This window comes from Chiloscyllium plagiosum, unplaced genomic scaffold (assembly GCF_037043375.1).
Source record: "Chiloscyllium plagiosum isolate Xiang-an unplaced genomic scaffold, Cpla_swu_hap1 HiC_scaffold_30, whole genome shotgun sequence".
NCBI classification, from domain to species: Eukaryota; Metazoa; Chordata; class Chondrichthyes; order Orectolobiformes; family Hemiscylliidae; genus Chiloscyllium; species Chiloscyllium plagiosum.
Window position 1 is genome coordinate 24030483 of NW_028270168.1, and position 144179 is coordinate 24174661.

At 41.6% G+C, this 144179-nt stretch overlaps 1 long non-coding RNA gene across 1 annotated transcript; it reads left to right on the forward strand.

Annotated features, from left to right (window-relative positions):
• The first annotated feature begins 359 nt into the window (after positions 1–359).
• Positions 360–45579, forward strand: LOC122563427 (uncharacterized). The gene is made up of 3 exons (XR_015752212.1): positions 360–498; positions 4118–4334; positions 45393–45579. It is a non-coding gene; the product is annotated as an uncharacterized LOC122563427 (long non-coding RNA).
• Positions 45580–144179: the final 98600 nt, after the last annotated feature.

Sequence of the window (144179 nt, forward strand, 5' to 3'; positions counted from 1 at the left end):
CTAAAATGATAATCTATACAGCTTTGAACACCTATTTCAGTGAGTGACTCTTTTCATACAGTAAGGTCTGCAGAAGATCAAACAATAAGCAAGAAATAAAATATAAGTTTGATGTGAACATTGGAAGAAGTTTGAAGATAATGTTTTCTTGAATGTTTCTGACTCTCCCTTTTAAGATATATGGAATACCATCACATAATTTGATGTCCACAGAATGAGCACTAGGGGTAGAGCTGCATGTTAATATTGTCTCTGATTCTGCAGCCTGCTGCAGCCCTGTAAATACAGCCTCCTACTGTGAGCGTGGGATTAGGGGATGGCCAGTCTAGACAATTTGTGCTGTTTGATTCCTACGCTTTTCTACAAGTCGGGGCTGAGTAAATATTGTGTGAGTATTCTCAGCCAAGAACTCTGTGTATTTTCTGAATTGCAGAAATTCCAAAGCAAAGGCATTGCCGTTCATCAACTGTACACCGGTATAGCAACTGCCCACATGAGGTATGTCTGTGTTTAACATCGAGGGCGGGGGGGGGCAAAAACCTGACTATTCTAAATGCCTGTTAAAAACCTGACTCAAGTCAATGGAAAGAAAATCTGAGCAGTTTGTGTAGTCAGAAGCCAATTTGCTGCCATCGGTTTTCCACCTACTAATTGTTTAACCTTATCCTTATTGTGTTACTATTTTTCTTCAAATTCCTAAAATGGAAAAGATGGAAGTAGGGTAGGTGGGAGTAGCAAGTTTATGTGGTGGAGAGGATTCATGACTTGAATTCAGATACAGTTCATAACTGGAACTATTACTTCAAGTTTAGGGGAATTAATTTTGACTTTGTCTGCATAGATAAATCCAAGCAATGGCAAATTAGCAGGCTCTTTAATGTCTCTCCTGACCTGTTTTTCCTTTCCAATCAATTTAAAACCAGTGATGTGAAATAGGTCGCAAATCCCACTATCGCTCTCTTTTTAAAAAGTCAAAGTTATTATATGGAACATCTGATTGGATGGAGGCTAACTTCCCATCACAAATCCTACGGATTTCCACATTCACTGGCTGCATATTTAGTGTTATTTGTTGTTGATATTTGCTGTCCCCAAGCAAGCACCCTTATAAAAAGTTTCAGTTTGATTTCAAGTTCATACTGGGAACATAACTTGCCTACTCTAATCATGACGCAGACACTACTTAGGATGAGGGATCAGCTATTTAAAAATAGCAACACTTTAAAGTCTAACTTCCAAAACTATGAAGTGAATGTGGACACCATTGTACCAGCCATTTAGATTACATTTAGAAAGGTTCTGGACTCATGACTGTTACAGTGGCTTAGTGGTTAGCACTGCTGCCTCACAGCGTCAGGGACCCGAGTTTGATTCCAGCCTCGGGTGACTGTCTGTGCAGAGTTTGCACATTCTCCCCATGTCTGCATGGGTTTCCTCCGGGTGCTCCGGTTTCCTCCCACAGTCCAAAGATTTGCGGATCAGGTGAATTGGCCATGCTAAATTGCCCATAGTGTTAGGTACATTAGTCAGAGGGAAATGGGTCTGGTTGGGTTACTCTTCAGAGGGTTAGTGTGCACCTGTTGGGCTGAAGGGCCTGTTTCCACACTGTAGGGAATCTAATCTAATCAAAACACCTGAGTAGAGATGGACTAGATATCCAGAAAACTACAGCCAGTGGTGGGTAGCTATATAATATAAATATAAATTGCTCCCGCTCACTTGAGAACAATGAGCAGGACTAGACCATCTGGCGCATCGAGCCTGCTCCACCATTCAATAAGATTATGGTTGATCTTTTTGTGGCCTCAGCTCCACTTATCCACCCGCTCGCCATAACCCTTAGTTCCATTACTGCTCAAAAAAATCTATCTTCATTTTAAAAACATTTACTGAGGAACCCTCAACCACTTCACTGGGCAGGAAATTCCACAGATTCACAAGCATCTGGGTGAAGAAGTTCCTTCTCAATTCAGTTCTAATCTGCTCCCCCTAATTTTGAGGCTGTGCCCTCTTGTCCTAGTTTCACCCGCCAACGAAACATCTTCTCTACATCTATCTTATCTATTCCCTTCATAATTGTATATGTTTCTATAAGATACCCCCTCATCCTTCAAAATTCCAATGAATATAATTCCACTCTACTCAGTTTATCCTCATAAGCCAACCCTTTCAACTCCAGAATCAACCTAGTGAACCTCCTCTACACCCATCCAGTGCCAGTACATCTTTTCTCAAGTAAGGAGACCAAACCTGCACACAACTACAGCTGCAACATAACCTCTCTGCTTTTAAACTCAACCTCTTCAGCAAACAAAATTCCTATTGCCTTCTTAATTACCTATTGGATCTGCAGACCAACCTTCTATGGTTTATGCACAAAGACACCCAGGTCCCTCAGCAAATCAGCATGCTGCAACTTTTTACTGTTCAAATAATTGTCCTTTTTACTCTTATTCCTACCAAAATGGATGACTTCACATTTATTAACAATGTACTCCACCTGCTAGACCATTCCCCACTCACTTAGTCTATCTATGTTCCTCTGCAAAGTTTCACAGTCCTCTGCACACTTTGTTCTATCACTCATCTTAGTGTCATTTGCAAACTTTGACACATGCCATGTGGTTCCCAACTCCAAATCATCTATATAAATTGTAAATAATTGTGGTCTCAGCACTGATCCCTGGGGCACACCACTAGTCACTGACCGCCAACCAGAAATGCACTCATTTATCCCCACTCTTTGCTTCCTGTTAATTAAATAATCCCCATTTGAATGCTAATACATTGCCCGTAATGCCTTCCATCTTTATCTTATGCAGCAGCCTTTCATGCGGCATCTTGTTGAATGTCTTTTGGGAATCTAGATACATCACATCTACTGGGTCCCCATTGTCCACCATGCTTATAATGTCTTCCTAGAATTACAGTAGATTAGTTAAGCATGACCTGCCTTTGATGAACCCATGCCCAACAGGACAATTCCTAACTATATGTCTTGCTATTTCTTCTTTGATAATACGATGCAAGCATTTTCCCTGTTACAAAAGTTAAGCTAACTGGCTATAATTCCCCATCTTTTGTCTACCTCCTTTTTGAAACAGTGGTGTCATATTTGCTGCTTTCCAATCTGCTGGAACTGCCCAAAGTCCAACAAATTTTGAAAAATTACTACAAGTTCAAAGTTTGTGAGAAGATTTGTAGCTCGGGTGCTCGTTGCTGTGGTTCTGTTCGCCGAGCTGGAAGTTTTTGTTGCAAACGTTTCGTCCCCTGTCTAGGTGACATCCTCAGTGCTTGGGAGCCTCCTGTGAAGCACTTCTGTGGTGTTTCCTCTGGCATTTATAGTGGCACTATAAATGCCAGAGGAAACACCACAGAAGCACTTCACAGGAGGCTCCCAAGCACTGAGGATGTCACCTAGACAGGGGACGAAACGTTTGCAACAAAAACTTCCAGCTCGGCGAACAGAACCACAGCAATTACTACAAGTGCATTTGCTATTTCTCCTGCCATCCCTTTTAATACCCTGGGATGCATTCCATCAGGGCCAGGAGACTAGTCTATCTTTAGCTCCATTAGTTTGTCCAACACTACCTCTTTCATGATCATGATAGTGTACAGGTCCTCACCTACCTTAGTCTCCTTGTCGATTACTGGCATGTTATTCATCTTCTCCACTGTGAAGACAGACACAAAATACCTGTTCAAAGCCTCTGCCATTTCCTCATGCTCATTACTGTATTCCCCCTTCTCATCCTCTAAAGCAGTGTGGTCTCCAGGTGTGACCGGTGGGAATTCCCAAAGCTTCTCCATTCTGGCTGGGTCTCATAGGGCAAGGTTTTGTCCACATTAATACCTCAATATCAGAGTGAACCAGGGGCTCACAATTTCACAGTGTCTGAAAGCAGTCTCCTGTAGATAGTGACAGTCAATAGTGGTTCGAGATCATGCTTACCATTCCAGATGACCGGTGGACTTTCGAAACTTGAGACTCAATAGGAAACCCTTGTGTATAGAAATAGCTGAAAGCTACTGTTCAGGTAAGAGAGAAAGATGCAATGGTTTTTTCGGAGTTCATCCCAAGCAGCTCCATGATGCAGCATTCTGTGCTGTACAGTCTGTTTCCCAGGATGAACATCAAGACAAACACCCTCTGCACCTGGAGAACCATCAACTCAGCGACAGACCCTCTTGGTCAGCCTGAAGAGTCTTGGTCTTCCAGAACAAGGAGTTGAGCCTGACCAAGCGTTGCAAACTGGCACATTCCAAGGTCCAGGACTATGTGCTGAGGGACGGACTAAAGCTTGGGGCAGCTGCTGCCAAGGCACAGTGAGGTAAGACCTCTGTCTGAGGCCCTTCTGCTTATGTTAAGTGGGGGTATGTTCAGTTATCAGACCCTTCTGGTGCTTCAAATGCATGTAAATGTAGTCTTGTTCAAGTAACACATGCCTTTGGTTTGTTTGTTAGAGAGAGTCAAACTTTAATGTTTCTTTGTTTCCTTGCTATGCTACTGTACAGAGCCGAACTGCATTTGTAACTGTGAATTCATAAAGATTTTTTATGGATTAAGTATATTTTTGAAATATATAAAAAAAAGGGGAGAACAAAGCCTCTGATCATAGGCCTTTAACTATCCTAGATTAGCTACCATCACTTGTGGATGGATCCGTCTGCCAAAACCAGACCCTTGGGGAAAATAGCCTGGAGGAAGGGATGGAACCTGAAAATAGTGTGAATTTTTGCAACTGCCCATTTCTGTGGGAACCCTTTATGGAGTTGAAAATCTCATTCTTAGTGACACTATAGATTCAGCTTTGAAATTAATTTTCAAACTGCAGAAAAATGACATTTTTGATTTCAATTTGAAATGCAAGGTCAATTAATAAACAAATACATATTTGGACAATTAATTGCAATTAGGATGGCATTTGAGTAATGTAACTAAAGACTGTCCTTGATAGATATGAGGTGTCCCTGTATCAAATGTGACAGCATCAATCTGTAAGATGGTGCATTGCCAAGAGAGGATTAGTGACTTCAATACAGAGTGAAAAAGAAAAGCACTGGATGTCAATTTAGCCTGACAGGAGATTAATAATCTGGCTTTCCAAATAACAAAAGACACCTCTTCCCTACACATCACCCCAACCATCCCCCCCCAAACAGCTTTTAATGCTTTCAACCCTAAGGCATGAGATAGTACATCAGGAGAACCTCTGTTACATCTGTCTCACAGATAGGATACAAGGAAAAGAAACCCCTTATACACATTCACTCTTTCTGTCTACATTCTATTTTCTATCATCGGTTTTCATCTGTTTGCAAACTTTCTTCTGTCTCTCTGTCTCTCCACATATCATATCAATTACCATTTAGTAGATGTGAGGCTCTTTGAGATGACCAGATAATATGAGAAGGTGCTATTTAAATCCAAGATTTTTCTTTCCTTAAATCAGAGTATCTGTGAGCTTGCCTTGCTTCATCCTGTAAAGCTACCCCCCCCCCCCCCCCCGTGCCAAAGCATACATTATTCCTCACCCCCACATACTCAATGCATTTAAATCAAGACTAAACTGAACAATGGAAGCCATCCCTCTGTTTCCTGATCCTTCCACAGTCTATAAGGTTTAAAGAGATGTGGCATTCCTCAATCCCTACCTCCTGATGGGCATGTGTGTTTTTGTCCACTTCTGAATATGTGTGCAAAATGCAGAGTACAACTTTTCATTTTAATTAAGTCAAAGTAAAAAAGTCAGGTGATGGTAAAATAATGGTAACAGTGGACTAGTAATCCAGAGACCTGGACTAATCAAGATATGATTTCAAATCCCACTTCATCCCACATCTGGAATAAAACGCTAGTATCATTAATCATAAAACTGCTGGATTGTTATAAAAACCATCTGGTTCACTTCACTACTATCCTTCAATAGATGAAATCTACTGTCCTTACCTGATCTGGCTGACATGACGCTCCTAATCTACAGCAATGTGGTTATTAACTTCCCCTCTGAAATAGTGTTGGAGGGTAAGGTGCATCAAAATGGGCTTGCTTAACACGGAATGGAATCAGCAGAATTTACAAGTGTAGAAGATTTAGCAGGATAGAGAAACAACATGTTTAGATTGATGTGGAACTGACTTGCTCATCTCAAATCCAACTATGTTAGAAAGTAGCCACCCTCTGTTGATGTAAATGGTGTCTGGGAGTTAGTTAGCTCAGGTTGACATGACATCTGGTTTGAAATGTACACTAATCCTAACACCATGGTTTTAAATCCCGCACAAGCTGAGGTTACACAAAGGACTCTTCTCCTCAACCTCACCCTTCGCCAGAGACATGCTGACCCTCAGGTTAAACCACCACCAGTCCCCTTCTCTCTCTCTATCTCTCTCTCATGTGAGAGAATAGCCTATGATGCAGTAGGACTATAGTGACATTACCTTTTTGCTCAAGGATCTTTAATGCTTTTCAGGACTTCAAAATAATTTGGGTAATTTAATAGGCCAGACTGTATATCAACATTAGCATAAATATTTTGCCAAATGTGTACAGACATGGGACAGGGATGCATGTTTTGACAATGTAAATACGATGTTAACATAAATTAATTCACATTGAGTTAATGAGGAATAATATTGTTTTTTACATCGATAACTTTCCTCCCTGTTTTGGTGGTTCTTGTCTTCATGACATTCGGGACATCACTGAGGGGAGGAACTACATGTGCCATACCTTTTAATGAGAAGTATTTTAAACCAGCATGGGAGTTAAACACAGCTACTGACAAGCAAGGTGGTGTAACTCACCAAAGTTCACTTTCCCATTGCTTACCACAAGATGTGAAAGCTCCTACATCAGTTGTTAATGGATCAGGCTTTGGAGAATCCAGTAAATTCTCGTTACTTTACTGCAGGATGTGTATGATTTAGTCAGGTTTCACCATCCATCATACTGCGGTTGGGTAAGGGTTTGCATGCACGCTTATTTTTGTCAGCTTGGTTCTTGGTTAACTCTCTTGGCTCTATGATCAAGAAGGTTATGGGTTCAAGCTCCAATGCAGGACCAAGCATTTAGACTAAGCTGACAATCCATTACTGTTTTGAGAGAGTGTCACATTTCCTCTTTCAGAGGAGACATTCGACCAAGACTCCTCAGTCAGCTTAGTTGGGTAATAAAGAGTTGATGGTACCCCTCAGTTATGTGGCTAACATTTCTTCTTCAAACAACATAAGAAAACCACACATTATTGATTGTATGACTTTACTGAGAGTCTGCCTATCGACCAGGTGATTGAACATCTTTGAATATGAAGCACTTTGAGACCTTTCTCAGAGATTGTTAAGATGCTTGGTGAAGACAGTCAGCAACAGGAAGCCTGCATGACATTTTTTAATCCTTTCCTAGCCCCAGGGTATTGAAGGCAAATGTATTGCTCAAAATTCATCTCAACTTTGCTTGCACTTCAAACCCTCCAACATCCTGTAGTTCAGTTTCATGGATAACAACTTACATTTAAAATGACCTTTTTCAGATAGTTGAAGTGTTCAGCAAGCAGGAGTATTACAGATGGAAACATTTGGAGGGAGCAGGAATAATATGTATCATGTAGACTTTAAAGCACAAAAACAGACCTTTTGCCCAAACGGCATTTATACTCTATGTTACCTCTTCATATTCTTCTTCATCAATTTGCTATAATATTTTAATATTTTCTTCTCTTTCTTTCTCCTTTACATATTTATCTACCTGCCCTTTAAATGCTTCTCAAATATTGGCCTAAAAACTCTCTGTAAATCCTCAGTCTTTGAGTACAGAAGGTAAAAAACTTGAAAAGATGAAAATCAATTGCATTCATAAAGCACTTTTCACAATCTCAAAAACCCAAAGCACATTTCAAATAATAAGGCCCTTGTGAAATGTAGACACAGTCGCAGGCAAGAAATTCAGCAAGACGTTTTGAATACAGCAAGCTGGAACTGAACAGAACCTGGTATCCTGTCACCCTTTATTTCTACGTGGAGAGTCCTTGACACTGGACTCCAGCTCCCTCAGAGCGAGCTCTCAGAGTGAACAGAACATCCGACATTCTTGTTTATTTTTTTCAGGTTTCTGTCTGGTTTATTGTATTCAAGGTCTACAGTTCAATGTCATGACACTGGGGACAGACTGGGCTGGGTTCTTCATTCTGTTCAATGCAGCCATCAGCATCAACAGGAATACCAGAAATCCAATGGCAACTCCAACCCAACAGGAGATCTGGCAGCACCATTCTCATTAAGCAGCTGCTTAGACTAGCTGTCCTCAGCTTCCAGGAGAACAACAGGACCAGGAGCACTTACCAAGGTCCCCTCATGGAGGAGAGCACTCCTGCATGTCCTTGGACCACATCTGGTTGTACAGTCATCCTGAGCAGATGGAGAGCAAAACTAGACATTCTTGTTTATACCTGTCAGCCAGATTAACAGCCCCAATCAAGGGACTCATATTCTGTGAGGTCCAGCTGGCTGACCTCATTACAATCACTACAGTCATAGAAGCAATTTTCTCTACTCCAGGGAGAGCAAACCCACTTTTTTTTGCAGACCTTCCACATAACTTTAGTTTCTCATTATTGGTCCATTCTGGTAAATCGTCTTGGCACCATTTTTAAGGTCTTGATATAATTTCTGAAGTCTAATGACCAGAACTGAGCATAACATTCCAGCTGAGGTCTAACCAGCTGCTTGAAATACTTTAGCACAGGTTTCTTGCTTTTTCATTAAATCCTCTGTAGTTTCAAAGAAAATTATGCTCCTGACTCATTGAATAGCTGAACTGTAATTTATTTATACATTTATATACTATATAACAATTTAAGACAATATAGACCTACACACATTTATATGCACACTTACATGTGTATACATACAGATACATATTTATATATAGGACGTGTCAAATGACTGTACTTAGTGAATAACTCATGCGGACTGATGCTGATGAAAGATTCACCAACACATTCTTGAAGACATGATTTAAGTCGATAAGTAAATTTTCTTCCAAGAGGAAAAGGAACAGGGAACTTCTCCCTCAAAGTAATCAAATTTCCTGAAAGAAGAGCTTATCTTGTCTTGAAAAGTATTGACTTCCCTATAACCGCACCATAAAATTCAGAAAATGGTTGGTTAGTCAGTTTGTTCTTCCACCTCTAAATTAGACTTCACTAAGAGTAAACACCAACATTTAGGATTGAGAGCATTGAACAGAATTTACTTCATAAATTCCCAATGGATTCTAATCCATAGCACATTGCTGCCTTCAAAATATATCACAACTTGGCAGAGACTCAATCATTTTCCAACAGTAAAAGGTTTAACCTATGACTTACTTCATGATGTCAAGGCCTTAAAAATGATGCAGAATAGATTTACTCGAATGGTATCAATAGTGAAAGACTAAAGTTATGTGGAGAGTCTGACAAAACTGGAATTGCTCTCCCTAGAGTCAAAAGCATTGTTTCTTGTGAGATCTTGCTGTATTCAGATTGGTTGCCGTGCTTTTTTTGACTGCATCAGTGACTACATTTTACATGATCCTTAGTGGTTGAAACATGCATTGGGACATTCTAAGATTGTGGACGGTGCAATTAGAAAGATGTTGTGAAACTTGAAAGGGATCAGAGAAGATTTACAAGTATGTTGCCAGGGTTGGAGGATTTGAGCTGGAGGGAGAGGCTGAACAGGCTGGGGCTGTTTTCCCTGGAGCATCGGAGGCTGAGGGGTGACCTTATAGAGGTTTACAAAATTATGAGGGGCATGGATATGACAAATAGACAGAGTCGTTTCCCTGGGGTGAGGGAGTCCAGAACTAGAGGACATAGGTTTACGGTGAGAGGGGAAAGATATAAAAGCGACCTAAGCGGCAACATTTTCAGCAGAGGGTGGTACATGTAGGGAATGAGCTGCCAGAGGAAGTGGTGGAGGCTGGTACAACTGCAACATTTAAAAGGCATTTGAATGGGTATATGAATAGGAAGCGTTTGGAGGGATATGGGCGCGTGCTGGCAGGTGGGACTAGATTGGGTTGGGATATCTGATCGGCATGGACGGGTTGGACCAAAGCGTCTGTTTCCGTGCTGGACATCTCTATGACTCTATGACTCTATTTTCATGCTTTTACATTCTGTACCCTAAGACTAGGGTATTTAAGGGAGTATTTAAGCATTAAAAACTAAGGTTCTTTCCTTCACACAACACTCACCTTAACTGACCTACTGGGGAACTGTCCCAAGCTGTGCCAATAACTTCCACTCTTCACTTAGTTGACCACGAAGCTTTAAGGCCAATTGCATGCATACTCAGCTTCTAAGTACATGGACTTCACAACAGCAGTCAGCTTAGTGGCAAATACTGAAACTGTGAGTAATTCATCACACACTCCTGTCCCCTCACGACTCACCTCACACTCTACCTTCCGATCCCAAGATACGATTGAGAAAAATCATAGCAGTTGCTGTCCCCTGCTCCTGGCTGAAATTATCTAGCATTTTACTGTCCAACCTAACATTGAATCTGTGACTTTAGCACAGTATAGAGAAGACAGCTTCTTCTGCAGTGGCTCTTTGAGGAAGCCGATCTTGTGCAGAATCAGTCTTTCAATATCTCATAATTGTCAGCTGATTGTCATCACAATGTATTGTTTCGCAGTAATATGGGAGACTGGTTAGCAAGGTTAGATCTCATGGAATGCAGGGAGAACTAGCCATTTGGATACAGAACTGGCTCAAAGGTAGAAGACAGAGGGTGGTGGTGGAGGGTTGTTTTTCAGACTGGAGGCCTGTGACCAGTGGAGTGCCACAAGGATCGGTGCTGGGTCTTCTACTTTTTATCATTTACATAAATGACTTGGATGCGAGCATAAGAGGTACAGTTTGTAAGTTTGCAGATGACACCAAAATTGGAGGTGTAGTGGACAGCAAAGAAGGTTACCTCAGATTACAACGGGATCAAATGGACCAATGGGCTGAGGAGTAGCAGGCGGAGTTTAATTTAGATAAATATGAGGTGCTGCATTTTGGGAAAGCAAATCTTATGAGGACTTACACACATAATGGTAAGGTCCTGCGGGGTATTGTTGAACAAACACACCTGGAGTGCAGGTTCATAGTTCCTTGAAAGTGGAGTCGCAGGTAGATAGGATAGTGAAGAGTATTGAGTACAGGAGTTGGGAGGTCATGTTATGGCTGTACAAGACATTGGTTAGGCCACTGTTGGAATATTGCATGCAATTCTGGTCTCCTTCCTATGGGAAAGAAGTTGTGAAACTTGAGAAGATTTACAGGGATGTTGCCAGGATTGGAGGGTTTGAGCTGTAGGGAGATGCTGAATAGGATGGGGTTATGTTTCCTGGAGCATCGGAGGCTGAAGGGTGACCTGATATAGGTTTATAAAATCATGAGGGGCATGGATAGGACAAATAGACAAAGTATTTTCCCTGGGATGGGGTGGGTGAGTCTAGAACTAGACGGCACAGGTTTAGAGTGAGAGGAGAAAGATATAAAAGAGAGCTAAGGGCAACTTTTTCATGCAGAGGGTGGTGGTACGTATATGGAATGAGCTGCCCGAGGAAGTGATGGAGGCTGGTACAATTGCAACATATAAATGGCATCTGAATGGGTATATGAATAGGAAGGGTTTGGAGGGATATGGGCCGGCTGCTGGCAGGTGGGACTAGATCGGGTTGGGATATCTAATCGGCATGGATGAGTTAGACTAAAGGGTCTGCTTCCGTGCTGCACATCTCTATGACTCTGTGACTCTATGTCATTTTGCTATTGGAATTGGTTAGTGACAAAATAAATTGCAGTATTCTCACAGTCCACCAGAGCTTTACTGGAACAGTAGATCAGCTGTTTTCAGATGGACAGATCTACACCCCCATGGTAGATTAGATCCTGTTGTGATAAGGTTGTTTCCCCATTGAATTGTGGGCAGTCTCTGGGCCAAAATTAAACTTATTCCAAGCTATGATAGATAAGTTCCTTGCTACAATTAATTGTTTTCCAAGTTATACAGCTTATACTGCAATTAACCAACAATAGTTGAGTGTCCTAACTTTTTTCTTGTTAATGTATTCTTGTGTTGTGTTTTTAATACAGAATGGTCACTCTCACTGTGGAATGCTAAGAAGCATAAGTTCAATTATTTATAAATCCCAAACTGATTTAATTAACAGATAAACTGATAACTTACTGTTACAGAGGAACATATGTATATATCCTTAATCTAGCATGCTGCTGCTTAAACTCCAGCACCTGTTGATGTGATGCCATCCTGGTCCTTGTATTATTAACAACACTGATAGCCTTTAAAGCTTTGGTTTGGCAACTGAAGGAAAGATAGAAAATGCTGAAATCTGTAGGATGATGAAATTATTGTATAAGGACAACGATTTGTAGGGATGTGTTGATTAAAGGGTTTATACTTGATTATGGAAAAGTATCATCATGTCCGCCACAAGATGATTTGGAGACTCTGAAGAGAAATGCAATTGTGTTATCTCATGCTTAGACTAAGAGTGTACTTCGTTCATAGAATGTTGAATAAATAGTTAGCTTCAAAAGACCTTAGAGGTCTGAAATCTCTCTTAAGTAATGTCGAGCACTCATAATATTAGCACTTAGATCATCAATATATTTACACCAGAATAGCAGAGAATGAGTTGTGGACAGTACGAAATCTGAAAGAACTGAAATAGATTTGTATTTTAAGCTGGATTCATCCTCTGAATCATTCACTGGCAACATCTAATGATCATCTAATTGATTTTGTTCCTCTTGAAAGGACACCTTTCCCTACATTAGGTTGAGTTTTTGTGCTAAAATCGTATTTCATACTTTATAAAAAAAACATGGATTGTTTCCTGATGTGCTGGAATACTGGACTTTAAAAGATGTTTGCAGTGAAAGTTTATTTTGCAGTTCAGTATTCAATGTAGACCTGAACATGCATTATATGTTTACTTTCCTGTGAAATTACTATAGTCCACAATATTTTCAAATTCTCAAACAGTTCTTGTTTCTGATTTTTCTTGTCAAATTCACCTATTCCAAATACACGATTAAAACGATTCATCTCATCAAATGTAAAACATCCATCCTCACAACATCTGCTCACCATAACAATGGTTATATTTTGATGATTTCAGTCTTTCAACCTCTCTCAGATCGGGGTTCAAATCCATAGATAGGTTCTTGATTAATAAGGAGACCAAGGGTTATCAGTGAAAGGCAGGAGAATTGGTTGAGAAACATATAAGCCATGACTGTGTCCCAACTCTTCTGCCGTTATATTGATGACTGCATCAGCGCAGCATCCTGCACCCAGGCTGAACTGGAGCAGATTATTGACTTTGCCCACAACTTCCTCCCCACCCTCAAATTTACTTTGTCCCTCCCCTTTCTTGACCTTTCCATTTCCATCTCCAGTGACAGTCTCCAGAGGGGCATTTACTACAAACCCACAGACTCCCATAACTACCTGGACTACACCTCCTGCCACCCAGTATCCTGCAAGAACTCCATCCCGTTCTCACAATTCCTCCACCTCCACCGCATCAGCTCAGAAGAGAGGACATTCCACTCCCAAGCATACGGATGTCCACCTATTTTGAACAATGTACTTTTCCCCCCTCTGTCATCCAGACAGCCCTCCACTGCACTGACTCATTCCCATTCCACTGTTCAAAATCCCCACCCCCAAACGCAAGAAAGGCAAAGTCCCCCTTGTCCTCAACTACCACCCCACCAGTCTCCACATCCAACGCATTATCCTTAAATACTTCCGCCAACTCTAACTAGACCCCGCTACCAAGAACATCTTTCCCTGCCCACTCCTCTCTGCCTGTCACAAAGACCGTTCCCTTCGACAGTCCCTGGTATGCACAACTCTCCCCACCAACTCCCCTGAACCCCCAGGTACCTTCCCTTGCAACTGGAAAAGATGCAAAACCTGCCGGCACACCACCCTCCTCACCTCCATCCAGGGCTTCATACAGTCCTTCCGGGTGAGACAGAGATTCACCTGCCTCTCTTCCAACCGAGTTTACTGCATCAGGTGCTCCCAATGTGGTCTTCTCTACATCGGGGAAACCAAACGTAAACTTAGGAAACGGTTCACTGAACATCTCAGCTGGGCCCACAGAGGCTGACTGGACCTCTCAGTTACCAGCCATTTAAATTCCCCTTCCCACTCCCTTTCTGACATGACCATCCTTGGCCTCCTCCATTGCCACAATGAACCAAACCACAAATTGCAGAAACAAGACCTCATCTTCCGCCTGGGCAGCCTACAGCCTGGAGGACTCAGTATTGAGTACTACAATTTCAAATAACCTCCCTTCCCTTTCCCCAACTCCCTTCCCAACCCCTCCCCCTCCCTTCCACTCCTCTCAGCCACCAACTGGATTCATTCCTCCCATTGACCAACCAGATCAAACCCTCTACGTGTCTTCAAATGTCCCCACTTCACCACCCTGCTCCCACCACCCCCTTTATCTGCAGTTCCCACTAGACCAATCCCCAGTGCTGAGGAAGGGTTATATCTGAAACGTCGACTTCTCCACCTCCTGATACTGCCTGGCTTTCTATGTTCTTCCAGCCTCTTGGCTGTCTACTATGATCAAATAGTGGAGCAGATTTGAAGGGCCGAAAGGCCAAATTCTGCTCCTATGTGTTATGGTTGTATGGACTATACCAGACTGAATGGTTAAAACCTGTTTCTACTGAATACAAGGACACATTTTTGTGTTAAAAGAATCCACTTCCTAGTAAGATGATCCTACAACATGAATTTGGAATCAAAATAGTGTCCCAAAGTTCCAGAAATTAAAGACTAATTTCCTGGTAAACAAATCAAAGTGAAAGGACGCAGCAGCACTAAGAAAGTTTGTGTCTTTTAAAAGCAAATTCTGTCGAGCACGTGTTTTTGAATTGCAAATATATTGGAGAGGGTAATAATAGAATTATTGGGTAGGGTGTTGAGGCCAGCGGTCAATGAAGACACAGGAATAGTGAAATGTGAATCGCAGCCCTACTGTATATAAGCATGCAATGCTTCAGTTACGGCTATTGGAGAAAATTTAAAAATGTAATACTTGTGCAGTGATAGTTTATTTTGCAGCTACTGTTCAATATCGACCTGAAGTACATTATATTGACACTGGGTACAAAAAGTGCACAGTTTCACATAACTGACAAAATTAAAAATGTTTTGATCTGTAGCATATATATCTATTGTAGTTGGCAAAGGATGGTGTTTGGAACTAGGTATTTCCTTAGCTCTTGTCCAGAGAACAGAGTCATTTCAAAAATAAACACCTAAACGGAAGGCATGCACTAAAGCAGCAACATTCACAAGTTCAGGACATCCCAAAGCACTTTTCAGTCAATGTAGTATTTTGAAATATCTGTACAGTTTTAAGACCACGGGTCAAAACCTTGAAATACAGTGGACATTTTTAACATGTAATTCCAAAATGTGCTGTTTAACAGGGGCTGATACAGCCCAAACAGGCTGTAAATGTAAATTAAATGTCTTGAGGGAAAGAGACCCATTAACAGTCCCATCTATGCATGGGAAGGGAACTTCAAATAATAGCTCTTTTAATGGGAAAGAGGCAAGTCTAAATGTAATCGATTATATTCCCTGCTGACTGCAAAAATATTGAGGGGCTGATGGGCTCCTGCTCAACAGCAAGCCACTCCCTGAAGATTATGTCCCAAACTGCAGACACATTTGTGTCTTTTCCTTTGAGGAAGATGTAAAGACAGTGGTTATAATGTCACTTTTATCTCGATGGAGTGTCCCAGTGGGACTGAACATTCTCATGTGTACAACATAAGTATGCTATGAAGGTCATAGTTGAAGAACTATAACCTAGTGACCCCTGTGTTGCAGGTAAAGATTGTCTTTTACCCTGAGTGCTGGAAGTCTGCTAGTTAGCAGCCAGGCAAAAAGGGAAACAGGACAACAAACAGACTCTCTCTCACCCTGAATGTTGGGATTCAATCACAGACAAAAAGAACTAAACTACAAAACTTCAACCACCTACAAGATTAAGGATTGTGAAACTGACTGCTCAACTACCAATTCGTATATAATCTAAACTTCCATCTTTTTGGACTCACCTCTTATTTTTAATCTGTATGTTGCATTAGAATTCCTGATTGTAAACAGCAGTTAATAAACTTCCACTCGTTGTTAATTCAAAAAACCCTGGTTAAATTGGTTCCTTTTAAAACATAGGCTGTTATGGTCTGGGAGAATGATATCCACAAGAGAAAGGATTGGATTTTAAATTAATCTTGTTACAACCAACAGAGAGTGTGGGTCATTAAGGAAAGAGAGTCATTTCCCTACTCCTCTCCCCAGCAGTTAACTACACCGTCTCCATAACTACCATTACCAGCTTTCAACTGTAGTCTGGGTCCCTCACTGATTCTGGGCCTTTGGTGAGAGTGTGTTACCAGCAGATCCCACCATCCCCAGTGGCATTACCTGCAATTGGCCAGTAGCTCTCAAAGGTTTCCAGGGTGGAAGTAGGATTTTCACCTCCACAGTTTATGTCCTGGGGAAGGCTCATGTAAGTGCTTGACTTGGACATTTCCTTTGCCAAGCCATCCTCATAGGAGAGGACAAAGGGCCCTCCCAAGCTCACTAGCTGATGGTGAGGCCCCAATTGCCCAGATTAAATTCTGCCCTCTGTGAACATGAAAGGCAAATAGTCAAGATTAGAGTGGTGCTGGAAAAGCACAGCAGGTCAGGCAGCATCTGAGGAGCAGGAAAATCGATGTTTGAAAGGCAAATAGCACAGCTGCATTAAGGACAAGGTGGCAAAACATATGAGGAAGAAGGAATAGATGCTTACAATGATACATTGACGTGAGATGGGAGACCGCTTATGTGGAGCATAAACACCAGCCTGTACAGGTTTGGTTGAATGGCCTGTTCTGTGCAGTGTGCCCTCTGTAATTCTCTGTCAGCCTATATTTTGAGCACAGATTCCTGAAATGACTGGAAGCTAATGTAAGTCAGCAAAAGCAGGGATAACAAGTGCCTGGGACTTAGACCAAAGGCCGCAAAAATTTGGGCCCATTTAAAGTGACAGAACCGTTTATATTTTCCTTCAGAGCCAAGGGTTTCTGGCGTAAATGTTTACCCTCCACTTTCTGTCCTGACTATTGTTCATTAATCTTATTGAATTTCCGAGTGTTTAAACCACTGTCCGAGACTGAATATCTCAGCTACTAAACTGTTGAGCAATCTCTTAATGAAATAACTCCACAGAATTCAGTATCCCGTCACCAAGTCATCCTTCATTTACACATGCAGAGTCCTTGACACTGATCCAGCTCCCTCAGAGCCAGCTCTCAGAGTGAACAGGATGTCTGACACTGCTGTTCTTTGTTTTCTTTGTGAACAGAACCCCTGACATGCCTGTTCATTTTTTTCCCCAGCACCAATGTTGTGTGTGTGTAGGTGTGAGACACAGTGAAAGACACAAGGTATACAAATCTTTATTCAATTTTAACACTCCTGCTTATATCTGTCAGCCAGGGCTCCCTGATTAGACCAGATTAACAGTCCCAATCATGGAACACATATTCTGTGATGTCCATTTGGCTGACTTGTTACAATCACTTATACGTACTACTGTATTTTTAACATACAGCTTCAATTGAAGAAGAAGGAAAGAGAAGTAGCCATAGAAGGGAGTTAGGTGATGTCACTGACACCAATGTTTCTAGTGTGAAATATTTTGAATTTAATGTCTGACCCACAGAGCAGCTCCCTACAGCCTCTGTGAGAAAATGATGAAAATACTGACAGCAAATTGCTACAAGCATGACAATTTCTATCATTCAGACGAGCAAGTGCCTCACCATTACTGCAATTTAGCTGCCATTCACCTATTAGATAGCTTTTTGTGCACAGTCAGCAGCAGGGACTTTTTCAATTATTCTGGATAGTCTTTCATCCAAGTCAGAATTCATCCCACCTAAATTTATTCACCACTCACCACACTCATCCTACTCGATTATGATCTAAAAGAAGGTTATGATTTATATTTATACAACACCTTTCACAGCCTCAACATGTCTCAAAGCACTTTGCAGCCAGCTAAATGCATTTAAAGTGTAGTCAATGTCATGAGACAAAAAAATACAGCCGCAATGCTGTGCATAGCAAGCTCTTCCAAATAACAATGTGATAATGACCAGCTAAACAGTTTTAGTGATCGAATGATAAATATTGGCCAGAACACTGGAGATAACTCCCGATCTTTCTTCAAAAATAGTGCACTGGGATGTTTCATTAAGATCATAAGGCAGGAGGAGAATTAGGCCATTCAGCCCATCGAGGTTCTTCCACCATTCAATGAGATTTTGGCTGATCTGATAATCCTTAACTCCATTTATCTGCCTTTTACACACAGTCCTCAATTCACTCACTGATTGTTTTCACATCCTGAGAGGGCAGATATGCCTCAGATCATCAGAGTGGTAATGACTTAGTGGTATTATCACAAGGCTATTAATTCAGAAACTCAGCTAATGTTCTGAAGACCGCAGTTCAGCTTCCACCAAAACAGATGTTGGAATTTGAATTCAAAACCATCGCCGATTTTCAGGAAAACCCTCTTTGGCTCACTAAGGTCCTTCAGGGGAGAAAATCTACCTAACTTACCTCGTCTGTCCTACATGTGACTCCAGATCCACAGCAATGTAGTTGACTCTTATCAGGCCTTTGAAATGGGTTAGAAAGCCACTCAGTTCAAGGACAGGTAGAGGTGGGCGATAAATGCTCACCAGCCAGCGACGCCCATGTCCTACAAGTGAAAAAAAAATTTAACATTTTGTCCAAAACATAATACGTCTGACTGTGGAACAATCCATGCGTACCACATTAGTGAGTCAGTCCGGAGTTTTAGATAGAGGTATCTTTTGTGATACCACTTTAACAAGGGAGTGTGCTAATGAACCAATAGGAACTGTACAGCATGAGACTTGCAATCACTGTCAGTCCAGGTTGCAATGTGTAAGTGTAAGAGAGTGTACTTGTGCTTTTATGTCATGCCAAATACTGACCTTCTGAAAACAAACTATCTGATAAGTAAACACGTAGTAGATCTTAATAATAAGCAGAACCTACATTGGCTACCAGTCCTGTTGGGACTGTTGTATTGGGAAAACATAAAAATAGTCCAGAGTTGAACTTGAACTCACAATCTTTTCAATCCAAAGGTAAGAATGCTACCAACTGGGCCACAGCTGATACCCTCCTGTGATAAATACATAGCAATTAAACCCTGTAAAATTCTTAACAGTGAATTTCCTTGTTGCAAACATGGAATTTAAGTCATAAAAGTAACAGAAGTAATTAAATAGTATAACACAATACTTTCAATATGAGCACAACAATAGCACACTCTTTGGAGGAGTGAGGCATCTTTGCCAGCAGCATCCAGATTTCTGCATTAAATTGTGTAAGGCAGGCGTGACAAGTGGCCATCTGATTTCCCCTGTTATAATAAAAGCTGTCAGCCTCATCTTTACCCTTTACCACAAAATCTGACCCATTGTCTTTAAGTTCAAGTGTTTCCTGGCTGTCTGAGGGTTGAATAAAGCATCCATTTGGGCCAATAACCTCCCTAAAATTCACTCCATCGACTTGCTAAGCCTCTCATTAAATGCATGCCGTTAGACTGCAGTAAAAAAGAAATCAGAACAGATTCTTATGCTTCTTGTGGGATTTTGGAAGATTACCGTACATCTGGAGTTTATTGACAAAATAACCCTACTCAATAAACATTTTATAAAACATCCTGTTTCTATTATTTTAACTGCATTGCAAACTTGGGAGGCTGTTAGCTCTGGACACGCTGAATCAGAAAATCCTTGTACTACTGCCAATCAAATTGACACGAAAAACAAGAAGCTACTCAATTTTCTAAGACAAGTTAATGGTACTTATTGCCATTTATAAACCAGGAAAGAGTCTGTGTGCTGAAATAAAAGACTCTATAATTGTTTTATTACCATGTTCTGGTTTGACCAGTCTGGCTCCCGGTCTGGCAATGCCTCAAGTTTAGAATTTTAAACCTTGTTTCCAAATATCTCTGTGGCTTCAATTCTCCCAACCTCTATGACCTTCTCTGGCCTTGCAACCCTCTGAGATCTCAGCACTCCTCCAATTCTTGCATATCCCTGATTTTCTTTACTCTACCATTGGCAGTCACGCCCTCAGCTACCTCAGTCCTAAGATCTGGAGTTTCTTCTCTAAATCTCTCCAATTCCCTCTTCTTCATTTTAATACTTCTTAAAACCAAGCTTTTGTTCACTTGTCTTGATACCTCCTTATGTGGCTCGGTGTCAAAGTTTGCTTGACAGCACTCAAGTCCTTGGGATATTTTACTGTGGTAAATGTAATACATAAGTCCAACCTGTTGTTGTCAACCTGAATGGAAATAAAACCTGCTTATATAGTTAAACTGCACACATAAAGTGCTAAATAAAGACTCTCAGATGGTTTAATGCTCTGGCACTAAGTCCAACAAAACCCCAGCGATCATAAAGATGGAGGCCATTTGGTCCACCAAGACTTCACCAAACCTCCGAAGAGCATCCAACCCAGACCTACACATCCCTGTAACCCTGCATTTACCACGGCTAACCCACTTAGCCAGCACATCCCTGGACACTACGGGGCAATTGAGCATGGCCAATCCAGCTAGCCTGTGGGAGGAAACTGGAGCACCCGGAGGAAACCCATGTAGACGCAGGGAGAATGTGCAAACTCCACATAGATACAGTCACCAGAGGGTGGAATCGAACCTGGATCCCTGGTGCTGTGAGGCAACAGTGCTAATTACTGTGCCACCCACTTGGGATGACCCACAGTGTATCAAGTATGGAGCAATGAAGCTGCGAAAAGAAAGGAAATCATCTCAGTATGATAGAGGGAAAGGGAACAAAGTGCAGCTCAGATTGTCCTTCCTGTGAGCATAAAAGAGAGTGCATGGCTGGTGAGGAAGGGCACATATTCCACCAACAAAACTCATACATAAAGAATTGTGTGATGTAGCAAAATGAGATGATTTTTGCATGGAACTGAATGCAACCTTGGCATAGTCTGTGCAAATTTAAGCATTTGTTATCAGACACTGAATTATCAGAAGGACATTGGATTATCAGGAGGACCTTCCCAACAGGGACTTCCTCAGTATCATTTTTTTTTAAACTGCATTCTTTTAAATCACTCATTTCAACTCCTTCCCTATCAGTGTAGTGAGTTTGCTTACAGCACATGGACTGCAATGATTCAAGAAGGCAGCTGACCACAACTTTCTCAAGGACAACTAAAGGATGGGCAATAAATACTGGCCCAGTCAGTGTTGCCTATGTCCCACGAGTGAATAAAAAAAGTCTTCTCTCTTCCCTCTTTTTAGCTTTTCATTTCTCACTTCAGTTTTCCAAATGTTCACTTTCTCTTCCTCGCAAAGTACTCTCTCTCTCTCTTTTCTTTCAAGCTTAAGTCTTCTATGTCTATTTCTCTTTATACTTTCTGATTCTGAAGTTATTTAATTCTCTATGTTGAGCTTCTTGAGTTTTTTTTCTCAGGTTCAAGCTGCTTTAATCATAACTGAATCCTTTCTGACTCATTATTTGATGTACCTAGTCCCTTCAGTCTTTTCACCAGTCCCAAACATTTTGCCAATAGTTAAACTACCACTGCCGTCTTAGCTCTGGCAGGGAATTCCTCCTTGAAATTATTTGTAAATTCCAGACTTTTGTTACTGCTTATAAATCCACCAGGGATTCCAATTGCAGAATGGTTTTAACTACTTCTAATACCATCTTATTTTAATAGTGGTATCTCTCCTTTGCCATTTATACTATTTCCACAATTAGATATTTATGATCCTTCTCCAAAAGCACACAGTCAAGGCCAGACCTAAAAGTGTGTGGCAGCCTAAGGGGAAGAGTACACCAATGTCTATTCCCCATTGTTCTACAAGCTGCCCCAAAATGTATAAAATCCCAGTTCGACCACCAAACGGCCAACTTACTTGACCGACTGTCACTGCGGACAAAAGCAATTCACACCAGGATTTTTAAATTTTATTGTAACAGATTTAATTTTAACAAAAGGCAGAGAAAGGAAAATATTTCTAATCAACAATTGCTTAAACTCTACCTCTTCAAAACCCCAAATATGCACAAATTCATGATTGAGACAGACAAAAGATAAATGGTTTGGTACTGGTACTTTAGTTAGAAATATACAAACAGGTGAACCAAAATTTCAAAAATCAAAAGACCAAATTTCAGGAGAAGTTAAGTTGACTCACATAGTTTTTTTAAAAAAACTTTTAGCACAGTTGGCTTGCCATTGTCTATAAAGCAGCAGTCATTGTCCAGTGGACTAAGTCTTATCTGGTTTTAATTCATTCCTTCATCTTTCTTGATTGTGTCTTTTTTTCACATGAGAAAGACAGTGAGAGATTGATGCTATCAGTTTATAGGCTTTGAATGTTTATTCTCTGGTTGAATTTGAGGTTATAATCAGATTAGTCGTGATCTTATTGAGTGGCGGAGGATGCTAAAAGGCCTCCCCCAGGAACAATAGCCTAATCCTGCTCCTAATACATATTTTTGTATGGCACAATTTTGAGTTGACCTTGGATCAGGAGATCAGGATGTAGAATCTGGATTTGTAGAAGGGGAAAGAAGTCACTCATAGTGTGAGTGGCACAGTGGCACAGCAGTTAGCACTGCTGCCTCACAGCGTCAGACACCCGGGCTCAATTCCCGCCTCAGGCGACTGACTGTGTGGAGTTTGCACATTGTCTGCGTGGGTTTCCTCCGGGTGCTCCAGTTTCCTCCCACAGTCCAAAAATGTGCATGTTAGGTGAATTGGCCGTGCTAAATTGCCTGTAGTGTTAGGTGAAGGGGTAAATGTAGGGGAATGGGTCTGGGTGGGTTGCGCTTCGGCGGGTCAGTGTGGACTTGTTGGGCCAAAGGGCCTGTTTCCACACTGTAAGTAATCTAAGTAATAACAATGGTCTATAGGTCCCCTGATAGAAACCGCAAAGTACGCCAATGTATACAAAATGAAATATTGTGTGCTTGTGATAAATGGACAACAAAAATCATAGGTCATTTTATTCTATGCATAAATGGGAAAAAAAAAGTAGATTGGCAATGTTGAGTTGAGCAGTTAATAGAATGCTTTTTAGATGGTTTTGTGGAGCAGCATGTTCTTGACTTGTCCAGCAGCAGGTTATAGTGGACTTATCTTATGCAATGTAACAGGATTAATTATGGTCCTCAGAGAAAAGGCACATCTTGGTAACAGCAATCACAATAAAATTGAATTTCAATTTCAGTTTGAAAGGGAAAAGATTGGATCTAAGACTAATAATTGAAATATAGGTTAGGACACCCCTCCTGGGTGCCAGGGTCCGAGACGTCTCGGACCGTGTCTTCAGAATCCTTAAGGGGGAGAGTGTGCAGCCAGAAGTCGTGGTGCACGTTGGCACCAACAACATAGATAGGAAAGAGGGGTGGGGAGGTCATTCAGGAGCTCAGGGAGTTAGGCTGGAAGCTAAAAGCTAGGACGGACAGAGTCGTCATCTCTGGGTTGCTGCCGGTGCCACGTGACAGTGAGGCAAGGAATAGGGAGAGAGTGCAGTTGAACACGTGGCTGCAAGGATGGTGTAGGAGGGAGGGCTTCAGGTATTTGGACAATTGGACTGCATTCTGGGGAAGGTGGGACCTGTACAAGCAGGACGGGTTGCACCTGAACCAGAAGAGCACCAATATCCTGGGAGGTAGGTTTGCTAGCACTCTTCGGGGGGATTTAAACTAATTTGGCAGGGGGATGGGATCCGGACTTGTAGTCCAGCAAGTAGGCTAGCTGTTTGTCAGGATGTCCAAGAATGTAGGGAGGCTGTGGAGAAGGTAGCACTGACAGGGAATACTTGCGGACACAGAGATGGGTTCAAGTGTGTATACTTTAACGCAAGGAGTATCAGAAATAAGGTGGGTGAACTTAAGGCGTGGATCGGTACCTGGTACTACAATGTTGTGGCCATCACAGAAACGTGGATAGAAGAGGGACAGGAATGGTTGTTGGAGGTTCCTGGTTACAGATAATCTTATCTGTTTCAGTAAGATTAGGGAGGGTGGTAAAAATGGAGGAGGGGGGGAGGCGTTGCTAATTAGAAATGGTATAACGGCTGCAGAAAGGCAGTTCGAGGGGGATCTGCCTTTGGAGGTAGTATGGGCTGAAGTCAGAAATAGGAAAGGAGCAGTCACCTTGTTGGTTGTTTACTATAGGCCCCCCAATAGCAGCAGAGATGTGGAGAAACAGATTGGGAAACAGATTTTGGAAAGGTGCAGAAGCCACAGGGTAGTAGTCATGGGCGATTTCAACTTCCCAAATATTGATTGGAAGCTCTTTGGATCAAGTAGATTAGATGGAACGGTGTTTGTGCAGTGTGTCCAGGAAGCTTTTTTAACTCAGTATGTAGATTGTCCGACCAAAGGGGAGGCCATATTGGATTTGGTTCTTGGTAACGAACCGGGACAAGTGATGGGCTTGTTAGTGGGTGAACATTTTGGTGATGGTGACCACAATTCTGTGACTTTCACCTTGGTTATGGAGAGAGATAGGTGCGTACAACAGGGTAGGTTTTACAATTGGGGGAAGGGTAAATACGATGCTGTAAGACAGGATCTGAGGAGCATAAGTTGGGAGCATAGGCTGTCAGGGAAGGATGTCGTGGAAATGTGGAACTTTTTCAAGGAACAGATACGACGTGTCCTTGATATGTATGTACCTGTCAGGCAGGAAAGAGATGGTCGTGTGAGGGAACCTTGGTTGACGAGGGAGGTTGAATGTCTTGTAAAGAGGAAGAAGAAGGCTTACATAAGGTTGTGGAAACAAGGTTCAGACAGAGCATTGGAGGGATACAGGATAGCCAGAAGGGAGCTGAAGAAAGGGATTAGGAGAGCTAAGAGAGGGCATGAAAAATCTTTGGCGGATAGGATCAAGGATAACCCCAAGGCATTTTATGCGTATGTGAGAAACATGAAAATGACGAGAATGAGGGTAGGTCCGATCAAGGACAGTAGTGGGAGACTGTGTATTGAGTCGGAAGAGATAGGAGAGGTCTTGAATGAGTACTTTTCTTCAGTATTTACAAACGAGAGGGACCGTATTGTTGAAGAGGAGAGTGTGAAACAGACTGGTAAGCTAGAAGAGATACTTGTTAGGAAGGAAGATGTGTTGGATATTTTGAACAACTTGAGGATAGACAAGTCCCCCGGGCCTGACGGGATATATCCTAGGATTATGTGGGAAGCAAGAGAGGAAATTGCAGAACCGTTGGCAATGATCTTTTCGTCTTCACTGTCAACGGGAGTGGTACCAGAGGACTGGAGAGTGGCGAATGTTGTGCCCCTGTTCAAAAAAGGGCATAGGGAAAACCCCGGGAATTACAGGCCAGTTGGTCTTACTTCGGTGGTAGGTAAAGTAATGGAAAGGGTACTGAGGGATAGGATTTATGAGTATCTGGAAAGACACTGCTTGATTAGGGACAGCCAGCATGGATTTGTGAAGGGTAGGTCTTGCCTTACAAGTCTTATTGAATTCTTTGAGGAGGTGACCAAGCATGTGGATGAGGATAGAGCAGTGGATGTAGTGTACATGGATTTTAGTAAGGCATTTGATAAGGTTCCCCATGGTAGGCTTATGAGGAAAGTCAGGAGGCATTGCATAGAGGGAAATTTGGCCAGTTGGATAGAAAACTGGCTAACCGGTCAAAGTCAGAGAGTGGTGGTAGATGGTAAATATTCAGCCTGGAGCCCAGTTACAAGTGGAGTTCCGCAGGGATCAGTTCTGGGTCTTCTGCTGTTTGTAATTTTTATTAATGACTTGGAAGAGGGAGTCGAAGGGTGGGTCAGTAAATTTGCAGATGATACGAAGATTGGTGGAGTTGTGGATAGTGAGGAGGGCTGTTGTCGGCTGCAAAGGGACTTAGATATGATGCAGAGCTGGGCTGAGGAGTGGCAGATGGAGTTCAACCCTGTCAAGTGTGAGGTTGTCCATTTTGGAAGGACAAATAAGAATGCGGAATACAAGGTAAACGGTAGGGTTCTTAGTAGGTTGGAGGAGCAGAGGGATCTTGGGGTCTATGTTCATAGATCTTTGAAAGTTGCCACTCAGGTGGATAGAGCTTGTAAGAAGGCCTATGGTGTATTAGCATTCATTAGCAGAGGGATTGAATTCAAGAGTCGTGAAGTGATGTTGCAGCTGTACAGGACCTTGGTTAGGCCACATTTGGAGTACTGTGTGCAGTTCTGGTCGCCTCACTTTAGGAAAGATGTGGAAGCTTTGGAGAGGGTGCAGAGAAGATTTACCAGGATGTTGCCTGAAATGGAGAATAGGTCGTACGAGGATAGGTTGAGAGTGCTAGGCCTTTTCTCATTGGAACAGCGAAGGATGAGGGGTGACTTGATAGAGGTTTATAAGATGATCAGAGGAATAGATAGACAGTCAGAAACTTTTTCCCCAGGTGCAACAGAGTGTTACAAGGGGACATAAATTTAAGGTGAAGGGTGGAAGGTAGAGGGGGGATGTCAGGGGTAGGGTCTTTACCAGAGAGTGGTGGGGGCATGGAATGCGCTGCCTGTGGGAGTGGCAGAGTCAGAATCATTGGCGACCTTTAAGCGGCAATTGGATAGGTACATGGATGGGTGCTTAAGCTAGAACAAATGTTCAGCACAACATCGTGGCCAAAGGGCCTGTTCTGTGCTGTATTGTTCTATGTTCTATGTTCTATGACATGTGGTCATGAAAGCGGGGCCAGCCGAAGGGTGCTGGGATCCTAGGCTCAGGGAAGATTAAGATAAACATTGAGGCAGACGTTTAAAGGGATATTTCAGAATACGCATACTTCTGCAACAAAGAAAAGTTTTAAGGGTAGGACTCACCATTTATGGTTAATTTAACAGTCCAGAAAAGCGTCAAACTTAAGGAAAAAGGATATAACTATGTGAGGCATGGCAGTTCAGATAATTGGACAGAATAAAAATAAATCAGCAGGGAATTATTAAATAAAGGTAGAAAAGATAAATTGGGAGATAGAAATTAGTAAGAGAAGAAGCTAGTAGGAAATGCATAAACAGATGGCGAGAGTTTCAACAGGTATTTATAATGATAAGGAAGCAAAGTCAGTGTTGGTCCCTCCACGTAGCGAGAATGGGGAGCAGATAGGAATGGAATGGCAGATGAAATGCAGAAATATTTTGCTTCTGTCGCCGCTATAAAGAATACAAAATAGAAATTCCAATACTGTCTATAAATCAGACAGAGAGTGGAACTTGGTGAAATTACAATCACTAGGGAAGCGATACTGAGCAAACTGACGGAGCTGGGGCCTAACAGATCATTGGGCCCTAAAGGACTTCATTCTAGAGTCTTAAAAGAAGTGGTTAATAAGATAGTGTTGGTTTTAATTTTCCAAGCTTTGCTAGATCCTGACAGGTTCTGTCAGACTGGAAAATAACAAACATATCTTCCCTATAGAAGGGAGGGAGGCAACTTGGCCAACTAGCTTGATGTCTGTTGTGGGGGATATGTTTGAATCAATAATTAGGGAGTTTAGGGCTGGACATTTTCAAAACCTCGATGTAGTTAAGAAGAATCAGCTTGATTTTGTGAAATGGAGATCATGTTTAATCAATTTATTTGAGTTTTTTGAAGGGGAGCAAGTGCATGTACTATACTTCAACTTCCACAAGGCATTTGACAAGGTGTCACATTAAAAGTTATTACACAAAGTAGACACTCATGGTTTAGGGTGTAACATATTAATAGGTGATATGTGGAATCCAAAATACAAACAGATCAGCCATGATTTATATTGAATGGTGGAGCAGGCTCGAGAAACCAAGTAGCCTACTTCTGTTGCTAATTTTTTAGTTAGTTTGTACATAATTTTATTTGCACAGTCCTGGAATCATGCTTAATCCTAGAAATTCAAAGCATGATAATAGCTCAAAGCCCATCAATAACACTGTATGTATAGCCAGGGCTACCACTCACAAAGAGCCAAACAGAAGTGATTCTGGTCATTAATAACAGATCTTCTCATCATCATCACAGAATCCCGACAATGTGGAATACAACCCATTGAGTCCACACCAACTGTCTGAAGATTATCCCACCTACACACATGGCCTACCCTATCCTTGGAACACTGCATTCCCCATCACCAATTCACCAAGCTTTTGGAGAAGGAAACCAGAGCACCCAGAGGAAACCCACATGACATGGGGAGGATGTGCAAACTCCACACAGACAATCGCCCAAGGGTGGAATTGAACCTTGGTCCTGGAGCTGCAAGGCAGCAGCGTTACCCACTCCTAAATCTTCTATTGGACATCACTGGGTTAGTAGAGAAAATAATGCAGAAATCAAAAACAGTGATCTGATACTCAGTGATGTGGCGGTATGCAATGCAATGCAATGTACAGTTGAAACTATACCTAGATTTGTCTTATTGATAATGAAATTGAATAAGCATCAAATGTCAAATTGCCTTTGGGTACACATTGTTTCATCTCTGAGGCAAGGTTTAAATCCAGCTCAGAATTATTTTTGGAAGATAGAGATTTAATAGTTTTAAGGCACTCACTTGAAAGGACGTTGGCGAGTTTCAATTTGGAACATTGCAAGTGGCTTCAATATCTTACACCTACTTCTAATTCAGGTTGTTCAAGTTCAAATAATTTTCTCTCAGAATTTGCCAGCTTGGTATTAAAGCAACAATACAAGTAGTCTTATCGTGAAGAGGGAAAGAACAAAACTGTGGCACCTCTGTAGAGATGTTCTTCTGTTCCTGCAATCATTTATTTTTACACATTTGATGGAATTTTTACTGCAAATTCTTTCATTAGAGAGCAAAGGTTGGCTAAATAAAACACTCCTTTCAGTTGAGTTCCATTTTACACTTGTTTAGTTAAATGGCAGGAGCTTAGCATTTGTGTGCTAACTTCTCATTGCCTAATGTTCCTTACCCTGGAGGTATCCTAGCTTTGTCAAATTCTGAGTATTTGATTCTGCTGCTTCAACAAGAAGTGCTGGGGAGCCAAAGTCTCAGCGTCACTCAACTTTGATCAAACTGAACAAGCTACAGATGCAAGGCTGACTTTGGTCAACCATACTTTTAGTCTACCGTTCATTGTGGGAGCACAGGGCTTGCAACATCTGCTCTTTTACCTTTTATTTGTGGAGACTATATTGTTGAAAACATCTAAAGAGAAAGTAGATAGATTTTTGAAACATCATAGACTCGATGGGTGTGCCAAAATTGCATGAAGGATGAGTTGAGGCCCAATGGAGATCAGTCATGAACTCCTTGAATGGCAGGTTTGATGGGCTGCATGGCCTGCTTATGCAAAAACCACCTTGACTCATTGAAATTATTATTCTCCTGGAACTCAACTGAAAGGAGTGTTTTATTTAGCCAACCTTTGCTCTCTAATGAAAGAATTTGCAGTAAAAATTCCATCAAGTGTGTAAAAACAAATGATTGCAGGAACAGAAGACTACTTCTATAGAGGTGCCACAGTTCTGTTCTTTTCTGTTCATCCCATTGCCCAGGATCCTAAACTCTCTCAGATGAAACACTGATTTATTTGCTCTTCTTACAATGTAGCATGATATATTTGTTGCTCACAATGCAGTCCCTGGAGTCTGGGGGGACCGAACGCAGATTATAGAATCCCTACAGTGTGGAAGCAGGCCATTTAGAAGAGCATCCAACCCAGAGCCACTTCCCTGCCCAATCCCTGTAACCTGATTTTCCCATGGTCAATCCACCTAACCTGCACATCTTTGGACTGTGGGAAGAAATCAGAGCACCCAGAGGAAAAACACAGACACGGGGAGAATGTGCAAACTCCAAACAGCCAGTAACCTGATGTTGGAATCGAATCTGGGTCCCCAGTGCTCGGGGGAGCAGCACTAACCACTGAGCCACCTTATCGCCGATTGGGTAACATGTTGCAGTACCCTTTGTTTCCTTGACAAAGCCTGATCCATGTCTTGTGGTCACCTGTCCTTTTATTCCTCTACCTCACTCCCACTCTGACTTCTCTATTATCTGCATCCTCCTGCACTGTACTGATAAAGCTCAACGTAAGCTCAAGTGAAAGCTCTTTTCTTTGTTAGATGCACTATACCTAGGCTTCCAAACTTAACACTGAGTTCCACAACTTCAGATAGCAACCTCTAGCCCCATCTTTTGAGACAGCATCTGTTTATTGAGATTAGCATTGGGACCATACCTTTTGTTTCTTTATTTTGTCCCATTATCATTTCATTTTGTCATGTACCATCATTCATTTTGTGATTTAGTCTCTCCTGTCTGACATCTTTGCTCTTTCTGCTTTCACCTCTTTCCCTGCCTCTAACTTTTGCCAGTTCTAATGAAATGTTATTGACTTGAGATGTTAACTTTTGTTTCTTTCTCCATAGATGCTGCCCGACTTGCTCAGTATTTCCTATCTTTCATTTCCAGCACCTGCAGTATTTTATTTTTTAAAAAGTTAGCGGCCTGATTTGAAATGTGTTCAGACAGTGTCAAACTAGTTGCTTTTGGGCTTAGACTCACAGCACTAAATGTTCTGTTATTAGATACTAATTGGAATTAAATTAGCATCATCAGTCAGAGAGGACAGTTTATGTCATATATGAGATCACACTGGTGCATTCGAAGGAGCTCAACTGACTTCAATGCTGAACTACATAATTGGGATACAGTGAAGGAAACTTTGGTTAAAAATGAGTGGATAAGTTGGCAAAATGTACTATTTGCTATCTGTAAAAGACCATAAAGCATAAAATTAAAATTTTACAAAGAGTAAGCATTGCTGAAGAAGTACAAATTACTGAAGGTACAGTCACTGTTATTCAGACTTCTATGGTCATAAAATCTAGCAAAATATTTTCCATAGATTCAGACTGTAACTGTAACCACTAATAAAAAACAGCTGCAGGACAATACCACATCCACTCATTTTCCGTCTTCCTGAATATGTTTCCCACTAGACAATCTGTGAATGGGGACTGTTGATATGTTAATATGAGGAATAATTAGATACAGCATTACTTGGCTCAGAAAATGTAGACAGCAGTTACTGCTGTGGGGAACTGAAGCACATTGATCTGCTAAGGTGCTCTCAGAGGAAAAGAAGGACTTTCAATTATGTAGCACCAGTTATGGACTCAGCATGGCCCAGAGCCTTTTACATAAATTAGGACTCTCCGAGTAATAATGTAATAATGAGCAAATAATCCAAGTTGTGATGTTGCATAACTAGTAGCCAGAAACAGAAAAAACTTGCATTTAGATAGTGCATTTACATGACCACCAGATGTTTCAATGTGTTTTTTCAGTTAATGAAGGATATTTTGAAATACCATCATTGTTGTGGTGCCGGAAACACAACAGGCAATTTATGCACAGCAAACCTCCGCAAATAGCAATGTGGTAATGATAATAATTTGCAAGGAGCTACTCCTTCAATCAGAGGCTGCTTCTCTCTTGTGTTTGCTGCTAATAGAGTCATCAGTAAGGGGGAGAGAAGCAGTCTGTGATTGGTGAAGCAGTGAGCTAGGCAATATGAACTATTTAACTCAGCCCAAATGGAATCTTCAGGACAGATTTGCAGAGAGACACCAACTTGAGAAGGATGTGGAAGACAAATGTGCTGCCAGGGGCAGGGAGGAAGGGGAGATATCGTAGGAACTGGAGGAGCAGAATGGAAGCTGGTAAGGATGTCAAAGTGGGGGACAGGCACATTTTGAGTGAGCAAGTAGGCGATGAGTAAGTGATTGAATGGCCTGGTGAATGAGTGAGTGAGTGAGGTTGAGCAAGTGACTGGTGAGTGTGGATTAATGAGTGAGTCAGGAATGTGAATGAGTGGGTGAGTGACTTCGGAGGGTTGGTTGTGTAAGTGACTGATGCAGGGGTGGGTGAACAAGTTACTGACGGGGAGGTGTGCAAGTGACTGACAGGGGGTGGTTCATGTGTGGAATGAACTTTCAGAGGAAGTGATGGATGCAGAGTACAGTCCGAACATTTAAGAGACATTCAGATAAGTACATGAATAAGAAATGATTGGAGGGATATGAGGCAAGCGCAGGCAGGTGGAACTAGTTTAGTTGGAATTATGGTCAACATGCGCTATTTAGATTGAAGGATCTGTTTCCATGCTGACTCTATGACTGAAAGGCAGCACGTATGGCAGTGTGGCACCAGCTCAGTACTACACTGCCTGGATTTTCTGCATTTGGATCTCGGAGGCCATTCTACAAACTGTTGCTGGAGCAGAAAGACTGCTCTCTGCAAAGCCACTGGCTATCCCTAAAGTTATAGTGGTGACAGACATTCCAGTTTTGATCTCTGGTTTACTAATGTCTTTGGCAGTTCCACAGCAAAGGAGGAAAATTAACAAAAGCTGAAAAATGAGACAGAGTGAGAGAGAGAGAGAGAGAGAGAAAATAAGCTAATAGGCAAAACCTGAAAACAACAAGAAGATTCTTTGAGGGGGAAAATTTCAGATTTATTTTGTACCACGTACACAGCTGGAAATATTTCCACTTGTAACTTAATCTTTTTGTTCTGACTACATTTGTTTTAAGTGTCTAAGATGTCTCAATAAGACTGGGGATATGTAGCAAAGAAAGTTATGCTGGAGGAATCACTTTCCAAGATTGTTTTTAATTCCGTCAATGAAATGGCTGCCATTTCCCTGCTGCTCAGCTGATGTCATCTTTGGGAAAATTCTCCCCAAGGCCTTATCCTGATATTTATTTCTGTCTGATATTCTCACAGAATTTTGCACAAATTTAAATTAAGGGCAGGAACCCCTCCCATGAAGACGACCAAAAGAGTTCTTCCTGGTTTTCTGACCACAACAAACTCTTCATTTGTTCCCCTTGTCCTTCCTGACCATCCCACCAGCGTCCACATTCAGAAGGTCATCAGGCGCCATTTCTGCCACCTCCAGCAAGATGTCACCACCAGACATATATTCCCTTCCCCTCCCTTGTCCACCTTTTGCAGGACCGTTCCCTCCTGGACACCCTGGTCCACTCTTTCTTCACTCCCAACACCCCACCACAGCTGCACAGCACCTACCCCTGCAATCACCTGCCTATTTATCTCCTCCCTCCTCACTATCCAAACATACCTTCCAGGTAAAGCAGCACTTTACCTACACTTCTCACAATCTTGTCTGCTGCATTTGCTGCTCACAATGTGGTCTCCTCTACATTGGAGAAACAAAGCATAGAATGGGTGGCTGCTTCACAGAACATCTATGTTCTGCTTGCAAAAAAGACCCTGAGCTTCCAGTTGACTGCCACTTTAACAAACCACCCAGTTCCCTGGCCAACACCTCCATCTCAGGCTTGCTGCAGTGCTCCAGCAAAGTTCAGCACAACATCTCATTTTGGTCTTGGGAACACTGCAGCCCTCCAGACTCAATATCTAGTTCAATAATTTTAGGGCTGAACTCCCCCATGTCCTAGCCCCCTAGCACACACATCAGACCTTGTTATCACATAGTCTGCCATTAGACACTACCTATTGTTAATCACTAACAGTCTCTGTTAATAGCTATTCTCCTTTCCAGCCAGATCGTTATTGACTCCTTTGTCTGTCCAACTGTTCTTCTCTATCTTCTGGCTTTATCACTGCCTATCACTTACTCCTTAGCCCCTCCACCTACCCTATCTTCTGCATATAGGACATTTTCCAAGCTACCATCAGTTCTGAGGAAGGGTCATCAGATCTGAAACATTAACTCTGATTTCTCTTCACAGACGTTGCCAGACCTGCTAAGCTTTTCCAGTTTTTGTTTCAAAAGAATCCTTTTTAATTTTATGATTTATGTAAACATCATGAAACAAAATTACCTCAAAAGAAAATTCAAGGAAATATATTAAATCTTCTATAGGTTTAATAGTGCAAGCCTTCTGTTTCTGGGTATTATTTTAATTGGGCTTAATAACAAAGAAGGCAACACAGTATGATTTGGACAAGTTTAATTTTGCTAATACATGCACATCACAGCTTTGTTATCAAACTCTAGCATGTTTTGCTTTCTTTTTTATGGCCCATGATAAATATCACTTAGTTTGAAGATCTAGCTCAAAGCAGATCATCGTGTTACTGTCCCCAAACCCAACAGTGCAGAAATTAAGCACAAGTTTATGAATTCATCAAAATAACATTTCTGAGAATTCACTCTGATCCTGGTGGTGGTTTTGATTAGTTTCTTGTGAGCTGGCAGTCAGATTCAAGGAAGAATAAACCACATTGAATAAAGATATTCCATTTGGTTGATGACTACTTAAATTCTGCTAATGACAATAGACAATAGACAATAGGTGCAGGAGTAGGCCATTCTGCCCTTCGAGCCTGCACCACCATTCAATATGATCATAGCTGATCATCCTTAATCAGTATCCTGTTCCTGCCTTATCTCCATAACTCTTGATTCCACTATCCTTGAGAGCTCTCTCCAACTCTTTCTTAAATTAATCCAGAGACTGGGCCTCCACTGCCCTCTGGGGCAGAGCATTCCACACAGCCACCACTCTCTGGGTGAAGAAGTTTCTCCTCATCTCTGTCCTAAATGGTCAACCCCGTATTTTTAAGCTGTGTCCTCTGGTTCAGACAAAATGTGGCTAAGAGAAACACTGTTAGCAAACTAAAAGCTTCAAGCTAGTTTAAGAAATTATTGAAAAATGTGTTACAAGATATAGATTCAAATTGAATGCCTTACGTTTGGCCAAAAATTGCCAGCAAAACAGTCGGAGGGCCCAAAGGATAAAGAGGCCCAGGAGAAGGTACAAAACAGATGGACCAAAATTAACTCAAACCAATTGGGGAAAACTGGCAGGCATCGGTCAGAGAAAAAAAAGAGGAGCAGAAAGTAACAGAATCAGAGATCTTTAAGATTATCAAAGCTTGTGAATGGGAAATCAGAGAAAATTATTTGTATAAAAGGTGAGAATATAAAAGTAGTCATCTTACAATAATCAATAATGATTAAGAGTCTCGATTTGGAGACAACGAGAGTAAGGTTGTCTTAAGTTTTGTGTTCATCTGTGAAGTGTAAATAATTGGCAGAATGATAAGTATAAAGGTAATCTCACCGGTCACCTGGACTCAGCAGTGTCTCTAATTCCCTACCCAAAGCAACCTGTTATAGGACAAACTGCCATGACAACAGATGGTGACAGCAAGTGACTGACTCAGAAGCAGGAGAAAACAAGCAGGAAATCAAGGACAAAATGCAGCAACAGGCCGGAACAGTGGGATGAAGGAAAAATCTAGTCACTGAAAAGCAGCCATGAGCTGAGCAACTGTGAAAAACGAACAGAATGGCAAGCAACCCCAGTGGTGGGAAACTATGGAATATGGAAGCCAAGCTACCAGCATGGAAGCTTCCAGAAAACCCAAAAGGTGGCAAAAGACTGGTACAGATGGTCCAGCAAGTACAAGAATGTTTCAAACAACAACCATGTTAGTGACCTTCTTTAGGTAATTGTCAGCGTTGTTGGATGGCAAGTTATAAATGAAGAACCTGTCACCTATGGAGAGGGTTTGGGATTTTTAAAAAATCTATTGCAGCTTTGACAATATTATAATGGACAGGATGAAATTTATCAAATGCATGTGAAAACCAGGAAAGAGGAGAGTTTCTTGCATTTATGAGCTGCACTGATTATCAGATAACTGTGAAGAGGAAACCATGAAAGATAACATAGTGATATATTTTGAGTATTGGGCTCAATATGTGATTGAAAATCAAGAGAACTCATTACCAATAAAGAAGGCTTGACAAACCCGTGACTCACTTAAGAGGTGGGCAAATTGGATAGTCAGAGAAAGTAACATGGATTCAGCTCAGAATTTTCAAAAATGTTTGGTGGCCTGGGAAAGTGAAAAACAATCAGATTAACCTGAGATCAGAAACCAAATATGTGCATGCTTGGGTGGCACGGTGGCACAGTGGTTAGCACTGCTGCCTCACTGCACCAGAGACCCGGGTTCAATTCCCGCCTCAGGCGACTGTCTGTGTGGAGTTTGCACATTCTCCCTGTGTCTGCGTGGGTTTCCTCCGGGTGCTCTGGTTTCCTCCCACAATCCAAAAATGTGCAGGTTAGGTGAATTGGCCATGCTAAATTGCCCGTAGTGTTAGGTGAAGGGATAAATGTAGGGGAATGGGTCTGGGTGGGTGGTGGGTTGGTGTGGACTTGTTGGGCTGAAGGGCCTGTTTCCACACTGTAAGTAAGTAATCTAAGAAGCATTGATTCCCAGAACAGCTCCTATCCAGTTTTGAAGAAAGTGAATCGAAGAAATGCTGTACCAAGGAGTGTTGCTTTCACAAGTGGCAGTGGGAACAGGGAATCTGGCATGGTTGCTGTGTCAAAACCAAACGGCTCAATTTGGGTTTTTGTTGTCATGACTCAGTGGTGGCATGCTGTAACTCAAGCCCCACTATTCCCAGGGTCATCATAAAAGTTAAAGATTTTAAAAGAAACGCACAAAATCCCCAAACTACCTGATTTTCAGACCCAGGTCGATAAAAAAACCAGGACCAAGTTTCTGTTAGAAATCATTAGTTATTAGATTCAAGCCACAGATAAACAATTAAACTAAATTAAATAAACACTCCAGATTAGAAATTTAAACCCCTTATAAACCCTTCCTTAAATACACACAGGCAAACATAAACAGGGAAAATAAAATGGGTGGAGGAAAATCTGGGAACGCAGTTTGTTAATGTTGTTGGGTCGGTTCTTACTGATCCAAAGGTCTCTTCTCAACCTTTTGCCCATTGCTTTCACTGGTTTGCAAGAGGCACAGAGTGGGTTGTTTCACTTATAAAAGGTCTTTGACTTATCCAATTCAAAGTCACAACTTCTGGAGGAAAGATTCTTCAATGTAAAATGGCTTACTCCACTGAACTGAGGGAGAGAGGTTTTGACTGCTGAAGATCTGCTGGTTTTTCTTTTGATCTGACCTAGCTTCTCTCCCTGTCTCTTTTGCAGCTCAAGCTGTTTAACCAACTGACAACCAATCAGCTTGTTGTGGCCAGGCAGAAAACTTTTGTGATTGATAATTGATCCCTAGTCCACAAACCAATCAGCTTCACAGCCCCCCGGCTCCAGTTCTTCTGCACATTGCTGGTACCCACAGCTACACAAAACAACGTTAACAGTAGGAATCAAATTCCTTACTATTGAAAAATGTAGCTGTCCTTTTAAATCCTTGGGTTTCAAATAGTTCCTTTCTTCTTTCAGTCACAAAAGTGAAAGTAACGGCCTTTTCAGTGTTGAATTTATACTACTAAAAAAAAACTTTGGAGCGAGAAATCCAGCCTCTGATTGTTGTGGAAGAACCTGGTGAAGCAAGCAAAAACACTAAACTTTATGGGTGCACAGTGCCTCAGTGGTTAGCACTGTTGGCTCACATGGCAAGGGATTCGAGATCAATTCCACCCTCAGGCGATTGTCTATGTGTACTTTGCAGCTTCTGCTAGTGTCAGCCTGTGTTGCCATTGGGCACTCTGGTTGCCTCCCACAGTCCAAGGATGTGCAGGTTAGGTGGACTGGCCATATTGAAATTGAGAGTCAAGATTAGAGTGGTGCTGGAAAAACACAGCAGGTCAGGCAGCATCCGAGGAGCAGGAAAATCCTGATGAAGGTCTCCTGCCTGAAAAGTCGAATTTCCTGCTCCTCGGATGCTCCTGACCTGCTGTGCTTTTCCAGCACCACTCTAATCTTGACTCTGATTTCCAACATCTGCAGTCCTCACTTTCGCCATATTGAAGTTGACCATAGTGTTCAGGGATGTGTAGGCTAAGGGGATTAGCCATGGGAAATGTGAGGTTACAGGATATGCTAGACGTCTGAGTGGAATGCTTTTTGGAAGGTAAGTATGGACTCGATTGGCTGAATAACCTCCTTCTGCACTGTAGGGATTCAAGTAGGTCACAGACACAGAAGGCTTTGGAGGCCAGGTCTTTGAGTATATTTACGACGGAGATAGATAGGTTCTTGATTGTAAAGGGAATCAAGGGTTACGGGAAGAAAGCGGGAGAATGGGGTTGAGGAACGTATCAGCCGTGATTGAATGGCAGAGTAGACTCAATGGGCTGAATGGCCTAATTTCTAGGAGGAGAAAGTGAGGTCTGCAGATGCTGGAGATCAGAGCTGGAAATGTGTTCCTGGAAAAGCGCAGCAGGTCAGGCAGCATCCAGGGAACAGGAGAATCGACGTTTCGGGCATAAGCCCTTCTTCAGGCCTAATTTCTACTCTGTCTTGTGGTCTTAAAGATAATGCTCATAGTAGCTTTTGGCAATAATTACTCAATGAAGAATCAAAGTTGCTGAGGACATTCATTACACAGTTCACAAGAAATTGCTTTAGTCATTTACCTTTTGGCATTAGATCAGCACCTGATTTTGTGAAGAACAATGAAGATTGTCTTTGAAGGATTAGAAGAAGTTATCTGTCATATGGATACCTTACATATTCTTGTTCACTTTTCAAGTACATCCGAATATGATTGAGGAGTCAGAACAGTGTTGAAAACATGGTGATAAGCAGGACTTACTCTGAATAAACCATCTGAATGTGTAAAACCTACCATTAAATTCTTGGAATATAGATTTCATGCAACAAACATCAGGACTGATATTCAAAATATTAAAGCTATTGAAAAGTTCCCACTGTGCTATTATGTCATGGAACTGCAGGGGTTAATGGAAATGTTAAACCAAGTTGAAAAAGTTTTACCAAATCAGGCACAAGTGAACAAACCACTAAGAGAAATGCTTTGATATGGAAAACATGGTATTGACAGGAATGCCAATGGTTGTCTTTTGAGAGAACAAGGCAATGCTCATCTCATCAGACATACTAGTTCACTCTGCCCCAGAGTCACCAACAATCGTAGGAGGCTGCCTGTGGTAAATTTGCAAACAGAGTACAGATGCTGACAAATGTTGTTTTAGGACCCACATTTCATGCTATATCAGGGTCCCCATTCCATTGATATAAATCAGTCTTGGGAAGCAGGTTGTTGGTGATTAGGGAGTGGAGCCATACTTCTAAGATTAAAGCTCAGGAGCATTTATTTAATGCAACAGAATCTTTATTCTGCACTTTAACCCTTTCTCTACAGAGTAATGATGTTGATACTAGGAGCCAAAGATGGAAGAGAAAAAGGGTATACCAGCATTTATATGATGCCTTTTATGATCACTTGACACCCCAAAGTGCTTTGCAGCCAATTAAGCACTTAGTAAGTCACTGTTACAATGCAGAAAAATCCTGTCAATTTGTGCACAGTAAGATCTCACAAAAGACATTATGACATTTTCCAGATCATCTTTTATTTCGTCAAATTAGGACATTAAGGATAATTCCCTGCTGGTTTTCAAAAATAGTGCCATGAATCTTTAATACTGGGCACAGCAGATTGATGGGGGCTTCAGTTTAAGGTCTTAACTGGAAGGCAGCAGCTCCCATAGAACAGGACTCCTTCAGTACTGGTTTTGGGAGTCAAACATGGATTGGAGCTTCAAAATCCCAGCCTTCTGATGCAGAGGAGTGAACATTACTAAATGAGCCACAGCTGTCATTTGACATAAAAGTGAACCCCAAAGAATCCTGTACAAGATTTACAGTGGGTAATGAAAACTGTCTAACAAAGAAAGATACTTGAGAGAATAGAAATGAGACAGACAAGTTGGTACCAAACAAGGCACAGCAGAGAGTGGATTAGAAACATTGAGAAAAGTGAAGATGAAAGGGGCAATAAAAAGATTCTGAAGCTAAGAATTGATACCATCAGAAGAAATAAAAATTAGAAGGCAACGATAAAAGTTTGGAGAGTAATAGGTGGAGAGAAGTGAGCGGATTCATCAGAAACTGTGACAGTGGGTTAAAAAATGATAAGTGACATTTTTAAAAAATATAGACACTATCAAGTGTTAGTGTGGCATTAATTTCAAACTAATTTCAAACTATTTTCATCTTGACAATACTTGGACATTTCTTCCACTTACTACAGCTTTTGCTTAATAAGCTGGCTGGTGAAAACATTTCTTCAAATAGAGATTGGCTAATGCACTGTGTGTGAAAATGTTAAGTATCCAGCATGGTATGCAATAGGACAGGGAAACAAATGGAAAATCTGAGTATGAACTGAGACAATGAGCTGGGATGCCAAGACTGCTCTGTCCAAAGCAGGATGACCTGATATTTTTGGAACTAAACTCTGCTGTTAAAATAATGGTGCAGCTTCCACACTTCTGGTTACCAAAATCATGTACATCAGCACAATCCTTCATTGGGATGCCAACATTTGCTGGAGAACCTCAGCAGGTCTGGCTGCATCCATGGAGAGAAAGCAGGAGTTAACATTTTGGAGCTGAAGAAGGGTCACTGAATCCGAAATGTTAATTCCACTTTCTCTCCACAGATGCTGCCAGATCTGCTGAGTTTCTCCTGCAATTTTTGTTTTCAAACATGTGCAGTTTGACAGGATCTACTAGTCTTTGAGATGTGGAAACTATAATCCTGGCATGACACTGGCACTGAAATCAGTACACCACATTATTCATTGGTGTGATGCCTAGAAGATCCATTTTGCTTAATAGCAGCATCCCGTTAGTAGCAAACGCCACTTGTGTCGCAAATACATAGCAGAAGTGAGAATCATCTAGTTTCAATTATTGCTCAAACATACCTTATCCCTCTGGGGTAATCTGAAATAGACTGCGCACTTTACAAGACTAACAGCTTTAAAGAATTTTATGTGTTTGTACGTTATACAGAGAAGCATGATCTATTCGGAGTAGTCATTATCCAACAAGGTGGTTGTGATGTGTCGTATTTCAGCATCATGTTTGCACGTTGAACAAATGGCTCAAGCTGTATTTACAAAGTTGTCGATGAGGTCAATCTTATAGTGACTGGAACCGTAGGAATCCAAAGGTGTATACCAGGAGTCACTAAACCTTCTCTTAATGAGAGCCACTTCCAACTAATGAAAAAATATCATGAGATACTAAAACTAAATAAATGGCAACATATGAATTTATAGAAATATGAATATTTGGTACATATTAATTTTTACAGTTGAATTATAAAAAAATGTTTAAAATTAAGGAAAGTCAAATTTTAAATTTATTTCAGTGTTAAATGCTTTCAGTTCCCAGCTGTTGCTGGGCTTCATCTCCGTTGGAGAGCTCACTTTCTGGGTCTTATGAATTTTCCCTCCTAGCCTCCAGACCCTATTTCCCTTGATGGCCTTTCTCTGGTGCCCTCTGCTCAGGCTCTGCTTGTGGTGGGAAGTTAATCACATGACCTGAATGCAACATACAGTTAACGAGCTATTCATTGGCAAAAGACGAGCTACCAATCATTCTCAATTGACCTCTTAGCAACCACTAGTGTATATTGACCAGTGAAGGTAAGTTTGGGGTTGACAGTAGTGGAGAAGCCTCTGGCCAATTTCTGAACTAAGACAATGAGAGGAAGAAGCTCATTCAACTGTTACTTTTCAAATGTGAATTTGAGAGCAGACTGGAGCCTGTTAGGACAACTAAGGAAATGCAGGCATTGCAAACCTACCATCCACATATTGGAACAATGCATATGCAATTAAATATTTATTGGCCAACAGTTTAATCCTCTCCAACAGTAAGTATTTTTAAGGGATCTGTGCCTTGCCCCTGAGACTAGCTCCTGAATTGACTCTCATTCAAGCTTCTTGTTCTGAAATTACAATTCACTGTCAGAATGAGTTGGAGTGATTGTTCTGAGTGTTACAACAGGAAGATCTGCAGAACCGCATTATATAGTTACTTAAAAAAGGAACCATTGATTTTGAGCACTCGGCCATTGGTTTCACTCAATGTGGTGGAGATCTTTGACTCGCTCTAAAGAATTTTCAATTCTTATAAAAAAGTCTTCAACTACCTGCATACACAATCAACATTAAAAGATGGAACTTGGCCATTTTGTCATTTATTCATTCACAGAATGAGGGTATCACTGGTTAGGCCAGCATTTTTATTGCCCTTTCCTATTTGCCCGGCGGACAATTAAGAGTCAATCACATTGCTAAAAAGTGAAGCAAATGAGTTGTTCAGAAAAACAGCAATGGTTACATGGTCAACATTAGATTCTTGATTCTGGGCTTTTATTGAATTCTAATTCCATCATCTTCTGAGGCAGGATTTGAAACTATGTCCCAGAACACTACCTGGGTCTGTGGATTAATAGTCCAGCAATAATACCACTAGGCCATTGCCTCCCCTGTAGCATGGGAAATAGAGACAAAATGTATAAAATGACAACCATTTCGTGTGCACTTTAGAGCAGTCTAAAACTTTTAATCCCTTTTTATGATACTGAACCATCTCTTTGTTAGTTATCATAAGAAGGGATTTAAAATTTTAGATCTCTGTTTAGGCTGTTTGCTTACTGCAAATAAACAACTTGCCTACTTTTCATCTTACATCAGAAATGTGAAATGAACTGTTAGCTTGATTTTACAATGGTAGCCACATAATATAACAATCATGGAGTTGTTAACTGATTGTACATATGGACAAGATAAAAGAGTAGGCCCTCAGCCCTTTGAGCTTGTCATGCCATTCAATAATATCATCTGATTTTAACCTCAAAACTACATTCCTGTAAATCTCTAATAACCTTTCATCTCTGTGTTCATCAGGAATCCATCTACCTCTATCCTAAAATTATTTAAAGATTCTGTAACCGCTGCCTTTTGAGGAAGGGAACACCACAATCCGCTGAGAGGTGTCAAGACAAGTCGACGACGGTCGAGCAGTGGACGTGGTGTATATGGACTTCAGCAAGGCATTTGATAGGTTCCCCATGGTAGGCTCATTCATAAAGTCAGGAAGTGTGGGATACAGGGAGATTTGGCTATCTGGATTCAGATTTGGCTGGCTGACAGAAGGCAGATAGTGGTTGTAGATGGAAAGTATTCTGCCTGGAGGACAGTGTTGAGTGGGGTCCCGCAGAGCTCTGTTCTTGGGCCTCTGCTCTTAGTAGCTTTTATAAATGACTTGGATTAGGAGGTTGAGGGGTGGGTTAGTAAATTTGCAGATGACACAAAAAGGTTAGAGGTGTCATTGATAGTATCGAGGGCTACTGCAGTCTGCAGTGCGACATAGACAGGATACAGAACTGTGCTGAGAAATGGCAAATGGAGTTCAACCTGGATAAATGCGAAGTGATGCACTTTTGAAGGTCGAACTCGAATGTTGAATATAGGATTAAAGACAGGATTCTTGGCATTGTGGAGGAACAGAGGGATCTGGGTGTGCAAGTATATAGATCCCTCAAAGTTGCCACCCAAGTGGATAGGGTTGTTAAGAAAGCATATGGTGTCTTGGCTTTCATTAACAGGGGATCGAGTTTAAGAGCTACAAGGTTTTGCTGCAGCTCTACAAGACCCTGGTGAGACTACACTTGGAATATTGTGTCCAGTTCTGGTCGCCCTACTATAGGAAAGATACAGAGGCTTTGGAGAGGGTGCAAAGAAGGTTTACCAGGATGCTGCCTGGACTGGAGGGCTTGCCTTATGAAGAAAGGTTGAATAAGCTTGGACTTTTCTCTCTGGAGAGAAGGAGGAAGAGAGGAGACCTGATTGGGGTGTACAAAATAATGAGACGAATAGATAGAGTCAATAGCCAGAGAGTTTTCCCCAGGGCAGGATTGACTGGTACGAGAAGTCATAGTTTGAAGATATTAGGAGGAAGGTATAAAGGACACTTCAGAGGTAGGTTCTTTATGCAAAGAGTTGTGAATACATGGAATGCTGTGGTGGTGGAAGCAGAGTCATTGGGGACATTTAAGTGACTGCTGGACATGCACATGGAAAGCAGTGAGTTGAGGGGTGCGTAGGTTAAGTTACTATATTTTACATTAGGATTAAACCTCAGCACAACATCGTGGGCTAAAGGGCCTGTTCTGTGCTGTACTTTTCTATGTTCTATGTTCTATGCTCTAAAAAGAAGTTCCTCATCTATGTCTTAAATAGGTCACCCTTTACTTTTAAACATTGACCCTAGTTCTAGATTCTCCCACAAGAGGAAACATCCTTTCAACATCCATCCGGTCAAGTCCCCTTAAGATCTTTATAAGTTTCAATTCATAACCGCTGACTCTTCTAAACTCCAGTGGACACAGACCTATCCTGTCTAGCCTTTCCTCATAAGGCAATCCATTCATTTGAAGTATTAGTCGAGTAAATCTTCTAGCCATGAAATCTGATAGATAATCTTTGAAAGAACAGAGGCAGTTCAAGATAGTTTTACCTGTCCACACAAAATAAGCATAGATATCCCATGACATAAAGTTAAACAAATGTTAACCAGATTATTTCCACCATGAAAATAGCAACAGGTACATGATCCATAATATAAAAAAGATATATTCATTTTAAATGATTCATCCTGAGCATTATTCTCCTGCATAGATACTGATTCATGGCTCCATGAGTGTTAGTGACTCTCGTTATGACCATTCATGAACCTCGAGTTCTATTGCAAACAAACTGGATGATGTCCTCACCCAAACTCCACATGCAGGCACGTTCTAACAGCAGTGATTGGATTGTGATCAGGAGAAAGATTTTTAACCCCGACGAACCCAGCCCTAAGACTAACCAATGGAGTCAAAAATCTTTGACGAAGGTCAACCAACTCAACACAAAGCAGGTATTGACATAGGGATCCATCCACCATTATTTACTAAGAATAACAATACAATATTTTAAAACCTGAAGTCAGGTGGATTGAGGGGTGGGGTGGTGGAATCGTAGCAAAATTTATGGAGTGTCAAATCTTGCATCTGTTGAACCACAAATTTCCATTAAGAGCCAACATGGCTGACTTTCAGAGGAGTCAAGCTATCCTTGACTGTTCCAGGAATGCATCAAGCCTAAGACATGTGCTGATATTACGTCTTTGAAGTGAAATAACTTACAACTAAATATCGGGAAAGCGTTGCCCTTTTGCTCTTCACACCTGTTATTCCCTCTGCTGAAACAGCATCATTTTTGAAAATCCCATGAAATTTATAACCTTTGGAGACACATCTAAACTCATGAATTATACCTGGAAGTGACAAAATAAATGTGTATGCCTGGATGAAGCAACAAAAATTTGTGCTTTTGGATGTTTAAAACTGTTTGTTTTGGCTTAACACAGGTCTTCAACTTGATTGAACATGTATCTGGAACATTCAAAGATTGCGATTAATACTAATCTGCCACAACAGAGATGACTAAATGGTGAGACAATTCCACACATCTGGATGTACAGGCATTATAATCACAATCCTTAGGCCTGAAGTAACTGCCTGAACAGCTGCTTTGTGTAGGCAATAAATTGCAGATTAAAAACAAACAGATGTGAGTGCGAATTCCTTGTGTAAACCTATTGTTGCCTATTGACTCTCCCTCACATGGGATTGCTTGGTTTATTAACAAACAGTTGTGAGACTGAAAGGGACAAACGTTTATTTGATGCAATCTTTAAATAGAGGGATACAAGTTTATGATTTGGAGATATTGTCTGAAAGCATGGTGGATGTGGATTCAGTAGTAACTTACAAAAGGGGATTGGGTACGTACTTGAAAGGGGAAGAGTAGTGAGTGTGACTGATTGTATAGTCCTTTAACGTACTAGCATAAGCACTGTGGCCTGAGTAGCCTCCTATCAGAATTTTATATCCTTGGCCAAGGCAAGTTTGGAAGAGAAACTGCTGGAGCTCTGCTACTTCTCACCTCTGCCCCTATGAAGGCCATGGTGAAAAACCCTATGAATGGCCTTCCCATGTCATCGCCTGTTGAGATCCTTAAGTGGGCAGTTAATGCCCAACTCCTGGAAAACCTAACCTGCATGGCCCCTGCTGTCTAATCACTTGTTTGGATATCTCCTCACCTGCACCAATAGTAACAGCAGTATCACCCACTTCTCATACCCTTAATTCCTGTTTTTCTCTCATTCCAGGAGGAGAACAGCACACAGTAGGACAGAAAGAGTTAGGATGGGTGATGGGCAACCTGGCATTCAAGTCATCACTCCTGAAGAGAAGACCTGACTCTGGCTGAACTGACTGGCTAACTAACTGTGCCCAAGCTCCTGAACTGGGATCAGAGCTTCCAAATCAATACTGTGCTCAAATCCCTGACCAAAGACTATCCTCCGTTGACTTGACTGAGAACTGCTGAGAACGATGACGGACTCCGGGCTCCCTGTCTCAGTTAACTAGCTAGACAGTGCAACAGCACTGTAAGTCTGGTCTCACTGGCTGTGGGGTAAGTTGCAAAAAGACAAGTCTAGGCAGGAGTGCTGCGAGCATCCAGTTGGGCTCAACTGAGAGAGAAAGTGAACAGTGTACAATAAGAAGCTGCATACTATTGGGGTAAGATGTGCAATTAGTAAGGCCATTAATAAACAATAATTCGCCTTAATAGGCAACTCATTCTGCCTCACAATAATCTCACCTCGGTACCTGGAACTTAGTTACAAGATGCAGCAAGTTATACCTGACATTGAGATTGACCTTGCCATGTGAATCATGTGAATCTTCATATGATTCTGCACATTTCCTGCCCTACACCAAGTTGTTCAGGTGATTCAGTCTCTCTGTGAGTACATCTCTAACAGAGGGTTTTATCTGGTGCTACAATGGTTTTGATATCTCCTGTAACATCAGAAAGGGCATGATATCATAGCATTGAAGAATTCAACATCCATTTACTGCAACTAACCCTTATGTAAAAGAAATTGCATTCCTAAGGGACACAAGTGTGTGGGTTAATGCTAAACTATTACTTTATACAGAACCAAGTTTCTCGTAGAATGTCATGTTCCAATTGATCTGAGATAAAATGAAATATGAGATCCTAATGTCATGTGCTGTGATGCAGTGCAGATATTATGAGCATGTCTTTTAAAGGTATACAGGGTATTAAGATACTAACCACGAGACGTAGCAGAATGACAATCGCATTATCGTCTGTGGGATCTTGTTAGTGTAAATAGGCTCTCATTTTTCCTGCATTTTTATGGGGATTGTATTACACAAAAGCAGTATGGAACATTGCAAGGCTATGAAAATTGGAATATTATGCAAGCCTTTCTTGCTTCAGAAACTGCTCTTGTAGGCTACAGGTAATTCTGTTCCAAAAGGAATTGTTTCAAAACACTATTTTTATGAAGATAAAGGGTGTCAGCACTTAATGTCAGAGATCCTGATTTTAGGTGAACTGCTTTTAGGTGAAGTGTGATTCTTATAGGAATCAGTGTTAAAACCACCTGCTGAGGATAATCTTTGCTTGGAAAGGCAATGTCAAAATTGAAATACTATGGCAAACATGTCCAGCACTGTGTGTTTCTAGCTGAAACAACTTGCAAAATAAAAGAAGGAATGCTTCAGTGAAGAAAGCTGGCTTCTTGCTTGTGGAGATATGTTTAAAGTAAGTTACAATGCAATTACATAGAGTAAGGGGAGGTGTCGTTGAACATTTGACTCAGTTTAATGCCCTAAGAGTTATTCATCCTAATGATTTATTCCCATTGAGTATCTTTTGTGGGCAAGGACCGTCTTCATGAGAGGAGTGGATGGAGGAATAATTGACATTAACGGAAAGACCATCAGAAGCTTACCTTAACAAATTTAGCTATAGAGTTTCCAGTTTCTGGTGTGAAACCAGATTCTATTAAAGATAGTAGAAAGAACAACACAATTAGAGATTGGATCAAAAACTAAAGCTCCTGCTCGTAAATGGTATTTGGTAGTTTTTTGGTGCATGTGTGCCTTGACACTTCATACGATCAGCTCCAATAGCTTCTTATACATCATGATGCCACAACACACAAGAGACCAAACTTTAAAAGCACCAACAAATCAAGGCCAAACCCTAACATGGAGCCAGAATATGTCAGGACTGAATTATGGTGGGGGAACGAGAGGCAGTGACCCATAATAATGACATGAGTCCTTCATAGGAGATGATAGAGCTTTATTTCTGTTCCTCAGTGCCATATGAGGAAATTAGGATAAGAAATATATTTGGACATCTTCTATCTCTAATATTTCTCACCACTAGTTGGCCTGTCTAAAGGTTCACTGCTGATTTCTGCATGGGCCACCTAATGAAAATTGCAGCATAATGGCATCATCAGAACTTGGTCTACTTATGCTAAATACAACCGAGCTTGCTTTGGACAGATATCCTTTTTGAAATCCTCCAAACAGCTACTGAAAAATCACACCTATCACGGTATGTAATGTGAGTACTTTAACTGCCCGCTTGCCCAGTTTCTGCTGCGCAATTAGCATTAAAATTGTCCTCAAATTGCACTTTGTATGTTGCTTGACCCTATTAAAATTGCCAGAAGGACTTCTTGTCATTTTTATAATTTAGGCACAAACAGTGCATTCTTTTCTGTTTGTATAATCTAATATCATTGGCGCATTTGCTGAAATTGTCCTTTGAGAGTTTGTCTCCAAACTTAATTAATTTTACTTTTTCTTATCGGTGTGATATTTTCCATTTCCTATACCAAAACTTCTTTGACCTCAATGAGTAAAAATCCTCAACTGGTGCCAATAATGCTTCATTTCAGACAGCAAGCCCAAACCTATTATGAGGTGGATTTGATACTTCCCAAGTTCATTTAGCTTTGGACTGGGAAAGAAAAGCAGAAACACTTGAACCACAATAGTCTGGGCTACAATCAAACCCAGGTCCTAAAGGCAAAAGCAGAGTCTTGTAGGACAAAAATTGAAGAGCCCAAACACTGGAAGTCCTGACCCCAAAACAGTACCATTTTTGCAAGGTTAAACATGAGGGTGGATTGTGTCTCACACAAAAGAGATTCATATAGGCAGTTGTTCATCAAAACCATCATTTGCCTCCAATGTGTGTTTCCGGTTATCTAAGTGTGCAGGTGTCTCTTGTGGCACAATGGTAGTATTCCTACTTCTGGGCTAGAAGGCTTGAGTTCAAGTCCCACCTGCTCCAGAGGTACATCACAACATGTTTGAACAGGATAATGAAAATGACCTACTGAAGACTGCAGATTAGTCTTGATAGGAGCAGGTTTGAACTTAATGGTTTTGTTTGGAGAGCCAGGATACTCTTTTAGAGAAGCATAGCACCCCATTGGATATGGTCCCAGAATAGCTTTGTGGCAGGTCAGATGAGCTTTGAGAATAACAAGGTGCCCTTAGGGATTGTCAAAAGCTAACCATGAATGTGTGTTAAAAAGTGTGTGAACTCCATGAAAATATAAAGTGCAGCAAGTTTTGAGAATATAAAGCTTGTTGGAACTTTCAAAAGCACATGTCAGAACTGTCAGGACACACTGTTAAAAGCACCTGTCAAAGCTGCTGAGAGTAATTATCAAAAGCATCTGATGAAATGAGCTGGAGAACTGCCAAGGTATTTTGAAGTTCCTTGCTATTTCGCTCCATCAGTTGCCATAAGTATGAGGGAGTTGCCATTATTGGATTAGCAATGCTTGATTGGTTTCACAACCTTTCATTATCACAGTTAGATGCTTGCCATTTTCACAGTTTGATAGTTTCTAGTCTTTATGGACACTAAGTGGGAATTTGAATTCCAACACCTGAATGCATCTGAGTGAAATGGATTATCTAGTTGAAGGGAGTACAGTAAGTTCTGCTCTAACGCATGTTCCTTCAACGTGAATTGGCTTTAACACGAATGAAGAATTTGGAACATTATTTGTAGAATGCAAACTTTTCTTACCTGTTTTGGCTATATCACGATTCCGGCTCCATTAGTTTAAATGACGTGGCTATTGTGTGCTTTTCTCATAACACGAGATTGCATGAAAACAAAACGATCACATTATATCAGAATCAACTGAATAATGAAGTAAATGTTTTTTTTGGATGAATTAGGTATCTGAAATGGATACATTATTTCCATCTGAGCAAGGGCCATCTTGGCTGCCCATTGTGAATACTGGGTGATAGTTATGGTAGTTATAAGGACACAGGATGTCATAAAGTGACACATAAGCATTAAGTTGGCAATTGAATGAGAAAGGACCCTAAGGGTTGGGCATAGGTTATCATGAAGCAAATGAGGATTTATGAAATGGCTGGAGGGCACAGATTGAATGGGGGGAGGATAAGGTGAAGGGAATGAGATGCATTCATTGCAGAGTCGCAGAGCCCAACACCCAGAGAACTCCTTCACTCTGGAAAGAAAATCCCAACTTCTGGAACACTTCCTATCCAGTCAGGTCTGGGGAGCAGGTAAATTTCCGAACACTGAGATTTCACAAAACAAGAAGAATTTCATATACCATTGTGAAAATTGTGACTGTACAGCGTTAGTAGAAATGTGTGTTATCAGCACGGTAGAGATTTTAGACTGCAAGGATAAGCAGGGTTTGTGAGCAAACATTTGCAAACAAATAGCCAATAAGCAATTGAGCTCATTGAAAAAGCACCAAAGTACAACATAACTTGGCAAACACATTGTTATGACAGATTTCAGTTTGTTGGCAGAAGCTGACATGATCTGGAAGACACAAGTCTAAACAAAGAATTGTACCTTCTGGTCTGCCCAGGAAGAATCTTCGATGCAAGAAACAAAGATCATGATAACCAAACATAATCCTCAAGTCATGGAACCAAATAAGTGAACACGTCAGCAACATCATTAGTATAACCATTGGGTCCCTGCCAGTGAACAAGTCAAAATAAAGAGTTCAGCCACTTCTATACAGATTTACCAGAAAAATAAAAATAAAAATCCACTGACAAGATTGAACATTTTGAAAATGTGGTGGATAAACCCCAGGGAAGCTACCACTGAGAAAAGGCAACCAACATTCAGAGTCTGAGGGTACAATCAAGAAAAAAGACAACTGGTTAATAATTTCATATAGATGAGGCGAGAGTGACTGCTCTTGACATCAAGGCAGTATTTGTCCAAGTGTGGCTTCAAGCTTACTTAGCAAAAATTGATATCCATATGAATTGGGGAAACCTCTCCACTAGTTGGAGTTAAACCTAGCAAATATAGAGAACACTGTTAAAGGAGTTCCTCAGGGTAGTGTCCTCAGCCCAGTCATATTCAGCTGCTTCTTTAACTACCTTCCTTCATTCAGAAGGTCAGAGGTGAGGGTATTCGTTACTGATTGCATAATGTTCAGAAGCAATTGCAACTCCTCAGATACTGGAGCTGTCCATTCAAACATGCAGCAGGACCTGGAAAACATTCAGGTTTGGGCTAATAAATGAAAGGTGATATTCACACCACACAGCTACTAAGCAAAGACAATCTCCAAGAAGAAAGAATGTAATCATTGTACCTTGATATTATTCTAGGGCATAACCATTGCTGAATTCCTCACCATCAAAATCTAGGGATTGTCATTACTGGAACTTAACTGAACCAGCAAAACACTATAACCGTAATAGCAGTTCAGAAACTGGAAAATCTGCAAAAGTTAAATGATTTGTGAAACCTGTCCATCATTTACAAAAGAATAATTTGGAAGTATGATTGAATACTCTCCATTTGCTTCAATGAATGCAACTCCAACACTAAAGAGGTTTGACATGATCCAGGACAAAGTAGCCAACTTGATCAACACATTCAGCATTCACTCCTACCACCAGTGCTCAGTAACAGCAGTGTACTGTGTAAGATGGGACACAGTAACTCTCTAACTTTCCCTTGTCAGCATCTTCCAAGCCTACACCTTAAAGGAGAAGCTAGAAAATGGGAACATTACTAACTGCATATTCTCCTCCAAATCACATCATCTTGTCTCAGGATTATATTGCCTTTCCTTCATTGTCATTGGATTGAATTGCCAGAACTCCCTTCCTAACAGTGCTGTGGATATACCTACATATATCTAAGTAGTACAATTGGTCAAGAAAATCAATTTCCACCATCTTCACAAGGGCAATTAGAATGTGCAAATGATCCATGTATTCTAGACCCTGACAGTATCTGGGCAACTGTCAACAACATTTACATCTCATGAGCAAATAATAACATGGAAACCAAGGGTTTCTTTTGAGGTAATGTTGTATTTGTTCCTTCCTTTGTACGTTAGTCTCTCATGAAGCCAAGACACTATTTATCCAAGTTAAATGTTGGAAGAACCTTCATGAGCAAGGTGATCTATGTATTGAACTTCATCCTCCAACCCAATTCTGACCCTAAGTTTTGGACTTGGCAAAAAATGAACATCCTGTCCAGAGTAGTCAATTTTCATCCTTCAGTCCTGCATAGCAAGGATTTCTCTCATCCTTTCTTAATCCCATTAGTTGGGACTTTTCCGAGTTTAAAACATCCTAGTTTGTTCATTCTGTGCATTTGCTCAGTTGGAGTAGAAACTATGACTCCACACAAAACTACTTCTTCAACCATTTTATGCAATATCCATTCTATAATATAAACCAAATCTATTATACCAGGTACCCAGGGGCTAGCTTACTGAACCATTCTTAAATTAATTCTTTAATATTGTTTGATAATTCATTCCTGACACAAATTACAATGCAATAATTTCTCCATAAATATTCCTGTCAGGTGGAAAAATTAAGATTCACATTGTTTCTGGGTTATTTTAATCTGTTCCTCCTGAAATAAAAGCTAAATTGTGGATAATGCTGCCTACACAGTTACACTTGGAAGAAATGCATCTGATAACTAAAGGAATCTTTCATTGACAGGAGTGTGTTTTATTTCTACTTGATTCCAAAAGAAGAAATGAATTATTAATTATTGAAGGAAATTTGCAAAAGATGTGGTAAAATATTTTAATGGCGGTTTTTGAAAAACTCAACACATTGCTATTCATTTATTCCCAAGTGCTGAGAGTTGTATTCCTCTGAAACAAAAGACAAAAGGAAGACCAAGAAAAGACAATTTAGTCTATTGAATTACCTCCACCAACACAACTGCCCATTACCTCTTCTGTAGCTACATTCATTATACCACCGTAACATCCTTATGCTACTCTAATTTCCCAATACTCCTTTCTCTGATACCATAACTCACTTATTGCAGAAACTTCTTATTACACAAAATTCTGCTTTATCCTTTCTCTAATACTCTAACTCCCTCACTGACCCTTTCACCAATAGCAAAATTCTTTTCTAGTATCTCGATTCCTCCATGCCCATCTCTAAGTCTCTAGCTTCACCATTGCTTCTCTGGGTAATATTCCAACTCCAGATCGATTCTTTCTTGAATACCCAAACTACCCCAATACTCACCCAGACCTAAGTCAGCCAATGCTTCTCTCTCTAATACTGTATACTAATTCCCATTACCCCTCTCTCTTCCTCAACTCCTCAGGTTTCAAACCTCATCTGCTGTACACCCCTATTATACTATGAACATTCAGATTATAAGTACTTCAAACATTAGGCCCATATTATTTAAATACCCTCCTGTTTTTGATGATTTTGAAAGATTGATTACATAATCCTTTGTGGATTTGAAAAGAATTTTTCAAAGCAGTTCAAACTGATTGTGAGACAGATTTCTCTGACTGTGTAGGACTATGTAAAAGGTAATCAATTTGAAACCTTTGAGACCAGGCTGATTTGCATAGATGCTTGTAAATATGTTTCTCACAAGGCAGAAAGTTCATACAGTTTAAATTGCAAATCAAAATGTATACATTGTGTTAGAACAAAAGTGATCAGGAAAAGGAGTGGGGGGGAATGTGTGAGAGAAGTAGGATGCCTCTTTAACCTTCTAATATCATGTCCTCATCTCTGAAAGATATAAATTTCAGATCAGTCATTTAGTGCAAATACTAAAGGTATTTGGACAATCTTCTGTGCTTTTATTCAAAACAAATAGGTTATTGTCAGCCAAAGCCCAATACATTTAGATGTAAGACTATAAGACCAGAAGACATAGGAGCAGAAATTAGACCATTCAGCCCATTGAGTCTGCTCTGCCATTCAATCGTGGCTGATAAGTTTCTCAACCCCATTCTCCCACTTTCTCACTGTAGCCCTTGATCCTCAATGACCTGGCCTCCACAGTCTTCTGTGCCAGTGAATTCTATAGACTCACCACTCTCTGGCTGAAGAAGTTTCTCCTTATCTCCAGGCCAAAAGATCTCTCTTTTACTCTAAGGCGGTGCCCTCGGGTCCTAGTCTCTCCTACCAATAGAAACATCTTCCCAACATCCACTCTGTCCAGGTCATTTAGATGTTTCAATTAGATCCCCCTCACCCTTCTAAACTCCATCAAGTATAGACCCAGAATCCTCAAATGTTCCTCATATTTTTCCCATAGGTGGTGTATTTAAACATTTCAATTTGAAGCTTCACCAAACTAAAATTACATCCCAATACTTTTCTTTAGGATCTCTGTGTTAATGTCATTCAGCCCAGTCTCAGGTGAGATCCAGTGTGATATGCCCTTTCTAAATGAGATTATTAGTTAGTGCTGGTGTCAGAGGGGGAGATGAGATGCCTGTTCAAAAACTGTTAATGATTACCCAAACTATTGCAAGGAGAAAGTGAGGTCTGCAGATGCTGGAGATCAGAGCTGAAAATGTGTTGCTGGAAAAGTGCAGCAGGTCAGGCAGCACCCAGGGAACAGGAAAATCGACGTTTCGGGCCTAAGCCCTTCTTCAGGAATTCCTGAAGAAGGGCTTATGCCCGAAACGTCGATTCTCCTGTTCCCCAAACTATTGCAAGCCAACCAATGAGGAAGGTTTGTGTGCCTAGTCTAATTCCATATGCCAGAGCTGAAGTAAGTAATTCTCAGAATTGCAGAAAACTTAAAGTTAGAGCCATGCCATTCAAGAGGGAAATCAGGAAGTATTTGTTTCCACACAAATGATGGCGGCCAATTGAAATGTTCATGAGTGACACCAACAGATTCTTATTAGTTTAGAGTGACAGGAGATATGGATCAAATGATGTTGAGATCATAATTGGCCCTGATTGAGTTAAACAGCTGAACAGGCTTAAGATTCTGCATCACCTCTTCCAACCCTAAATTAGAACACTTCTTCAATTCACTTTTGATCACTGCTGACTTTAAGCCTATTCCTATGCATTTTAACATCAATTTAAATTAGATTTAATTCTCCAATTAGATCTAACTTGCTCAATATCATGGCAACCTGTGTAATATATAACTGAAGTCAGAACATTGGCAAAAATTGCCAGTATTTTTCAAAGGGATGGAGGCAGGATCCAAGTCAACCCCAGCTACAGCAGCAATTGAACCCAGGTTGTTGGCATTATTCAGAACCACACACTGTCAATGAACTAAGTGACCTAATATTATGGCAGTCCATGTTGAATGTTTGCCTTTTTCTTGTAAATGTTTTGAGTGCTTGGAGCTTTCATTGGGAGCTCTGTGAACATTAATGGTGCTTTTAAAATTCTTCAATGGGATGTGAGTTTCACTAGAAAGGTCAGCATTTAGTTGACCATCTCTAGTTGCCCTTAAGAAATGAATGCTGTGCTGCCCTCTTGAACTGCTGCAGTCACAGAGGATCTTGCTGTTGGCGGTGTTCCTGACGATTTGCAGTCCTTATCTTCTAGGTCAGGGTTTCCTAAACCATGGATCATGATGCTTAGTCAGTCATGAGGTAAGATTTTGGAATTATGAGCTCCAAGCCAGTAATGGCTGCCATGAAACTTGGACTGAATGCTAACAGATGAGGCCCCTTTAAATCATTGTGTTTAAATCCTTGTGGGTGTGGCAACTCAGACAGATATTCAAGGTCAAATTGATACTGCATAAACAATCCCTGTGAAAAAAATTATTTTAAAACCCTATATTTTAAACAACTGTGTTGAATTTCTTTATCTCCCCAGCCTACTTAGGAATTATGCCCCAAATACATTCACCAACTTTAACTATGCACCTTCTCCCAACCCCCATCTCTGACAAAGTAGGAGGCATTAAAATGGGACACACCTGGAAAAATTGGATGCACTGTTCAAGGCGGTAGAAATTGCATCTTTGGATGGTATTATTGAAATAAGTCTTGGTGAGTCACTCAGTGCATCTTGTAGCTTGTACACACAGTGCATCTTGTAAGGTTGTCAATGGGTTGTAATTTAAATGAGTTGCTTTGCTCATGGTGAGATCAGGTGTTAGAACTGTATACACCTTGTCAAGTGGAGAGTGTTCCATCAAACACCTTGTATTTTGTAAACAGTTAAAGGATTTGGTGGGGTCAGAGCTCAGTTGCCTGCCATAGAAATCAAGCTTCTGACCTGAGCTTGAAGCTTCTCTCTTATGCATTAGTTCAGTTATATTTCAGGTCAATGGTAACCTCCAAGAGGTAAGGACTGATTAGGGATAGTTATCATGGCTTTGTGTGTAGGAAATCAAATCTCTAACTTGACTGAGTTTTTTTGAAGTAGTAACAAAGAGGACTGGGGAGGGCAAAGTGGTGGACATCATATATGGACTTCAGCAGTAAGTTGTTCAACAAGGTTCCTCATGTAGACTGGTTAGCAAGGTTAGATCACATAGAACAGAGGGAAAACTAGTTATTTGGATACAGAACTGTCTTGAAGATAGAAGACACAGGGTGGTGGCGGAGGGTTGCTTTTCAGACTGGAGGCCTGTGACCAGTGGTGTGCCACAAAGATTGGTGCTGGGTCCACTTTTTCATTTATATAAGTGATTTGGATGTGAACATAGGCGGTAGAGTCAGTAAGTTTGCAGATGAGACCAAAATTGGAGGTGTCATGGACAGCAAAGAAGGTTACTTCAGATTACAACAGGATCTTGATCAGATGGGCCGATGGGCTGAGAAGTGACAGATGGAGTTTACTTTAGATAAATGAGGTGCTGCATTTTAGAAAGGCAAATGGGGCAGGGCTTATACACCTTAAAGGTAAGGTCCTGGGGAGTGTTGCTAAACAAGGAGACCTTGAAGTGCAGGTTCATAATTCCTTGAAAGTGGAGTAACAGGTCGATAGGAGAGTGAAGGTGTTTAGCATGCTTTCCTTTATTGGTCAGAGCATGGAGTATAGGAGTCAGGAGGTCATGTATAAAATCATGAGGGACGTGGATATGTTAAATAGACAAGGTCTTTTCTTTGGGCTGGGGGAGTCCATAACTAAAAGGCATAAGTTTAGGATGAGAACAGAGATTGAAAAGGGACCTAAGGGGCAATTTTTTAATGCAGAAGGTGGTGCATGTGTGGAATGAGCTGCCAGAGGAAATGGTGGAGGCTGGTACAACTACAACATTTAAGACATCCGAATGGGTATATAAATAGGAAGGGTTCAGAGGGAAATGGGCCAAGTACTGGCACATGGGATTAGATTTACTTACAATATCTGGTCAGCATGAATGAGTTTGAATGGAGGATCTGTTTCCATGCTGTACATCTCTATGACTCTTTGAATCTTCCACCATCTACAATTATAATATATCATAAAGAAATTTTGAAATAGCTCAGCCAAGAGTCCAAAGATAATTCATTCTAGCTCATCAAAGAAAATCAGTACAGTATGATAATTCAAAAGTACATTTTAATCCCTGTCCAGATGTAAGGGGCCATGAACCTAATCAATAAAGAGCCAATGTGATAGTATCAGGAATTGTTCAAATTTCACTATTTTCAGAGGGCGTAGGAGAATGGGGATAGGTTGCAATTTACACATGCTAGGGGCTTATGTAGTTTAGACCTGGCAGGGGAGATCAGAGAATATCAGAGTTCTTTTCATAGGTAGGATACACTTTCTGAGAGGTATAGTACTTTCTTGTCTATGGTCCCAAGGCACCTTTGGAAGAGGTCATATTCCTTTAGGACAAGTCAAATGCCTTTGGATTGTTAAAAGTGGGCATGACTATTAATCCCAAGGTTAAACTTGTTGTAAATGTCAGGTGTATTGGAGCTATTAAGGAAGTCAAACTGTAAATGTACTTAATTTGCCTCCCCATCAACTTTTTTTTAATTATCCAAAGCATTTTAAAAGTTCAGTGATTACTGCTTCACGCTGTTTGTTTGTTAACATATACCTAAGGATTGGATTAGATTAGATTCCCTACAGTGTGGAAACAGGCTCTTCGGAGGGTTGGTGTGGACTTGTTGGGCCAAAGAGTAACCCACCCAGACCCATTTCCCTTTGACTAATGCACCAAACACCAGGGGAAATTTAGTGTGGGCAATTTAATGTGGCAATTCACCTGACCTCCACATCATTGGATTGTAAGAGGAAACCAGAGCACCCACAGGAAACCCAGGCAGACATGGGGAGAATGCGCAAACTCCACACAGACAGTTGTCTGAGGCTGGAATTGAACCTGGATCCCTAATGCTATGAGGCAACTGTGCTGCCCCTATCTGTATAGGTGGAAAGCATTTATTAAACATAATTTCTCCTTCACAAAACCAAGTTAACCCTGTCAGATTACTTTGAAACTTCTTAAATGCCCTAATATAAGGTCATCTAAATAACTCAAAGGTCTGCATGTCCAGTTAAACCTAATGAAATTGCAAGAATCCATATAGAGGTACAAAGCCTCAAAAGTGAATTTTAACAATATTATGGAATTCATTAAACTTATCCTCAACAATTTGCCTGTGACATCTGGTGCTAATTTGTGTTCTTTTGTTGCAGAAGTGAAGTGATTTCAGCAACAAAATTGATGAATTTCATACTTCCCTTCATTGTGCCAGAATGTAATGAATATTGGCTAAGCATATTCCTTAGAGAAATAAATTACTCAACCATTTTCTTCCTATCACTTCAGGAGCAGGTTCAGTCAGAAAGATTGTCTTTAACAGCAGGGGTTAGTAGCATTATGAGCATTCAGGGCTGAGGAAAAAGTCCTGTGTTGTTTTACAAGAAAGTCAGAAACCGAGCCTATGGAAGTGTCAATAACCAATACATCCTGCAAAGTTACTGAAAGCATGAGTATAATGAACATGTGTTAAGCAATAAGTGAGCTGAGTTAGCAGTTTTCTAGAGACCTTCAGGAAAAGTCATTAACTAAAGAAAATAGAATAGAGTGAACGGAGACATTTGCCAAAATACCAGCTGAGCTAGGAGCTTTAGAGTAAAAATTCGACTAACTCATCACTAAGGCTTTGGTGTCAGTAAGGTGGTTGTTTGTATAAAAGGGGTGAATAGTTTTTAATATTTATGAACAGACCATCTCAAGTAGCTCTAATGAAAGAAAATAAGAACCAGAAGCAGGAGTAGGCCATCAGACCCTCGAGCCTGCTCCGCCATTCAATAAGATCATGGCCTCAGCTCCACTTACCTGCCCGCTCACCATGGCCCTTAATTTGTTTCCTGTTTAAAAAAAAATCTACCTTAGCTTTAAAACATTTATTGAGGAATCCTCAATCACTTCACTGGGCAGGAAATTCCATAGATTCACAACCCTCTGGGTGAAGACATTCCTTCTCAATACAGTCCTAAATCTGCTCCTCCTAATTTTGATGCTAGGCTCACTCGTCCTAGTTTCACCCACCAATGGAAACATCCTCTCTACTTCTTTCTTATCTATTCCCTTCATAATTGTACACGTTTCTGTAAGGTCCCCTCTCAATCTTCTAAATTCCAATGAATATAATCCCAGGCCCTCCTCATAAGTCAACCACCTCAACTTTGGAATCAACCTAGTGGACCGCCTCTGCACCCCCTCTAGTGCCAGTACATCCTTTCTCAAGTGAGGAAACCAAAACTGCACACAGTACTCCAGATGTGACCTCACCAGCACGATATACAGCTACATAATCTCCCTGTTTTTAAATTCAATTCCTTTAGCAATGAAGGATAAAATTCCAATTGCCTTAATTACCTGTTGCTGGAAATGTGTTGCTGGAAAAGCGCAGCAGGTCAGGCAGCATCCAGGGAACAGGAGAATCGACGTTTCGGGCATAAGCCTTCTTCATAATTACCTGTTGTACCTGCAGACCAACCTTCTGTGATTCATCCACAAGTGCACCCAGGTCCCTCTGCATAGCAGCCTGCTGCAACTTTTCACTGTTCAAATAATAGTCCTTTTTACTTTTATTCCTACCAAAATAGATGACTTCACATTTATTAACAATGTACTCCATCTGCCAGACCTTGCACCACTCACTTAGTCTATGTTCCTCTGCAAAGTTTCACAGTCCTCTGCACACTTTGCTCTACCACTCATCTTAGTGTCATCCGCTAGCTTTGATATACTACACGTGGTCCCCAACTCCAAATCACCTAAGTAAAATATAAATAATTGCAGTCCCAACACTAATCCCTGAGGCATACCACTAGTCACCGGCTGCCAACCAGAATAGCACTCATTTATTCCCACTCTTTGCTTCCTGATAGTTAATCAATCCTCTATCCATGCTAATACAATACCCGCAACGCCTTGCATTTTTATCTTACACAGCAGCCTTTTGAGCGGCACCTTGTTGCATGCCTTTTGTAAAATCTCGATACACCACATCTACAGGGTCCCCATTATCCACCGTGTTCTTAATGTCTTCATAGAATTCCAAAAGATTAGTTAAACATGACCTGCCTTTCATAAGCCTATGCTGCATCTGCCCAACTGGACAATTTCTATCTGGATGCCTTGTTATTTCTTCCTTGATAATAGACAATAGACAACAGGTGCAGGAGTAGGCCATTCAGCCCTTCGAGCCTGCACCGCCATTCAATATGATGATGGCTGATCATTCCTAATCAGTATCCTCTTCCTGCCTTATCTCCATAACCCTTGATTCCACTATCTTTGAGAGCTCTATCCAACTCTTTCTTAAATGAATCCAGAGACTGGGCCTCCACTGTCCTCTGGAGAAGAGCATTCCACACAGCCACCATCTCTGGGTGAAGACGTTTCTCCTCATCTCTGTCCTAAATGGTCAACCCCATATTTTTAAGCTGTGTCCTCTGGTTCGGCACTCACCCATCAGCGGAAACATGTTTCCTCCCTCCAGAGTGTCCAATCCTTTCATAATCTTATGTCTCAATCAGATCCCCTCTCAGTCTTCTAAACTCAAGGGTATACAAGCCCAGTTGCTTCAGTCTTTCAGTGTAAGGTAATCCCGCCATTCCAGGAATTGACCTCGTGAACCTACGCTGCACACTCTCAACAGCCAGAATGTCTTTCCTCAAATTTGGAGACCAGAACTGCACACAGTACTCCAGGTGTGGTCTCACCAGGGCCCTGTACAGCTGCAGAAGCACCTCTTTGCTTCTATACTCAATTCCTCTTGTTATGATGGCCAGCATGCTATTAGCCTTCTTCACTATCTGCTGTACCTGCATGCTTGCCTTCATTGACTGGTGAACAAGAACACCCAGATCTCTCTGTATTGCCCCTTTACCTAAATTGATTCCATTGAGGTAGTAATCTGCCTTCCTGTTCTTGCCACCAAAGTGGATAACCATACATTTATCCACATTAAACTGCATCTGCCATGCATCTGCCCACACACCTAACTTGTCCAAGTCACCCTGTAATTTCCTAACATCCTCATCACATTTCACCCTGCCACCCAGCTTTGTATCATCAGCAAATTTGCTAATGTTATTGCTGATACCATCTTCTATATCATTAACATATATTGTAAAAAGCTGCGGTCCCAGCACGGATCCCTGCCGTACCCCACTGGTCACTGTCTGCCATTCCGAAATGGAGCCGTTTATCACTACCCTTTGTTTCCTATCAGCCAACCAATTTTCAATTCAATCTAGTACTTTGCCCCCAATACCATGTGCCCTAATTTTACTCACTAACCTCCTGTGTGGGACTTTATCAAAAGCTTTCTGAAAGTCCAGGTACACTACATCTACTGGATCTCCCTCATCCATCTTCAGAGTTACATCCTCAAAAAATTCCAGAAGATTAGTCAAGCATGATTTCTCCTTCATAAATCCATGCTGACTCTGTCCTATCCTGTTACTACTATCCAGATGTGCCGTAATTTCATCCTTTATAATAGACTCCAGCATCTTTCCCACCACTGAGGTCAGACTAACTGGTCTATAATTTCCTGCTTTCTCTCTCCCACCTTTCTTAAAAAGTGGTATAACATCAGCCACCCTCCAATCCTCAGGAACCGACCCCGAATCTATCGAACTCTGGAAAATAATCACCAACGCATCCATAATTTCCCAAGCCACCTCCTTCAGTACCCTGGGATGTAGACCATCAGGCCCCGGAGACTTATCAACCTTCAGACCTAACAGTGTCTCCAACACCAAATCCTGGCAAATATAAATTCCCTTAAGTTCAGGTCCTTCAGCCACTGTTACCTCAGGGAGATTGCTTGTGTCTTCCTCAGTGAACACAGATCTGAAGTACCCATTTAATTCTTCTGCCATTTCTTTGTTCCCCGTAATATATTCCCCTGTTCCTGTCTTCAAGGGCCCAATTTTAGTCCTAACCTAATGGACTCAAGCAGTTTCCCCACTACAGAAGTTAAGCTAACTAGCCTGTAATTTCCCATCTCTTGTCTACCCCCCCTTTTTAAATAGTGGTTTCACATTTGCTGTTTTCCAATCTGCTGGAGCTGCCCCTGAATTCAGTGATTTTTTGAAAATCACCAAGTGCATTTCCTATTTCTCCAGCCATCACGTTTAGCACCCTGGGATGCTACAGTGTGATATATGTTGGTGTTTCTCTTTTGTGCAAGAAAAAATTATGTTCTTTTGTTAAAGTCACATTGTGAATGTGTGCAGTGACTGGTTTTCACAGAAACAAAGAGAAAAAATAAAAATGGTGGTCTATCAAATGAGATCTTAATATGAGTTCTGACTTGTCCAGTATTACCATCAACTGGGATCATAACTTTGCCAGGAAAAGCGAATGTGAAGCATTTCATATGGTACTGCAGAAAATATGCTGATCCTCTGTGTACTAAGTGGCTACAGGTTTGGTCTGTGTTCGGACAATTCACCATGAAGACCAAAGATTTACAACTAATGTAGTGTAAAGTTTTAATAGGGAGAGAAAGCCATGTCAAATTTTAGAAGAATTTTCACAGTAATATTTACTCGGAGTAGCCTTTCATCCTGAGTGGGATTATAAAACCATCTGTCTTCACTGGTTTTTGTTCAGAATTTTCTTGCTCTTAATAGTGTTAACATTTAAACACTGGTTCATGACAGTTTTTTTAAACTTAATTTCAGGCTTTTCATGTTATTAACATCAGATCATGAAATACTAAATATACACCACAGATTAAACCGTAAAGAAATAAGGGATTGAGTTCATCCCAGATCGAAAGGATAAAAGTCTAGTTCCTGTGACAGCTGTTACGGGTCTTATGTGAAGTTGGTTAGAGCAGGGTTATTCTGACTTCTCAGGGGAGCTCCATAAAACTTTCCTTTGCGTTGGACTTTATGTTGGGAAGTAGGAAGTTACTGAAGACAAGAAATTTTCTGTTCTGATCTTGTGCTTCTGCAGTGCACGTCTGGGGACTCCCACTTAGGCCTGAAGATGGGTGGGTGCTCACAAGACTATGGCACCCTTAAGAAATCTCTTTTTAAGATGTGATTATTGCTACTCAGGTATTAGAAATGCAGCAAAAATTTTCTGAGAGTCCTAAACCCTTGTTCTTTCCCCTAAAACATTGCAAATTTGTTCTTTTCAAGCCTCAATAGTCTAATACAAGACATCCTCAAAAAAAACAAACAAAATTCTTCTGCTGCTCTTTATGATTTACAGGAAATTGAAATATAAAATTGAGTAAAATAAATTGTTCACAGTGGCTTCTAGTTTGGCTGGAAATCAGCTACATTCTATTCTGCCTACCAGTGCTTCTTTGAGAATTGTCGATTGGAAGGAAGACAAGGGTGTATGATATCAAAGTAAAGCTAACACTGTTTCAGGCCAAGGCTTGCCATGTTTTGTTCTATGCCTGATTATCACCTCTAATGGTGTGGAACTCTAAGGGTTAAGACAAATAAAACATGGAAAGTTTTTCAGCTTCACAAAAATACTTTGGCTCAGATTTAAACGACTAGGAAATACATTTCTCACAGCTTTCCAATGGAACGTGAGCTTTCAGAAATTCAACTTATGTACAAAGACTGTCCATTCCCAGGATGCCAGAAGCTTTCAGGAATAAGGAGAAGCTCCAGCCTACATCCCAAGAAATGCTGAAGAATATCAAAACCAGGTTGCATAAATGAGGATCTCTCTGGAGGATAAACATATCACTTTTACATAAGGCAACATCTCTTCTTTAATGAATAATCTTCCAATCTCTCACACATTTTTCAGAGATGACCAGCAGAATTCTTGGAGAAACTGTGGAAACAATCTAAGGTTTGGAACAACCAGGAAACCATTTTCTGCCCCATTTCTTCATTGGTTCAGGGCCATCTCTCTATTTAATATGTTTTCAATATGTTCTTTATTACTTCATCTTCCACTCACTGTGAAACTCTGCACCCTGTATTGTAACTCTACCAAAACATTCTCGTCTGTGCTCCTTGAACTACTTTCATTCCCAGCCAAGCACTTTGACAATCCTTGCCCATGTTTTAAAATCCCTGTGTGGCCTCATGAATTGCTGTTTTTGTGACCTTGTCATACTCTATGTCCCAACACCTCACAATTCATCCCCTCTTCAACCTCGGTCCTCTTCCAATTCTGTTTTTTTTAATGCACATTGTTAGAAGCCTCACTGATGCTTAATTATTTTTATCTCTATTCTTTTATCAATTTTGAATGGTGAGCTGGAAATGGCTTGTGGACTTTGAGAGTACTTGTGACAGAAGAAAAAGAACAGACCAAACAAGTTTTGTTTATTTATGAGAGCAGGCGCGGGAGGCTAATTGTAAGCTGATTCTTGATCAAAGGGGTTCCAACAGATACAGTGACCCCGGAAAGTGTATTATGTTTAAACAGATAGCAGAAGTTGGCTACGAAAGAGGAATTGGTTCCTGCAAGTCTGAAAAATATCCCATGTTCAAGGTGACGGCAGTTGTTGAATTGTAATTGAGTGCTTTGGGGGAGTTGGTGAGTATATCAGGTCAGAACCAAATTGAAATTGTTTTGTTGAAACGTGTTCTCAGAGCTGGTTCTGAATTGCTGCTCAGACAGCATGAAGACTTGAAAGCTCCCTGCCTAATCTGATACACAAGCTTCAAGGAGCTCAAACTATAGAATGCTGAGGGAGAAGCATCCTATCTGGCTCAATGGAGAAGGTGACCCTGATCAATGTTTCAGAGAAAAGCAGCCAAGGACACTGCATTTATGCCTGTGAAACAATGCAATGTAAAAGTCGTGTAGGTAATCTCACCAATTTTGGAATGTTCTTTTATTTTTCCCATAACTCTGTTTGAGTGGCTGTCTTTCTTTTGTCTATGGGGGCTAAAAACAATTGTTTCGGGTTTAAAGCACAGACGTTGATCAGCTAACAGTGTTGTCCAATTTTCTTTCTGCTAAAATTATTGCATCTAATGAATAGTTAAGTCTTTTGATTAAGATTAAAACACGTGTCTGGAAAATAATTATTCACAAAGTTTGGGATTGGTTAATCAAAAATCGGATTAGGAACCATTAGCGTGATTGCTTGGGGTCTCTGATGGGTTAAATTTACTGTGTTGTGAATACATAGGTATAAAGGTTGATTTGCTTGTCTGTGTGTCGTAACGATAGCCGCATTTACTTTGCTCCATGCATGAAGCCGAGTCATCCAATTTTCCACCAGTCTTCCTGTCGCCTTTATGGCTAAATTTTATTTATTGTTTCTGCAAATGTCAAGATATACCTAATGAAATTGCGAAGAGACAGAAGTAGAAAACAACAGTTTCTTAGATGATTAAACACTGATATGTACAGTCAAAGATCAATGAATGTTTAATGTGTGAGGGCACATTGCAGCTGTGAAACCAGGCAAAGAGGATTCACAGTCAAGTTATATTGGTTTCTTAAATAGCGGCACCATATTAACCAACCTCCAGTCTTCTGGTACCTCACCTGTGACTATCGATGATACAAATATTTCAGTAAGAAGCCCAGCAATCACTTCCCTAGCTTCCCACAGAGATTTAGGGTACACCTGATCAGGTCCTGGGGATTTATACACTTTTATGCATTTCAAGACATCCAGCACTTCCTCCTCTGAAAATGGACGTTTTTCAAGATGTCATCATCTATTTCTCTACATTTTATATCTTCCATATCCTTCTCCATATTAAAGACTCATTAGTATCTTCCTCCATCTCCTCCGGTTCCACACAAAGGCCGCCTTGCTGAACTTTGAGAGGCCCTATTCTCTCCCTGGTTACCCTTTTGTCCTGAATTTATTTGTAAAAACCCTTTGGATCCTCCTTATCCCTATTTGCCGAAGCTATTTCACATCCCCTTTTTGCCCTCCTGATTTCCTTCTTCAGTATATTCCTATGCCTTTATATTCTAAAGATTCATTCGATCTACCCTGTCTATACCTGACATATGTTTCCTTCTTTTTCTTAACCAAACTCTCAATTTCTCTAGTCATCCAGCATTCCCAAACCTACTAGCCTATCCTTTCATGCTAACAGAAATATACTGTCTCTGGACACTTGTTATCTCATTTCTGAAGGCTTCCCATTTTCTAGCTGTCCCTTTTCCTGCATACATATGTCCCCAGTCAGCTTTTGAAAGTTCTTGCCTAATAAGGTCAAAATTAACCTTCATCCAATTTAGAATTTCAACTTTTAGATCTGGTCCATCACTATTTTAAAACCAAACTTATATACTTAATGGTAAGGTCCGAGGGAGTGTTGCTGAACAGAGAGAGCTTGGGGTGCAGCAGGTTCATAGCGCCTTGAAAGTAGAGTTGCAGGTAGATAGGATAGTGAGGAAGGTATTTGGTATGCTTTCCTTTATTGGTCAGAGTACTGAGTACAGGAGTCAGGAGGTCATGTTGTGGCTGTACAAGACATTGGTTAGGACACGGTTGGAATATTGCATGCAATTCTGTTCTCTTTCCCACCAGAAGGATGTTATGAAATTTGAAAGGAATCAGAAAAGATTTACAAGGATCTTGCCAGGGTTGGAGGATTTGAGCTATAGGGAGAGGCTGAATAGGCTGGAGCTATTTCCCAGGAGTGTCAGAGGCTGAGGACTGACCTTATGGAGGTTCATAAAAACATGAGGGGCATGGATAGGATAAATAGACAAGGTATTTTCCCTGGGGTGGGGGAATCCAGAACTAGAGGGCATAGGTTTAGGATGAGAGGGGGAAGGTATAAAAGGGACCTAAGGGGCAATGTTTTCAGACAAGGGTGGTACGTGTATGGAATGAGCTGCAGAGGAAATGGTGGTGGTTGGTACAATTGCAACACTTAAAAGGCATCTGGATGGGTATATGAATAGGAAGGGTTTGGAGGGATATGGGCCAGATGCTGGCAAGTATGACTAGATTAAGTTGGGATAGCTGGTCGGCATGGACAAGTTGGACCAAAGGGTCTGTTTCCATGCTGGCTCAAAGGTAGAAGACAGAGGGTGGTGGAGGGTTGTTTTTCAGGCTGGAGGCCTGTGACCAGTGGAGTGCCACAAGGATTGGTGGTGGGTCCTCTACATTTTGTCATTTAGATAAATGATTTTATCTAAATCATTTGTGAGCATAAGAGGTATAGTTAGTAAGTTTGCAATTGACACCAAAATTGGAGGTGTAGTGGACAGCGAAGAAGGTTACCTCAGATTACAACAGGATCTTGATCAGATAGGCCAATGGGCTGAGAAGTGGTAGATGGAGTTTAATTCAGATAAATGCTGCATTTTGGGAAAGCAAATCTTATCAGGACTTATTCACTTAATGGTAAGGTCCTAGGGAGTGTTGCTGAACAAAGAGACCTTGGAGTGCAGATTCATAGCTCCTTGAAAGTGGAGTTGCAGGTAGATAGGATAGTGAAGAAGGTGTTTGGTGTGCTTTCCTTTATTGGTCAGGGTATTGAGTACAGGAGTTGGGAGGTCACGTTGCGGCTGTACAGGACATTGGTTAGTGCAATTCTGGTCTCCTTCCTATCAGAAAAATGTTGTGAATCCTGAAAGGGTTCAGAAAAGATTTACAAGGATGTTGCCAAGGTTGGAGGATTTGAGCTATAGGGAGAGGCTGGACAGGCTGGGACTGTTTTCCCTGGAATGTCGGAGGCTGAGGGGTGACCTTATAGAGGTTTACAAATTTATGAAGGGCATGGATAGGATAAATAGACAAAGACTTTTCCCTGGGTTGGAGGAGTCCAGAACTAGAGGGCATAGCTTTAGGGTGAGAGGGGAAAGATATAAATGAAACCTAAGGGGCAACTTTTTCACACAGAGGGTGGTATATGTATGGAATGAGCTGCCAGAGGAAGTGGTGGAGGCTAGTACAATTGCAACATTTCAAAGACATCTGGATGGGTATATGAATAGGAGGGATATGGGCGAGTGCTGGCAGGTGGGGCTAGATTGGGTTGGGATATCTGGTTGGCATGGACGGGTTGGACTGAAAGGTCTGTTTCCATGCTGTACATCTCTACGACTCTATGACTCTTCCTTGCCTGTTAAATTACCATTAAAACTTGCAACAGGAGGTGCTATCAGTTGAAGATCAAAACAGTATGACTTTCTCAACAAGAAACTTGGCATGTTGGCATATTGGAACCTGGCATGCAATTCTATATATGCAATTCTATATTATTCAATCAGTTTGAAGTATTGAGGATTGACCAGCATGGTGATTGGACCTATAAGAGAGGATAGATTTGAATTCAACATAAACCCATATGTTTAAAAGGTATGTGGAACAAAAATAGATTGGATTATGAGAGAAGCAAAAGAGACAGAAATTAAATGCATTTTAAAAAATATCCATGAACAATTAAAATTTGATGAAATTATGGAATAGTATATTTTCAGTGCCAGAAAGTTCAACAGTAATCAAAACCTATCATACCATTAATTTAAACTGAAATGGACAAGCCCTAAATTTTCTGTGGGCAAGCTTAGCTCTATTGCTCAAATACAGGAAATTAGACCTGTCAATGAAAAGGCAGAGACTGAAATAACCTTGTCAGGAAACTAAAAGTGGACAGCACAACATGGAAAGTGTCGTATGATTTTTCACACTTGACCACATATCTGTCCTCACCTAAAGTTGTTGACCAATTTGTGCATAAATAATAGAAAGCAATGTTATCCTTACCAGTACTTTGATGGCAAATCCCAATCCATTGGCTCTATCTCCAATTACAGTCCCATGATGCAGCTTGGGAACATTTACTACATTAAAGTTGCTATATAAATGGAGATTGCTGTTGTTCATTAGTGTCTTATTTCTGAACATTTAATTTGAAACAGCATGGCATCTTATTAATTTTAATAGCTATCAGTGTTGGTCATTTGTCTAGTACTGCCATTTTGCCCAATACACCTTTGAATATTACCAGTGAAAGCAAATTGTTTGACTTCCTATGTTATATAAGAGCTGCAAGTGATATAACTGAGCCCTGCCAGACAAAGGAAAAATAAACATTTGTTTCAGCGATTCTAAATTTTGGATACCTTGCCATGTTGTCATGACAACTAATTTGCTTCCTACCATCTCCATTAACTTATCAGTGCAGGAACAACCAAGTTAGAGTTGTGGAGAAAACCTCCATTTCAATTGTTTGATTTAAGTTAATACATTCACTTGATTCTACAGGAATGAATGGGATGAAATGGAAGGTTTCTTTATCCTGCATATGTGTGATGGGTAAATGATCATTTTCTGTCCTGGATCAGCCCCTGATTCTATAAATTTAAAACTCAAGTGAATCAGATTCTTAATATATTATTCAAGTAACAAACTACGGATGTTAATCATAGAATTAATCAATACATGTTAATCATGAGCACATAAAGGAAGGTATTTGACTCACTGGGGCTCAGTTAGCTTGTTCAAAGAGTTATGTAATTAGTCCTCATCCCCTACTTTGTCCCACAACTTCACAATTTTTTTCATTTGCAATCACTTATACAATTGTCTTTTTGAAGTTACCATTGAATCTTCTTCCAGCATCCTGATTAGTGCATTCTAGATCAGAACAATTTACTGCCTAAAATTAATTTTGATTATCCTGATTCTAAAACTATAATGTAGTCTTTATGATTAATTAAGATTAGCTTTCATTTGCCTTTAACAGAGAAGTAATGAAGGGGAAAACAAATCCTCTGCGTGTTCCCAATCACCATTTATTCATGCGATTGTGTTAATTTTCATGGTTCAATCTCAAAGAGACTATTGACCCAAATATAGTAAGAATTTCATTTTTACTTAAATATGACTAGCTGCTACACTTGAATTCACACAAGACAACATAGTAATAAGTAATTTTCAGAGGTGTTGTGATTTTAATAGATTCTGCTTTTCCCCAGTTGCTTTAAGAATTATTATTTGGCTACCAGCCTGTTGCTAAATGCTGAATGTCTCATGAAAAATGAACCACCATAATTACACCACTTATTGACTGACTTAAACTGACAGGTACAGATATATCTCACAGGGGCCACTGAAGCAATCCAGCAGTACTTTTATCAAGTGACAAATCCATTCTCCCTGTGTTAGGTTCTGATCTTGTTAATGATCATTTTGTGTTATTAGTATCACAATGTCTGTAATGTTGAATATCGTCAATATAAAAACAAGAATGGGGAAAAGTCAAGGAAGATAACAGTTTCACCCAACTCCTATTTCTGGGGACAGAAAAAAATAATAAATTCCCCAATTTTGTGATCTTGGGAAGGAACAGTCAGAACAAAAACAGCTTACATTAATAAGACACCTTTAACATAGAAAAGTATGCCAAAAGGCTTCACAGGAGAATAATCAAATAACAGTTAAATCAAACCATGAACTGGACAGATGGTCAAAAGCTTGGTCAAAAGGTAAATTTTAAATGAGGAAAGCAAATTAGGCCATTCAAACAACCTGTAAATTTCCGTGAATTCGTACATTGCTGATATTCTTTCCTAATGCTGCCATTTAGTGCTTACATGTAACGCAAGGTTACATTCTAAGTTCAAAGTTCTCCACCATTTCACAATTAATCCGTGAAACAGCTTCTCCAATTTTTAAAATGGGATAATCTGCAGGTTTCCCTTTCTCTTCCTGCATGAGTAAAACTAGTGAGATGGAAATGTGTTGCTGGAAAAGCGCAGCAGGTCAGGCAGCATCTAGGGAACAGGAGAATCGACGTTTCGGGCATTAGCCCTTCTTCAGGAGAAGGGCTAATGCCCGAAACGTCGATTCTCCTGTTCCCTAGATGCTGCCTGACCTGCTGCGCTTTTCCATCAACACATTTCCATCTCTGATCTCCAGCATCTGCAGACCTCACTTTCTCCTAAAACTAGTGAGAGCAAACCCCTCATGGATTGCAATTTCAGCTGTTTTGTGGGTTGTAGTTTGAAGTGATTTTGGACGGTTCTGATGTAGTGAGCTGTTCAGGCAAATTTACAGGCAAATTAGGAGGTTGCTTGGAGGGGAGGGGAGGATGTGGCAGGCGCTGAGTTGGTGAGAGACAGAATGCGAATGAGCTCGGGTGTGTGACCAATGAGACAGTGATGAGTGGAGCCCAAAAACCATAAGATTTAGGAAAATAATAGCGATCATAATCTAGGCAGTTGAAAAGCAGTGCAAAAGGGATTAAAATCAGGGATGCAGAAGAGCTGGAATTGGAAGACCAAAGAGATCTTGAATGGTGTAGAAAGGAGGTTACAGAAACAAAGAAGGACAAACTTATAAATGAAAGTAAGGAGTTTGATAAAAAGGACTGTTTAGTAAGGCCCGTATGTTGACATTTTTTCTGTGTTTTGGGTAGTGGACTGAAATGGGAGTAGGACTGTTTTAAGATCAAAGGTTGTGGAAGGAATTGCCTTATTTTTAAAAAGCAAGTTACTGAATCGCATTCTAATTCATGCTTACACTGCTACTTTGCTCAAGCAGTAGGAGAGGCTATTTGCATCTGACCAGCACCAGAGATGTGTACAAAGTGAGATTCGACTGGCAACAAGCAGCTGATTGGTTTGTATTGTTGGAACCATTTGTGGCTATCAGGGACCATCATTCTGGAACAACTTTCCCATTGGATCCTGGAAAGCTGACAACTTATGGGTGTAAAGCCTTTAGACTGCTACAAGAGCAGAATATGTGTCTTTCTTTCCAATAAAACATCTAAAGCCAGTATATTCTCCCCCACCAGTTGTTGCCAGCTGAGGGCTATGACCAGAGCTAAGTGACTTTGCAGTTTTTTAATATTCACTCATGGGACTTAGACATTGCTGGCTGGCCAACATTTTTACTTTTCATCTCTGGTTGCCCTTAAGAAAGTAGTGGGAAATTGAGAAATTAATGTACCAATTGCCTGTGCACCTATGAAAAGGATCTGAAGAAGAGAAGTTGAAGAACAGCAATTCCTGGCAAGTGAATGACTCATCTCAATGTAAGGACAGCATCTCTTTATTTTTGTACTTTTAAGTATTGTGGACTGAAGTGAGGAAGAATTCTTTAAAGGATTATTGATGTTTAGAAACAAAAGTAAACTGACACACATGGTAAGCATTGTAAATAGATACATGAAGAAACAGTAATTGAAGCCAATGCAGTTGAACAAGAGCTGGAGTATTCTGTATTCTCATGCAGCTGGGTGGCAACAGGAAGTTAATTGGTCTTTGGACTAGTGACCAATTGTCAATGACAAAGGCCTTTTGCCTTTCAACAGCCACGTGTTTGGATACTACGTGACTCAAAAGCTTGGAGCTGGAAACAATTTACAGAGAAGTGTTTGGATCTGCCCAGGGTATTTTTTTCTGATCTTTGCAATCAAAACTCACTTTAATCCTGAAGAAAACTAATTAATCTTTGCTTCAGGAGTTGCTATAGACTGTGACTTTAACTGATAAATCAGAGGCATTTATTAAGTGAATGAGCCAGTCTTTGTTCTTACAAACTATTGAAAGCATTCAGGAAAGGGAAGCCAGAACAAAGCTCTCAGATTAGCACGAACCAACTCAGCAAGACTTGTGAACAAAGACAACTGAGCTGTCTTTTCAGTTTTTCCTCCTCTGCCCATGCTTTCTTTCCCTTTCTTGTTGTCTGCCTTAATTTAGGAGGGAATATATATGGCGGTTAGAATTTTATTTAATCATGCTATGTACTGAAGGCTTACTACTACTAACCTGAAACTAGAGATTAATAATTTGTAATAAATGATTGTTCTTGTTAAGTACAGAAACCGGATCTGTTTTTTGTCAACGTGAGTCTGACAACTAGGTGGTGCGATGGTTCAGTGGTTAACATTGCTGCCTTACAGCACTTGGGACTCAGATTCAATTCCACCATCAGGTGACTGTCTGTTTGGAATTTGCATATTCTCCCCATGTCTGTGTGGGTTTACTCCCACAGTCCAAAGATGTGCAGGTTAGGTAGATTAGACATGGGAAGTGCAGCGTTATGGGATGGGTCTGAGTGAGATGCTCTTTAGAAGATTGATGTGCACTCAATGGGCTGAATAGCCTACTTTCACACTGTAGGGATTTTATGAACCAGGTAAATTGGTGCACTTACTTTAAAATCTTTAAGTTTTGTGATGACTCCAGTAATAGCTTGATTTCCAGTGTGCTGTCCGAAGGACACTCTCATCCAATGTAAGAAAAAAGAAAATCATTAGGATAAATTATGTGGTCATTATTTCATTGCTGTTTGTGGGAGCTCAATGCCAAAGTTCCCTACATTATAACAATGGCTATACTTCAAAAGTTCTTTGTTAACTGTGAAGCATCCTGAGGTTGTAAAAGTTGCATTGTAAATGTGACTAAAGTGGCTTCTAGGATTGTTGAAGGTACGATTGACATCTAAAAGCTTTACCCAAGAATGTCAGCAGTGTTTTCTAATTTGTACATTTCTTTTCTCACAAAGTTATAGACAGGACAAATCGATCACAGGAGGTGGGCCATCAGAATTAGCAATGGTTACTGTTTCTGCTCCCTGGAAAGCAAGCATGAGTTTGTGCATGTGAATATACATGTAAGTTCTGTGCACATACAAGTGAGTGAGTGAATGAACACGTGTGTACACACACGTATGTTCTGTAAGTGTGCAGGCACAATATGTCATGGACAAGTGAACTTTAGATGAGCACATGACAAGCCATTTGGACACTATTCCAAAAAGGTCTCCAGTAATGCCAGAAATTCACTTCGGCACAAAGTACCACCGTGACAGATAGGAAACAGTTCTCACACGGTTTTGATCTTGGACCTGTTCTTTAAAGCTCAGCACAGCGAACAAGATTTTTAATACAGTTAGTGTCAAACCAGATCTACTCCATTATGGGTTTCAAAGTTTGTTGCTTTAGTCTTCCTGGAAAAGATTCGAGAGGAAATGGTGTACACTCGTTTGAAAATGCACATGGACTTTTCCGCTGATCTAGTATAGTTTTGAACAGAAAGGTCTGTTTTTCAAAAATGAGGTTGGGGCTTAAGAATTTCTAACATGACTTGGCAAAGGAATGTAACCACAAATGTGGGCTAAATCAAACAAAAAGCTGAGATCTTTATAAAAAGACAGATGGTCTTTAAACTAGTTTTTATAGATCACAAGGAAAAATAAGATCTCTTTATAGAAAAGATCAATGTTTAGACTCCTGACCATTTGCATTTTCTATTTAAGAAGTCAGATGACAGAAGATCTATTTTAATGTAGTTATTGGCATCATTTATTTAAAACATTTGCTCAACTTTTAAAATTATAATTGGCAGAATCTTATGCACAGGACAGGTAGTGCAGTTGGGGAACATAAGGACAGGAATAGACCATTCAGTCCATTGAACCTGTACTGACAATGAACACATTCATAGCTGATTGATGACTTAAATGTCTTTTACATACCCCATCTCCGGAACCCCTAACTCCAATGTACAGCACTGATAATCAGAAATCTATCAAGTTCGACCTTAAATATAAGGCTGAGCTTTCACAGCCCTCTGTGGTGGAAAATTCCAAAGGTTCACAATACTCCAAATAAAATAATTCTTCTCATCTCAGACCTGAGTGGCATCTCCTTTATTTTGAAATTGTGGCCCTTGGTTTTAGATTTGTTAACCAGAGAGAACATCTTAGATCCACCTACCCTGTCTCTTCCTTCAAGTATTTTGCAGGTTTCAATGAGGTCACCTCATTCTTTGAGACTCTACAGAAAATAGGTCTACTTTGCCTAATATCTCTTCATAGGACAGTCCCACCATCAACTTCCTAATAACTTGCTGAACCTGCCTGTTAGCCTTCAGTGACATATTGGCAAAGACATCTAGGTCCCTTTGTACATTTACACTATCCAACCTTTTACCATTTCAATAATACTCCACACATCTGTTTCTCCTACCAAAATGGATAACCTCACATTTTTTCCACAGTACATTCCAATTGCCATGTTCCTGCTCACTCACTAAGTCAGTTCAAATATTTCATCGGCAGGTGGCCAAACTTCAGAATTGCTCTGGCGGATGTAGTTTTTCAGTTTAAAGACTGGTCATGTTTCCAGATGGTTATTGTCAGAAAGCACTTTTGCCTGCATTTGCATCTCGCAAAATTGAATTTCCTTTTTTCTCAATTAAGTTTCTGTAAAAGCAAAGGAGAATCCTTCAGAAACCCAACTGCATAAAAATAGCTTGCACCAGGCAAAGTCATTGTCCATCTGTTTTTTCCAGTGAATATCCACTGCTTTCACCTCTTTACTCTGCATCTGTCCACGTCAGGCCATTGTACAGATGTGTTAGGGCAATCTGCAGAGATGCAGAAGACAGAAGCATCCCAAAGGAGGTAGCCTATCTATAACAAGAAGCCTGAAGGGAAGTGACCTCTCTGTGGCAAGTGGCCTGGCCAGGGAGCACGGTGTGACCAGGGAAGGCATGACAGGATTATAAAGTTTGGCAACCCTCTCAGATTGCCCTGGAGTCTCCAGTAAATAAGCAGTCATATGCAAAACAAAGTTGCAAAAACCCTGGCATTGCTTAACAAACATTTATTTTTCCTAATCTTTTGAATGGTTTTCAAATTCAAAAGCAGCAGAGATTGCAAAAAGGGCTGATTAAATAGGGGTGGCAACTAGAGACAGGAGATCAACCTCCAGAAAATGTCCAACTACAGTTCTCAACCCCAAGAAAGTAATGTACATGGAAGTAGGCACGATGTGTAGGCAAGGTGGCAAGGGCTTCACATTAAGGTAACTCATGCTAAGTAACAGGAGGATGTATGTGGGGGTGCCAGAAAGGAGGTTTGATTGCGATAGACATTGGTGTTGAAGAAGAGGTCTTGGAAATAAAAATGAGACCACTGTGAAGCCATGGGACAGTAACAGTGTTGATCCTGGGTCACAGATATTCATTAGCTGTATTCTTAATTGTCACTTAGAACACTGGAGTTTGCGATAAAGGGCAGTTTGGTACAAAATTAATCTTTTACAAACTTATTATCATGTCAAATGATTCAGAGACTTGAACAAAGTGGCCAACTAACAGCTGGATATTCTATGTAGTACAGTCATCAGAGAATGAGTTAAACTGATAGGTGTTCTGTGATCTTTGTGTGGGCCTTTGCAAATTGAAGAGACTGCATCTTGAACTGTATGGATATCCCTTTGTCAGGATCTTTGAGTGCATGCTTGAACAGAACTGAAGAGGAGATGACAAACAGAACTGGATGTTCCTCAGTCTTGCTTACTGAAGTTGTTAATAGGAAAAGGCATCTGATAATGTAATAGTCTGTTATCGCAAAGGCTATCATGAAGTGAATGAATAGCTCTGCTCATTTTTGCAGGATGGCCAAATTAGTACAGGCCCTTCCACAGGACTTAATGGTTTGCTTTATTGAAGGTTGTGGTTCAGTCAATGTACACCACGTTGAGTTCCTTGTTCTATTCACAAGACTTTTTTGAAGTTGACATGGCACAATGATTACATCAATCATTCCTTCTTCAGCAATGAAAGCAACACCCTGATTCTGTGTACACGGAGTCTGTAAGATAAGTAACAATCTTGTTGAGAAGAACCTTTTGTTAGAATTGTACCAACTGCAGAGAGAAGTGAAATATCATGATGATTGTCACTGGCTTCTTTTCTGTTTCCACAGTTAAGTTATGGAAGCATCCGTGCAATGTCCTAGATTAATCAAAAGTGGCTAGTTTCCTAATCACATGAGCTCCTGCATGTTTAAATACTTCCAGTAAAATGCCATTAGCTCCCGATGCTTACTCTAAGACAGCTGCTTTATGATTTGGTGATTTCAGTTCAAGATGGATTGAAGCCAAACGCATCCAGAACATGATGTTGTGGAAGTGCTTCAGTGTTGTAACTCATGCACTGTGGAGTCTCGGTTCAGCAGATTAGAGTTCAACCCAACAAAAGAGAATCGCTTGTCTGTTTGTAAGTACCCATCTGCCAACTGGTGAGAGGACAGCTGTAAATATGATTGGCTTTTGAGTCATAGACAGATCAAAGTTCTTCATGAATAGCCTCAGGTCATGAAAATCTCCTGAAGCTCTGCAGTCTTGTTTTCCCACCATCAGTTCTTCACCTCATTAACCTTGGTCTTCAGCGGGTGCTTTGCTTGGCTTTGCTTGCTGATAACTGTTTTCCATATATAGGACCATGAGTATTCCACATATTAACATATTATCCAGTAATTTAGCTATATCTTATTTATCCTTATCCAAATAATCTTACTGCTCCTGTTTGATAAATCCAAGAACCACAATATCACGCTTTGAGTATTCTCCCTTGACTTCTTCCAAGAATCTTCATTGTCTGTTATCTTCTGAGATACCACCACCTGCGTGGGCAAAACCTCGTGAAAACATTCTCAAAGGTGTGGGGAGTTCATACACAGTCATGAGGGTGAACAAAGATACAAGATGCTGAAAATCTGAAGGAAAACATGCAAAGCAAGATCTCAGGGATCATCTCTAGATGGCAGCAGAGTAGGACTCCTGAGCAGAGATCATTCACTCTGACTGCGTTTCTTTTCATTTTTCTCTTTACCTTTACTTACTACTTGTTCTGAGCTCAGACAGTATTGGTGGTGGCAAGTTCACCCAGCAGAAACCTTGTAGCAGCAGCAAATGAGCCCAGTGCGGACTCAAGTGAGGTCCTACTTACTTTTCCAGGCCAAGCATGGGACCTGGCATCAGAATCAGTGGCTGCTACATTGGCGGAGGCGTGGTAGGCACAGCAACGAGATAGCACCTGAGAGCAGTGACTTCATCATTGGTTGAATCCAGTGCTGGTAATTGCAAAGCAGTAGTAGAAGGGCATCACTGTGATATCATCAAGGTGGGCCCAGTGGTGAGAGATATAACTCTGATATTGGTGGGTCTGGCAAAGGCAGCAGCAAGGCAGTGGCCGAGCAGTATTGGCCCAGTGATGAAAGATGGCTTCTGAATAGTAATGACTTCAACGTTGGATGTGTCCAATGTAGATGGCAACAAGGGGATAGAGGAGGGATGGTGACACAGGTATCGTTGATGCTGAACTGGCTCAGGACTGATGGACTCTCTCTGAAGCTAAATCTTTCTATTCTTTATCTTGTTCTTAATATATTTAAAATGACAACAGATCATGGTGACAGTGGAAAAACGTTTCATTGTATTTTACTGTTTTTCTGTAAAATACGCAGGACAATAAAATAATTCATTCAAAATCAATCATTCAACTTCAGAAAACAGTGGCTAGAGAGTAGTTGATGTCTATTGTTCTGTTTGCTAATGTATATAAGTTGTTACAATGGTTAAGATATTCCTTTAAGCATCCTGTTAGCTTATTGTTACACTTTAGTCTATTTTGGGATATGTAATACTGAGATTGTGGCCCTGCCAATCAGTTTAAAAATCAGAGTCCTGAAAACCACAATTCTTAAATGTTAATGTTGATCTCCCTCTCTCTCTCTCTCTCTCTCTCTCTCTCTCTCTCTCTCTCTCTCTGCACCTTTGTTGTGTCTGTAACACTCTATTCTGTACTCTATTGTGCTACACTAATGCACTTTATATGGTACCATCTGCCTGTACATCATGTAAAACAACACTTTACACTGTATCTCGGTATACATGACAACAAAAATTGAATCAAATCAAATACATGGCTGAGTTATTGGTCGAGCCTAAGTCAAACGTTTGCACTATTTACCAATTGACATAATTACCTTCACAAACTGCCAAAAGATAAAATACATTTGATTTGAAACCTCTGAACTTCAAAGCCAAGAGATTTCAATCTATAGATATCCAACCATCCCTCAGGACCATCATGAGAGTTGGGTAAACATTCACTCAGTCAGTACAGGTAAGTAATGGGGAAATTCTCAATTGTTTGAGTTTACTATTAGGTTGTCATGGTAAATGTCCCAGTATTATAGCACAGTGTTCTGATTTGATTTTGATTTTATTATCACATGTATTTTACATTAAGAATATAATAAAATACAGTGAAAAGCTTTCATCTGTTGCCACAAAAAGGCACTTTTTTGAATAATTTAAGCATAAGGAAAAACAGAAAGATATTGCTTGAAGAGAATCCATCAGTCCTGAGCTAGCTTATCACCGTCAATGATGGTGCCATCCCTTTGCCACTTGTTTGCTACCATCTACAGCAGACCCAACCAAGATCAAAGTCACCGATTTTCAGGTAGCATCTTTTGCTGTTGGGCCTACCTCACTGACATCATCCCTGCCAAAGTAGTAGCCACTGATTTGTAGGTTCTGTGCTTGCTCTGGAAAATTAAGTAGGGGCTGACTCTCCTTTGCACTAGGCCCACTCGAGCCCCGCTCCCCGGGCCTTCACCACTGCCAATGCTGTCCAAGCTCAGGACAAGGTACGTAAGTAGAAACAGAAAAGATTTAGATTAGATTACAGTGTGGAAACAGGCCCTTCGGCCCAACAAGTCCACACCGACCCGCCGAAGCGAAACCCACCCATACCCCTTACCTAACACTACAGGCAATTTAGTATGGCCAATTCACCTGACCCTGCACATCTTTGGATGGTGGGAGGAAACCGGAGGGAACCCACGCAGACACGGGGAGAACGTGCAAACTCCACACAGTCAGTCGCCTGAGGCGGGAATTGAACCCGGGTCTCTGGCGCTGTGAGGCAGCAGTGCTAACCACTGTGCCACCAAAAGAGATGGAAATAAAAAAGAAAAGGAAAAAGAATAGTGATCGGAGCAGATAAGCTCTGGCTGAGGAGCCCTACTCCACTGCCATCTTGGATTGAGAAAAAAGATGCTTTAAAAAAATGGAAATATCATTCTAAAAATCTTCGTGACTGAAAAAGAGTCCTGCCTGAAACGTTGACTCTCCTGCTCCTCAGAGGCTGCCTGACTTGCTGTCCTTTTTCCAATACCATGTTTTTTCAACTCCAACTAATGTCATGATCAAACAATCACAAGTCAGATTGAAGATAGCACTGACAAGTTGCAAAGCTCTCCCTACTTGGTTTCAATACCAGACAAGCTTTCCTCCCAACTTGCTGCTCTGGTGTAAGATTCTTACTTTCGATTACAGCTAAAGCTGTCACAGACAACATGACTGCCCTGTCTGCTTGACTAAATGCAGTAACAGCGCCATATATAAAGACTTTATACAAAAGCATTACTTCTTCTCTATTTTCACCTTAAAAATATAGTGCCATGCTAAACTTGAAGGTTTCAATATAAATCAGATGAAACAAAATTATCATATTTCTTAATGTGTCTGAATTTCCAATTTAAATTTCACATCCTGTTTCATAACTCAGCAAATAAGGGTCAGCCATTTCGGACTGTGGTAAAAAGAAATGTTTTCTCAAAGGGTTGCAATTCTTTGAAAAGTTCTGTTGCCAAGGGCTGCTTAACTCAGTCATTAATTACAGCTAAAACTGTGTGACTGATAGATTGTTGGACTTTAAGGGAATCAAGGAATATGGTGATAGGTTGGGAAAGTACAGAAGATCAGACACGATCTTATTGAACGGCAGAGCAGGCTCAAGGGGCCTTGTGGCTTACGCCTGCTTTCATTTCTTACGTTTTTCACCATGACTTCACATCCCGCAGTATTCAGCAGCTGCTGTTGCTCTGGAACTGAAATTGATCATCTCTCCAGGCACATTATTGCTGCAACTCCACTGGGAGCACAGTGGGAGGAATTTGTTTGGGACACACATACAGCATCCCCTGGCTTCCACAGGAAAACTTGCTCGGCTTTATAGGAGCTGTTATCGGGGATGAAGCCAAGTGAGCAACTCCCAGGTCAGGCTTTTCTTTGCCACTGACCTGACTGATTGATTGAAACCTAGCATTTGGCTGGAAACCGGAATGTCTGAGAGATGAAGTGTCTAGGTATATGCAAGTGGACCCCATGCCATTCAAGTGGCCTAGATACTCAAAGCAGACTAAGAATTGTTTTCTTACATATATTTCTGTTTATGTCCTCTGCCAGCGGGAAGGTCAATCTCTGGGATCCTTGAGCAGTTGGTGGCCAGGTAAGGAGGTTTATGGCAATATAGAAATGTTGCATATTGCACAAGCTGTCTGTACTGATAGAATAGCCCTCCAACCCCTTCTCAAATTTGTATTTATACAACACTCATTATAGAGTAAAATATCTGAAGACATTGCACAGGAGCAATTATCAAACAAAAATACTGACATCCATTTCCGCAATAAATTAGGTCACATAACCACAAGATTGCTCAAAGTGGTAGTATTAAGTAGTATCTTAAAAGATGAAAAAAGAAGTAAGGTGTATTGGTGTTTGGGGAGTTCATTCCAGACCTTAGGGTCCGAGTAGCAAAAAGCATGATCACCAGGGTTGGAGGGAGTAACATCGGGAATGCAGAAGAGGGAACACAGAAATCTCAGAGTTGTAAAGCTGGACAGTTTAAAGAGATAAAGAAGGGGAGACTATGCCATGAATTGAAAGTCAGGATAAAAATTTATAAAAGTATAATTATCACGGGAATGAGAGCAAATGTAATCCTTGAACACTGGGGCAGTGGGTGAAGTAGACTTGTTGAGAGCTAGATTATTGACACCAGGTTTCTGAATGAGTGTTTGCACTTTCCTTAACATATCCAAAATGTGAGGTTGGGAGGGGAGCTCTAGAACTTGTCAACACTGGAGTAATATTGAATATTTTTAACAAACAGCGTATGTCTAGAAGGAAGGTCATGTGTCTAGTGAGCAAGTATTAGTGCCCTGAGGTAGGTGATGATACTAAAGATCTCAGTCCTGAAATCCCAGTGAGGTTTTATGGCTATCTCTGCTGTAGCAAGAGATGATAGAACTCCTCCCTCACATGGCCAGATGTGACAATGTTGAAACACCTAATTCCCAGGGGAATTTATGAATCTTCCACCAGAGCTACAACAAAGTCTGGAGAAACCTCTGTACAATTTAGATTCTAGGTCTTTTCTTTTTGCTCAGTCAAGTCTGTCAGTTTCAAAATTCCCAGTCTTGATCAAAATAAAATGGGCGGCACGGTGGCACAGTGGCACAGTGGTTAGCACTGCTGCCTCACAGCGCCAGAGACCCGGGTTCAATTCCCGACTCAGGCGACTGACTGTGTGGAGTTTGCACATTCTCCCCGTGTCTGCGTGGGTTTCCTCCGGGTGCTCCGGTTTCCTCCCACAGTCCAAAGATGTGCAGGTTAGGTGAATTGGCCATGCTAAATTGCCCGTAGTGTTAGGTAAGGGGTAGATGTAGGGGTATGGGTGGGTTGCGCTTCGGCGGGGTGGTGTGGACTTGTTGGATTGAAGGGCCTGTTTCCACACTGTAAGTAATCTAATCTAAAATATTTGTATGAGATATTAAACGTCGTTCTTCCCCCTTAGTTCAGGGATATCTCATAAGAAATGAGAACTTGCATTTATATACTGCCTGTCATAGGAACTTTGGAACACAGGCAAGCAGACCCTTCCACACATCAAGTTTGTTCTGGTATTCAGTGAGATAATGGTTGACCGTTCCTCAACCTCATTAACCCACCTTGTATCCATAACCTGCAACATGCTCTTTTAAAAGAAAATCTATCAGTGTCAGTTCTGAAATCTTAAGTGAGCTCAAAACTTCCACAGACTTTAGTGTTTTTTGATATCACTACTGAATAGCCTAGCTCGGTGTTTAAAGGTATGCTGTCTTTCTCTGGACAGTCATAACCACCGTACAGCGTAAGGCAGTTTTCACCTAACTAATTGACTTTGAAGTGTATTCAGACTCAAAGTGCAAAACAAGGTGACCAAAGTGCACATCAAGATCCCACCAACACAAATATGATAAAGATCAGATAACCAGTTTCAGTTTCGTTAAAGATCTTTTACATCCACTTCAGAGAACAGACATAATTTTAGCTTAAAGGTTCAGTCATCCTTGCTGGCTGCATTCCCTCAGTACTTTATAGATTTTTGACACCTTAATTCAAAGATAAGCAAATATATTTTTCCCATGGGCTGATAAATTTGCAAAGAAACATAGAAACTAGGAATAGGCCATTCAGCTTTTCAAGCCTGCTTTGCCTTTCAATATGATCAAGGCTGATCCTTTATATCAACGTCATAGTCCTGCTTCCTTCCCATATGTTCTCCAAACAAAACCACAAGATGGAGATTAACTGGAAACTGATGAATCCAGAGTTTAGGACTATGGGCCATCATTTAAAAAATAAAGCTGGATCTTTCAGGAGTGAAATTAGGAAGTACCTTACATGGAATGAAATATTTTGGATCTCTGTTCGGGAGATGCCAATAGATCTAAATCCTTTGCTGTTATTAAACATGAGATTGATATACTTTTGTTAATCAGTGGTATTAAGGGATACAAGGCAAAGCCAGAGAGAGCACAGATCGAAAAGCAAAACAGGCTCAAGGGACTAAATAAAAGCAGAGTATTGCCGATGCTAAATTTTGATACAAAACTGAAAATGCTAAAGAAACTTAACAGGTCTGGCAGCATCTCTGGAGAGAGAAACACAGTTAACATTTTGAGTTAAATATGACACTTCTTCAGAACATGGGCTAAGTGTCCTGCTTCGGTTCTGAATTTCCTATGTTCCAAACTGCCAGCTTTGTTATGAATTCCTCTGCCTAGTGTTTAACTGCTTCTTTCATGAAAACAGAGAAACATCGTACTATACAGTGATTCATGATTACCTGTGAATGATTGCGAGATAACTCTCAAATTTGACAAAGCACAATATAAATCTCTCTCTCTTCTTTCTTAACAGTTTTGTTTTCCAATAATTTGATCAGAAAGAACTTGTTACATGTGAAGTTATCCCTTCACAGCTGGGATCTGGAACAGAGGCATATATCAATGGGAGATTCCAAGTTACCCCAAGGGACCTGGAAATCCTACATGCATCTCATCACTGACCATTTATTTTTGTCCAAACATTCAAAAGGTTCATTTTGTTAAGAGATTGCCAGCGCTGAGAGGCTCTCTACAGACAGGAAGGGTTCTATTTGCTGCTGTTTCTCCTCCACAGATCCTGTCTGGGAAAATGCCTTGGGTAGCAGAATGCTATGAACACAGTTGGCTTGATCGGCAAGGGAAAATGTTTTCGCATTGAGCTCAATGCATGCCACAGTGGCTGCTGTTCCCATGAGAGATCCATCAAGAAAAAAAAAATTCAGGAAAGACGTAATGGTCCATGTGCTCGAGGCAAGAAAAAAAAAATGAATGACAGCACATGATCTAGTTATAAATGCTCCATGACTTTTGCATGGGAATTATTCCAATTTCAGAAACTCTGGTTCAGGGGATGGCAGTTCTCAGCTCTGCAACAAAGGTCCTCAACAGAATTTAAACCGTCCAACGCTGACATTTTTAGCTGTCGCCTCATATAGAAGCAAGTGTGAATTTGAACTGTTGTGGCTCATTAGTGCATAGTTAAGTAAAAGCTGAACTTCTATTTGTTATCTGGCACTCACTAAGTCATGAAAGGGGCCAACGCATTTCAACAATAAAGACAACAAAGAAGAAAACATGCTGCAAGAGTCAATTAATTCTTATTGGATTTGGAGAGATTCGAGTAATTCGTGAGGGCAATGGATAATTATTTGAATAGGAAGATATGCAAGGCTCTGGGGAGAAAGCAGGAGATTAGAAGATAATGAGGCTGATTTGATAAGTTGAATGGCCTCCTTCTACACCATAACACTGCGGTAATTCTGTGACCTCTGAGATGAGGGAAACAGCTTTCACTTCCTTAAAAAAGACAACATTTTCACCTGAGGAGTTAGTCGAAGAAGCAAACTGCAGCCAATGTCACATGCAGCCTTGAAGCTTTGAAAACACAGACATAATCTCATTTTGATTTCTAATTTGTTTGAATTTAACAGGCCTGGAGTCTTGGAGAAAGCACTGTTTGCTTCAATACATCAGAAAGGAAAAAGGAAAACTTGTACAGTATTTCTATAGCACCATTCACAACTTCAAGACATTCCAAAGCACTTCACATGAAATTAAATATTTTTGGACTGTTGTCACTCAGGATATGCCTTGAGCAATTTGTCCCACAAGCATCAATATAATAATAACAACTAATCGCCCAGGATTGAGGGATGTTGGTCAGGATATCAAGGAGAATGCCTGTCTTATTTTTTACATAGTGCAATGCTATCTTTATGTCCACCTGAAAGGGCAGACAAGATCTCAGTTTAAAGTCTCATCTTTGAAAGATGGTAAGTCCAACAATGCAACACTCCTTCAGTACACAGTTGGAACATCAACTTAATTGCAGTCTTGACTATCAGGAGTGGGAAGATGATACCACAACTGTCTATCCTGTGAGAAGGCTATCCTCTGAGCCTTGGCTGACACTGATGACTGCATCTAAAGATACTTTGGGCTAAGTGTCAATTTTATTGAGTTCCCCCACACAAGGCCTCATAAGATTTCTTGTTGTATTGTCCCAAACCCACCTCATAACATAAGGAAGATGAAGGCCTAGTGTTTTTATCACTAGGATATTAATCTGGAGACCCAGCTGATGTTTTGGGGATCCAGGTTTGAGACAAGCTATGGCTGATGATAGAATTTGAATTCAATAGAAATAATCTGGAATTAAGAACCTAAAGATGACTATGAAACTGTTATCAGTTGTCAGAAAAACCCATCTAGTTCACTAGTGCCATTTAGGGAAGGAAACTACTGTATTACCTGGTCTGCCTAAATGTGACTCTGGACTCACTGCAATGTAGTTGACTCTTAAGGACAATTAGGGATGGGCAATAAACCCTGACTGAATTAGCAACAAGTACGGAAGTTGAGGAAGTGAAATCTGGGGATTAGAAGCAGCAGGCTGGGATGCAAAGTGGACAATAATCATGAATGGAAACGAATCAACATGTATGGTGAGGAGACAATAGGGTGTTGGAGAATGTGGCTTCCTGCAGGAGGGGTTACAACATCCTGGCTTTGATGGCTTTGAACTGTATTCATCAACATGCTCCTAAATGCAATGCAGCCTTTGTTGAGTGGTTGGGTTGGAGTTGTGGTAACAAGTTATCAGTAATCATTTAGAGCACTTCAATCTCCTACCGTACTTGTGTGACATGGTCTGTGCATTCATCAGAATAAGGAAGCTACATTAAATTCCATGTAAAGATATTCCATGACTTCATGTTAGAGTCCTACACATCCCACTGTATCAAAGAGTATGTAAACTATAATGTGCGAGTGTTAACTATAACTAAAGGTCTGATCTGTTCCTAATATTTCCCATATAGACTCATTGGAACTGTGACCAATGGATCTACACACAGCAAAGATTATCATTGCTGTGGCCGCAGTATTATAAAGGCACAAAGTAGTTGAGGAACAGATGTGTTAACAAGCCCAGGACCAGCAGCAACATCCATCAGCTGTTGATTAGCCGCCATGTCAAGAGGTATCTGCTGGAAGTCCCCTCAGGATGTGCGGGAGGAGTTGGGGCCCAGAGTCTATTGTCTTGAATATTATTTGCTCCCAATGAGGAGGCGCAAAATTTCTGCAGACTGAGGATGTCCAGGGCACTATTACAGACCTGTGCCATCTGCTGCAGTGGCACCTTCAACCTGAAGAGGTGAGTGACCATCCTTTTTCTGGTAGCCGTCAAGATGATGACTGTGCTAAACTTTAAGGCTTCCAAGGATCCACTAGGAACCTGTTTAGGATCTCTCAATCCTGAACCAACAAATGGATCAAGGCTGTTACTGATGCAATTTGTGCCAGAGAACACACTTTGTCTTGTTTCCCTGTGATGATGTCAGTTCTGTAGCCTAGAGAGAGGGCTTTGTCAACAGCTAGCTTCCCCTTAGCTGCACTTGTGATGCTGAGAGACCCTTTGCAAAGGCAGCTGAATTCACCCACAGAAAGAGGTTCCATTCCATCAATATACAAATCATCTGTGATTGTCTGTATCACATGTTAGAAGTCTGAGCCAGGTACCCTGGAAGCTGCCATGATATATATATCCTTAAGAACATGTTCCTGATTCATTTCAAGGGCCGCTTGCCTTACAAAAATGGTTACTGGGAGGCAAGGGCTGTCCTCTGCAACCATGGCTGATGACTCCATTATGCAATGCCCTGACTGAGATGTAAATACAATGTAGCCCATTCTTGAATTGGGGCCAGGGTGGAGAAGTTTATAGATCTGCTGAAGCTGAGGTTCTAATGCTTGGATAGATCTGGGGTCCCTTGCAGTATGCCCCAGACAGAGTGTGCTACATAATCCTAATGTGCTATGCCATGCATAACTGAAGAATGCAAAGAGGGGATGAGATAGAAGTGCTGGAGAGGAGCAAACGCTTTAACAGAGTTCTAAGATGAGATAAGCTGCGTAGCTTGGTTCTTATAAATGCAGTTCTAATGAATGCCAATTATTCAGGCGATGATGTAAAATAGCAATAGCTTTATTAATGTACATTTGTATTTTCAACTAAGTGTTAACAGTGCCATCTCTTTGCCCTCACAAATGCTTCATCATTTCTTTCCTATTATGTGCGCTGTGAAGGGCGATTCCTAGCTGTCAGCACAACTGGATTTTGAAAATAGTACTGCCACCAGGGATCTGGGGTGGTCCTGGCAGTGACGAGTACATCTGCCATTGCTGTGCGAAAGATAGTGCAAGCAGGGCAGCATTGAGGTATGATGTACATCTAATGGGGCAAGCTGCAGTTAGAGAAAATCCACTCAGGCCACAGACAGAAACCTTACATCAAACACCTCAACTTAGGCAAGTTCTGGTAAAGTGTGGTCCCCTGTCTCCAACAGTAGACTGTGTAGCTGCAACATGACCTCTCAGTTCCTATACTCAATGCACTGACCAGTGACATACCAAACGTCGCCTTCACTATCCTATTTACCTGTGATCCTACTTTCAAGGAGCTTTGAACCTGCACTCCAAGGTCTCTTTGTTCAGCAACACTCCCCAGGATCTTTATCATTACGTGTATAAGTCCTGCTAAGATTTGCTTTCCCAAAATGCAGCACTTCACATTTATCTAAATTAAACTCCATCTGCCACTCCACGGATGATTGGCCCATCTGATCAAGACCCTGTTGTACTCTGACTTCTTCGCTGTCCACGACACCTCCAATTTTAATGTCATCTGCAAACTTAGTAACTATATCTCCTATGTTCAGATCCAAATCATTTATATAAATGATGAAAAGCAGTGGACCCAACACGATCCTTGTGGCACACCACTGTTCACAGGCATCCAGTCTGAAAAGCAACCCTCCACCATTACTCTCTGTCTTCTACCTTCGAGCCAGTTCTGTATCCAAATGGCTAGTTCTCCTTCTGTTCCATGTGATCTAACCTTCCAAAGTAGTCTACCATGAGGAACATTGTTGAACACCTTACTAAAGTCCATATATATAATGTCCACTGCTCTGCCTTCATCAATCCTCTTTATTACTTCTTCAAAAAACTCAATTGAGTTAGTAAGATACGCACAAAGTCATGTTGACTATCTGTAATCAGTCCTTGCCTTTCCAAATACATGTACATCCTGTCCCTTCGGATTTCCTCCAACAACTTGCCCACCACTGATGTCAGGTTCACTGGTCTATAGTTCCCTGGCTTTTCCTTACTACTACCTTTCTTAAATAGTGGCACCACGTTAGCCAAGGTCCAGCCTTCAGGCACCTCACCCGTGGCTAACAATCATGCAAATATCTCAGCAAAGAGCCGAACAATCACTTCCCTAGCTTCCCATAGAGTTACCATAGATCAGGTCCCAGAGATTTAGCCACATTTATGCATTTTAAGACATCCAGCACCTCCTCCTCTGAAATATAGACATTTTTCAAGATATTGCTTTTTATTTCTCCATATTTTCTATATTCCATATCCTTCTCCACAATAAACAGTGATGCAAAATACTCATTTAGTATCTCCTCCAGTTCCTGTGGCTCCACACATAGGTGGCCTTGCTGATGTTTAGGAGTCCCTATTCTCTCTTTAGTTATCCTTTTGTCCTTAATGTATTTATAGAATCCTCTTTGAGTCTCCTTTACCCTATTTGCCAAAGCTACCTAATGTCCCATTTCTGACCTCCTGATTTCCCTCTTAAGTATATTCCTACTGCCTTTATACTTTTCTAGGCATTCGCTTGATTGTTGCTGTGACATATGCTTCCTTCTTAATCTTAACCAAAACCTTCTGCACAGATCTCTCATAGCAAAGTGAATGATTAGCTGCAATGACCACCATGATAAAGAACTGACACTTCTCTTCCATGAGATTTACTATTTCATCAACTTCAACTGATGCTCAATCTATTTGTCAAAGATGTTAATTGTTCAATTGTTCATTTTTTAAATATAATCAATTATTTCTATAAGACAATTGTTAGTTAATGAATACTGATGATAATTCTTCTAAAATATTAAAATTTAATTTGATTTATTATGTTACAGGTACCCAAATGCAGTGAAAAGTGTTGTTTTGCATGCTAACCACACAAATCATACCTTACAAAGTTGATTTTTTTAAATACAAAGCATTTATACGGATGTAACTGACTTATGTTAATGGTATTCACAGGAAACATTGATTAATAAATTAAGATTCCCTGCTGAGATTTCCTTAAGTACAGGTAGTTGAAAAATTGCTTTGATCAAATCCAAAGCTGTAGGTGTCCTTGCATCTTGCTTGAATCAGGTTTGGATAGAAAATAGAAAAGGAAATTGCTTCTGGGAGTCCAATACCTTGGTGAGTACTTGATGCAGCGTTTAAACAATTATCTATATTACTCCAATTGACCTCTGCAATTTGCAGTCTGTTTTTATTTTAAGTGTGCTTTTCCTCCTACCTCACAAACTCCCAGATAATATTTCATTGATGCTCCATCAAGGAAAGCTGAGTTTCCTCTCTCATGACAAATGCATCCTCTTCAACAGCATGAAATTGAAGTCTATGCAATTACTTGAATATTGTTCTGCAGTTCATGAAAAATCTCACTTGCAAGGCAGGATCCATATCTCACATTAAGTCCTCCTCTTTTCCACCATAATTCTCTCTGTTTTGTCAACACTACTATGGCTCGTGCAAATCCTCTCATTTCTCTTACATTCCAACTGTACTATCCTACATCCTGTTTCTTTTATCCTTATTTTTTCATGGAATGTCAACATCATTAGCAATACAGCATTTATTGCTCCATTCCTAATTTCCCCTGATTTGAGCAGCTTGCTAGATCATTTCAGAGGGTAGTTAAGAGTAAACCATATTGCTGTGGATCTGGAGTTACATGTAGACTAGACCATAGTAAAGGTGGCAGATTTCTTTTAAGAATCTTTGCGAACAAGATTGACTTTTATGGTAAAGAGTCGGACATCGCACAGAGCCGTGGTAATAGGGGACTCCATAGTGAGAGGAACTGACCGGGGCTTTTGTGGCAGCAGGCGAGACTTAAGGATGGTGTGTTGCCTTCCTGGTGCCAGGGTTAAAGACATCACAGACAGAGTGCAGGAAATCCTCAAGGGCGAAGGTGAAGAGCTAGAGGTGGTAGTACATGTCGGCACAAATGATGTCGGGAAAAAGAGGAGGAACATGCTACAGCGGGACTTCGGGGAACTAGGAAGAAGGCTGAAAAGCAGGACGTCCAGGGTGGTTATCTCCAGTTTGCTTCCAGTTCCTCGGGCTGGTGAGGCCAGAAACAGAGAGATAATGGACTTGAATGGAGGTATGTTTTGTGGTAAGCATAAATTATACAAGAGAGACGGTTTGCACCTTAATAGGTTGAGGACCAGCATTGTGGCAGGCAGGTTTGCTACTGCAACACAGCTACGTTTAAACTAGGTAGCTGCGGGGGAGGGGACAAACTGGATGTTTAAGAAGGAAATTGAAGGAAAAGTTAGAACAAGGGAAATCAAGAAAGACAACTGTATCAATGAGGCAGAAAACTCAAAAAGGGATCATGCTGTAAGGTTGAGTGAAATAGGAGTTGATGGGAAGGGTGAGGGCAGTAACAAATTAAAAATACTATACATGAATGCACGAAGCATTTGAAATAAGATGGATGAGCTTGAGTCTCTTTTGGAAATTGGCAGATACGATATTGTGGGGATAACTGAGATGTGGCTTCAAGTGGACAGAGCCTGGGAAATGAATATTCAAGGTTACACTTGCTATCGTAAGGACAGAATGACGGGCAGAGGGGGTGGGGTGGCCATGTTGGTAAGGGACGATATTCAGTCCCTTGCGCGGGGGGAACCTAGAATCAGGGGATGTAAAGTCAGTATGGATAGAGCTGAGAAATTCTAAAGGTAAAAAGACCCTCTTGGGAGTTATCTACAGGCCCCCAAACGGTAGTCTAGATGTCGGATGTAAGTTGAATCAGGAGCTGAAATTGGCCTGTCGCAAAGATGTGACTACAGTTGTTATGGGGATTTCAACATGCAGGTAGACTGGGAGAATCAGGATGGTATTGGACCTCAGGAAAGAGACTTTGTGGAGTGCCTCTGAGATGGATTCTTAGAACAGCTGGTGCTGGAGCCTACCAGGGAGAAGGCAATTCTGGATCTGGTATTGTGCAACGAACCAGAATTGATCAGGAACCTCGAAGTGAAGGATCCATTGGGAAGCAGTGACCATAATACAATAAGCTTCAATCTGCAATTTGAGAGGGAGAGGGTACAATCGGAAGTGACAATATTTCTGTTGAATAAAGGGAACTATGGAGCTATGAGGGAGGAGCTGGCCAAAGTTCAATGGTGCAATACCTTAGCAGGGATGACAGTGGAGGAACAATGGCAGATATTTCTGTATATAATGCAGAAGATGCAGGATCAGTTCATTCCAAAAAGGAAGAAAGGTCCTAGGAGGAGGCATGGGTGGCCGTGGCTGACGAGGGAAGTTAAGAAAGATATAAAGTTAAAAGAGAAAAAGTATAACATAGCAAAGATAAGTGGGAAAATGGAGGACTGGGAAGCTTTTAAAGAACAATAGAGGATTACTAAGAAGGAAATACACAGAGAAAAAATGAGGTACGAAGGTAAACTGGCCAAAAATATAAAGGAGGGTAGTAAAAGCTTTTTTAGGTATGTTAAAGGCAAAAAAATGGTTAAGCCTAAAATTGGGCCCTTGAAGACAGAAACAGGGCAATATATTATGGGGAACAAAGAAATAGCAGAAGAGTTGAATTGGTACTTCAGATCTGTGTTCACTGGGAAAGACACAAGCAATCTCCCTGAGGTAACAGTGGCTGAAGGACCTGAACTTAAGGGAATTTATATTTGCCAGGAATTGGTGTTGGAGAGACTGTTAGGTCTGAAGGTTGATAAGTCCCCGGGGCCTGATGGTCTACATCCCAGGGTACTGAAGGAGGTGGCTCGGGAAATCATGGATGCGTTGGTGATTATTTTCCAGAGTTCGATAGATTCGGGATCAGTTCCTGTGGATTGGAGGGTGGCCAATGTTGTACCACTTTTTAAGAAAGGTGGGAGAGAGAAAGCAGGAAATTATAGACCAGTTAGTCTGACCTCAGTGGTGGGAAAGATGCTGGAGTCTATTATAAAGGATGAAATTACAACACATCTGGATAGTAGTAATAGGATAGGTCAGAGTCAGCATGGATTTATGAAGGAGAAATCATGCTTGACTAATCTTCTGGAATTTTTTGAGGATATAACTCTGAAGATGGACAAGGGAGATCCAGTGGATGTAGTGTACCTGGACTTACAGAAAGCTTTTGATAAAGTCCCACATAGGAGGTTAGTGAGCAAAATTAGGGCACATGGTATTGGGGGCAAAGTACTAACTTGGATTGAAAGTTGGTTGGCTGACAGGAAACAAAGAGTAGTGATAAACAGCTCCATTTCGGAATGGCAGGAGGTGACCAGAAGGTACAGCAGGGATCAGTGCGGGGACCGCAGCTTTTTACAATATGTATTAATGATATAGAAGTAGGTATTAGCAATAACATTAGCAAATTTGCTGATGATACTAAGCTGGGTGGCAGGGTGAAATGTGAGGAGGATGTTCGGAGATTACAGGGTGACCTGGACAGGTTAGGTGAGTGGTCAGATGCATGGTAGATGCAGTTTAATGTGGATAAATGTATGTGGATAAATCCACTTTGGTGGCAAGAACAGGAAGGCAGATTACTACCTAAATGGAATCAATAGGTAAAGGGGCAGTACAAAGAGATCTGGGTGTTCTTGTTCACCAGTCAATGAAGTTAAGCATGCAGGTACAGCAGGTAGTGAAGAAGGCTAATAGCATGCTGGCCTTCATAACAAGAGGGATTGAGTATCGAAGCAAAGAGGTTCTTCTGCAGCTGTACAGGGCCCTGGTGAGACCACACCTGAGTATTGTGTGCAGTTCTGGTCTCCAAATTTGAGGAAAGACATTCTGTGCTATTGAGGGAGTGCAACATAGGTTCACGAGGTCAATTCCTGGAATGGCGGGACTACCTTACGCTGAAAGACTGGAGCGACTGGGCTTGTATACCCTTGAGTTTAGAAGACTGAGAGGGGATCTGATTGAGACATATAAGATTAGTAAAGGATTGGACACTCTGGAGGCAGGAAACATGTTTCCGCTGATGGGTGAGTGCCGAACCAGAGGACACAGCTTAAAAATACGGGGTAGACCATTTAGGACAGAGATGAGGAGAAACTTCTTCACCCAGAGAGTGGTGGCTGTGTGGAATGCTCTTCCCCAGAGGGCAGTGGAGGCCCAGTCTCTGGATTCATTTAAGAAAGAGTTGGATAGTGGATAGTGGAATCAAGGGTTATGGAGATAAGGCAGGAACAGGATACTGATTAAGGATGATCAGCCATGATCATATTGAATGGTGGTGCAGGCTCGAAGGGCAGAATGGCCTACGCCTGCACCTATTGTCGATTGTAATCTACAGTACTATCATGGACATCCTTACAGAGACTAGATTCCAATTCCAGATTTTATTAATGGAAGTTAAATTCCACCAGCTGCTGTAGCAGGATTTGAACTAGTATACTCATTACTTGGGCCTCTGGATTACTCAGCCAGTAATGTTACCACTGCCCTACCATTACTGCTTGGTGGTCCTGTCTCTTTGCCCCAAAAACACTTCCCACTGTAATTCAATCTTTTCCCACATCTCAAACCTCTTGTACTTTTTAATTCTGTCTTTCCAATAATTTCCAGGCTTTTCAAGCTTACATTTTTTGACAACTGATCATTACTTATGATTTAGCCTACCTTTTCTTTTTGACGTCCTACACTGAGACTTAAACATTCACATTAGCTTCTCAATTTGAAAGAAGAGAATTCAAGTTTTAGATTGAATCTTGCAGTCATGCATTACACAAAGATTTTGATTTGTCGTTGACCAGAAATTGCAAGACATTCATGACTGAAAAATTGCTATTAAAATTTGACTTACATCAAAGGATTTATTTTTTAAAATGAAGCAGGTGATATAAAAAGTAAATATGAATTATTAAGTGTTGCTAGTTGAATGCTACACTATTATGTGCACCAATGACTTTCTACTTAATTCAGTGGAATTTAAAAATATATTTTCAGCTTGAAGGCTGGTCTGTAATCAGCTCTGTTAGTATAGAGCAGCCTTTGCCATTGTATGAAGTTGAAGTTTTCGAAACAAACCAACCAGCTTTGCTCTCTCTCAAATATTTTCAGATGTTGTACCCTATTTTTCTATAATACTGGTGATTGAATAATTCATCAAATGTACAGCACAGAAACAGGCTTTTGACACAAATGGCCCATGCTGGCATTTTTGCTCCAGACAAGTCTTCTCCTACCTCTGTATATCTAACCCCTCCATTCTATTCTCCCGCTTTCTTACCTTGCTTCACCAATGCTATTCATAGAATCCCTACAGTGCAGAAACTGGCCATTCAGTCCATTGAGCCTGCATCAACTCAACAAAAAGGTTCCCATCCAGACCCACTCACAATCACCATGGCTAATCCTACACATCTTTGGACTGTGGGAGAAAACCAGAGCACCCGGAGGAAACGCACACAGACACAGGGAGAATGTGCAAACTCCACACAAATAGTCACCCGAGGCTGGTATTGAACCCAGGTCCCTGCACTATAAGGCAGCAGTGCTAACCACTGTGACACCATGCTGCCTCTTTCAGCTCAAGTACTCTTTTGGGGTCACGAGTTCTAACGTTTTAATCATTTTCTATGTAAAGAAGTTCCTCCTGAGTTTTGACCTGTGGGAGGAAACTGGAGTGCCCAGCAGAAAGCCACACAGACATGGGGAGAGCATGCAAACTCCACACAGTTGTAAGAGATGCAAGGTAAGAAAGTCGGAGAAGAGATTAGAGGAGTTTAATAAACAGAGGTAGAAGACTTGTCTGGAGCAAAAACACCAGCTTGTGCTATTTGGGTCAAAAGCCTGTTTCTGTTGTAAATTTGATAAATTATTCACTTAGCAATATTACAAACAATTAGGTACAATATCTGAAGATACTTTTGAGTAAGCAAAGCTGGTTGGTTTGCTTTGAAACCTTCAACTTCATAGAATGTCAGAAGCTACACAGACCTGTGGTGTGTTATTTATGATAATGTCCACTAATTTTGGGCTCCATCTTCTCGATGTCTATCCTTAAGCCATTTTCTGATCATAAAGACCTCTCTAACCATAGCTGCGATGTTTCTAAAATGAACAGTATCCCTCCTCCACCTTCTTTAATATTAAGTGGGACCGACACCGAAATTTATTATTTATTCCTAATTGCACTTGGAAATGTAGTGATGGGCCATCCTTTTGAAACTCAGCAGTCCTTCTGAGGAAGGTACTTGCACTTTACATTTTGGTGGGGTATTCCTGGAGTTTGACCCGATGACAATGACCAATGACCAGTCTGTGCACCATTACAAATGATTATCTTAACAACCTACTTATTGGAAACTAGTTCTTGTAAACTTTGGCAGAAATGTTTTTTCATAACGTTACCAAGTATTTTCTTCACTGTATGTTGGAGTGCTGTACATACTTTATTGATTGTGTGTGTTTTTCCCATAGTAAGGCAGTCTTTGCCAACTGGACCAGGTTAACAAGCTGCAGATAAAAAAATAAGATCTCTCCAAGTTTCAGACAGCATTCCACCTCACCATCAGCAATGATGCTAGTCCAACACTCTAACAAGGGGAACCTAAAATTCATGCAGGAAGTACAGTTGTTCGCGGGTGGAACTCTCTCGGATGGCATTCCTTTCCCATCTTCGGGCAAGTTGTAGCATGTTGCGCCCATAGGTTTTTGCAAGCTTTGTGAAGGTTTGTAGCTCAGGTTGAGGTTTAGGGTGTAGGTTTGCTCACTGAGCTGTAGGTTTGATATCCAGACATTTCATTACCTGGCTAGGTAACATCATCAGTGGCAACTTCCAAGTGAAGCGCAGCTGTTGTCTCCTGCTTTCTAGTTATATGTTTACAAACATATCAATAGAAAGCAGGAGACAACAGCTTTGCTTCACTTGGAGGTCGCCACTGATGATGTTACCTAGCCAGGTAATGAAACGTCTGGATATCAAACCTACAGTTCAGCGAGCAAACCTACACCCTAAACCCCCGGGAACCTAAAATGACCCGTATCCATTGGAACGGAGATCTGAGTTTTGCTTTTTTCAGAATTAAACTAAAAATTAATTTTAAAATTGACTGGTGGATGAACTCTGAACAAAGTTACTTATCTGGATGAGGGGGTTGATAATTGGATTCCATTCCAGTGACACAGGGCTCTCCCACTTTTTCGTAAACCACCAGGAACCCAGTGCTACTTTCAAGCAGAAGGCCTTATGCAAATAAGTGCCAATGAGACATCACCATAAACCAGCATCGAGCCTCCCACACGATTAAAATGGGGGCTCAGAAGAGAACAGCTCTCCATTGCAGGCAATGGCACAATGGCTGTTACTGGTAACATACTGAAGCTGAACCCCATCTCCTCATCTTGGATTGACACTGAATCCTGGAACACAAGTGATGGAGGGCAGAAGAGGATGTCATGGGGAAGGGGCTCAAAGGAAAGGCCAGCAGAGTAGATTTCTGTTTTCGGTTTTTAATTGGGGCGACACGGTGGCACAGTGGTTAGCACTGCTGCCTCACAGCCCCAGAGGCCTGGGTTCAATTCTCGCCTCGGGCAACTGACTGTGTGGAGTTTGCACATTGTCCCCGTGTCTGCGTGGGTTTCCTCTGGGTGCTCCGGTTTCCTCCCACAGTCCAAAATGTGCAGGTCAGGTGAATTGGCCATGGTAAATTGCCTGTAGTGTTAGGTGTAGGGGAATGGATCTGGGTGGGTTGCTCTTCATAGGGTCGGTGTGGACTTGTTGGGCCGAAGGGCCTGTTTCCACACTGTAAGTAATCTAATCTAATTTCAGCAGCTTCTCCTTCTTTTTCATGATACTGGGCCCTTTGTAGGCTGATGAGGGAACCACTCACACAAGCCCTTGGCCAAACTTCAAGAAACACAGGAACTCCTGGGCAAATTTGAGAGAATCACTGAACCGCCACAAAATTCTCAGGGAAGACTTCGCTTGAAGTGGCTCATAATGAATCTTGTTACTTTCCTGCTGCTGGCAGGTAAGATTCCCAGAACAGACCCTTTCTATGTCCAGTTCAACTGTGGACAATTCTCCTGATATCCTGAATCTTGTGCAGTACTGTCGTGCACTTTACCCATCCCTCTCCCCTGCTAGCACACTCGCTCTGGCTAACTCCATGAAGTCTTATCCTTGTTTATTCAATAACCCTTTCCAATATAAAGCTAAGTCTCCAAATTAAAAACTATTGGGAGCTGAGAGATGAAATTTTGCCATTTCTTAACTTGGCAAATTGCCAAGCATCTCTGGTACAATGGGTAATTTGAGTACTTGATAAATAAAATGCCTGTATTGAACCGGATTAGTTTCATGGAGAAAAGTCTATTTCCACTTGATAAAAAAAAGTAGCTCTGACAGTGCTTTCAGAATAATTTATCGACTCAGTTATAATAGATTTGATAATGGTTGCAACCATAAAGTCTATTCCTTGATTCAAAGGGTATATCTATAACCACAGTGTAGTTATAATGTTCAAAGAGGCCTTTTCAGAGTAAGTTGATTTTTTTTTGTTAAAATAATCACTGAGTGTAATGTGCAGTATAATGATTAGCCTTATATCCCCATTATAACCAGTAGAGTTCTTACCTTACTTGGCTTAATTTTTCTTAAAACAATTTTCATGATAATACAATCCAACTGGAAAAACTGGAGAGCCGCAAGAAAATAGTAAAGAGATCCATGTGGCTGTGGAGCCTCAGGTTGTGGATCTTGACATTGGACTTTCTTAAGGCTCATTGGACTTGTTTCACCCCACCCTACAAGTTTGGTTCATTCCATTTGAGGTATAAAAGGCAATGGTGTAATTTTACCACTAAGTCATCATTACGTTAACTTTTCAGATAATATTTGTTTTAAGGTTTTAGCTTTGTGAACTTGCATACTCTAAATGGGGAGCTAATATCTGATTGGACTAAAGTAGCGGGAGGTTCACTGAATCATGGGGCTGTACTATCACACCCCAGAGCTGAACAGAGGAGGCCTGGAAATACTGGCATTAGCTAGCATACCAGTCTCATGACACGGTTCCTGTTTTAGCCGTTTTAGCAGAGGTGGGATTGTGACTGGAGGAGCTACCCACCCCCACACAATAGACAGCTGGTTAGATTCATTATGAGTCTTGTAAAATCTACTTAAAGTAGGCTGAGTGGAATTTTTCAGTTAACCTGCAGCTTCCTGCACCAGGGAAGACAAGCAGGACACTGGAAGAACACAGCAAGCCAGGCAGCATCAGGAGGTGGTGAAGTCGACGTTTCAGCTATGATCCTTCTTCAGGACTGGGTGGGTATAAAGGGAGTTGCAGATAAAAGGGGTGGCAGGGGCAGGCTGGTGAAGTGAGGATAGGTGAAGACATGTGGAGGGTACAACCTGATTGGTTAATGTGAGGTATGAATCTAGTTGGTGGCTGGGAGGAGTGGAAGGGAGGGGAATCGGGGGATGGGAAGGGGGGTTATTTGAAATTGGAGAACTCAATGTTGAGTCCTCCGGACTAGGCTGCCCACGTGGAAGATGAGGTGTTGTTCTTCCAATTTGCAGTTTGATCCGTTGTGGCAATGGACAAGTCAAAAATGGTCATGTCGGAAAGGGAGTAGGAAGGGGAATTAAAATGGGCAGTGACTGGGAGGTCCGGTCAGCCCATGCAGACCTGGCTGAGATGCTCAGTGAACCCTTCCCTCAGTTTACGTTTGGTCTCCCCAATGTAGAGAAGACCACATTGGGAGCACCTGATGCAGTAAACTCAGTGAGGGGGTAGTGTGAAGGCAGGTTTTGCATCTTTTCTGGTTGCAGGGGAAGGTACCTAGAGGTTTGGGGGTGGAGAGTGGCTCACACCAAGGACTGGCGAACGGAATGGTCTTTGCAGAAGGCAGAGAGGGCTGGGAGGGGAAGATGTTCTTGGTCTAATTGGAGTTGGCAGAAATGTTTAAGGATGATGCTGTGGTGCGGAAACTTGTGGGGTGGTAGGTGAGGACAAGGAGGACTGTATTTATTGTGTTTGGGGGGGCAGTGGAATGGTGCGGTAGAAGGCTGTCTGGATGACAGAGAGAGGAAAAGTGTGTTGTTCGAAATAGGTGGACATCTGGGATGCTTGGGAGTAGAATGTCTCCTTGTGGCAGAGACAGAGGGATTGGGAGAACAGGATGTGGTTCTTGCAGGATACTGGGTGGGAGGAGGTGTAATCCAAGTAGATACGGGAGTCTGTGGGTTTGTAGTACATGTCCAACTGGAGACTGTCACCCAGAAATGGAAATGGAGAGGTCAAGAAAGGAGAGGGAGGTGTCTGAGATGGACCAAGTGAATTTGAGGGCGAGGTGGAAGTTCCCTACACCAGAGAGGGCCTGCTTGGTATCTACCATCAGGTGGCAGAATTCAAGGCCAGCACTCAAGAGAGAGGTAGAGAAACCTTCCAAAACTGTCAGGGTGTAAGAGCAGCCATATGCCATCTTGTAGCGGGTCCCTCCTGCAACAGCTGCAGCTTATGGCTGCAAGAACCAGTCTTTTTAAAATTAAAGTTTGAAAATGTTAAGCGGGAGGACATGCCTGTTTTGTCACATTTCATCACAGGCGCAGAGTGCTAATACAATAAGGACACAGCATATTTTACTAAAGGAACCATGGCAGAGGGAGTCAGCCATGTTGAATTTCATGGGAGTAAGGAGAGTTTGGATGGCCTCTATGTTAGTGCCAAGGGTACTATCAGGGCATGGATTGATACATGGAACTGTGATCACAGTTGCATTCACAGAGACGTGGTAGAGGGAGGGATAGGACCCAACTCAACATTCCAAGAGATGGGATCTTTTGGCAGGACAGGGGCAGGTGTAAAGAAGAGATGGTGTTGCATTATTTAATCAAGGAGTCAGTTACTGCAGTAAGGAGGGACAGTCTCCTGGAAAAGTGTTCAAATGGGTAGAGTTTCACATTACTGAATGGCTGTATATTAGCCTCCCAAACAGTCAATAGAAGAACAAATATGTAATCAATTTACTGAGATATGTAGAAACAATTATCAGGTAATGCAGGGATTTCAACTTCTGCAGCATGAATTGGGATACATGATTTGGAGACGCTGGTTTTGGGCTGGGATGGACAAAGTTAAAAATCACACAACACCAGGTTATACCAACAGGTTTATTTGGAAGCACTAGCTTTCGGAGCGTTGCTCCTTTATCAGGGGGTTGTACACTCCACAACCACCTGAAGGAGCAACACTCTGAAAACTAGTGTTTCCAAATAAACCTGTTGGACTAAAACCTGGTGTTGTGTGATTTTTAACTTTGAATTGGAATAGGCATTCTGTAAAGGATTTAGAGGTGGCAGATTTTTTAACAATGTACTCTGGAGAGTTTTCTATACATATAGATGATCCAACAGGAAATGGTGCAGTGCTGGACCTAATTCTGGGGAACAAAGCCAGACAGGGGTTCATGGTGGCAGTGGGAGAGTACTTTAGTGATAGTGATGACAATACCATTTATTTTGAATAGTTAAAGGAAATAAAAGGTCTGCAAGAAAGGGTTTTGGATTGGAGGAGGGCAGATTTTGTTTAAATTAGGCAGGATCTGGCCATTACACACCGGGTAAATCTACAGCAGAACAATAGTGAGGATGGGGAGTGCACATTCAAAATAGAATTGGAGAGAGTATAGGCCGAACATTCCTCTTTAGGATGAAACATAAGTGCAACAAGCCCAGAGAACCCTGAATGTCTTGGAATATTCAGGACTGGATAGAAAGGAAAAGAGAAACTTTTAACACGTGCGCAGGGAGCAAATCAACAGAAGCTGAGAGAAGTGTTGAAAGTGCAGGGAGGAACTTGGGAAAGCAATTAGGAAAACAAAGAAAGGCATGAACAAACACTGGCAGGCAGGACTAGGGAGAATCCCAAGATATTCTACAAGTATACCATGGGGAAAGGATGACCAGAGAAATAGGAGGGACCAAGAGGGCAATCTGAGCATGTAGTCAGAGGACACAGAGATAGAATGTTAAATGAATACCTCATATCTGTCTTCTCTTCAAAGGAGGAGGGTGAAGGTGCAGATTTTAGGAAGAAGATCTGTGGAGTTCTTGAACAGTTTGACAGAGAGCATGAGACAGTCTTGAAGGTTTTTGCAAGCTTAGAAATGGACAAATCCCGAGGTCAGAGGGGTAGTATCCCAGGACCCCTCTCAGCGTTCTCTGCTCTAATGTGGAGGTGCTGGTTTTAGATTAGATTAGATTATTTACAGTGTGGAAACAGGCCCTTTGGCCCAACAAGTCCACACTGACCCCTTGAAGAGTAACCCACCCAGACCCATTCCCCTTATACCTAACACTACAGGAATTTAGCATGGCCAATTCGCCTGACCTGTACATCTTTGGACTGTGGGAGGAAACAGGAGGAAACCACGCAGACACGGGGAGAATGTGCAAACTCCACACAGACAGTCACCCGAGGTGGTGATTGAAACTGGGTCCCTGGTGCTGTGAGGCAGCAGAGCTAACCACTGAGCCACCGAGCCGCCCCCAGATTGGACTGGGGCGGACAATGTCAGAGGTCACACAACACCAGGTTATTGTCCAACAGGTTTATTTAAAATCACAAGCTTTCAGAGTACTGCTCCTTCGTCAGGTGAAGGAGCTGTGCTCCAAAGGCTTGCAATTTAAAATAAACCTGTTGGACTATAACCTAGTGTCATGTGACTTCTGACTTTCTCCACTCTAAACAAAACATGAACCTATCCAGTCTCTTCATAGATAAACTGCTCCATCCCAGACAACATCCTGTTGGGGGAGATAAGGGGCACTGACCCAAATTTTTACTTCCTCTCTGGCTACAGGGAAAGTGACAGAGGACTGGAGAACAGTAAATGTAGTTGCACTTTTCAAGAAGAATGATAGAGATAAACCAAGAAATCACAGTCCAGTGAGTGTCACGTCAGTGACTGGGAAACTACTGGAGAAATTTCTGAGTTAGAAAATTAATCTCCACTTGGAGAGGCAATGTTTAATCATGGATAGTCAGCGTAGGGACACACAAATGTCCAACAAATTTGATTGAATGTTTTAAGGTAGTGATCAGATGTGTAGATAAGGGTAGTGCAGTTGATATACTTTATAGGATTTCAGCAAAGCACTGGTGGTATAGTGGCTTAGTGCTGCTGCATCACAGGGTTTGATTCCACCCTCAGGTGACTGTGTGGAGTTGGCAAATTCTGTGTCTGCATGGCTTTCCTCCCACAGTCAAAAGATGTGCAGAATTAGTCATGGGAAAAGCAGGGTTACAGGGATAGGGTAGGGGGTGGGATGCTAGTTGGAGGGTTGGTGTTGACTTAATGGGCTGAATGGCCTGTTCCCACACTGTAGGGATTCTATGATTTGACAATGTCCCACATGGGAGACTGATAAAGAAGGTAAAAAACAGATGGGATCCAGGGTAACCTGGCAAGTTTGGATCCAAAATTGGCTGAGTGGTAGGAGACAAATGGCAGCAGAAGGCTGTTTGTGTGACGAGAGGCCAGTGTCCAGTGGTGTACCACAATGATTAGTGCTGCATCCCTTATTAATTTTATTGGATATAAAATGATACAGAAGAAAATGTGGGGAGAAATGATAAGCAAATTTGAAGATGACACAAAGATTGGTCAGATGGTTAACATTAAGGAAGAAGGTCTTCAGTTGCAGGAGAATACAGATGAATTGGTCAGAAGGGAAGATTAGTAAAAGATGGAACTTAACCCTGAAAAGTGTGAGGTGATGAACTTAGGAAGAAGTTACAAGATGACAGAGTACTCGATGAATAGCCAGGGCACCAGGAAGCTCAGGACAACGGGGGGATCTTGGGGTGCTTATCCCTGAAGGTGACAGGGCAGATTATAGGACAGTTAAGAAGGCACACCATACATTTTCCTTTACCAGTTGTGGCACAGATTATAAAAGGAGGATGTTATGTTTGGAGCAGTACAAAACGTTGCTTAGGTCACAGCTGGAGTACTGTGTGCAGTTCTAGTCTCCACAGTATAGGAAGAATGTGCCCTTGGAGGGGGTGTGGGGGAGATACACCAGGATGTTGTCTGGGATGGAGCAATTTATCTATGAAGAGAGATTGGATAATCTTGGGTTACTTACTTAGGGCACAGAAGGCTGAGAGGGGACCTGATTGAAGTGTATAAGATTATGAGGGGCATGGACAGTATGAATAGAAAGCAGATTCCAAATCAATTACAAAGGGGCATGCTTTTAAAGTGAAAGGCAGGAGATATAGAAGGGATTTCAGGAATTCTTTTTACTTAGTGGGTGGTAGGAATCTGGAATGCATCGCTGTGCAAGTAGTGGAAGTAGGAAACCACAAACCTTTGGATGAGCACTTGAAATGTCATAACATTCAAGGCTATGGTTCAAATGATAGAAAGCTGGACTTGTGTAGATATCGAGCTGTTTTAGTCGGTGCAGAAGCAATTGGTTAAGATCCTCTGTATTGGGTGATTCTATCATCAGTCTGCTACAGCTTTTAAACTGGAGGGGCTCCTGGTTGACCCCCCCCCCCCCCCCCCCATTTCAACAACCCATCCAATGGCATTATTTGGATAATGAACCTGTCCCCATGCCATTCATGGGGATGCCACCATGAAAATTTCAGTAAGTGAGGGATTTTCGCTCAGGGTTAGGGTTAGGCAGCACATGGGAAGAGCCCAACCTTCTGTTTCAGTCCCTCAGGAAATACTCAGATGATAGAAACTTGCAACACAAAATAAGGCCATTCAGCTCATCCTACTTTTGCTAGCTCTTTCATTCTAATCCCCATTTTCTCCCCACAGCCCAGCAATTTAATTCTCTTCAAATGCATTTCCAGACATGTCATTCTGCATTGTATACAGGTTAATGATGGTAAAAGGGGTAATTTTGGAGACTGCATTAAGCCCCGTCAATCTGATGATGTGATATAAGTGTGGTTGGGAATAAAGCAGAACATGTTATAATGTTGTGGAATAAAGACATATAGCCACATGAGTTCCAATAGTTTTAGCAACAATGTAATTTACACCTAATTGCTGTCATGCAATAAGCTATAACATGTTCACAACAAGAGTCTCTTCTAATTGAGCCTCACTAGGGGAGTGCCAATGTCACTGTAAATTAAATAGGCCCTTAGACCAAGTCAAGGAAAGTGAATAGTGGCAGCAACCACCCCAACCCAAAGCTGGTATTGGTTGGCATCATGATACATGCAACTTGCAGTGGGCACCGTTGATGAAGTAATAGCAGCACATTTGGAAAATCCTCTACTAATCTAATCAATCAGAATCAGCTTGGCTTCACAAAAGGAAAATAGTTTCTGGCTAATGTATTAGAGTTTCTCAAGAAAGTGTCAACCAGAGTAGATAGAAGGGAACTATTGAATGTGTTGTATTTGGACTTCCAGAAGGCATTTATCAAGGTACCTCACAAAAGGTTAACATAAAATAAGAGCCCATGGTGTTGGAAGTAGTATATTGGCATTTGTAATGAATTGGTTCATGGGTAGGTAACAGCAAGGTCTTTTCAGGTTGGTGACCTGAGACCAATGGGATCAGTGCTGGGGCCACAACTGATGTCTATTGATAAATGACTTTGAGGAAGGAAGTGAATGTACTATAGCCAAATTTGCAGATAACAAAAAATGTGGAAAGACAAGTTTCAAAAGGGATAAAAACAGTTTACAAAGATATTGATACGTTAACTAAGTGAGCAAAATGTTGGCAAATGGAGTATCCTGTGGGAAAGTGTGAAGTCTTTTTTCATTTTGGAAGAGAGGACAAAAGAGCAAAGTATCATCTAAATGGAGAAAAACTGCAGAAAGGTGCAACACAAAAGGACTTGGAGAGATATGTGCATGAAACACAAAACTAGCACAAAGGCACAGCAGGTAACTAGGAAGGATAATGGAATGTTGGCCCAAGGGGATTGGAATATAAGATTGGGGCAGTCTTCCTGCAACTGTACAAGGTGAAACCACATCTGGAGTACCATGAGCAGCTTTGGTCTCCTCATATAAGGAGATATATTTCATTGGAGGCAGTGCAGAGAAGGTTCACTAAAATGATCCCTGATATGGGCAGGTTGTCTTATGAGCAAAGATTATACAGGTTGGGACTCTACTCATTGGAATTTATAAATTTGAAAGATAATCTCATTGAAAATATATAAGATTCTTAAGGAGCTTGACAGGATAAATGCTTAGAGGATGTTTCCACTCATGGGGAGATTTGGACACAACAGGATATAGTCTCAGAATAAAGGAGGTTCAATTTAAGACTGAGTAAAGGAGGAATTCCTTCTCTGAGGGTTGAGAGTCTTTGGAACTCATTGCCAAAGAAAACTGTGGAGGCTAAGGGGGCAAAGCCATTGTGTACATTTAAGACTGAGGTACATTCTTGATCAGTAGGGGAATCACGGATCATGGGTAGAGGGCAGGAAAGTGGCTGTGAGGAATAGCAGACCACTCGTGATCCTATTAAGTGGCAGAGCATGCTTAGAAGGGCTAAACAGCCTACTCCTGTTCCTATTTCTTATGATCGTCTTTTTGTTAGAGTGGCATGGTGGCTCAGTGCTGCCTCACAGCACCAGGGTCCCAGGTTCGAATCCAACCTCAGGCAACTGTCTGTGTGAAGTTTGCGCATTCTCCCTGTGTCTGCTTGGGTTTCCTCCAGGGGTTCTGGTTTCCTCCCACAGTCCAAAGATGTGTAGGTCAGGTGAATTGGTCATGCTAGGTGCATTAGTCAGAGTGAAATGGGTCTGGGTGGATTACTCTTTGGAGGGCCGGTGTGGACTGGTTGGGCCGAAGGGCCTGTTTCCACACTGTAGGGAATCTAATCTAATCATTACTTGATACCACAAGGTAAGAATGGTGAAAATTCCAGTGGACCCAGGACGTGTACTGATTTTTAGTGCTTGAACAACTCTACCAGCTTCGAGAATTCCTCGTACAGACAGTAGGTAGCTGAATAATGAAGCAGCCTGCAGCAAAGCCCATGGATAGAACAGCAAAGGAGAAATAATACTTGTAAAGCCATCAATTCAAATCAAATTGGAAAATGTAGAAGCAAGTGTGAGCTGGAAGCTAGTTACACCTGGCAGTTACTGATTCCACCAGGTAGTGAGGTTCGTTGTGATGTGAACTGTAAGTGGTTAGCATTGCAGTACATATTACAACTTTCACTCTGTGAAGTGAGCCCTGACCATGGAATCCTTGGAGTTGGGTTGCATTCACATTCTAATTGTGGCAGCAGTGAGAAACAAAACCACTTCATTTCAATGCCTCAACTATGATGAAAACTAATCCTTAACCATTGAGCAAATCAGCTAAGGAGAGAACGTGCCTTTAAAAGTATCAGTCTGAAAATAACTGTAATAAAATCATGAGTATTTAGCCAACAGCATTAAACAACAACTTAATTCTTGTTTACTTAAAGAGAGTTAAAATGGCATTAAAATAGGAAAAGATGAAATATTTTTCTGCTTCTGATAGGTAACTGAATGAGCACCACATAATTCCATTGATTTCTCAGCTTTGATTTATCTGGGTCAAGACATATCATTCATATCATTGATGTAAATCTCCTATGCTCCCCATTGTCTTGAGAAATTAATTAAGGAACATAACTTTTCTAAATTAAGTCAACTAGTTGTTTAGGTTTTTTTTCAATTGATGTAAGTGTCATGTATCTGCAGTTGGACCTACTTGTTCAAGGCATGACTTGCACTTGCAGCGCACTTTTTATGATGTCAGAACATCTCAAAGTGTGCAACACCAAAGAAAATCCTGTGAAGTATAATCATTGTTGCAGAAATGTTGACAGCCAAATTACACACAGCAAGATCTGAGAAACAATTGTCTGGTAATTACAGGATAACCTGTTCTAGTGATATTGATGAGAAAAAAATACTGACCAGGTCAATGGAGAGAACTTCTCTGCTCCTCCTTGTGGGATCTGATGAGCTGGTAGGCTTCAAGTTTGGTACACATTCACCTTTTACTGTTTGGAGGATGAGCCAGTTAACAAAACATAATTGAAGTTTGCAGATTTGTTTCTTTGGTAGTAAGTACCTTTTCAAGCAAAAATCATACATTCTCTAAGCATGCCGAAATATCTCCTGCAGACTTGTCCCAATACTAATCCCATTCCTATTAGGACCATGAGACCATTAGATGTGAGAGTGAGATTAGCCATTCAGTCCATCCAGTCTGCTCCACCATTCAATGAGATAATGGCTGATCTGATAATCCTCACCACTACTTCCTTGCCTTTTCCCTATAACCTTTGATTCCCTTACTGATTAAAAATCTGTCTATCTCAGTCTTGAATATACATATTGACCCACAGATTCACTACCCTCTGATACAGCATAGTTTCCCATGGTGGGGGGGCGGGGGGGGGGGGGGGAAGTAACCTCTTTGCATCTAACCTGTCAAAGACCCAAAGTATCTTATATGTTTCAGTAATAACTCCAATGAGTACAAGCCCAAAACGTTCAGTCTCTTCTCCTAAAGAAAAGCCTCCATTTTGTGATCAACTTAGTCAACGTCTCTGAACTGTCTTTAATGCCATTAGACAAGGGCCCCAAAAACATTCAAAGCATTCCAACTATGGTCTGAACAGTGCCTTGTATAATTTTAGTAAGACCTCTCTACATATTAAATAATGCATGTAGTAATTTATTTGAAGGAATTTAGGATTTCAGTGTTAGTCCTGTGGGTAAATACACTGTTGGCTGTGTTAATGAGTCAAGTAGACCAAGAAAATCAAGGGGACATGTGAATTGATAGACTACAGTAATTGTGTCCCATCACTGTGACAGTCTTGACTCAGTGGTAGTACTCTTATCTCTGAGTCAAAAGGTTCTGGCTTCAATTCCGATCTAGAGATTGGGGCTTCTAATCTAGGCTAACACTCACAGCCGTTTGAATGATTTGGGATGTCTAAAGGCTGTTAACAGCATCATACAGTGCTTTCTTAGTCCACAACAGACCTAGAAATGATATGAAGGAAACCCTAGTGGTGGACAACTTCAAAAGTAACCTTTTCCTCCCAGTATGCCAAACTTACCATGTCATTCTCATCCAAGTCCTCAGTTTTAATCAAATCTGTGCCACATTACTGGGCTAAGAATGGAAAATATAATCTATTTCAGTGTTCTGAGCTTAGGAAAGAGAAAAATAGTTTTCCTTTATCCACTGAATAAGCCTGAACCTTCATATAGGCGAAGGGAGCATCAGATTTAGGTGTGAATCTTGTCAACAATCACTAGTTAGACTCATATTTGTCATGTTTGAAGGCTATTTGTATTTTAGCCTGAGCTATCAATTGTCTTTAGCAAAGCATAGTAGGACTTATACACTTAATGGTAAGGTCGTAGGGAGTGTTGCTGAAGTACAGGTAGATAGGATAATGAAGGTTTTTTTTTATTTCAAAAATATACTTTATTCATAAAATATTTTGATGATCTGTACAATTGGTCATGCCATACATCCATAAACATTCCATTTCTTGGTATACAGAGACAGAGTAAGCATTCCTATTTACAGGTCTGTACGATTACATATTTAACTGAGGCGTCAGCAGAGCCCAAAATGACTGCGTGGGCCCCCTGTTCTTCTTTAGGCAGGCAGATGTTATACAGTGGTCTTTCCCCACCACGCCTTGGCGGCAGATGCCCCAAGCTTCAGTGCGTCCCTCAACACGTAGTCCTGGACCTTGGAATGTCCAGTCTGCAACACTCAGTCGGGGTCAACTCCTTCAGCTGGAAGATCAACAGGTTTCGGACCGCCCAGAGAGCGTCCTTCACCGAGTTGATGATCCTCCAGGCACAGTTGATGTTCATCTCGGTGTGCGTCCCAGGGAACAGACCGTAGAGCACGGAGTCCTGCATCACGGCACTGCTCAGGACAAACCTCGACAAACACCACTGCATTCCTCTCCAGACTTCTTCTGCGTAGGCACATTCCAGAAGGAGGTGTGTGACAGTCTCGTCCCCCCTGCAGCCGCTTTGAGGGCAGCGTGCGGTGTGGCTGAGAGTCCGGGCGTGCATAAAGGATCTCACAGGCAGAGCCCTTCTCACCACCAGCCAAGCCATGTCTTGGTGCTTGTTGGAAAGTTCTGGCGATGAGGCATTCTGCCAAATGGCTTTGACAGTCTGCCCAGGGAACCGCTCGATAGGATCCGCCCTCTCCTTTTCCCGAAGGGTCTCACGGACACTACGTGCTGACCACTTCCTGACGGACTTGTGGTCAAAGGTGTTTTTCTTCATAAACTTCTCCACGAAGGACAGATGATATGGAACGGTCCAACTACTCTGAGCGTTCCACGGCAGCGAGGCCAGGCCCATCCTTCGCAACACCGGGGACAGGTAGAACCTCAGTACGTAGTGACACTTGGTGTTTGCGTACCGGGGATCCATGCACAGCTTGATGCAGCCACACACAAAGGTAGCCATCAGGGTGAGGGTGGCATTGGGTGTATTTTTTCCCCCATTGCCCAGATCCTTTATACAAGAAGTCCCTTCGGACCCGGTCCATCTTTGATCTCCGTATAAATTGGAAGATGGCCCGGGTGACTGCAGCGGCACAGGTTCTGGGAATAGGCCAGACCTGTGCCACGTATAATAGCAATGACAGTGCCTCACACCTGATGACCAGGTTTTTTCCCGCGATGAAGAGCGACCGTAGCTTCCATCTGCCCAGTTTCTGCCTCACTTTGCTGATACGCTCCTCCCAAGACTTGGCGCACGCCCCAGCCCCTCCGAACCAAATACCCAGCACCTTCAGGTGGTCGGTCCTGATGGTGAAGGAGATCGAGGATTGGTTGGCCCAGTTCCCGAAGAGCATGGCCTCGCTCTTGTCTCAGTTTATCTTGGCCCCCGAGGCCCGTTCGAACTGGTCACAGATGCACATCAGTCTGCGTACGGACAGCGGATCCGAGAAGAAAACGGCGACGTCATCCATATACAGGGAGGCCTTAACCTGCAGGCCCCCGCTGTCAGGAATAGTCACTCCTCTCAGGCTTGCATCCTTCCTGATGGACTCTGCAAATGGCTCTAATGCAGCACACAAACAAGGCAGAAGAGAGAGAGCAGCCATGCCTGACTCCAGATCTGACTGGGAAGCTATCTGATTCCCACCCATTGATTGAGACTGCCCTGACAATGTTGGTGTAGAGCAGTCTGATCCAATTGCAGATTCCCTCCCCAAAGCCCATTTTGGAGAGAACATCTCTCATATACCTGTGTGATATCCTGTCAAAGGCTTTCTCCTGCTCCAGGCTGATCAGGCAGGTGTCCAACCCTCTGTCCTGCACGTAGGCGATCGTATCCCTGAGGAGTGTGAGACTCTCAGCAATCTTCCTGCCCGGTACAGCACAGGTTTGGTCAGGGTGAATCACCGATCCCAGAGCAGACCTGACCCGGTTGGCGATTACCTTTGACAGAATTTTGTAATCCGCATTCAACAGTGAGTTTGGTCTCCAATTTTTGAGTTCCTCCCTCTCCCCCTTCCGCTTGTAGATGAGGGTGATGATGCCTTTCCTCATGGATTCACTCATGGTACCTGCCTGAAGCATACTGACATACACCTCCAGCAGGTCCTGGCCAATCAAGTCCGACAGAGCGGAATAGAGCTCGACCGGTAAGCCGTCGCTTCCGAGAGTTTTATTCTTTTCAAAGGACTCGAGGGACTTGGTCAGCTCATCCAGAGATAGCGGCTAGTCCTGCCTCTCCCGTATTCTTTCGTCTAAGACCTCCGTGATAGAGGACAGGAACGACTGGGAGGCCACGCTGTCGGTCGGCTTCGCGTCATACAGACTGGCATAGAAGGATTTACTGATCCTCATGACGTCAGCCTGAGATGACGTCATCGAGCCATCTTCTTCCTTCAGGCTGCTGAGCACGGAGCTCTCTTCTGGAAGAAGAAATGTGAGCACGATTCGTCCTGCTCCACCGAGCAGACCCTGGACCGGAAGATTATCTTAGAGGCCTCCGAGGCAAAGAGCGAGGCATGCTGGCCCTTCACCTCCTTGAGGTCCTCCGTGACATCCACTCCCATCGTCTGCAGCAGGAGCAGGTTCTGCATACTTTCCTGGAGTTGGGACAGTTTTCCCCGCCTCTCTCTCGCCTCGTGAACACTTTTGAGGGTGAAGAACCTCTTGATGTTCCCTTTTACTGTTTCCCACCAGTCCGCTGGGGACTCAAAGAGGGGCTTCACAGTTCTCCAACCTGCGTAGTCCCTCTTGAGCTCCTCAATGTTTCCCGGGGTCAACAGCTTTGTGTTCAGCTTCCACGTTCCCTTACCAGCCCGCTGCTCGTCCTGTAGGTGACAGTCGGCCAGCAGGAGGCAGTGGTCAGAGAAGAACACCGGCTTGTCATTGGTGGTTCTGACCGAGAGCGTTCGGGACACAAACAGATAATCTATCCTTGAGCGGATAGACCCGTCTGCCCGTGACCAGGTGTATCTACGCTGCGCTCCGTCTGCAGGGGTGCTGAAGACGTCGTGCAGCTTGGCATCTTTTACCGTGTCCATCAGGGCTCTGGACGTGGCATCCAGTTTACTGTCCCCCCCGCCGGATCGTCCATCTGCATCAATGATACAGTTGAAGTCTCCGGCCAGAATGATCGGCCTGGACGTAGCCAGCAACAGTGGAAGCTGCTGCAGGACAGCCAACCGTTCACTCTAACCCACTGGGGCGTACACATTAATCAGGCTCAGGGAAGCATTCCTGTACATGACGTCGGCGATGAGGAGGCGCCCGCCCACCACCTCCTTAACCTCGGAGATGGTGAAGTTGCCTCCTCGCAACAGGATACCCAGGCCGGAGGCGCGGCTATCGTTGCCCCCCGACCAAACTGACGGCCCATGAGCCCACAAGCTCGACCATCTCCTTTAGTTGCTGAGGTGCGGTATCCCACACTCCTGCAGAAACAGGACGTCGGCTTTAACGTTGGCCAGGGAGGCCATCGTAGAAACACATCGCGTAGCTGATTTGATGCTACGCACATTGATGCTGGCGATTTTTAACCCCATTTTAACATTTTACGAGGTTAACACTGTCCATTTGCTGTTGGTCTTGCCCCTCTGGGATAGCTGTGTGCATCCCCGCGGTGATGGCAAACTGCTGGACCCTCCCAGGGCTGAGGTAGCTGTCCAGCTCCACGCTGGGGCCATTTCCCTGCTCTGGTGTCTTCGGGTCGGGCCCAGGGTCCGCATAGTCCAGTTCTCCATCTGACAGCGGGGCTGTCACAGGATCGCTGCTCCCAGTTACCTGGAGCTGTGGGCCAGTGGGTACCTCTTGGTTCTCACCGGGTGGGGGGAGGCCTTTACCCATCCCCTCAGAGGGATCGTCTTTTCCTGCTTTGGCGGTGCTGCCCTCCTTTTTCCCCGCGGCGCTCTGTCTCTTCCTCTGGTGACAACCCTCCTTGCTCCCGTCCTCACTGTCGGAAGAGCTGCCTGTATCCTCGTCCTGTAGGTGTCGCTTCCCCCTTCGCTGGGTGGCTTTGGGAGGTTTCCTCTTCCTGCTTTTGACAGTAATCCAATCCTCTGCCTCCTTTGGTCCCTTCTCTTCCATTTCCTCCATCTGTCCTGAAGGAGCTTGGATCGGCTGCTGCACCTCCTCGCTGTCTGCCGTCTGCTCCGCTACAGCCTGCCCTTCCTTCTGGGTGCCTCCAGACACCGTTCCCGTGCTGTTTTGTGGTACCTTACTGGTCTTAGGCGGTCCACGGCTCGTGTTGCCACCTCCGGCCATCTGTGCGTAGGTGGCGGCCCCTCGTCTTGGGCAGGCCGTGTACATGTGGCCCGCCTCTCTGCACAGATTACAGTTCTTGGCCTCCTTACATTCCTTGGTCGGGTGGCCTTCCTGCTTGCAGTTTCGGCAGATGGTCACCTTACAATCCGCTGCCATGTGGCCTGACCTCCCGCAGGTTCGGCACACTTTCGGCTGCCCTGCGTATGTCAGGTAACCTCTGCTTCCTCCGATGGCAAAGCTGGAGGGTGGGTGGAGGATGTTCCCACTGGCATCGACCCTCAGGGTTACCCTGACCGGTCGTTTGCTGGTCCAGATCCCGAAAGGATCGACCACATAGGTACTCTCTCCCTCGACCTGGACGTATCTTCTCAAGAAGGTCAGGACATCCGCTGCTGGGACGTGAGGGTTGTACATCTGGACTGTTACAACCCGACTCCTCTGCGCAGGAAGCACACACAACGGGACCACCGACAAAATGGAGAACAGAGGTTCCCCTTCCTTCTCCTTGAAGACCTTCAGGAGCTGCTCGCAATTCTTCATGCTCCTGAAGGTCATATCGAAATAGCCTGCCGCAGGGAAATCCTGATGGCAGTACACATCCGCTGCTTCGAACCTGCAGCACTCCAGCAAAATCTTCTTCACGAACACCATCTGATCGACCGAGAAGGTATTTGATGTGCTTTCCTTCATTGGTCGGAGCATTGATTATATGAGTTGGGAGGTCATATTACGTCTGCACAGGATGTTGGTTAGACCACTTTTAGAATATTGTGTGCAATTCTGCTCTCCTTCCTATTGGAAGGATATTGTGAAACTTGAAAGGGTACAGAAAAGATTTGTAAGGATATTGCCAGGTTTGGAAGATTTGACCGATTGGGAGAGGCTGAATTGGCTGGGACTGTTTTCCTTGGAGTGGCAGAGGCTGAGGGGTGACCTTATCAAAGTTTATGAAATTATGAGTGGCATAGATAGGATAATTAGACAAGGTCTTTTCCCTGAGGTGGGGGAGTCCAGAACTAGAGGGCATAGGTTCAGGGTGAGAGGGGAAAGATATAAAAGAGACCTAAGGGGCAACTTTCTCACACAGAGGTTGGTGTGTGTATGGAATAAGCTGCCAGAGGAAGTGGTGGAGGCTTGTTCAATTACAGCATCTAAAAGGCATCTGGATAGCTCTACGAATAAGAAGGGTTTAGAGGATATGGGCCAAGTGCTGGCAAATGGGACTAGATTTGGTTAGGATATCTGGGCAGCATGCTTGAGTTGCACTGAAGGGTCTGTTTCTGTGCTGTATGTTTCTATGACTAATAGCAGAGGCAGAAAGTTACAACTTACAGGATTAAGACATCTGCACGTAATGTATAGAAGGTGACAAGAAGTGTTTGACTTGGGAAGTAACCTCAATTGTGTAGTACTTACCAATCAAATGAACCTTAAGTTCCTTCAACAGAATCTTATTCTCTTTGAACATCTAATCCAGCCGGAATTTTCAACCCACTTACTGCATTTTGAGCCAGCATTTTTGCATCGTTAGTAGTTGTCTGTAGTGTGCTTCCTGGTCGTACACCACCTTTCCTTGATGATATTAACAGAAAAGTGTTGACCATTTATATTCCAACTGTTGGTTGCTTACTGTGAAACAAAGACCGCTATATAAAGCTGCTGAATAGCAATGTAACTAATGACAATGATTTAATTCAAAAAGATAGTGACCAATCTAGGTGATAATTTACACCTGATTGCACTACTTTCCCTTGTATTTGTCTTAAAAATCACCATTCTACAATTAATCATTAATTCAAATGAGACTCTTGGGAGAGAAACACAATGTGTGCCAGATGTGAGATAGAAGTCTGGAGCCAAAAATAAAAATGCTGATTGCCTTGAATGGGGTGGGGGTGGGGAAGCAAATTGGGTCCAAAAACAGGAAAATGCTGTAAGCACTCAGCAGGTCAGAGAGTATCTGTGATGAGATGTTATGCCTGACAAACCTGTTGGTTTGCCTGATGTTATGCCTGACAAACCTAAGGTTCTGCCTGACAAACCTGTTGGAATTCTTTGAAGAGGTGACAAGTAGGTTAGACCAGGGAAACCCAGTGGATGTGGTCTATCAAGACTTCCAAAAGGCATTTGATAAGGTGCCACACGGGAGGCTGCTGAGCAAGATGAGGGCCCATGGTGTTCAAGGTGAGCTACTGGTATGGATTGAGGATTGGCTGTCTGACAGAAGGCAGAGAGTTGGGATAAAAGGTTCTTTTTCGGAATGGCAGCCGGTGACAAGCGGTGTCCCACAGGGTTCAGTGTTGGGGCCGCAGCTGTTCACGTTATATGTTAATGATCTGGATGAAGGGACTGGGGGCATTCTAGCAAAGTTTGCCGATGATACGAAGTTAGGTGGACAGGCAGGTAGTACTGAGGAAGTGGGGAGGCTGCAGAAGGATCTAGACAGTTTGGGAGAGTGGTCCAGGAAATGGCTGATGGAATTCAATGTGAGCAAATGCGAGGTCTTGCACTTTGGAAAAAAAATACAAGCATGGACTACTTTCTAAACGGTGAGAAAATTCATAAAGCCAAAGTACAAAGGGATCTGGGAGTGCTAGTCGAAGATTCTCTAAAGGTAAACATGCAGGTTGAGTCCGTGATTAAGAAAGCGAATGCAATGTTGTCATTTATCTCAAGAGGGTTGGAATATAAAAGCACCATTGTGCTACTGAGACTTTATAAAGCTCTTGTTAGGCCCCATTTGGAGTACTGTGTCCAGTTTTGGTCCCCACACCTCAGGAAGGACATACTGGCACTGGAGCGTGTCCAGCGGAGATTCACACGGGTAATCCCTGGAATGGGTAGGTCTAACATACGAAGAACGGCTGAGGATCCTGGGATTGTATTCGTTGGAGTTTAGAAGATTAAGGGGAGATCTAATAGAAACTTACAAGATAATACATGGCTTGGAAAGGGTAGATGCTAGGAAATTGGTTCCATTAGGCGAGGAGACTAGGACCTGTGGACATAGCCTTAGAATTAGAGGGGGTAAATTCAGAACAGAAATGCGGAGAAATTTCTTCAGCCAGAGAGTGGTGGGCCTGTGGAATTCATTGCCGCAGAGTGCAGTGGAGGCCAGGACGCTAAATGTCTTCAAGCCAGAGATTGATAAATTCTTGATGTCACAAGGAATTAAGGGCTACGGGGAGAATGCGGGTAAGTGGAGTTGAAATGCCCATCAGCCATGACTGAATGGCGGAGTGGACTCGATAGGCCGAATGGCCTTACTTCCACTCCTATGTCTAATGGTCTTATGGTTATCAGAAAAGACTAAACTGGCTCCAGTTTTTTTCATTTGGAAAGACTGAGAGGTGATCTGATAACTGTCTTTGCAATTATAACAAGAAAAATTCTACTCCTTGGATAATCCCAAGCTATAAGGTCATAAATGTAAGGCAGTCGCTAATAACACCAACAGCAATTTAGAATAAATGTCTTTAACCAGAGAGTAGTTGGATTATGGAACGATATGGTATGTGTGAGGTGAATAGCAGATATGCATTTAAAGAGAAGCTATGATGAGTGAGAAAGGAATAAACTATTAAAGTGACCAGGTTAGATGAAGTAGGATGGGAGAAGGCTTTTGTGGAGAAAGAACAGCAATATAGATCAAATAAAAACTGAAAGAGCTGTGGATGCTATAAATTAGAAACAAGAACAGAAATTGCTGGAAAAGCTCAACAAGTCTGTCAGCACCTGTGGAGAGAAATCAGAGTTAATATTTCGAGTTGAATGACCCTTCCTCAGAACTGTAGTAGCTGGGAAAATAACACTTTATATGCAGAAGGTAGGATGGAGGGAAGGGGAAAAGAGTAAGCAAGGGGAGGGGATAGACTCCAAAGAAAGAGAGCAAACCAGCTGGACAGACAAAGGAGTGGATAACAATCTGGCTAGGTGAGTGAATAAATATTAAAGGGGACTGTTAGTGATTAACGATGGGTTGTGTGTTATAGCAGACTTTATGTTAACCTGGTGTAGGGATTGGTTAAGGTCATTGGAGAGTTCAAGCCCTAAAGTTGTTGAACTCAATGTTGAGCCCAGAAGGCTGTAGGGTCCCTGAGCAGAAAATGAGATGCTGTTCTTTCAGCTTGTGCTGAGCTTCAGTGGAGCACTGCAGCAAGCCTGAGACAGAGATGTTGGTCAGGGAACAGGGTGGTGTGTTGAAGTCCTACTGAATGACCTATTTCTGTGCTGTAAATGTTACATGATTTTTAATCGAGTTACGCAGGTTTGACTGGAGAGTAGACGTTTGCATTGGAAGAGAAATCAACATGCACTGTTTTTCCAAAGCAAACCTGGAGGGCATGGTTTGTACTCAAGTTGAATAATTGATGTCTGGAATCATGCAAACTTCTGTTTTGGTTGTGATTCTTTCAAACAACAATAAATGTGACAAAAAAGGTAACTCTGCCAACATACCTGCACAGCAAGGGTCTATGATATGGTTTAATTGACATGTTCATTAATAATTCACAAAATCAGTGTCTCAGATTTTTGCATTAGTTATGCAATATTCCACAATGAATTAATAAATAATTGATTGCAACTTCAACAAAGGCACTTCTTTCAATTATCTATTAGAAGATTAATAATTTATTTCCGACAGTTGCAGAAAATAAATAAATTCTAGAAGATTGTTGCTCATTAAAGATCTCTGTGACAAATGCATAAGCATGTTTAATGCTGTATTGAAGTGTGCAGATGTTTCATAACTTTGTGTGGAGGAGCTGGTGTTGGACTGGGGTGAACAAAGTTAAAAAATCACACAACACCAGGTGATAGTCCAACAGGTTTATTTGGAAGCACTAGCTTTCGAAGCACTGCTTCATCAGGTGGTTGTGAAGCAGGACCATAAGACACCAATTTATAGCAAAACATTAGTGTCATGCAAGTAAAATGATATAGACATATATAAATATTTTAATTTGGAAGTTATAAACAAGACACTATTAATTTTCTCATATTCAATTTCCAAAACAAATTCTGAATATTTGGCACAAAGTAATTTACTGAGAAAGGTTAGTTCAGGACTAAGATCAGATTTTAAGTTACAGCTCATAATGAACTTGAGAGAAGATTTGTTGCTGGAAAAGCTAAACATAGGGAGGTTATAGCCATATCCTGCATATTCAGTGCAATATCTTCCAGCTTGCCCATGCTTACATTTCAAAAGTAGAAGATAAACTCAAGGTTAAAGAACTCTACATTAAAAGTCAAAGTGGATTTGTGGTGGAATGACACCAGGTAAACCTGAAGTTCCATGAGCTCTCCTCTGGCCCAGCTTCCCCCACTCAGGCACCTTTCCACTTTTGAAATGCCTGGCCATTGCATTAATTGTTGTGCCCTTGCTTTGCACTTTGTGACGCCTAGATACCTTCCACTGAGGTTCCATCGAATTTCTCTTTGCGACAACTTTGGTACAATCATTCTATGAGAAAGTGAGGACTGCAGATGCTGGAGATCAGAGCTGAAAATGTGTTGCTGGAAAAGCGCAGCAGGTCAGGCAGCATCCAAGGAGCAGGAGAATCGACGTTTCGGGCATGAGCCCTGAAGAAGGGCTCATGCCCGAAATGTCGATTCTCCTGCTCCTTGGATGCTGCCTGACCTGCTGCGCTTTTCCAGCAACACATTTTCAGCTACAATCATTCTATGGATGGACATAGTAAAACTTCCAATATTGTCAAGTGTTGATTCTGTTTGTATTACCTCTTCAATAATTTGGTCTGCTGAACTAGATGTTGCAACAGATTTGTCTGACTTTTGTACAGTCCTTGTCAGATTTTTGATTTGCATGAAATTGTCTATATTTTGCCTCCACTGACTGCAAATTGACTGCTTTAGAATAAAACAGCCAGCAACTTTGTGAATAAAGTAGGATTGTAATGTCATAAAACATTGGCAGGAAGTTACATGATTTTTTAACCTTTTCCAAAACTGTAATCAGTTCCTTAAGCCAATAACATTGTTGATCTTTCTTCTCTTTTGTATTGAGTAAGATTGGCTAAGTTGGAGGTAAACCCTCCCAGTTGATTCACCATGTCACTTACACACTTCAGCACTAGAAATTGATAAATGGCTCTTGTCTTCCTTGGGTTCACTATGATGCCTTATTCTTGGATAACGTGTTCTAGGAATATATTCATCACTCTAGAGAATTTGTATTTACGATTTAGTGTCAAAAAGTGTGGCGCTGAAAAAGCACAGCAGGTCAAGTAGCACCCGAGGAGCAGGAGAGTCGACATTTCGGGCATAAGCCCTTCATCTTAAGACCAAAACATTGGCTCTCCTGCTCCTTGGATGCTGCCTGATCTGATGTGCTTTTTCCAACTCCACACTTCGCGATTCTGACTGTCCAGTATCTGCAGTCCTCACTTTTTCCTGACCCTCACAAACTTCAGCCATGGCCAGTGTTGAAACAACTGTTCCAGTATTAAATTCAAGTCCTTGTACCTTCAGGTTCTGATCTCCTGTAGGAATATTGTCTTTCCCTTTCATTCTGTAAGTATAACTTAAACTTTATCCTTGCTCATGCTTCCCAATTTTTTCGAAAGTGTCCTCTTTGTTTTTGAGGTGATGAATGTTATGTTAACTTACAAAGTTTTCTAACGTGCCCACACTGACCACATTTTATAACATTCAGCTCCCACGCTGGACATTCGTTTTGCTTGTGATTCAGTTTGGAACCACATCTTGTGCAACTTCATATGGCCTATGATGTTTGTTTCTATGTTTCTGGCAGTTTAGCAGGATTTCAGGAGGGTCTACCATTGACAGCAAAATCCCAATGTTTCATTACAGCACTAATCAATGTTGGATCCTGATTTTTGCCTGTGTAGTGAATTATACTGCCTGTTCTAATATTGTATCCTGGATTGAAGAAAGTTTCATTCCTTCTCATCTCAACTATTATATGTTCTTTTATTAATTCATCCTTCAAAGCCCTGTACATTCAATATTCCGCTAGACAATAAAAGTCTTTAAAACAGACCTCTATTGATATTCTCAAAGGCTGAGATTGCTGATCAAATCTCACCCAACCTGTCACTACTTTGTTTTTGAGGATAAAGAACACTTTGAATGCTTTAATCAATGTATCATGTAGCATAGGATTTCTTCCATATTTACCTTATGACAGTATCATCAGCTGTTGGACCTAAAACATATGAAAACTTAATGACACCGCCTTTTTGCATGTGAACCTGATGCTATTCTATAGCGCTGGCATTGCCATTTCCAGATTCCTACTTCTGGCCTTATTGTGGGCCTTCTGCATTAATAAATGGTTGAAGTAACTGCAAGGTTTCTACTGGAACTGCCATCCCTATGGTCTATTGCATCTGAGTGACCTGATGAGTAAAAACCATTCTGAGCAAGGATCACTCAGCCCGAAACGTTAATTCTGATTTCTCTTTATAGATGCTGCTAGACCTGCCAAGCTCTTCCAGCAATTTTTTTTTTGTGACCTGGTGAGTACTTGGGTTTTTCTTTGTTTTTATTGGAGTGTTCTACTTATGTCTTTTTCTTCTCCAACTCAGAGTTAAGCATCAACGCTTTTTTGAGGTTCTTTTTACTGCTTATCATCATCTTCCCGCTCTGTAATCCTGTAATCACAGTTTTCTGAAGATTTTTCCCAGCCTTTCGAGTCTTTTTCTTTTTGCAACTTTTTACTCAAAAGCTTCTTTACCTGCCTTTGGAGCAACCCTACTTTTACTCAGCTGAACCTCTGGGTCTCCTGAGGTGCTCTCCTAACTTTGGAGTGTTTCTTTTAACGATTGTGTCTCTGGAACTGTGTTCTACCTTCAGATTCTGGCTCTGGAGGTTTCTCCCAAGCTGCCACCATGCATTATGTTGGACTCTGATCAAATACCACAACCTTTGCATTGAGATAGCAATCCGGAACATCTTGGACTGTGAGTGCCTGCACACACACTGCACTGAAGCTGTTTCCACTTTATCTCTAAGTAAAGGTTCTTCAAGTCCCAATGTTCTGTAACACCTCTTTTATTTATATCTGTGTAGTAGGTTTTCAAATACAGCTCTCTAGTATTGTGTCTAAGACCTCTGTCTCCTTACACTCTCTTTCTAGACTAATATTTTTTCTCTTTCAATGCCAGAGTCATGTGATTAATTATACCTTCATGATTTGCATGAATCTCATTAGACTACAATTACTCAGGGTCAGAGTGCTCTCGTTGAATCACAGCTGACTCAATTATATTGCATAAAACTTTATGAACAGAAATAAACTTTTGTTCCACTCCAAAAAGCCTCTTTTTCTTTCAAAACTTCAGACAGTGAATGTTGACAGACTATTTTAACCAGGGTGCCTTCAGGGCTAAGCTAGATTGTATCTTTACCAGATGTCAACTGTCATTTGTAGAGGTTAAGCATCAAATGTCGCACTTCCCTCACCTATATGTTTTAATTATACACTTTGTTTAACCATCAGCAGCCATCTCTGGATCAGAGGGGTCAAAACAGTAATACACTTTTTGAATGATCTGCTACCCATGATACATCCAAGAGAAAGTGTGCCTACTCATTTCTGATGAAGAAACAAAATGACCTGGGTTGAAGCTGAAGAAACAACTAATAGATGTGTATTAATAGTGAGTGTGAAAAGGATTGTATTATGGCAGGATAATTATCAAGGCTAGAGACATTAACAACAACATAAGGTATTCTGTAAAACAATTTCTGCTGCTAATCTCGTCCCCTCATTTGGAGATTAACAACGATGCACCATGAAGCTGTCATCCTCAAACACTTTTGAAAAAGAGAGCCAAAATGAAGCAGAAAGAGGCAAAACTACATGGTTGAGAACCTTTATGTGGAGAATTGTTTTAGTGATTGAATTGGGCTCTCTTGGTTGCAAACTCTGAAAGTGGGAAACTGCGGTATCCCTTTGGGAGATACTGGCGGATTCTATGATGCACAGTTACTATCTCAGTAGTTACCCTGCAAAGGTCAGTCCGCTGATGAGAGCCCTGTAATGTCTTTCTTGCTTCCATTTTGTTCTATGACCAATGTTGTAACATTAGGCTGGTGAACACTGAGAACGTTTGTTGACTTTTAAGGTAACCTTCTTCTTCGCTTATGGGTCCATCCCATCCCAAAATGAATTTGAGTGGGAAGTTGGGGAAAATTGGTGATGAGTGAAATGTGTGTGAACTGGTCACCTATTGTGAAGTATTAATTCCAACAGAATTTTTTGAACTCAAAATCTTCATTCCTGATCAAGGGCTTTTGCCCAAAATGTCGATTTCCCGCTCCTCGGATGCTGCCTGAGCTGCTGTGCTTTTCCAGCACCACTCTAATCTGAACTCAAAATGGGAATCCAGTTGGTTGAATGAATCAGGGATCTATCTATCTCAGTGATTCAGTTCAAGTTGGAGTTTCCTCTAATGCTAGGAAATTGAGTGCCTAAAGCAGCGTCTCTACCACATACACGAAAATGTCCCATTAATGACTCAGTAAAGACTCTCATTGCGGCCATTGGTTAGCAAAAACCAATGTGACTGCCTGGACTGGTTTCTGTATAATACCAGGGCCAAGGCGGCATGGTGGCTCAGTGGTTAGCACTGTTGCCTCACAGCACCAGGGACTCGGGTTCGATTCCAGCTTCAGGCGACTGTCTGTGTGGAGTTTGCACATTCTCCTCGTGTCTGCATGGGTTTCCTCCGGGTGCTCCGGTTTCTTCCCACAGTCCAAAGATGTGCAGGTTAGGTAAATTGGTCATGCTAAATTGCCTATAGAGTTAGGTGCATTAGTTAGGGGGAATAGGTCTGGGTGGGTTACTCTTCGGAGGGTCGGTGTGGACTAGTTGGGCCGAAGGGCCTGTTTCTACACTGTAGGGAAGCTTAAAAAAAATGTGTGGATATATCTAACTTGAGCAGGACTGGCCTTCCTCCTGCAATTACTGTGGGGATCTTGCCATCACCTTAGCCTTTGACATGAGTAATAGCACATCAAATCAAGCATTGGAGAGCATTGGACACAGTAAGGACACATCTCAGCAAATTGCTGAGGCCTTATTGAATCTAGGAGAAAAACTAGTCATGAAAATTAGCAGAAAGGTAATCCAAGTTAAAAGTCCTTCTGGAAGTCAACTTTGCCTAGATCAGGGAATCACTTACTAATTGAACAGGGTGGAGGTAAGCAGTAAGGACTAGTATTGATACTGCTAGAGGTAGCTGTTTGGTGCTAGGTGTGAGTGCTAAGGAGGTTACATTTTGAGGGCAGCTTGCACAGACTAGCCTGGCATTCACTTGAGTACAGAAGATTAAGGGGTGATCCATTGAAGCATATAAGAATATTAAAGGATAGAATTGGACAGGCAAAGAGAAAGCATTTCCTCCAGTGGGGGAATCGACAACAAGGGCACATAACCATAAAATCAGAGGTAGGCCATTCAGAGTTGATCTAAGGAATTATGTCCTTTTCCAAAGCATTTCTTCACAGAAAAGGTAGTGGAAATCTGGAGCTTTTCCTCCCCTCAAAAAAATCCAGAGGGGCTCAGGATCAAGTGGAACTTTCAAAACAGATTTTTGTTTGACAACAGTATTGCTGGTAATGAAAGCAAGGTGCGGAAAAGTGAAAAGATGATCAACCAAAATCAAAGAGAACAGATTCTCGAGACTGTACAGTCTTTTCCCATTTCTAAATCACAAGTTAAACAAAAGGGCAATCTTGACAGCAGATTGACTTTATAAATCACTCCCCGCCCCTTGTTTTCTTTTATCGTTTGGCTTTAATTCCCAACCAATGCCATTACTATGGAATGCCTTTAAGCAGCAAAGATGGTGTGGTTGAGCTGTTATTAACTGGAAAGCAAATTATTCAGTATGAAATCAAATTGCTTTGTTCAGATTCATTATGGTCATGGGCTGCCAAGAGTAGAATAGTGCAGTGACAGCCACTATTTTTAGACTACCTTCATGCTAAGTCAATGTCCTGATGGATATGTCAGACTAACACATCGCCATGTCATATATAAAATGACAGTAAGTGCTGCACACCAGGCACTTAGTGAGATGATTTCCCACCTACACAGTGACCAAAAGACTGAGGTAGCTCACAAAAACATACTCATTGAGTTCTGACACTCTAAAGTCTGGAAAGCTTGGCGTGAAAATTAATCAAGTTCATCAGGTAAAATATGAGGACAAGTTTCATTTAGCAGGCTTACGATATGTTGAGGATAGAAGATTAAGAGGTGATGGAATTAAGGTGTTTCAAACAATTAAAGAATTTGAATGGGTTGACAGAACCTAGTTCTTCTGATTCCTCTAATCAACTTGTTGACAGATGTTATGGCACAAGTCTGGTTCAGGTGGTTTTTGAACCCAGGTTTCCTGATTTAGAGGTAGGTACATTACCACTGAACCATAGGAGTCCATAACAAATTTAGATATTTCTAATCAACCCGTTCAGAGAGATGTTATTATGCATCTTTGGAGTGGAACTTAAATCTGGGGTTCCTGGTTCAGATTAGGGACACTACCACCGTGCCCCAAGAACACCATAACAAAGTTAGAGTTTAAAGATAAGATAGAGATCAGCTGGGATTTAATTGGATAGTGGAATAGGCTTCAGGGGGTTGAATGGCTTCCTTCTGTTCCCAAATCCTAAATAAATGGTGTTTCATATTATAGCAATGTGCAGCAATGAAGCCTGAGGGTCAAGAGCAGCTATTAATTGGGACAAGAATTTGTTTTCCCATCTGTGTGAATAATTCTTATATCTAGCTCTCTTTACACACAGGCTGCATTATCAGGCTCCCCGCTAATTATGTGGAAATCTACAAATGCATCCACCTTCTTGAAGACTTAAGGTGGTGCCAACACTTCATTTGACTGTAGGTCTTCCAGCTCTTACCCCAGAAAACATAACGAGCGATGACAAATGTAGTTCACAAAGTTTTTTTTTGGAAACTACATGTTATAGAGTCATAGAGTATGGAAACAGACCCTTTGGTCCCTGTTCTGAATTTCTCATGAACTGCACAGCTCGAAAGAATGAAAAACAACTTCAATTCCTATAGTACGTTACATAACTCCAGCACATCTCAAAACATTTCACAGCTAATGAAATGCTTTTGAAGTGCAGTTGAGGTTGCAAAGTAGAATTTGCTGCAGCCAATTGTCATGCAGCATAGCCCTACAATTAAATGACCAGAAAGTTAATTTTGAATGTTAATTGATGCCACTGTCACCTGGGAAGAATTGCTCTCAAAATATTGCTACTTTAACATTGGCCAAAGTGAGCTGTCCAGGCCTTGGTTTAACATTTCATCCAAATGGTGACTCCTTCAACAGTGCAGCTGTACTGGGAATGCAACATAGTCGCACACTGGGACTTTAAAGTCATCTAAGAAATCAACCTTTTAACACAATGGTGAGAATCCTATGCCCAGGTGACACCAGTTGCTAGATTCATGAAAGTGAGAAAATCTGATGGGTGAATAAAGGAGTGGCATAGCCATTAAATGTCCTCGAGTCCTCCTATTTTCCCAGAAACATGGTACCTCTTTATACACTTGATCTGTGACCAGGCATGTTATTCACTCTTGCACCCGGCACAATTCCCATCAGTATGTAAGCCAGCTCTTGTTTAACATGTTTCTCTGAATCACAATATCACTGAAACCAATTATTTAGCCATCCCTACATCAGTCGTTGTTGGACTGTTAGTTGTGTGCAATTTGGTCACATAATTTCCTACATGGCAGGTGCGACTACAACAAGGCATTTGATTGGCAGTCAAGCACTTTGTTATATTCTGCAGTCATGAAAGGTGCTATATAAATATGAGACTTTCTTTTCCCTTTTGTACTGATGCCCTCAGCTGCTGTCAGCATGACAACTACCTGAGAGAAGTGCATTTTGGAATAGCAAGTGTGAGACAGAGATTGGAGAAAAGCCAAATTTAATGAGCATTAAAAATAGTAAATGATAATAATGACTGAACAGTTCCCATAGCAACAAAGCAGGTAAGCTTGAAGCACAATAGAGGTGAGTATCTTTGATGGAGATTAACAACAGTGTAAAGGGGAAAGGTGATTTTTCTATCTGTCTTTATTAAAGATCAAAATCTCTCAATGAAATGAGTAGCCTAGTGTATGAAGGTCAGAAATACTAAGATTGAGAACCTTCCAAAAAATGTACTTCAACCATAATGTTTCAAGGAAAAGCAAGTTGAAAACCAACTGGTTTGTTGGTTTGTTATATGTGGGAATATTTGTTTAATATTAAAAATACAAAATATCAACAAGAAATTGAGCAGCATATTTAATGCAATAAAAAATTTACCAAAGTGCTACAGAAAGGAAAGGGGCTGGGAAGATCAGATGGAGAAGTAGGGTTGGAAGAGGTTGGACTTAGTGTAAAAGGAGCAATTCATAATATCTGACGTTGGGAAGAGATAGGAATGGGCAGGATAGTTTAGGAATGGAATTCAAGAATGCATTCGCTGAAGCAGAGCAGTAGCAACAGGTAGATTTGAGATGGTCAAGACATAAGTCACATTGGATAAGCGGGCTAGTGATGACAGATGTGAAGCTGGAAAAAAGCAGCAGGTCAGAGAGCATCAAGCCAAAACGTTGACCTTCTTGCTCCTCGGATGTGGTCTGACCTGCTGTGCTTTTCCAGCTTCTCATCTATTGACCCTGGCTTCCAACATCTGCACTCCTGACTGTCTTCAAGCTGGCTAGCGACTCAAGTTCATGGATCTAAGATTTAAGGCTGACAAGGTTGGAGTTGTGCAAGGAACAATAATGGGAATGCAATGCAGTGAGTGATTTGGGCATAGTGGTAACATCACTATACCAGAGATCCAGGCTAATGCTCTGGGGTATAGATTCAAATTCTGCCACAGTTTTTGAATTTTGTATTCAATTAATAAATCTAGGATATAACATTAGTCTCCCTGTTATAATAAGAGCTGGTGTTGATTTGTTAAAAACCCATTTGGTTCACTCGTGCCTTTTAGAAAAGGACCTGATGTGGCCTTCATGTGACTCCAGACCCAGAGCTTGTGGAAATGGTGTAGCAAGCCATTCACTTCAGTTCAGTGTTGCTCTTTTTCCATAGAATAATAACGCAAAACAAAAACCATATAAAATAAGTGGAGAACCAGATAGCAGAGAATTTATCATGAGAGATAGATGAGAGTGAGTTTGAGTTTCATTTTTTTCCAATAAACAGGGGGACAGAGCATGGAGGTAAAAAGAAAACCTATTTATGCAGGATTTTTCTTGACTACTGGATGTCTCAGTGTTTTACAGCTGAAGAAGTACTTTTGAAGTGTAGTCACTATTGTAATGGAAAAAAAACAGCAATTTAATTACAACAAACTCCCACAAACAGTCAATGGGATAATAATATTATTTTGTGATGTTGTCTGTGGGATAAATATTTTCCAAACACCAGCAATATCTATTATGTTTTTTTTCTTGAAGTAGTGTCATAGGATCTTTTACATCCAACCAGACTTAGAGTCTCATCTGGAAGACAGCATCAAAACAGCACCTTGACAGTACTTGATTTTCTTTTGCTCAGTGGGACTTGAACTTAAAACCTTGTATCTCAGAGGGAAAACTTTAGTGCCGTTGATTATTTTTCAATGGAGTGATGGTAGTCGGCAAAGAGATGTAAATGCTGAGAGTGGAAGAAATCAGTGAAGGTTTCGATAATCAAAAATTCCGAATCCGAAAACCTTAACCAATGGCAAAGGTAACATGTGGCTGGAAACGTGAAGAGGAAACCTAATTAACAGGTTGAGATAAAGTGTGGTACAGAAGAACAAAGTACCATGGAGATTTGCTTAAAATCACTAGGTCAAAGGTATTCGAGCAAAGGATCTTAATTGGGCCCTTTCAAACTGTGGGTCATGAGAGTGTTCTCTCCAATTTTCTTTCCTGCTGCATGGACCTCAGAGGTAGCAGTTACTTCTAGAACTGGAAGTCAATACCACGATTAGTGTACCATCACCAATCTCTGGGCATGGAACCTTGGAGCTGCTGCAGGCATACACAACTACACAGCTTAGCAGGATCATTGATCACAAATTGAAAATTAGATTTGAAAGTCACAAACTCCGAGGTAGGAATGGCTGCCAAGGAGCTCTGAACAGTGTTAACAGCACCAAGGTGCCTTTAAATCTATGCATTTGATTTTAATGGCGAGACACGGCCTAATTGACAGATATTTGAAGGCTGATTTCTGCTCCAAAAATAAGTCAATGAAAATGTAGATTCTTAAAAAATGACAACGATTACAACATTTACCTCCATTCCCATGACCTCACAGCTCTTTCCCACATCAATCTTGTAGCTCCCCTACCCATCCCGTTCCTGCACTTCCCACAGTAGGGTCATGGTCATTTTCAAGACTGAAAGTGGGCTGACAGTGGGAGACAGTTCGGGAAACACGGAACTAAAGCAAGAAGAATAGAAGGGAGCAGCTGGTGAGGATGTTGCAGAACAGTCATAGAGATTGTGGGCGGCACGGTGGCACAGTGGTTAGCACTGCTGCGTCACAGCGCCAGAGACCCGGGTTCGATTCCTGCCTCAGGCGACTGATCGTGTGGAGTTTGCACATTCTCCCCGTGTTTGCGTGGGTTTCCTCCGGGTGCTCCAGTTTCCTCCCACAGTCCAAAGATGTGCAGACCAGGTGAATTGGCCATGCTAAATTGCCCGTAGTGTTAGGTAAGGGGTAAAGGTAGGGGTATGGGTGGGTTGCGCTTCGGTGGGGCGGTGTGGACTTGTTGGGCCGAAGGGCCTGTTTCCACACTGTAAGTAATCTAATCTAATCTATATAGAGATGTACAGCACGAAAACAGACTCTTCGGTCCAACTCGTCAATGCCGACCAGATATCCTACCTAATCTAGCCCTATTTTCCAGCACTTGGCCCATATCCCTCCAAATCTATCTTATTCATCTATTAAATGTTGTAATTGCACCAGCCTCCACCACTTCCTCTGGCAGTTCATTCCACACACACACCACTCTCTGCGTGAAAAAGTTGCCCCTTACGTCCCTTTTAAATTTTTCCCCTCTCACTCTAAACCTATGCCCTCTAGTTCTGGACTAGAGGAAAAGACTTTATCTATTTCTCCTATCCATGCCCCTCATGATTTTATAAGGTCACCCCTCAGCCTCCAACGCTCAGGGGAAAACAGTCCCAGCCTGTTCAATCTCTCCCTCCAGCTCAAATCCACCAAACTTGGCAACATCCTTGTCAATCTTTTTTGAACCCTTCCAAGTTTCACAACATCCTTCCAATAGGAGGGAGACCAGAATTGCAAATGGACTGGGCCAGCAGACAAATGAGGACGTTATGATGAGATGGAAAAGGTTGAACTGCTCAAACAAGATGAAGAAGCTGGGGAAATGAGAATAAAACCAGGGATTGGATTTCACAAAGGGATGGTGGTTCCCAATATGGGAAGACTGATCTGATGAACAGAGAAGATCATCAGTTGATTAAATTTGAGTGAGAAATCCATCCCAGTTAAAACCCAAAAGCAATACGATGTGCTCACATATGAATCCAAAGCATGTACACAAGAACATATCCACAGTTGTGGGCTTCCAGTGTAGACAGTGCAAATGGGTTCTTGAGTAGTGTGCCTTTCAATCCAAAATGAACAGCAACCACATGTGAGGAATGAGTCTACCTAATAGTGAGAACGGTGGTACTGTATCTTTCTTGCTCTTGCCCAAGTTTCAGTTGCAGAGCATTTACTTAGAAAAAATGATTAGTTTTATTCTTCCTGTAAATATGTTATTAAAGTAATAAAGTTGTTTTTGTAAAATTCTATCCTCAGCAAGGTTATATATAATGGCACCAACTGAATGTAAGATGCTGAGCTTTCAGTGTGTGGTATAATTTCACATTACAAAAACTCATTCAGTTAGTTTAAAATGTCACCATGTTTAATGTTGCTAATAAAACATATCTCACAGTGCAGTCAGATGTTTAACAATGAATACACATTGGTGTTTGAACATTGCCTCACTCAAATATTGTCACAGTGAAGCTCCTGCATCGGGCTGGGTGAGAAATTTAAACAGCAGCGCAGTCCACTTTCGTGGTTGTGAACTGCCATTGGATTTTCCAGCTCAATGTGTGGCTGATGGGGAAAGGCACCAACCGGTAAATTAAGAATTTTTGAAGGGTGGCTGGTAAACCTTTGCACTCCTCTAAATGGTTTTACAATGGAAAGGCACCCAGAATGTGGCAATCTTTGCTCAGCAGAACTTCTAAATGGCCAGCTTCAAGCTAATTCTGGACTACACAGCTGATGAATAGGTTGATTCCCAATGACCAGGAATGGATTAGTTGTCTCATTTGAAGCAGGAATAAATTTAGCGTTGGTAACACAACCTCTGTGGGTGCTGTCATTGGACATATTTGAGACACAGGGATGCCAAGGTCCTAAAACTACCTTCAAAACTCTTCAGCTTTCAGCAAGTCAAGAATAAGACATAAAGACATGATAGGGCTTGACCGTGGACTGTTCCTTTAAGAGCTAACACTCCTGTCTGGCAGCATCAACCAATATTCCCAAAAGTAGAATTGTGCATGTCAGATTTCTTTGTAACTGACATCCCAGACTAACCACAAACATACCAGACACTTCAGTCTAGTCTGGATGCAACATCAAATAGAATAAAATGAACCTGAATTAACTTCAGGAGGCAATGTATTCTACTGCCAGATATTGTCAATGACCACATCTGGACTGTTGAAAATTATTTTTACCGCTGAACAGGAGTGGGTTATTGGTGCAAAACAAGAATAGTTAGATTTCCCTATCAGGAAAGTGGGTAGTATGTAATGTGTCAGTCTGATATTCCCACAAAAACAGTGACAAATAGGAGATCAGTGGGTTGGGCTTTGGATGACAGATTTGCAGCTTTTCAGATTGACCTCATTGTGATGCTTTCAATTAAATCTCAGAGTAAACAATGTTAATTATATATTAATTGTATTTAATTGAAAGCAGGTGGTGGGCATTAAACTGGGATTCACTTGAGTCCCCTACAAATAAACATAAAATGAAAGTGTGGTTGTTCAGCTCGGGGGTGCATACTTGTCATGTGTATCACTGGAAATAAATTTAAAAGTGTGTAAAGATTGGCTCCAAGTCTATTCTGCATCAACTGACTTTCCGGAATAGAACAGTGCCTCTGATTTGATGCTTACTAGATCTCAATTCCTGCTTCAGGATTTAATGCCATGCAGCAGTAACTTGAAGAGGAAGGGATTTTTTTTGAACGAGAAAAACACTTTGATTTAGCATCTGTATCTGGAGATGAGAGGTTAGATATCCCAAAGCCTTCAAATTTGGTTCTCCAAATGTGCTCAAATTTATTCTATGGATCTATTACTTAGAGCCACTGAGGCAGAAGATGATAACCATTTTTGGGCCAAAAAAATCGAACTAAGTTGTTGTCACAAAACTGCAGAGCAAGAGCATAAATCTAAGCATCTGCACCAACACACATTTACATGTATAAATATATATATATATATATTTTGTTATCATCTGATAAAACTATCAAGTATATTATGGAGTTGGCATGATCTATTCATCAGTCCCTACATCTCACCCAATAATGTTCTTACCAATAATGTTCATTCCTGAAGAAGGGCTTATGCCCGAAACGTCGATTCTTCTGTTCCCTGGATGCTGCCTGACCTGCTGCGCTTTTCCAGCAACACATTTCCAGCTCTGATCTCCAGCATCTGCAGTCCTCACTTTCTCCTCAATGTTCTTACCAAGCTCCATCCTAATCTATCCTTCTCATCTCACCCTGACTGTATGTTCATTGTAAATACTAACACAACAACAAGAAACTGTCACTGTGTGCACTTTATGTAATTGGAACTTTGCGTCTCATTTCCTACGACATAGTTAGCATGAACACACAATGGATTAGAATAATCACATTAATTTAAATATATCAATTGATTTTGAAGTGATCATCCTTGAGATATTGCCTGGTTTCTTGTAAGTTTTTTTTTCACAAGTTTCAACTCTGTGCCGTGCCACAAAGTCAAGAACAAAATCTTTGTATTTATACAGTCTCTGTACAATAACAACATGCACCTCCTGGGATTAGAAAGAAAACTGTGACACCGATCCAGAAAAGGAAATGTGATGACCAAAGCTTGATCTCAGAGGTATGTTTTAAGGAGTCCTTGGCAGCTGAAGATACAACCACCAGTGTTAGAATATTTAAAACCCACAATGCTCCAGAAACCAGAACTGGAGGAGCAAAGATATCTTGAAGACTGTGTGGCTAGAAGAGATCAGAGCTAAGGAGGGGTGAAGTCATGGAGGGACTTAAAAACAAGGATGAGAATTCTAAGATGGAGTTATTGTTGGTTACTCCCAAATGCAGGGCCTATGTGAACATTGACTTGCTCATTATATGCAGTGAGATGCAGACATTAAACCAAAAATCTCATAAAGCACTCGGAGAATCATAGAATACAGGAGTAAGCATTGGCCATTTGGCCCATCAAGCCGACTCAAAATTCAATATGATCATGGCTGATCCTGTAGCCTAACACATACATCTAATCTCTCCCCATACCCCTTGACACCTTTAGTGTCTAAAATTCTAGTTATTAATTCTTAAACAGTGTCTCTTTTATCCTGAGACCATGAACTAATTATCTGGAACATCCACTCCATTCCCCCAGCAAGGGGACCATAATCCTGGCAGACATCCAGATTATCCAAACCTGTCAGAATTTTAAATGCCTCAATGATACCCCCTCTCATTCTTGTAAACTTCAGTGGAGACAAGCCAAGTTGATTCAACAAATCTGCCATCCCAGGAATCAATCTAGTGATTCTTCACTGTATGCCTTCATTAGCAATTATACCTCTTCTTAGGCTGGGAGACCAAAACCTCACGTAATACTCCAGATGTAGTCTCACCGAGGTCATGTAAAGGTGCAGCCTTTGTTCCTATACTTAACCCTCTTGCAGTAATGGCCAGTTATTTTTGAAATAACTCCACAGAGACTGGTATCCCACCACCAAGTCACCATTTATTTACATGTGAAGGGTCCTTGAACTAATCCAGTTCCCTCAGAATGAACAGAACCTCTGACACTCCTGTTTATTTTGTGTGTGTGCAGGTGTGAGACAGATGAAAGACAACAGGAACACTACTGTTTATTCATTTTTTATCTTTATTTTCCTTGATACTGGTCCACTGGTTCAGCTCCCTCAGAGTCAGCTCTCAGCATGAACAGAACCTCTTGACACTCCTGCTTTTGTGTGTGTGTGCGTGCGTATGTGCACGTGTCTGTGTGTATAGGTGTGAGACACAGTGAAAGGCAACAGGGATACTTATTTTTTTTCTCAACTTTTTTTTCTTATTTTTATCTTTTTTTTACCATGTTATGTGTGTGCAGGTGTGAGACACAGTGAAAGACACAAGGTGCACAAATCTTTATTCAGTTTCTACCACCAGGAAGAAAAGAAACACCCGAGTGGCCAGTGACAAGCAGTGCCCTTCACATCAAAGGGCAATGCTGTGTGATCAAACAGTGAAGGGGAGGGCAGGGACTAAATCAGAATTAGACGGGAGACACTCCTGTTTCTTTTCTTTCTTTTTTTAGGGCAATAAGTAACACAAAATAATTTGCTACTTTAACTAAAGTGATACAGTAGAACTCACTGCACTCCTCCTGGTGTGACAGTACAAGCTTCCATTCATCATGGAGTCCCAGTCAGATAGACTCTGGAATAACTGCACAGAGGTTGGGAGTATCCCCTCACCATGTTTATTCACACATGGAGAGTCCTTGACACTGACCCAGCTCCCTCAGAGCCAGGTCTCAGAGTGAACAGAACCCCTGGCACTCCTGTTTACTTTTTTTTTACTTTCTAAAATTTTTTTTAAAATTTTCTTTTTCCTTTGCTTATTTTCCCCCCCAGCACCCATGGTGTGTGTGTGTGTGTGTGCAGGTGTGAGACACAGTGAAAGACACAAGGTGTATGAATCTTTATTCAAATTTCCACCACCCAGGAAGAAAAGAAACACCCAAGTGGCCAGTGACAAGCAGTGCCCTTCACATCAAAGGGCAATGCTGTGTGATCAAACAGTGAAGGGGAGGGCAGGGATTAAATTAAAATAGACTTGGACGGGGGATACTCCTATTTATATCTGTCAGCCAAGGCTCCCTGATTGTACCAGATTAACAGCCCCAATCAGGGAACACGTACTCTATGCACTCCACCTGGCTGACTCATTGCAATCACTACAATTTATCTTTCTTATTTTATGTTTTTTCATCTCCCCGATATTCTTAATAAGTCATATTATGTAACAAGCCATGCCAATGCAAATAAACTTTATCTAAAAATAATAAACTTTATCTATTAATAATAAAATATTAACAAACATTATTAATATTGATAAACCTTATTAATACATCAGACATGTTATGTAAAATGTACAAGGTAACACTCAGCAATTGCTCACTTGTTACTTGCTATTAACTGTTAATACTTCCAATTTATAAAAACTACACCATTTATTTAGCCGAGGTCCCTAATCAACAATACTCACCAGCCAATCAACTCACAACGTTCCAAAGGTGTTACTATTTGATTTCTGCTTTATTTAAGACACAGTATTCTGTTGAATCTGTCTGGAGTAAATCCAACTTAAGAAAATAAAACTCATGTCCCACTGCTACTTCCTCATCTTCAGCAAATAAACTATATAACACTCTCAGCATGGTGAAGGCTCTAAATCACAAGCTCCCTGTGTTCAAAATTGTAGGCAGATGAACTGTAGCCAGTGTATTTACTGAGATTACCAATTTTACTGATCTTGGAATTTAAATAAGCCTGTGCTAATTCCAATGAAGGGTGAACAATCACCCCTCAAACTGCGCAGCACCAAAGAGATATTGATCATTCCCATACTTTTATTGGCTGCCCACTGATAACCATTTTTGAACAAAGTTCTTTGAACAAGTTTAGATTAAATTCCCTACCCTACAGCACGGAAACAGGCCCTTTGGCCCAGCAAGTCCACACCGACCCTCTGAACAGTAACCCACCCAGACCCATTCCCTACTCTGTATTTACCCCTGACTAATGCACCTAACACTGTGGGCAATTTAACATGGCCAATTCACCTGACCTGCATATCTTTGGATTGTGGGAGGAAACCGGAGCACTTGGAGGAAACACACGCAGATACGGGGAGAATGTGCAAGCTCCACACAGACAGTCACCCGAGGCTGGAATCAAACTCGGGTCCCTAGTGCTGTGAGGCAGCAGTACTAACCACTGAGCCATCGTGCTGCCCTATTTAGTTGTAAATTTTCTGAAGCAGTTCCCAGGAAAAACTAGAATTAAAACTTGCATTTCTTAATATCACAACCATTCATAGATATCTGCACTGAATGGTTTGACAACTTCAGTGAGAAGCTCAATGATCCCTTCTAATCTCTTTAAAGACCTTACAATTGAAAAAAATTAACATGTCCAAAATTAGCAGTAATAGTTCTGAGGTGCTCAACTTGGCAGATATGAGCATATCAAACAGACTTTCATTCCAGTAAACATATTATTAACTATGAAATAACCAAGGCAACCTGCAGCTGATCAAAACAAGTTGCAGGAGTTCAAATTAATCTGAAACATAACTGGAAAGGAAATACCTCACAGAACAATGTTTAATTTCTGTCATAGATCTGAAGGCTTTACATAGAAATGAAGACTAGATTTTAGCTCAAAACACGATAGCCTCATGCTATACAGTCTGGTTCACTCAATCCCTTACCCCATCCACTGACGCAGATAGCCAAGCTCCACACCACTCAACACATCATCAAACCAGTTCTACATGAAGCCTGTGAGAATGTCAATACATATTGCATTGCTCTCAGTGAGTCCCTGGGAAATTGCTGTGCATCTCATTAGGCAGAAACTATCTAGTTTATTTTTAGGTATTTGTGTCAGCCATGGCTCATTTGGTCACACTGCCACCACAGAGTCACCAATTAAGTTCTGAGTTCAAGTCCCACTGTAGCAACTGAGCTCAAAGTCAAGGCTCATCCTCCAGTGCTGTACTGGATTGCAGATGCAGAATTAAGGCCTACGTATTTATACCACAGAATCCCAGCAGCATTTTCAAAACTTGTGACTTTCTCACAATGAAACACAGACTGTGCTGAATTATTAGATAACAGTGTTGGATCACAACAATTATCTTCATTTTCTGCAAAGTGCTTTGAGATGTCCAGTGGTCACAAAGGAAAAGGTTTTTTTTCTTGGTTTACATGCTACTCTGGCAACATAGCAAACAAGGAAACAATTAGTGTCTCTGTTTATGATCAGTTATTCTGCAATTCCTGGAATTCCTGAATGCGTTGTGTATGGGTGTGTATACATGCGGAGGGAATGCTGCATTGTCAGATGAGCCATCATTCAGACAACACATTAAAACAAGCTCAATCTATCAGCTCTGCTGAATGTAAGAAATCCAATGGCACTTTTTCCACGAAGAACAGGGGAGTTATTCCAGGTCTTCTGACTAATACTTAAACCTCCAACAATTTCACCAAAACATTGTCCTTCGTTGTCCCACTGCTTGAAAAGGAGTTTGCTGCACAAAGTAGGCTGGCACATTTACTACATTACGTCAGTGACTACGCTTCAATAAAACACATCTAAAGCTGCAAAGTGCTTTGAGATATCCAGCGGTCACAAAAGGCACAATGTGATTGCCAGGTTATTTTTCTTCGGTTGCATGCTACTCTGAGAAAGAGGACTGCAGACACTGGAGAGTCAGAATCAAGAGTGTTGTGCTGGAAAAGCACAGAGGTCAGGCAGCATCCGAGGAGCAGGAGAATCGAAGTTTCGGGCAGATTCCTGATGAACAGCTCATCCTGAAACGTCGACTCCCTTGATGAGCCCTTCATCGGGAAACTGCCTGAAACATTGACTCTCCTGCTCCACAGATGCAGCCTGATTTGCTGTGCTTTTCCAGTGCCATACTCTTTGACTCTGCATGCTACTCTGGGAATGATGTATGTCTTGCTATTAGGCAACTACGTAAGGCAGTACGAGTTAACTTAATAATCAGGGGTTGGAATCAAATGCAGGCCAACAAAGTAGATGTAATAGGATCCTGTTTCTGAAGGACATTAGTGAGAATTTTACTGATACTCTGGCAGATTGCCGTGATAGGATTTGAATTCAGTCTCTGGATAGGTTGGTCTGGAACTGTAGCTATTAGGCTACTGTACTGTGATAGACCCAGCTGACGTTATTACTGAGCAAGTCAGATCCCAGACTAAAATCCTTTGTTTTATTTTGTTTCTATTTAACAAGGCATTCTTTCACTGAATTACAAATTACAATGCTGCAGATTTGATTTTAACAGTAAAATAGATGTTTTTTCACAAAAAATGAAGATAAAACCAAATTATTCACATATAACACAGTTTGAAAGATTTTGAAACACATGATAAAATACAAGCTCATCTATCCCAACACCATCTCACTACAGGACTCAAACACTAGAAAGAATTCCCTTTCCTATCACATCTATAGTTTTAGCTTTTCTTCCAGGACCTGGTCTTGAATGTGGATATGTTCTCCGAGCTGGGAAGTTGATTTGCAGACATTTTGTCCCCTGAATAGGTGACATCATCAGTGCTTTGGAGCTTCCTGTGAAGCGCTGCTATCCTGTGTTTTGGAATGTATTTAGGTCCGGAAGTTTCTGCTACTTCCGGTTGCTGGTTCCAGTAGTGGCTGGTATGTTGGGTCGAGGTCAATGTGCTTGTTGATAGAGTCTGTAGATTAGTGCCATGCTTCTAGGAATTCTCTGGTTGTCCTATACTCAACTTGTCCTATGAATGTTGTGTTGTCCCAGTCAAATTTATGGTCTCTGTCATCTGTGTGTATGGTTACTCAGTCAGCTGGTCATTGTGTTTCGTGGCTCGTTGCTGTTCGTGGATGCAGATTGCTAGTTGTCTGCCTGTTTGTCCTATACAGTGTTTTGTGCAGTCTTTGCATGGAATCTTGTAAATGACATTAGGCTTGCACATGATGGGTATAGGGTGTTTTGTCCTGGTGAGTTATTGTCTAAGCATGACTGTCAGTTTATGGGCTGTCGTGAATCCCAGTGGTTGGGTAAGTCTGGCTGTCAATTCAAAGGTGTTTTTTATGTAAGATAGCATGGCTAGTGAGTTATGTCATAGCATGTTCTTGTTGCCTTGTTTGGCTGTTAGGCATCTGTGGATGAAGTTGCGGGGATATCTGTTCCTGGCAAACACTCTGTAGAGGTGTTCTTCTTCTTCTTCTCTTTGTACATTGGGAGTGCAGCAGTGTTCTGTAGCCCTTTTGAACAGGGTCCTAATGCAGCTTCGCTTGTGTGTGTTTGGGTGGTTGCTATTATAATTCAGGATCTGGTCGGTGTGCGTGCCTTTCCTGTGCACTCTTGTGATGCATTCGCTTTTGCGTTCTTTGTACCATCGCACCCAGGAATGGGATTTGATTGTTGGTTTCCTCCTCTCTCGTAAATCTGATGCCTGTGAGCATGGTGTTGATAATCTTGTGTGTGTTCTTGATTTCTGTTCTCTTAATAATAACAAAAGTGTCATCTATGTATTTGATCCAGGGTTTGGGTTGGATTTGTGGTAGGGCTGTTTGTTCCAATCTTTGCATTGCTGCTTCTGCTATGAGTCCAGAGATGGATGAGCCCATAGGTGTTCCATTAATCTGTTCATGTATTTGGTTGTTGAATGTGAAGTGTGTCATCAGGCACAGGTCCAGGAGTTTGAGCATGCCGTCCTTGTTGATCGTGTTGTCTGCTCTGCTTGTCCAGGAGTTTGGCTATTGTCTCTCTGGCTAGAGTTTTGTCAATTGAAGTGAATAGTGCCGTTACATTACAATGAGACCATTGCTTCATCCTTGTCTATGTTTATGTTCTTGATGTTGTCTTGGAATTCCTGTGATGATTGTGAGGAGTGTTTGGATCCGCTGATAAGATGTTTGAGTTTTTTGCCAATTTATGCAATTGCATCCCTGGCAGTGCCACACTGGGTCAAAGTGCTACAAATCTTTTCACAAACCTTCAAGCTGATCTTGAAGTTTGACAGCCTTTTTTCTTGATTGGACACATAACTGAGCTTAAACTTTCTAAGCTTTAAGTAACCCCATTCAGGGTTCTACTTCTAGTCTGGAGCTTTCAACTAAAACCCTTATAACCAAGATAACTTATTTCCTAATTTCAATCTGGACTATCCTCTTCCTGTCCATTTAACTTCAGTCTAGACTTCTTTGAACTGAAACTAAACACTTCACAGATTCTTTACAATTCCTGATTCTTCTTACTGAAAGCAAGTTGATAGTCTTCAGTCTTTGCTCCAACTACTCATAAAATGTTCCCAATGCAAACAATTTCCCATTATTGCCTTAGGGATACTCTATATCATACTGTTTTTTTATAAAAATTCATGGCTTCAGGAATATTGGCAAGTCAATCATTAAACCTCCTTATACAGAGACCTTATACATGCCACTAGTTCAATATGTATATATCACATACCTTACATCACAGTACCCATAACTCATGCTTCCAACATTGTTCACTAATACCCTCACAAGTAACATCTCAGGTACATCCATCCTGAAAAAATTAGATGGTAATATGCAGAGCAGGGTTGCAGGTGATGGTAGTACAAAAGAAAAGCATCTTTTTCATTTCCAAATGTTGAACATACTAATCCCAAAAGTCGTCAGTTATACATGAACTATTTGACCACAAATCAGTTCTAACCAAACTCTCCACAATTAAGGAGTGTAAGTGCAGAGGACTCAATTACATGCACCTGGGCAGTGATTAGGAGTGGACTCAGCACTGGAGAACGTCCAATGTCTCCCCCTGACAAAAATATAAAAAACAAATATAATATTCACAATGGCCGGTGAAGACTTTAAACTAAAATGTGGAAGGGGCTATGTACTCTAGTTTTTGGGTGGTTTAGAAGTCAAATGGAAAGCACCATGACACAGATGCATACATGAAATTGGGTGCTGATAGATGACATTGTTTCTCATGATACCAGCTCACATGTTAACTGACTCCTACGCCTACACATTTGACCGAAGGCAAACACTTCATAAGAATATAGGAATAGCCCCAAGGTTTGTTTCACCATTCAATGAGATCATGGTTATAATATGATCTAACTCCATATCCTTACTTTGGAATACTCAAGGATAACAAAAAGCTATAAATCTCAGGTTTATAATGAACATTCAAACTCACTCAAATGTCATTTGTGAAAGAGAATTCCAAGCTTCTTCCAATCTATGTGCAAAGAAATATTTCCGAGCAGCAGTTGTGAAAGTTCTGCATCTAACTGTAGACAATGTCCCCAAATCCTGGCCTTTCCAATCAGTCAATACAGCTTCTCTTCACCTTCATCTTGAAAACTGGGTTGCCAGAAGGCTGATTCATGTAATCCAACAGCTCGGTTTTTTGAAAGCATAATTAGGAGAAGCAGTTTAATTCCAAATGGTTTTTACTGGCTCACTTATACCAGGCACTGGAAGCATCATTCTAGAAAGAGCATCAGGTTAGGTTCTAAACCACAATAACTTTTTGTCATGAAGAAATCCCGGATGATCCCTCATTTCTATCATTGGAATCTCTTTTGATGTAGAAGTGACCTGTACAAGAAGGACGATTGCACCTAAATTGGAAGGGGACTAATATACTGGCAGGGAGATTTGCTAGAACTGCTCGGGAAGATTTAAACTAGTAAGGTGGGGGGAGGAGGGGGGGGGGGGGGGGGTCCCAGGGAGATAGTGTGGAAAGAGATCAATCTGAGACTGGTACAGTTGAGAACAGAAGCGAGTCAAACAGTGAGGGCAGGCAGTGACAAGATAAGAGAATCCAGAGAAAGTATATTCCTGTTAGGGTGAAAGGAAAGGCTGGTAGGTATAGGGAATGCTGGATGACTAAGAAATTGAGGGTTTGATTAAGAAAAAGAAGGCAGCATATGACAGGTATAGACAGGATAGATCGAGTGAATCCTTAGAAGTGTATAAAGGAAGGAGGAGTATACTTAAGAGGGAAATCAGGAGGACAAAAAGGGGACATGAGATAGCATTGGCAAATATAATTAAGGAGAATCCAAAGGGTTTTTACAAATATATTAAGGACAAAAGGGTAACAAGGGAGAGAATATGGCTCCTCAAAGATCAGCAAGGTGGCCTTTGTGTGGAGCCGCAGAAAATGGGGGAGATACTAAATGAGTATTTTGCATAAGTATTTACTGTGGAAAAGGATATGGAAGATATAGACTGTAGGGAAATAGATGGTGACATCTTGCAAAATGTCCAGATTACAGAGGAGGAAGTGCTGGATGTCTTGAAAGGCATAAAAGTGGATAAATCCCCAGGACCTGATCAGGTGTACCCTAGAACTCTGTGGGAAGCTACAGAAGTGATTGCTGGGCCTCTTGCTGAGATATTTGTATCATCGATAGTCACAGGTGAGGTGCCGGAAAACTGGAAGTTGGCTAACGTGGTGCCACTGTTTAAGAAGGGTGGTAAGGACAAGCCAGGGAACTATAGACCAGTGAGCCTGACCTTGGTGGTGGGCAAGTTGTTGGAGGGAATCCTGAGGGACAGGATGTACATGTATTTGGAAAGGCAAGGACTGATTCGGGATAGTCGACATGGCTTTGTGCATTGAGTTTTTTGAAGAAGTAACAAAGAGGATTGATGAGGGCAGAGTGGGAGATGTGATCTCAATGGACTTCAGTACAGCGTTCAACAAGGTTCCCCCATAGGAAACTGGTTAGCAAGGTTAGATCTCCTGGAATACAGGGAGAACTAGCCATTTGGATACAAAACTGGCTCAAAGGTAGAAGACAGAGGGTGGTGGTGGAGGGTTGTTTTTCAGACTGGAGGCCTGTGACCAGTGGAGTCCCACAAGGATCGGTGCTGGGTCCTCTACTTTTTGTCATTTACATAAATGATTTGGATGCAAGCATAAGAGGTACAGTTAGTAAGTTTGCAGATGACACCAAAATTGGAGGTGTAGTGGACAGCAAAGAGGGTTACCTCAGATTACAACAGGATCTTGACCAGATGGGCCAGTGGGCTGAGAAGTGGCAGATGGAGTTTAATTCAGATAAATGCAAGGTGCTGCATTTTGGGAAAGCAAATCTTAGCAAGACTTATACACTTAATGGTCAGGTCCTAGGGGCTGTTGCTGAACAAAGAGACCTTGGAGTGCAGGTTCATAGCTTCTTGAAAGTGGAGTCGCAGGTAGATAGGATAGTGAGAAGGCGTTTGGTAGGTTCCCTTTATTGGTCAGACTATTGAGTACAGGAGTTGGGAGGTCATTTTGCGGCTATACAGGACATTGGTTAGGCCACTGTTGGAATATTGCGTGCAATTCTGGTCTCCTTCCTATCGGAAAGATATTGTGAAATCTGAAAGGGTTCAGAATAGATTTAGAAGGATCTTGCCATGGTTGGAGGATTTGGGCTATAGGGAGAGGCTGAGCAGGCTGGGGCTGTTTTCCCTGGAGCGTCGGAGGCTGAGGGGTGACCTTATAGAAGTTTACAAAATTATGAGGGGCATGGATAGGATAAATAGGCAAAATGTTTTCCCTGGGGTCGGGGAGTCCAGAACTAGAGGGCATAGGTTTAGTGTGAGAGGGGAAAGATATAAAAGAGACCTAGGATCAACTTTTTCACACAAAGGGTGGTATGTCTATGGAATGAGCTGCCAGAGGAAGTGGTGGAGGCTGGTACAATTGCAACATTTAAGAGGCATTTGGATGGGTATATGAATAGGAAGGTTTTGGAGGGATATGGGCAGGGTGCTGGCAGGTGGGACTAGATTGGGTTGGGATATCTGGTCGGCATGGACAGGTTGGACCGAAGGGTCTATTTCCGTGCTGTACATCTCTATGACTCTATGACTCTGTGACTCTATGACTCAATTGGATACAACAAAAACAGAAGTTGGTGGAAAAGCTGAACAGGCAACATCCGTGAAGAGAAATCAAAGTTAACATTTTGGGTCCAGTGACCCTTCCCCAGAATGGGTCTGAGGATAGATCACCGGACCCGAAATG